The sequence below is a fragment of the Mustela lutreola genome, chromosome 5 (assembly GCF_030435805.1).
Source record: "Mustela lutreola isolate mMusLut2 chromosome 5, mMusLut2.pri, whole genome shotgun sequence".
Taxonomy (NCBI): Eukaryota; Metazoa; Chordata; class Mammalia; order Carnivora; family Mustelidae; genus Mustela; species Mustela lutreola.
The window spans coordinates 936,882-1,076,948 of record NC_081294.1 but is presented as its reverse complement, the minus strand read 5'-3'; the positions used below and the strand labels follow the sequence as shown (position 1 = coordinate 1,076,948).

The window sequence follows — 140,067 nt, the reverse complement described above, 5'->3', positions numbered from 1 at the left end:
GCTCCCCTCGCCCTAGCTTTCTGGGCCCCCTCTTGCTGATGCAGCCAGGGACTGGCACCTCCGGCCCTCCCTGAGGGGCTCTGGGCGGCAGGGCTGGGCTGAAGGGGGGCAGGAGGAGGCCAGGAGCACAACTCGGGCTGCCGCGAGAGAAGCCCAGGGGCCTGGAGAGGAGGGAGCCAGGCGGACACCGAGGCGCCCCAAGCCCACAGTGGGGAGGAAGCGACACGGGAAAGCAGCTTGGAGAGAGGGGCTGGGCTGCAGGCCTCACCGCACCCCCGCCCGCGCCCCTCCTCCTCCACGGGACCTGCCGGCCAAGGCGAGCCCGCGGGGTTCCGTCTCAGAGAGAAGCAGGTGCAGACCCCGCCCCGGCTGGTCGTGCTCGTGAGGAGCCTGGGGTCTCCAGCGGGTGGAAACAGACCCGCCCGACCCGCGCGCAAGGACCCGCCCCAGCCCGCCCACGCAGGACTGCGGAGGCCCCGCGCAGCCCACGCTCTGAGGCCGCTCTGGGTTCGCTTCCGTCGGGGGCACCTGGGGCTTCCGTGTGGACGCCCGCCGCGTCCGCGGGCAGCGGGAGCCCGTGCGCCCGCCCGTGACCATGGGACGCGCCTGCCCCGAACCCACGCGGCCGCGTCTGCAGCTCCTGCGGGAACCGAGAATCAGGCGGGAGACACGATGGTAATTCCCTTCGCGCACCTGCTGGGCGGCCTGCGGCGCCTGGAAGCGGGAGATCCCACGTAACCGCGGTAGATCCCAATAACCGCGGTAGATCCCACTAACCGCGGTACATCCCACTAACCGCGTAGATCCCACTAACCGCGTAGATCCCAATAACCGCGGTAGATCCCACTAACCGCGTAGATCCCACTAACCGCGTAGATCCCAATAACCGCGGTAGATCCCACTAACCGCGTAGATCCCACTAACCGCGTAGATCCCACTAACCGCGGTAGATCCCACTAACCGCGTAGATCCCACTAACCGCGTAGATCCCAATAACCGCGGTAGATCCCACTAACCGCGTAGATCCCAATAACCGCGTAGATCCCAATAACCGCGGTAGATCCCACTAACCGCGTAGATCCCACTAACCGCGGTAGATCCCACTAACCGCGGTAGATCCCACGTGACTACGGTAGATCCCACTAACCGCGGTAGATCCCACTAACCGCGTAGATCCCACAAACCGCGGCAGATCCCACGTAACCGCGGTAGATCCCACTAACCGCGGTAGATCCCACGTGACTGGTGCTCCTGGTTTCTGCTCAAAGCGCCCTTGGGCTCACCCCATGTTTCCCTGGACCGCGGAGGCCCACACAGCCTGGGACGTGGGGTGCCTTCCGCTCAGTGAGGAGCCCCGGGCCCAGTCGCGGGGGGAACCTACCGGCGAACCCAGCCAGGACTCGGCGGCAACCCCAGCAGGCTGCGTATTTTCCAGGACGGCGTCCAAAACGAGGGGCAGGGAAGGAGGACCAGAGAAGCAGAGCAGACCGAGACAGAGAGGCGAGAGGCGGAACAGAGGTCTGTGGGTCTTCACCAAGGCTGACTTCTCAGGGTCCTTATTTCCTTCCCCGTAGTCTGTGCCCCTGGAAGAGGCTGCCAGTGGGGCAGGGAGCTCAGGTTTATGCAACTGCCTCTTAGCACAATTCTCTAAGAGGCCTGGGGGCAGCTGGAGAGCACAGGTGATCTCCCGTCACTATACCCAGGGCAGGGGCTGGGGGAGGGCACAGGTGGTGTCGGTGGCTGTACTCAGGTCTGGGACGTGATGCCTCCCAGAAGCGCATGCAAGGCCACACACAGAATGTGTGAGCTCTCTCCGCATCTACAGACGGAAAAAACCTTCTTACTTGTCCTTCGGATACAGCTCTGTTTGCTTAGAGGCCACTTCTGCTAGAATTCCATCTTCCTAATAACACTTCCTTTTTAATCAATTTGACGAAATTACAGCAGCTTGTGAATTTGGAGAGTACATATTTCTGCTCCGGGCTTTACCTGCTCTATCCTGGCATTTACATGTTTACATTTAAAGTCTTGGCTATGTTCTCAGGCCAATCATTTTGTATTTTGCAATTATGTCCGCTCTGCTCACTGCACGCTGTCTTGGGTGGTTATATAATTAAAGAGCAAGAGATGTTTTTCCCTTGGCTGCACAAGGTGAAAAATGTTAGCTATTTCCACACTTCAGAGAGCCAGCTGCTACAAGCATTAAAAATTACTTAAAACATAAAATTTATGGCATTGTGATCACAATGGATTGTGTTGTTGTAAATGAATTTCACTGTAAATTGCCATTTTAAATTAAAATATAGCTTATTAGGAATGGCAGGAGAATAATACAGAAGGAAGTAAGGTTTTATGTAATTGTCCCCAAAAGCCTGTCCCTCCAAGAAGTGATGGCAAAGAGGGTGCCGGGGAAGCTACTGCCTCCTAGCCACATCAGGGTTTGCTGTCGGACCCTGGGACAGCATATTTCTTTCCCCTCCCCTAGCTCCGCTCGCCGCCCAGCCCGGGGTTTATTGAGGCTCTGTGCTGTGCATCACTCAGAGGAAGGCGGTGGACCTACAGAGATGAGTGAGACACTGCTGTTCCCTGAGACAACTCGAGATCTAATGAAGGACCAGCACCAGGTGCATAGGCGGGGGGGTGGGCAGTGACAAAGATGCAATGGCACATTCTTTGAGCAGCAGAGGAGGAGCAAGCATACTCCAGGATACACGCAGGAGATGGCAATCAGACCGATCAACTATACCAGCAGATGTTGAACCCAGCTGGAATTCAGAATCTTGGCCTCAGGAGGGATTTCCATCAAGTACAATACACCCTTTTCCAGCACTTATGGAAGATGATTGCCGGTTCTCTGCTTGGACGCCCCTAAATGTGGGGAATTTGCCACTTAGTAAAACATCTCCTTTCATGTGGGGACAGGTTCAAGTCTCCTGCCAGCAAAACAGCCTGAAAATCATGTCTCCAATTTGTATGCTTCCCCCGGAACTCTCTGGATGACTTCTAAGAGAAGCTTCTTAAGACCCGAGGCAAGGCTGGGGGCACCTCCGGGCAGAGTCTGAGCAGCCAGGACCTGTGAGCACAAGGAAGGAGGAGCCCAGGCAGGACCTGCTTATGCATGGGTGATGGGAGGAAGGGCAGCCCGGTGGGGGGCATATGTAAAAGGAGGCTGGCTGAGGAAGGCACCACAGCCTTTCTGGATGTTTGTCAGCAGTGGCGGGAGAGGGCACTGGAAGCATTTTAGTAACATTCATTCACTCTTGTGTTGGATGGAGACCTCAGAAACCATCTAACCCACTGTCACTGGCTAACAGCTCTGGGTAAAACTCCTGCCGTGAGACCATGTGAGTGCTCAGACCCACAGTGACGTCATTCCAGAATGTGAGCTCACCTACACGGCCCCAGCATCAGATCCTGCCTTGACGGAGTCCCCTGGTCCTTCCGTGTTCTGCCACCGCCTGATCCAGCTGTCTCATCATAAAGCAGTCCATAAATTCAGATTGAATCAAAGGGGAAGTGCACATTAATTTATCGCCACATTCCCCAGACATCTATTTAGTAACCGATCAGGGGCAGGTGTGTGAAGCTTAGAGGGTGCAGAGGAGAACCCCTGGTCCTTGCCCAAAGGAAGCCCCGGTTGGATGAATGGAGACAGACAAGTGAGGATATGCATGCAAAAAGAAGCATACAAGCCGTGACCCAGGTCTGCATAGGGCAGTGGGCCCACAGTGTAGACACCATTCCAGCATAAGGGAAGATGCTCCAAAAGCCATGCTAGGGAAATAGACCCGGAGATGTAGTCCTGATGTATAAGGCTCGACAGAGAAGACAGGAGCAGGAACGTCTTTATCAGGAGAGGGAGAGGTGGGACTTCTGTCCTAAAAAAGAGGTTAGAAGTACAGGAGATAAGGAGTAGCAAGTGCTGTGGAAAGGAGCCACCAGCCTTAAATCCGTGTTGCCATTCTTTCTCTGAACCCAGAAGAAAGGATGGAGAGGAAGCAGATGGCAACCAATGTAGGTATATCTAGCACATCGGGCGGATTAGGGAGTCCCATTTCTATACCCTTACCTTTCTCTGGAAAAGAAATGTGTCCCTAAGACATAGAAGTACTGAGGTAGAGAGGGCCCAGGAGGAACATTCAAAATACACTGGCACATTCTTGAATCAAAGATCTCTTTCTTATTCTTTACCCACAAATGATGCAAGTGAGATACATCAATGAGTTAAAATGATAAGTTCTCTGGGATTCACTGTATTAAGAAGAAAAAAGATATCCCAAACAACACTGGTAGATTGAAGGACAGTACAGCCCTGGTGAATGTTGAGAAACTGAGGAAATCACTCTAAAGAAGAAAACGTTGGCTTTTATCTCTTTATTTACATTTGTCTGAAATTTTTTTTTACCCTTAAGGTGGAAACATCTCAAGAGACCATTTTTCTGGGTCTGCAAGAAAGGCTGACAAGTCTTCAGTTTCACCACTTTGTAGATGTGGTTCCATTGTCTCCTGGCTTCCATAGTCACCATGGAGAAGTCAGGCGACACGGCGCTCTTCAGATACAGTTCACTAGACTGCATTTAGGTACTGGTTTCTTTTTATATGTGTTGCTTTAAATTTGTGCTTCCAGTTCTAACTATTCATCTTTTCAGCAATTTTAGACAATTCTCAGCTATTAACTCTGCATACTGAGTCTCCCTTATCTTCTCAAGTTTCCCTTTGTGAGGTCCAACTAGGTAACATATTAGGCCCTCGTACTCCAGCTTCAACATCAATAAATCTTAATTCATTCGACTTGGCTGCATTCTAGGTAATTTTTTCAGACCTATCTTCCCCTCTACTATTCTTGTTTTTTTCGAGTCTTCTCTGCTACTTAGCTCATCTATTGAGGTTTTATTTCTACTGTTACATAAATCCATCTATAGAAGTATATATGACTGTTTTGTTTCCAGTATATATGGTTGCTTCCGGGTTTTTTAAAGATTTTATTTAATTATTTGAGAGACCGAGAGAGCATGCATGAGCAGGGAGGGGGAGGGACAGTGGGAGGGAGGGAAGCAGGCTGCCTACTGAGAAGAGAGCTGGATGCTGGGCTCCATTCTAGGACCCTGGGATCATGACCTGAGCTGAAGGCACACGCTTAACTGACTGAGCCACCCAGGTGTCCACAGGGGCTTTTTTATCCATAAAAATAAGCTTCATATTATGATTTATCTTCTAACAGCTTTATTGAAATAATTGACCTATGATAAACTACATATTTAAGTGTATGATTTGCACTGTTTGACAGATGAGTGCAGTCATGAACCCATTATTGCAATCAAGATAATGAACATATCCTCAGTGTGTCTGTGCCTTCACTTATTGATGGACATTTGCTTTGTTTCCAATCTGGGCTATACAAATAAAGTTGCTCAGAATATTTACATGCAAATGAACAAATGGATAAGGAAGATGTGGTCCATATACACTATGGAGTATGATGCCTCCATCAGAAAGGATGAATCCCCAACTTTTGTAGCAACATGGACGGGACTGGAAGAGATTCTGCTGAGTGAAATAAGTCAAGCAGAGAGGGTCAATTTTCATGAAACTTCACTTACTTGTGGAGCATAAGGAATAACATGGAGGACATAGGGAGATGGAGAGGAGAAGGATATTGAGGGAAATTGGAAGGGGAGACAACCCATGAGAGACTGTGGACTCTGGGAAACAAACTGAGGGTTTTGGAGGGGAGGGGGGTGGGGATTGGGTGAGCCTGGTGGTGGGTACTAAGGAGCGCACGGATTGCATGGAGCACTGGGTGTGATGCATAAACTATGAATTCTGGAACACTGAAAAGAAATTAAAAAAATAAATAAATATTTTTTTAAAAAAAGAATATTTGCATGGAAGTGTTTTATGGACCTGTGCTCTCATTTCTCTTGGATAAACACCTAGAATTAAATGACTGGGTCAGTTGGTAGGTGTATGTTTAAAGTTTTAATAAACTCTACACTGTCTTCCAGACTGCCTTCATCAGAGAATTCTACCAAATCTTTTTTTCCTTCCAAATATTTATTTATTTAAAAGATTGTATTTATTTATTTGACAGAAACAGACAGTGAGTGCAGAAGTACAAGCAAGGGGAGAGGGAGAATCCAACTCTCCGTCCAGCAGGGAGCCTGGCGGGGGGCTCTATCCCAGGACCCCAGGATCATGACCTGAGCCGAAGGCAGATGCTTAACCGACTGAGCCCCCCAGGTGCTCAAAATTTTTACTTAAATTCTAATTCATTAACAATAGTACAATATTGGTTTCAGGAGTAGAATTAGTGACTCATCACTTCCATACCACATCCAGTGCTCTCCACCAGATCTTCGAGGAAGATTCTGTCACAAGTTCTTTCAGAAAATTGAAGAGGAGAGACCATTTCCCTAGCTCATTTCGTAGGCTCAAGATGACCCGGATTCCAAAACCATACAAGGTCTTACAAGAAAACTACAGAAAAAAAAATCTCTCATTAACATGGATGTAAAGACTCTAAACACAATTTTAGCAATCATGCGTAAAAGAGATAAATTATCACGACGAAGCTCATGTCAGTATTGCAAGTTTGGTTTCACATCAGAGATGCAGCAAAGTCACCAGAGTAACAAAGAAACCTTGGGACTTCAACATCGCAGTTTTCAGGGACATGATTCAATACATAATCGGATCCAATACATAATCGGATCAAGTAATTAAGAAGTTTACTTTCTTGGATGCCAGGTATTTTTGTATTTCTGTAAATATTCTTTAGCTTTGTTCAAGGAAAAATCAAGTTTCTTGGAAACAGACTGATCCCTTTGGGTCTTGCTTTTAGAACAAGTGAGAGAGGCCCCGTGCCATGCTCTGACCACCAAGTATTCCCGCTTCTGAGGGAACACCCTTCCATGAGTTTTGCTCCATGTCCCCAAAATCAGGATTTCCTACTTTGCCTGGTGGGAACAGGAAGTCTCCCTGGCCCTGCAGCCCATCCGACATTTTCCCTCTGATGCTCTCAGAGGTTCTTCTCGGGCCTCACGGGGTTTCCTCATGTCACGTCCACGAGCTCATCCACACTCCGCTGGTACCACTGCAGACTGGAGACCTCAGGAGTTCTCTGTCCCCAACGCCCTTCCCTCCAGACTCTCTCATGCATATTCAGGACTTCACCTGCACCGATGTTCTGCTCTGTCCCTCCCGCTGACTAGGCGTGGGCTCCCCCCTCCCCACACCACAGCATGGAAGCAGTCGCAGGGGGTTAGCTGGGGCATTTTAGCTCCCCTGACCTGCTCCTTGTCTCCCAGGCATCACTGACCTTCGCGGTCCCGTGTCTAGTGTCTTGCAAACCACCGCACCCAGGCTGCTGTCAGGTTTTGTGGTTTCCACTTAACCTCGTTCTCATTACTCAGAATTCATAGTCTCTATTTGGTTATTTTAAAAATCATTTTTGTAGTCACTTGTTGTTTTTCATATCTGTGAATCATCTTTTACTTAGTTAAACACATCAAACTTTTGTATTTTGTCAAAAATCCCCAAATCTGCACTATCTCCTTCTCCGGTTCTGCTGCCCCTCACCAACAGTGCCTCATTTTATGTCGTGCTTTTGTTTTGCCATGAGCCCACGATGAACAGAACTTTCCTGTCGAAATCCTCTGAGACATGAGCTGGAGGTGCCTTCCTTGAGGGAACTTCCTTTGTTTCTGGGACTCCTGAGGGTGCTAACAGCCCACGACCACTCTAAGTTTCAAGCTTGCAGTTCTTAGAACACACACACACACATAAGAATTCAAGTCACAAACTCACTGGAGAATTCGCCCCTGGTTTAAAATTCCAGGGATGTCTTGCTTTCCCAACATCAAGGTCAAGTCTGGCAAACTGCCTTGTGGGACAACTTTTTCATCTGTTCCTCCTTCTCACTGGGATGTCACCCTTCCTGGTCCTAACTCCTGACCCTCACTTCACGTGATTATCAAAATGGAAGTTCAAGACCATCCGAGACACACAGATGCCTCGGGACAGGGGCTATATCAGACCAGCTTACCTCTCGGAGGACTGATTCATCCCACATTTGGCTTTTGAGGATTGTCCTTATTTTCTTGTCAGTCTAGTTGGTCGGCTGTTCGTGGATTAGCTGGTGGAGAGTAAGAGAGTACATAAATTTGTCACTTTCAAACTGCTCCAAGGAGAATCCCTACTAGTTCCCTTCACGGGCGGCCAAGACAGCCTTGGAAATCCTGGGCCTGTCCTTCTCTTGCTCCTTCTTCAGGAGAAACACGCAAGCATAAATGCATTTCAATCTCTGGCTTTTATCAGAAAATTAACTGCTGTGGTCACTCAGCCATCGGAGGTCACGTTCACAGCAGTGGCTACAGCTCCGTATCACCCTGTAAACCTCAATTTTTGCAGCTTTCTCAGAATCATTTCAAAATCTATTTGTTCAGCAGGGCGGTACCTATTACCAAAAAAGGGCATGGTCTACAAGTACCCAGTCAAAGGAAGAGAGAAGTGAGTTTTTAGCTGTATGGGGTATGCATTGATGCAAAACCATTCATTTTTCAGGTTTTTTGTAACTAAGTTATTACTGTGTTTATTCTACTGTTAACCTTCTTTTTGAAATTCTGTCCGGTATGTCTGGAAGTAGATCAAGAAGTAGATGAAAGTACCTAGAGGCAGGCAAAGACAAGATACACCTTCCCGTGAGACCCGTTGTCCATTTGGACTCTGGTGTGAGATGCGGTGCAAGGTTCCATGGTTATCTCTGGAATTCCTTTGTCTTACCTGGAGACCGATGACAACGAATTCTGTTCCCAGTTAATCCTGCAACAACAGAGACATGGCAAGCGCTGCCCTCCCGCATCTGAGCAGGGGAACCAGGACGGCCAGATGAAGACAGGACAGACCACCTTCCAGTAGATGAGCTGCTCCATGAAGGCTCTGGAGGAACAGGTTCGCCTCCCCAAGACAGGTGACTTCCATGCCCCTGAACACACCTGGGTTCTCACTGGTTCCCTAGGACACTGGAAGGTCTTCCAGCTGGGCCCCAAGTATGACTCTCGGGGCACATCAGTGCTGTTCCCACAGCACAGTCCAAGGAGAGCCCACTGGGGCACATCAGCACCAAACATGTTCCCCTGTTACTCATTCGATGTTCCAGGGGGCATTTTCTGTAGGTGGGCGTGCCCGATCTGTGCTGCCTCTGAGTGTGCAGAGTGGTGGGGGAGAGGCCCTTCCCTCCCCGCGTCTGTGGGTCCTACCACACTCACTGCAGAGGACAAAGGGCTGTGACTGGTGAGTCCCCGCCTGGCTTTCGGCAGAAGCAGCTCTGAGCCAGGTGCGTGGTCAGCCAGGGGCCCCGCTGTCCTCTGGCCATCCTCAAGCATGCTGGTCCCCAGCCGGCCTGGCATGCAGCCCCCGGGGAGGGGTGTGGTTCGGCGACAGCAGGGCTGGGTCTGACGAGCTCGGATGGATGACAGCAGCCCCACCGGACTCAGCCTTTGGCGTCTTCTGATGGGAATCAGCCCGTTCCGATAACCTACTCGAGCGCGGGCTCCAGTCTTCTGAGAACCAGGGACAGGGATTATGTCCGAACAACAGAAGAGGAGCTTGCAAAAGGGTATGAGTCTTTTGCCGAGTGTGGATTTCATGCCTGAAGGACTCGGCATAAACCACCCGTGCCGCGTCCATCCGTCATGCGCTGGGCTTCGGCTGGCCCGCGGGGCAAGACCTGGGCAAAACACAGCCAGGCGCGAACAGCTCGTCTTCTCCAAGTGGCGGAATGTCCTTTGTCGTTCCACGAACGCAGTAATGAGAGCAGCTCAGCCTGGCCCTCCTGTCCCCACCCAGCTCCACACAGGTGCATACGGACACACAACACACGCATGACACATGCAGACATTCCGCACACGCAGGGCACACATACATGTACACATACCATGTAGCGTGGGTACAAATCACATGGAACCCATGTGGGACACCCGTACACACTATGCATGCAGAGACATAGGGAAACACACCCAATCCACACACACACACAGACACGGAGAGAGAGAGAAAGAGAAGGAAGTCTGTGTGAAAATGGAGCAGGGAGATGCGCCCGTGTGCCAGGGAGCACCAGGGAGCACCAGGGAATGCCACGGGACAACAGAAGCTGGAAGAAGCCAAGAACGGATTCTCAGAGGGAGCACAGCCTTGCCACACAGTGAATGTGGACTTCTGGCCCCAGAAGAAGGAGAGGATCCATTTCTGCCCTTTAAAACACCCACTTTATGGAGATTTGTTACAGCCGCCTCAGGACCCGGACCCAGACCCTCGCTGTACCGTGCAGTCTGGGGGAGCCCTCCGAGAGCTGCTGGGGGCGGCTGGGGGTGGCCTGCTCCTGGGGCTGGGCTCCCCCTGCGGAGCAGAGCCCCGGCCACACACGCACCACACAGAGGGAACTACATCTCTCAGGCGGGGGGGAGGCGTCCCCAGGGGAGCAGACGGGTGTGCCTGTGCTCAAGACGGCCCCCACCCTCAGTCCTGGCTCCTACTGCCTGTGCGTACGAGGACCCCACCCCCTGTAGCTGGGTGGCCGGTCGCCCAGCCCCAGATGGATTCTGGGGCAAAACCTGGCTGGTTCTCCACTTTCCCACCCCCACCCACGGATTCCAGCACCTTGATTGTAAGCGAGGAAACCCTGCGTGTTCTTTCCTCAACAGCTTCTCGGTTGCGCTGGTGTCTGCTCTCCTGTTCTCTCTGCCGAAACAGGTTTCGGTCTTTTCATAAAAACTAACTTTACTGCAGTTTTTCGTGGTGCCTCCGATGGGCTGAGGTTCGACACACCTGTTCAACCTGCTCCTGAAACCCGAAAGCCACCGTCACTTTTCCAAAGGTGACGTCAGGGATCCTGGAGCCTGGGTTTGGAGAGGCCAGAGGCTGGCTTTCTGGAAGACCAGCTGTGAGAACGTAGAGACAACTCCGGTCTCTTGGGCAGGTGACCAAAACCATCGCTGTGATGTTGAAGTTCATGTCTCTGGCTACTAGACCGCACCGGAGATCCGGAATCCGTGTGCTGCTCTGGTGGCTGATTTGGACCCAAAAGGCTGCTCTTCCTAGTTCAGTGGCAGCCAACACTCCTTTGCGACCACGTGTAGGCCCCCGTGACAACCAGAAGCCACCACCGCCCACGGCCCCAGCGAGCCCGAGGCCCCAGCTCCCTGGGTGTGCGGGTGTGCACGCTGGCGCCCTCCACGGGCCCTTTAGCAAGAGGCCTCCTGGCCGGTGGGGTGGCGGCGGAGGCGTCTCCACGGGCCCCCAGAGAGCAGCTGACCCCCGCGTGCTGGGGAAGGAGGCGCTGTCCTCAGGGGAGGTGCCGGCCAGCAGTGGGCCAGCCAGGGCGGGGACCTGCAGCCAAGGGGACTCCAAGAAGCCCGCAGCACTTCAGAGCACCTCGGGGCAGGGGACCCACGGGCACAGGGCGGGCAGGGAGTCTCCCAGCGCCTGGTTTGTTTTTGCTGCCCCGAGCCCTCGTGGTGCTCAGAGCAAACGTGGGGGCGACTCTCCCTTCCCGTCCCAATCCACCACGGAGGCCCTCGCAGAACTCGGGGCAGAGACACTGCGCCTGGGGCGGGGGGCCACCCACACCTCAGGGGCCTCTCCCTCTGCGGAGGGCCAGGAGATGCCGGGGGCCTGGCGGGTCTGCCCAGCATCCCTGGCCCCAGATGCAGGGGCGGCGCTGGGGAGGGGCATCTGGAAGGTCGGCAGGGCCCCCCTCCCACACGCCGCGCCCCGTACACCTGCTCTGCCCTCCGCACCTGTGCAGCGTCCCAGAGGCCCTCTCCGCCCACCCCCTGCACTAGGGGTGAGGGGCATTGCAATGTTTCCTCTGAGCGGGTGACGCTGAAAGCACTTCCTTGCTAGCTTCTGCCCAAGCACAGCCGGCCCGGGGGAGAGCCGTGAGCAGGCGCCTGGCCTCCAGGGCCTCCCTCAGCCTCACTCCCCAGCAGCGCCCTCCAGTAAACACAGCCCCAGGCTCGGCGGTCCTTCCTCTGCGTGTCCACCTTGGGCCCCTGGTCAGCAGACCAGTGAGCTCATGCTCGGCAAGGCCGGCACTCCAGAGGTCTGGCTCAGCCCAACCGAAGGGACTCTGGAAGTGGGGTGTCCTCGCCGGAGTCCTGGGGCTGTGTCAGGTGCCACGACACACTATCCCCTGCTGTCACAGGGGCAGCCCACACACGCCCCGTGCCGGGCACCGGGCACTTCCCCGAGGTCAGGGTTTGCTGTCAATGTTATCGCCTCCGAGCACACACTCTGAGCCTCCTGGACGGACCTCAGCCTGGCCTGAGCCGGCAGCTGGGATGGAGAGACCCCCTTGCCGCCTGCACTGCCCGCTGCCCGTCCCTATGTCCAGGCCACACCCTCGAGCCAGGATGCGCCCATCTCATCAGACGTGGACTCCAGCCACACTCGGCAGCACCTTGTCCCTCAAGTTGTGCGGAGCCCGTGTCTGCCAGGCTGGACACCCGGGGAGCGTGCTCCTGCGGGCTCTCAGAGTTTGGGGGCCCATCCTGGGTCTGGGGGTGGCCGCAGACCCCCGATGAGAGGGAAGCCATACACGTTGCCCCTGGGGGCTGCGGCACCTGCAGGGCACAGTGTCGGGGGGAGTACAGAGAGCTTGCACAGGGGGTGACAACACGGAGCAGAACAGACCCCGCGGCCAGTCACGATGTGGCCTCCAACGAGAGGCAGCCTCCGCCGGTGCCCGTGGAGAACGAGACTTTCTGATTGAAATGGTAGCAACCACGAAGGTCCTTTAGCAGTAATTAGGAACTTGGACACTTTTATGGCTCTTTCTACACCCAATATGTAGCCTACAGATGTCATTAGAATACATGTCCCTGGGTCCTGAGGTCACCAGCGCCCCAAAATTCTCCTTCCGTGACTTAGACTGGGTCTCCTGTAACGACTGGGTCTCCCTTTGCCCTCGACCCCCTTCCAGGAAGGTCCTCCCCCCCACACTTGGACCGAGAGAGGACATCACACGTCCAATTTGGTGTTGACACTAGTCCATTGACTGAAGATGGCTGTCAGATACAGCGTGCGGGTCGTTTGTGATGGGCACAGAGGATTTTTGCACCAAGTGATGGGACCTCATTGTGTATGAGCTTGTACCTCTGGGGAGACACGGGTTTCTTCAGATCCGTGCAGTAGTGGCTTCTAGAAGCCCTGGGTTCATGCGCACTCTGTTCACCTCTGCGAGTTCAGGACCCAGTCCGTGCGGAGCCGCAGTCCTTACAAGATGCTCACAAAGGCCCCCGGAGATGGTGAGGCCTCTGTGGCAAACCCACACACTGCTGGGGACAGCCAGCACTGGGCTCTTCCAGAATGTGCCATGAGATGGAATGAGGTCCACAGGGAGAATTACCCAGGTCAGAAACACTTGCCAGTTTCCAGGGAACAAGGCTGCCACTCTTTGGTCCACGAACTCACAGCAAGAGGGCGGGAGGCATTCAAGGGGTCCAGCGTGCGGGACGGAAACAGCCCCTGACAGGGGAGCGGGCTGCCCCTGCCGAGGTGGAGTCGGGGAGTTGCACTGAAACGACGCCACAGGGCTTCCCAGATGGGGATTGCCTTGTAACCACGCTGGGGAAGGACGGAGCCAGGTCCTGCACCACGGTGGGTCCCAGGCTGCGGGCCCAGCCCCACCTCCCTGCCTCCGAGCACAGCTGGGGCTCTCTGCCTCTCCCGCTGCCCTGGGGACTGGAGAGGGCCTTTGATTCCCCCCAGTCTTGTCCTGGGTTTCACTCTCCAAAAGCCTCCTTCACACCTATGGGGTCAAAGAAGCCTGGCGTCAGTTAGCCCTGCCACTGAGTCCTGAGCACTGGATGGGATGGTGGATGTGGCAACGGCCTCTGGGCCAGGGCCTCTCGTCTGGCTCCACACCGCAGGGCTCGGAGCCACGATGCCAGCCTGTGTCACCTGGGAACGCCCGGAGCACGGCTTGTGGCGTAACTGCTGTCCCCCTGCCGAGGGCCGTGAGCTTGCTCCGCTGCCTGGAAATCTCTCGCTGGCCGTGGACGGGCTGTGGCAGCTGCAGAGGCAGACCACCCACCGGACGGCCCGTCGCAGGACCGGGTGGCAGGTACTAATAACAGCAGAGGGCTCCCATCCCTCAAGCCCATGGCAAATTATTAATGTCCCTCTTCTGTTTTTCATCCACAAAGAGACTCCCTTTGCATATTCATTTGATGTTAAATTGATTAAATTATACCAAGCTCAAAATCCATCCCGCACGTATCCATTAGAATGGATTGAATCCCCCAGCGGGGACAGAGCACAGAAAACGCATTCAGAGACACTGATAAGTCCAGGCCCATTATATGTCATTTTAAACAAAAAGCAAAAAAAGCCCTTTGGAGACACTCTATCAGCTTTTAAACAGAGACACTGCGTGCACAGGGAGATTGATGGTTAGCATTTCCAGCCTGGGCTGATGACTACAGGGAAATGCTTCTCCGTGTCTCCGTCACAGTCCACAGGCAGACAGACTCCTCAGCGCGGAGCTTCCCTTTGTCTTCCCAAGACACAGTCAGTTAACAAGTGCCAGGCAGGGACCTCCCACTCCATGCCAGATTAGCAAGGAGACAAACACGGTGTTCCTGAGAATCCTGCCTTTCCATCTCCGGTGGCACCCTGCCAGAATGTGCAGATCAGCGGCTGCCTCCCCTTTCCAGACAGGCACCAACAGCATGGGAGGGGCCCCCATGGCCCCTGTTACAGTGGGGTGGCTCTCAGGACCTCAGACAGAGGACCCAGAGGGACTTTCTGGGTTCTCTCCAGAAACATTAATTCTGAGCTTGGTTCTGGTGGTGGGACTAGTCCGGAACAGCCGTCCACCACCCTTCCTTCTTTCTCCCCATCAGTGCATTTTCCTCTTTCCCTGTTTGCATCTCCCACCACTATCTTCCCAGATTTTCTCCCCACCCACAGCTGCACACTGTGCAAGAGAGCCAGTCAGGGCTGGCATGGGGCAAAGGGGAGCCCCACCAGAACGTTTTTCTGCCTCCCTGTGCCTTTCCCATGAAGCCCCCATCAAATTCCAGTGCCTCTCCATGAGCGCAGGGTTTCGTCAAATAACTGGCTTCAGTTAACTTTCTTCATCAGTGGAAGTTAATATATATAATAAAGTACATTTGAGGGGCACCCGGGTGGCTCAGTGGGTTAAGTCTCTGCCTTTGGCTCAGGTCATGATCTCAGGGTCCTGGGATCGAGCCCCGCGTCGGGCTCTCTGCTCAGCGGGGAACCTACTTACCCCTCTCTCTCTGCCTGCCTCTCTGCCTACTTGTGATCTATCTGTCAAATGAATACATAAATAAAATATTTTTTTAAGTATATTTTAAGAAATCACTGAAAGCTTTACTCCCAAGTAAGACGTAGTAAATATCAACAGGGCACATATCACTGTAAATATAGCGAGAAAATCTGGACTACATGACAAAAATCATACTTTTAAGGACTTTGGAGAGCAACAGAAGCACTAAGAACCGGACAAAATTCAGTGCTGGCCTAGAAGGACAAAGTGAAATTCCCAGTATTTGCACAGTACTTACGAGTAAAGTCCCACCAGAGTGACCGGACCGCAGCTAACATGGTGGTTCGCCAAATGCCGGATTTTGAGATCCAAGGAATAAGCATGACTCAAGGTGCATTGAGGTCTAGCTGAGATGACAACCCAAGTGCAATCCCAGTTAATTCCCAGTTAGGTTGATACAATTAGCCTTTACTCTATTTACCCGATAGAAGAGTGGGCTAGCCACCTCCAGGGGAAATTACATCAAGTTTAAGCTTGGGAGTTCTTTTCATCATAGGGTCCCACACACAATCCAATTCTGTGAGAAACATAAAGAGGCAGGAAACAATGGGTAAGTAGTTAATAGGAAAACAACATAAAATAGAAATATTTACAGATGATTCAGATTTTGAAATTATTGAACAAAAACTTTAAAGTAACTCTAATAAAGAAATTAACCAGAAAGGTAATATGAATTAAATACAGGAAATTTCAAAAGACAATAGGAATCCATAAAAAAGGATCTAGTTGGCATTCTACAAATGAAAACCTCAATATTTGAATTTAAGAATTAATTAGGAATGTTTGATAATAGACTAAATATAGTTTAAAAATGATTAATTAATTGAAAGGTCAATAAAAATACCCCATCTCAAACTCAAAGACAAGGAAGAATAAAAAAGAACAGAGCAGAGTATGTTACACTATAGAGAATAAAGGATAATGAAGTGTGTTCAAAAAGGCTAATTGTCAAGTCATCCCATTTAACACAGAGAAAGGGACAGAAAAAAATTATATTTAAAGGTATGTGACTGATATTTTCTCAAAATGAATGATATCAACATGCAGAGACAAGAAATTCCATGAACATAAGTAAAAAGAAAAGTAGGGCACCTGGCGAATTCAGTTGGTGAAGCATGTGTCTTGATCCTGGGGTTTAAGTTTGAGCCCCCTGATGGGTGTAAAGATTACTTTAAAAAAAAAAAAAAACCTTTAAAAAAATTAAAAGGAACCAAGTCTGGACACATTACAGTCAAACTTGAAAACCAAATACAAAGAAAAATCTAAAAATCAAAAAGGAAAACTTAAATGGTACTTTCAAATAAGAATAAGACAAATGAGTGACTTTTCACCAGAAACTATGGAATTCATGAAACAATGGAATGCTATCTTTAAGGGCTGAAAGGAAGTAGGAAAACCTACTAATCTAGGATTTCATACCTAACAAAATATTCCTTAAGTCATGGAGGCAAAATAAATATGTCTTCATACAAAAAAATTGAGAAAAATCAGCTCTGATAACTTGCATTACAAGGCAAAATAAAGCAATACTGAGGACCAAAGGAAAGGAAAAGTATTATAAAAATATACGAAGCAAGGAAGAGCACCAAAAAGGATGAATTTCAGGGAAGATATTAATCTTTTAAAGCAACCTCAGGAAAGACATCTTGCAATGTTTCTGACAAAGGAGGAAGTAAAATCTAACAAAAATGGCACAAAAAGCAAGAGTGGAAACATGATAAAAATCTTTTGTAAGATTCATCCATTGCCCAGGAAGTGGCAAAAGTATTAACATAAACCTTTATAAATCAAGTATACATATTTTAAACTAGAAGGAAATGAAAAAATATATAACTATAATATCAGTAGACATTATATAACTATAAAAATATAGTTGAATAACTATAAAATATATGTAACTATAATGTCAGTAGACATTATATAAGTATAAAAATACTTCCTTAAGTCCAAAGAAGGAAAGGAGAAATAAGAGAATAACAGCTAGATAGCATGAACAGAAAGCAGATCACAAAGTCTGAGACTGGCCACCTGACCATGAATGCAGCTAAATTAAATGTTAATGCACTAATCATTCCAATTATGACAAAGCTTGTCAGACTGGTTTTTTAAAAAAAGGAAAAAAAAATCCCAACTGTGCTGCTTATAAGGGACATATTGCAAGCACAATAACATAGATGGGTTGAAGAACAACTTTTGGGAATAAGAAACACTAAAAGTAATAAAGGCATGGAGGCTATATTCATACAGGACAAAATATAATCTGAAATAAAAGTTACTATAGAAGTAAAGGGAGAGATTTCATAATAATAAATGAAGATATAAAATGAAGATATAAAAAAACTTTGTATGCTAGCTTGAAAATATAAAAAGAAAGGGTATAGATAAAGAAATGGGCCAATCTACAACCATAGGTAGAGGTTCCAAAGCATATTTTCAATAACTGATTGGAAAAGAAATCAGTAAAACAAATACAGATTATAAGCACACAGCAGCCAAGAACAGAGTAGATATCTATCCAACACTTCATTCAATGATGACGCACACACGTTTTCTTTAAGATGTGCAAGTTGGACAGTTGCCCAAACTGACCACACTGTGACCATTACGTCTCAAGCTATATTTAAAAATTGAATTCATACACAGTATGTTCTCTGCTTGGTATAAGTAAACCAGGAATCAAAAGAGAAACATGAGAAATCACAATGAAAATTAGAATATATTTTCAATTAAAAGATAATTTAAATAAGATAACTTGGCATTTGTGAAATGCATTGAAAGTACTACATAGAGGCAGAGTTAAGTGGTACAGGGGTACCTGGTGGCTCAGTGGGTGAAGCCTCTGCCTTCAGCTCAGGTCATGATCTTAGGGTCCTGGGATCGAGCCTCACATCGGGCTCTCTGCTCGGCGGGGAGCCTGCTTTCCCCCGCTCTCTCTGCCTGACTCTCTGCCTACTTGTGATCTCTCTTTCTGTGTAAAATAAATAAATAAAATCTTAAAAAAAAAAAAGATATTAAGTGGTATAAATGCATGTATTAAAAAATAAGAAAGAATAAGAGTCAATTATCTAAGATTTCCCTAATAAAAATAGGAAAAAATCCTGCAAATTAACAGTAAGAAAATAATAGAAGAAAGCAAATAATAAAATTAGTAATATAAATCAATAATACAGAAAACAAATATGTAGCAGGAAAAAATAAAAGGTCAAAAGTTGATCCTATAAAAAGATTTATAAAAATAATAAAACACATTTAGAATGGACCCCCCCAAAAAGAAATCACAAATTAGAAAACTTGAAAAGGAAAAAGGTGTATCACTCTAGACCCTACAGACTTTAAGAAGTTAGTAAAAAGATACAATGAACAAGTTTATACCACTAGTTTTGCAGCTTAAAAGTAGAGAGATGGCTTAAAAACACTTGCCAAAAGAGATACACAAAACAGAGAATCCCAAAGACTTGTATCTGTTAAAGGTACTAAGCATTTAATTATTTTTTTTAACAAAATTCCCCCAGACCCAGATAACCTCACTGGAAAATTCTTCCAATAATCAAGACAGAAATAATAACCATAATATACAAATTCCCTCAGAAGATGTAGAAAGGAAAAACACTCCCAGCTAATCTTATGAAGCCGTAAAAACCCAAATACCGTAACCTGACAAAGAATATTACCAGGAAGGAAAACTATAGACCAGTATCTCTCATGAACGAGTTATTAGCAAACCAAATTCAGCAAAGTATAAAGGATATACCAAGTAGGGTTAGTTCAACAGCAACACTCAATGTTAACACATCATGCTCAAGAGGTTTTATTCTAGAAATGCAAGACATTCAACATTAAAGATTCAACTAACTTGGTTCACCATCTTAGCACACTAGAGAAGAAAAGAAGTTATCATTTTGGTAGTAAAATAAAAAGCATTTAACGAATCGTCCCAACAAGTTCAGAAACAAGGCAACGGTGTTCAAGCTCACCACTTCTAGTCAACATTGTTCAAACGACCATTAGAAACTATAGGTGAATTTAGGATATAAGGTCAAAATTCAGAATCAAGTGTGTTTTTATATGCTGGCAGCAAACAATTAGAAAATAGGATTTTAAAGTTTCCATTTACAATAGCATCAAAAAAAAAAAAAAAAACACCCAAAACATAAACAATGTGTTTTTTTAACATGTAGAACTTCCACGCTGTATAGTGTTAACAATTCTGAGACAAAGTCAAGAAGACTCAAGTAAAGGGAGAGATGTAGAATGTTCTAGATTAGAAAATGCAACATAAATAAGATATCTATTCTCCCCAAATATATCTATATTCTACGTAACACTTTCAAACTTCCAGCAGTCTTCACTGTAGGAATTGATTGGCTAATTAGAAAATTTTTATTTAAAAAGGCAGAGGACCTAGCATAGCCAGGGTACTGGGAAGGAACAACGTTGAAGAGCGGCTCTGTCTGATGTCAAGACTCAGGAAGGCCTTCGGGAACCACAGAGCATGGTGCCAGACACACTAACAAGTACTTCAACAGACCCACACACCCTGGCATGGCTGGGTTTTGACAGAGGACTCACACAGTCTCATGCAGGGATTCGAGTCTTTTCAATACAGGGCTCCAGAATAAAGGGGTAGCCCTAACAAACAAAAGGAACCTGAGCCTGACCGCACAGCACACATGAAAATTAACTCAAGATGGATCACAGACCTAAATGCAACCATGAAAGCCATGAAGCTTCTAGAAGTCAGTACAGCAGAGTACCTTCACATCCTCCTGGTAGGCCACATACAAGAAGAAATAACCATTAAAAACTGATAGAAATCCTCAAAACTTAAACTTTCAGTTGAATAGTCAAACCATGTTTTGGGAGAAAACACCCTCTCTATGTATGTGGCAATGAGTTGGTACTCAGAGTATTTGAAGAACAAACAACTTCTGCAATTTCGTAGAAACAAAGACCACAGTAAACACGGGCATTCGGTTGAACATCTACTTCAGTAAAGAGTACATGAATGGGTACCAAGCACGCCCGAATCTTGGTCTTGCTACTCGTTAAGGATGTGCGAATTCAAACCGCAACCAGTCACCCCTCACGATGGCTAAAGTGAAAACGACTGACAGCACCAAACATTCGGAGGATGAGGAGCCAAGGGAATTGGCAGGAATGTGAACTGATACAACCATTTGGGGAATGTCAGAACACAACTTATAAAAATAAATGGACAACTACCCTATGACCCAGGAGCCCACTCTGATGACCCAGGAGCCCACTCGGGTTATGCACCAGAGAACGACAACAGTGTGTACCCACCCAGGGACGCGTCCACGAATGTTCATGGTGGCTTCACTCGTGACAACAAACAGTTAGAGGGAGCCTTGGCGTCCACCAACAGGAGAATGGATGGACAAAGAAATATGTCAGGGCCAGAAAGACTGCTGGGCAACAGGAGGACTGAATCACGAACACACACAACCACCCAGACAGATCTCAAAGACTTGATCTCAAATGAGAGCAGCCAAACATAAAAAGGACAGGCTATTTGACACTATTTAAGTAAAACCATAGAACAAATTAAACCATCCTATATAGAGGGAGAAAATCCAAACATGGTATGGGGGAGCAGTGTGAGGTGGCATTGACTGGAAGGGGCAGGAAAGAGTTCTCTGAGGCGGTGAGAGAATCCTGTCTCTCGATCCAGGTTCACATTTCACACGTGCATTGTCAGAAATAACTAGATGGTGCACTCAAAAGCTGTGCATTTAGTTCAAAACAAAAGGAGACGTAAGTATTCAACTCTACCTAGTAACGTAGACACTGAGATATTTAAGAATCCAGTGTACTGCTGTCAACTTCCTTTGGAATACGTCAAAATTTGTAATAAACTGATAGACGAGATAGAGAGGTGATACACCAAATACAGAAAACTAAGCAGGCAGTGAGTGTTCATTGTACAATTCTTTCCATTTTTTTATGTTTGAAAATATTTGCGATAAAATGTTAGGAATATAAACAAAAATCGCTCACATTAATAAAATAAAGAAAACTGTGTAATCCTGCCAATAGATGCAGAAAGATAAAACTCAATACTAGTTCCTATTTCAAACCCATAGCAAACTAGAACTAGAAAGCACGTCATTAATTAAAGAGCACCTTACGCACATGCACACATGCATGCGTACACCCCACAGCTGCTACATCAACCTTAATGGTGAAATATTGAACAGTTTCCCCCTGAGGTCAGGAACAGACAAGAATGTGCTCTCACCACTTCCATTAAACAATTGCTCTATGGGTCCTACCCAGAACAATAAGAGAAAGCACAGATCTAAATAAAGAAATGCATGCATAAATGTAAAGTTGGAAAGTAGCAAAATTGACATTGTTCACAAATGTTTATATACATCAAAATTTACAAGTAGTCTACAAAATATTAGAATTAAATTTGCAAGGCCACGGATACAAGACCAATATACAAAATTCCATTAACAGTATTCCTGTGTGCTACCAACAAAGTCACTGGAAGATGAAATTAAAACAATACCAATAGCATCAAAATACATGCCATAGGTGCAAAACCTAGTCTTTAAAAGAAGACGCTGCTGAGGGGCATTAAAGGTGACCTAAATACAGGGAATAGTGTAACACAGTTATGGATTGGAAAATGAAAAGAAAAGAGATGTCCACTTCTCTCTATATTTCTCTATGGATTGAAAGGGATTTCCGTCAAAGTCCAAAGAATTCTCTTGTAGAAACTGACAAACCGATTCTATAATTTATGTGGAAATGCAAAGGACCTGGAAAACCATGTCCATCTTAAAGAAAATGCACAAAGCTGGAGGTCTTAAGCTGTTTGATTTGGAAACTTACTACAAAGCTACCATAGTTAGCTGACTGTGGCACTGGCAGGAAGAGGGGTAAACAGTCCGGTGGAAGCCCAGAGAGAATGCGGGCATGAGAGCTGTTCATAATAGTCCCTGATTCTTCCATTAGTGTCTGTAGGCTCTGTAGTGATGCCACCTGTCTCTTTCCTGATGTTGGTCGTCCATGTCTTCACCCTGTTCCTTCTAGTCAGTCCTGGTCCTTGCTCTTTTCATGGATCATCTCAGGGGGCTGACAGTCTGTTGACCTATAAAGTGACTAATAAATTGATAAAAATGAACAATCTCTTTTCTGGGCACCTGAAGATTCCAAGAGAAAACCCAGGGTCTTGAGTGGTGGGCACTCTTCTCAGTGGGCTCAGGATATGCTGTGTTCAGGTGTCCCGCAGGGGTCAAATAGGCAGTTAGATACGTGTCCAAGGACTCATTATCAAGATATGAGCCTGAGGGGGACTGTGGAGGACAGGGAGAGAAGCTGGGACCATGACGAGCTGGCTCCACCTGGTGACGGAGTAGAGGTGTCAGCCTCCCAGCAGGCTGAGAGCTGTAGCCGTGAGGGCAGCGTGAGGACCCGGCTCTCGTGTCGCTTGTGAAGCACGGGCTCTAGAGCTGGGACAGCACAGCTCCCAGGGGCGTGGAGCCGCCATCTCAGCTTACATCTCTTGACTTGGAGCTAGGGAGGGCTCAAGTTTCTCAGGGCCTGAAACATATATTTTGGGGCCCTCTTTAAGATGAAGCATTGAAAATTATGAATGGAACATTAGGGATGGCCTTAGAACGGGCCCTGCAAGTGGGGAGTCCTGAAGCTTGAACGGGACCTGCTGCCCAGTAGCTCCATCCACAGGGAGAGCCAGGCGGCCCCCTCCCTCATCGCCACAGCGCACGTAAGCACTCACAGACATTTGGGGAGGGGGCCATACCTGGCCTCACCATGTTAGAGTGTGAGAAAGCTGGCCTCCCCGCCTCCACATTCATGGTAGAGCAATAGTCCTACGCCAGCGTCTGGGGGCAGCGGCCACTTCACGCAACCCCGAGAAGAACACAGATGCAAGGCTCCAACCTCTCCCGGGACATGCGACCCATCAGACCGACACTTCACTCACCCACCCTTCCCGTCCCGGGGTCCTCGGCCAGGTGCCGGAGGGCTTCTCTACGGCTGGGTAGAAAGTGGTCAGAAGAAGGACACGTGGAAGGAAGCTCGCCCCCGGGAGCCATAGGAGGGGCTGACTGGTCTTCCACAAGTCCTTCAATGCTTCACCCTGGAAGAGAGAGAGAGGGAAAGGAGGCTTCGTCCCGACGAGAGTTTCCTCCGTGTGAGACAGAAGGACACAGAACTCACAGAGGAAGAGCGCAGGGTCGGGGGAGCTGGCGCGCGTCCTTCACTGAGCCCGCGGGTCCCTGAGCTTCACTAGTCCGCCCCAAATGCAAAGACGCCACATGTGGCGTGGGGACGTGGGGTCTGCTCCCAGGCTTTCACGTCATCAGAATCAGCGGGTGGCCAGCGGTCCCCAGCAACCCCCAAGGTGAAGGCCCCGAGCCCTTGCAGAGCCGTGCTCTGCTGTCTGGGCGACACATCTACACGTGGCCTTGGACGTGCTCCCTCGGGGCAGGTCCGAGTGGCCGGCCCCACACTGTGAGCTGTGGGCATGTGGCAACAGATAGCAAGGGGCATTGGGGGACTTCCAGCATTTTCCAGGGCTGCCCTGGTCCCCCACTGAGTGGCTAACTGAAGAGACGCTTCCACGTATGTGTGCCGGGCAAAATCACTGCCCCCAACAAAGTGTTGTGACTTAGGGGCTGCAAATGGGGCCCCGGCTGTCATCTGGAGAACCCGCAGGGACACAGGCCCCAGCCCCCGGCCCAGCTCTCGGGGTGACCCTGGGAAGCGGGACCACTAAAAGCTTCCTGCGCGGTGCCCAGCGGGTCGTCTGCGTCGGATCCGACTGCTCTCCTCCGAGGAACGTCCCCCCTCGGCCTGTGGCCGGGGTGATGAAGCAGAAGAGACGGGCGGTGGATTATTTATAAGACGCCAGCTTCACCTCAAGGCTAAGAGAATGCCATCGCACGAGGCGGGCTCCCCGGAGAGCAGGCCGGGTCTGGAAATGGCACACTGTTCCCGCGGCCCCCGCGGCACTCCGCGCCCCTCCAGCCCCCAGCCACGTGTATTCACCCGACCCGGTGCTTCAGGCCCGGGGCGGTGGGGGGGGGAAGAGAAGCCAGCAGGGCCATGGTTTCCACCCAGAGCTTAGAGTCTGGGGTCTGGCAGCTTACCCGTCCACTGAGGGTTGTTGTGCTGCCCCCCCCCCCCCCCCGCCCTAGCCCTGCCGCTCCCCTGCCCTGTCCTGGCAGCTGCCGGCCCTGCGTTCCGGCTGGGACGCTCAGAGCAGACGCGGGCCGTGACGGGCTGTAGACACTCTCTTCCCACTGCGGGCTCACGGCCAGGGCAGCCCCGCCCCACCAGCCGGAGTGCCGTGACAACGGCCTCTCGCACCCTTGGTGACCACGTCCCCAATAGCCCCCTGCACCGCCCTGCCACCAGGCTGAGGACGCCCACAGAGCTCTCTCCCTGCAGACCCTGCTTCCTTAGGGAGGCTGCGCCCCTGGCCTCTTCCCGCTCACCTCGCCAGTCCCTGGAGACCACGAGAGCTGCCGCCCAAGGTCGTCCCAGCGCGGCGGGCAGTCCCGGGACCTCACTGCTCACCACCTGCTGCCCCGGTGAGCTTTCCTGACCAGGGACTCTGCTGTCCCCCGTTTCCCTGCTGTACCATCGCCTGCTCCCACCTGAGCGAGGGCTGAGCGTGCAGGCCGTCCGCAAACATGGGCTGTGCACAGCAACACCCCCAGAATCGCACTGTGGAGGCTAAGCACGCCTCCCCACAAACAGCCCGTGGCCACGGAGACGTGGAGAGACACTGTGTGACAGTCGTGGCATCCAAGGTGGCGTGTGGGTCTCAACCCCTAACTTTCCTGGTTGGGAAAATAATTCACTTAATTGAATCGCTTATTTCTAGTTTTTCATGGAGGTTTGCGTGGACCCCACACCACACACCCGTGCCTGTGCACACGCACACGCACGCACACGCACACGCAAGGACGCAGAGGCTAACAGGTCCGCACGTTTGCTACGGTGTTCTGCTTCCTGAAGCCCACGTTCCTTCCTCCTAATCTCAGTCACTTGCACGCCGCACGTACGGAACACAGAATGTTTTAGGGCATGAAGGGTCCCGGCAAAGAGCTTGCTTCAGCAAAGCTTGTCGGCGCGGCCCTGGAAGCGTTCAGAATTCAGACGAGGCGTCCTAATTAAGTTGGACAGTTTCCCCTTCCCGTGGAATGCCCAGGGGTCCCCCTAAGGAAAGCCATGGCCCGGCCACCGTCCGCAAGCGAGCCGCCGTCACTGCTCTGCCCCTGCTCTACAGAGACTCGCAAAATCAACCAAAAACACCTTTGCACATGGTCCAAAAAAAGAGCAAAGAGTGAAGTAAAATATCAGGGCCGAGCGGGTCCGTCACTTTGCTGTAAATGTGAAGCCGTGTGAAAGCGGCCGGTGGCACCGGGCCCGTCGGCCGCCTGTGCACCTGGGCGCCACGGGCTGCACTAATCGCCCGCGGACGGAGCCTGCCCCTCCGGAGCCCCAGCTCTGCCCCTCGGTCCTCGTCAGGCTTGAAGAGAAGATGCTAAATGGGCGAACGCCGGTCGGGCGCTGCTGGGGTCCCCTGCCACCGGCAGCCCCGAGCCGGCAGCCCAGATGCCGCGTCGGCTCTTTTCCTGGAGGTCACCCTGGAAGTTCATTCTCAGGCTCTCTGACCACTGGTGCCCGGAGGAGGACAAAGTCTCTGTGTGCTGTGACGCTCTGTGAGAGCGTCCGTCTTCACCAAGTGCACGACCCCCTCTGACAAACTTGGCTTCGATGTGAGTCAGGATCTAGACAACTGGGAAAATCTGAAACAAGGCAGGTCGTCTGTGATCCTGAGTGATTACAGAAGGCTCCGTGGTCAGGCCTGTGGTTCCTGCTGTCAGAGACAGGGGCCACGGGGCGCACGGAGGACGCTGAGAGATGCTCACGAGCTCTTCTCCTTCACTAGTGTTGCAGCGACCCTCTGTGTCGGCTCTGGGGTTCCTGCCTTGCTGTGCACTTGTCACCTCCCCAAGCGGCTTAATTTACTGCAATTTCCCCCAACATGTCCTTTGTGTCGACTGAGTTTATGAGAGACCCGTGGTGGCCCCTCGTCTGTTCCTGAGACTGACAGCTCGTCCCCCGCCGTCTCCACCGCTTGTCCAGGACCTCCGTCGCCTCGGTTCACCTTGAACAACCTGCCCGCACTGCCGTGGGCTTTCCCCAGGCTCTGCGTTCTCGACGTCTCCCAGTGCCGGACGATTCCCTCCGCCCACTGCCTCCGATTCCATTTTACTTTCCTTCCTAGCGGATTCCTTGGGCAGGAGCTTTACCTGACTTCACCCCTTCTTTTCCCTAATACGGGGATCGAAGGCTCCAAATTTCCATCTAAGCAGCGCTTTGTTGCAAACCATGAATGTCTCCTGATCGCGCTCACGAAATATTTTTAATTCCTCTTGTGGTCTCTTCATTGAGATAATGGTGACTTCGAAACACGTCACTTGACTTTCAGATCTTTGAAGATTTTCCGGCGCCTCCTTGCTGGAGTCGAACTCCCTTCGCTCGGGATCAGAGGACACGCACGGCGCCAGGCGATGCGTTCCGGCGCGTGGGCACCTGTTGCCAGGCGTCCGCCTACCCTACCCGGCACGCCGGGGTCCGCTGGGGGGGAGCGGGGCGCCCGGTGAGCGGCAGGTGGATCGCGCACCTCCGACCGCACCTGCGGCGGGCAGGTAAGACTGCGGTGACCGTGGGACGGAGGAACGGCTTCGTCCCTGGCGCACTCGGAAGAACGTCATCAAAGGAAGGGAGCATCCTGGCTCTGTTTGTGCGGTCTCGAGTGCAGCAGTCATTAGCACGTTTTCGTTTCTTTTCTTGGTTTCGGAGGCAGAGGTCAGGGTTTCATCCGTGGCGTGGAGCACCCGGAGCGTGGAGCACCCGGGGCTCGTCCCTCCCTGCCCTCCCCCGCCCCCCCTCCCCCGCCCCCCTCCCCCGCCCCCCAGCAACCTTTGTCGGTTTCCCACGATGGAGAGTGGCTCGTGGTTCGTCCCCTGTCTGGTTCCGTCTTGTTCTTACTTTTCCTCCTTCCACATTGTACTTGAAATGTTTTACAATTTCCACAAAATCTCCCCATCGGTTCGATTCTACTGTCGCTCTCTCTCGGACGAGGAAACCGAGATTCGGGTGCGATGCTGACTTCCTCTGGGGCCGGGGCGGAGCAGGACTCTCAGCTGTTCCGAGGGTCCCCATGCTGTCCAGGGAGGGGCCGAAGACGGGACAGAGGCGCGGCCCGGCCGTCCCAGCACTGCCGAGGCCACGGGCCAGCCTGCCCGTCTGCCCGTCCCGATGTGCTTCTGTACCCAGAGGGAGGCAGCACGACAAGCCGAGCGTCCGCCGCGGGCAGAGAGACGGTGTCCCTGGGCCCAGGGGCGGCGAGCCGGGGCACACTGAGCTCCGCTCTCCCTCGCAGCTCCCCGCGCTCGGGCTGGGCTGCATCTACCGTAGACCTCAAATTCTCTCACTGAAGCGACCAAAAAATACATCTGAGAAAACTGAAATACTCTTTCTTATCCCATTGTCACAAGGGAAACAGTAAAACGTTTAGAATTCGAGGAATTCATACTAAACTTCTTTTTATGGCCCACTCGAATGTGAAATAAATGGAAATAGATTCACGAGATGCACCCGAACCTCAAACATTTCTCTGGAAAATAAAGCTCGAGATGTTGATCATGGCCGAGACCCACCCCCCCAGCGTGTGGGAGCGTCACCCCCTCTTCGTGACAGGTTGCACACGCCGCATCCTCCGCAGCTCTGACCCCAACCGCCCTCCACGGGGACCCTGTCGCTGCACACAGCCACGAGCTCGGTGACTGCTTGATGGAGCCACTCAGCCGGTCCCACGGCGGCGCTCGCCCGGACACCCCAGTGACCACCGCTGTCCTGCGGGGCCGTCAGCACCTGGAGGGTGAGTTCCCTTCGCTTTGGAGGCGTTCTGAAGGGTTTCTCCAGTTACCCGCGTCCCTTGTGAAGAAAGCAAGTTAGAGACACAACGTAGCTGCTCCTGGGTGTGGAGTGTGGGACAGGCCCAGGCTAGGAGCTCTGCCCGTGTCACCTTATGAAGTCCCCAAGCACCAAAAGAAGGAGGCGCGTTCAGGCTCAGAACTCCCTCCGTGTGATGCCATCCAGGTCAAAAGCGGCGAGGATTTTAACCCTGGTGAGCACGGCTCCTCGAGGACCCACTGCGTCCCAGCCTGTGGTCCTAGAAAGCATGATTGATGAAGGGGGTGAACTCGGGAAGACTGTGGTCTCTTGCCACTCAGTGGTCAGGATTCGCCACCGGGAGCAGCCCTCCAGCCCTGGGATGACTCTCACCCGCCCGTGCAGCCACACTTCCCAGGGTCAGCGCTCACGCGGAAGACGAAGCCTGAAACATCACCGCAAAACCGGCGGGTCGTCTGTCCCTCGGGTGAGCGGGCAGCGAAGCAGCAGCTGGTCTGCGAGAGGCGCCCAGCCCGTCCCTTGTCAGCGGCTCACGCAGGGAGCTCGAAGTCCGCGTTTGCACCACGGCCATCAACAAAAACCTCCAACCAAGGCTCCTTTCTCAACCATTGCTGAACGGTCACAGACATGGCACTGAGGAGACCAAGAAAACAGGCCTCCATGCTCCTCGCAGCCTGGAAAACAGACAAACAAGCAGAGGGCGCGCATCTGAGAAAAGCTGATGAACGGAAGCATGAGAAGGGTAAGGCGCGGCCGCGTGGCGCGGGGACTCCCCGAGCGGCAGCACTGTGCCCTCCCCAGCAGGACACTCTCCGTGCCTCAGTGTTGGGACCGAAGCTTCTGCAACCGGGTCGCCCACACCGCTGACCAGAGGCATGCGGCGCTGGACCCTTGGCATAAGGCAGGCGGGTGTCGGGCACGGGCAGGAGCCGCCAGCCTCCCGCGCGGCGGCTCTGGGAGAAGCTCCGCCGAGCGTCCGCCCCGCTTGCCCTTGGCTCCCGGAAGCAGCCGCTCCTTCCAGTCCGACCTGGGAAGCCCTGGAGCCTGTCTGGGTGGGAGCTCGTGCTTTTGGTGCCCGTGCCAAAGGCTGTGCCTGGTACTTCCAGCATGAAATCCAGAAAATCGTTCAGCTCTGGTCCGTGGCACGGCTGCGGGCGGCCGGCCGAGAAGAACCCAGAGCTTCCCGATCTTCTCACCGCGGCCACTGGGCGATTCACTGACTGACACGGCGACGGGACGCCTCGGTCTCTCCGCACCAAACACAGGCTCTCTCTTGGCCCCAGTACAAGGCTGCTGTGGAGCCAAATCCTGCCAAGGGGGCCCCAGAGTGACACAGGAGACCCCGCGACCTGCCCCACGCGTGTCCGCACGCTGGCCCCCCATTCCCGTCGGCTCCCCACCTCTCGGGGCCAGGGAGGCCCCCCCCACCCCAGAAAACCTCCCTGTGACCGCCGGGGTCATTCCCCTGGTCCCGTTCTGTAGGCTTGAGTCCGAGTCTGTTTCCACTTGGAAGAGAATGTGCTTTGTTCTCCAACATTTGGGGCGGAGAGGTGTTGCGTCGGAGACACCCTCGGGCACACGAGGGCTCCCCCAGAGGACGTCTCTTCCTCACACACAAATCACGGAAACCCCACCGCCCCCCGGCACTTGCTGGGTCTCAGGTAATTGTGCGACCGACGACACTGGGTTCGAAAGTAGGGAAAAGTGTGTCGTGGACAATTCAGCCACCGCCTCGTCCAGACACCATCATTTCTAAGCCGATGGTCACCATGTCCGGGACCCATCCCATCACAGACGAGGCGCCCGACGTCAGGCGGGCCAGGGCGGGGGCAGCACCTGCGTGGGAGCCGCTCGCTTCTGGGAGAACAGGCGTGCCCGCATCTCTTTTCTTTCAGTAAAAGCATTAAAAATGGACCACGGTGGCCCTCATTCCCATCGCCTGCTCCCCGTGACGTGCTCTGAGCCTGCGGCGGGTGCTCCTTCCTGTCGCCGCCACCGGAGATCAGATGGAGTCACGGAAGCGCCTGCCTTCTGGCCTGGTGGAGTGGCACGGGACTGTGCCCTGACTCAAAGCCGTCTTTGTTTTGAGACCAACAGGAACAGAAGGAAGGTTTCCTGCGTTGTCCCCCGCCCAGGCCCCCAGGCTCTCAGCCCCCCCAAGCTCCCTCGGGGTGAAGGCAGACACCTGGAAAGCGGGGGGGGGGGGGGGGGGGGGGGTAGGGTGAGCCCCGTCTCCTCACCTCCCCGGGCTGAGGGGCTGCAGGCCAAAGCCTCCACAGGAGTCAGACCTTCAACTCAACCCTGAAGGCAGAGGCACAGAGCCGCATCCTACATGGACGGGAGGGGCACACAGAGGCCACCGCAAAGACAGCTCTGCGAGGTGGTGACTCATTTGTCTCAGGGCAAACCCGAAAGAAGAGAAGCACCCCCCGGCACCTCTGCCTCCCGATCACCGCTGCCCCGCGCGTATCTGCTCTTCTCCTGAGAAGGAAAGTCACCGCGACATTCCAGGAGCGCCGGGACTCACAAGGGGACCAGCAGAGCGACATCACGGGTGTGTGGCCGCACCCAGGCAGCCTTTTCCTCTTCCACAAACTCTTCCCCAAGTGCCCACGCATGTTTCACAGAATGCTATGTCAGAAATGATTAGCATTTTAACGAGCTGTATTCCAGGTTGGATCGTGCAGCCCAAAAAGGGAAAACAAAACAAACATTATGGGAAAACCGGCCAAGTCAGAACACGCAGGAGTTCGGGGAGCAGCCGCGCGGCAAGGCGGGCTCCTTCCTTGTGACAAAGGGACCAGGGTGTGTGACAAGGGGCCGACAGAGGGGTGCGTGGGACCTCTCTGCAGGTACTTTCCGAAGCTTTCCCGTACATCTAAAAGTATTCCAAAATAAAAATTTACTTTTTAAAAAAGTCAACCCACAAGTAAATGGAATTACTTTATTATTTCAGAAAATGATCTCAGTGTCAACACGGGACTTTCCCTCAGGACACGGATGTAGGAAGTCTACTGGCTTCTCTCAGCTTTGTGTGAATTCCCTTAAATTTCACACAATTAATTACAATATAGAACATCTTTTAAATAAAGGAATACAAACCCACTTGTCAGCTAAGTGCCTACTTGAATATAGGAACCTAATCACCACCGCTTACGAACTGAAAATAAAATCATAAACGCACACACGGAAAAATCCAACGAGGAAAACTAGGAGATGGTACCCAGGAATTTGGTGTGTAAGTTGACCAGAGTCGAGGAAATGTTAGCACTTTCCAGAATCTTGCTGCCGTGAGAACGGGGGCAGGACCGGAGGACAGGGCGGGGCCGTCGGGCACAGGTGAGCAGCCTGGAAACAGCCGAGCACAGAGCTGGGGACGGCGCAGGGGGCTCCGGCGCCGAGCGAGAGGACAGCTCCAACGGGTGCACTGCTCCCGTGGCTGGCCAGCAGCGCCGGTCCGCGCACAGCAGAGCAGGCCTGGGGCCTCTGCTCCCGCCGCTGGCTGACGGTGCACGGTTCTCCTCCAGCCCGAAACCAGACAGGAAAGGGGAGCTCACAGCCTCCTCCAGAGGGAAAGAAACACCTCCCTTTCCTGTCTCCCAAAGGCAGAGATGAAGAAATTAGTGTGCGCTGGGGTGAGCGGCTCTTCTAGTAACACCCGGGGGCTCAGGATTCTGCAACGCGGCAAGCGGAATGTGGTACTCACGATGCAGAATCAGAACCGACTTGGGGAAGAGAATGCTCTGAGAATCGAGGCCGGTTTTGACAGCATGGGCCCTTTACACGTTTTAAGGAAGCAAACTAGGAGACACGCCCCGAGCGGTCTCGCAGGGCAATGCCCCGTGCGGGGGCAGCAGAGGCCGCGGGAGGTGAGGTCCGGATGAAAGGTGGGGGGAGCAGAACCGCCCGGAGGTCTCGGGCCCCCGCAGCATCGGGAGCTGCCGCGAAACAAGAGGCTCTGAGAACTCCGCGGTGCTGAGCGAGCCTCCTTCTAAAGGTGTAGAAAAATTAGCTTCACACGAAACACAAGGATGAAGGCGGAATGTCACGCGAGTCATTACACGAAAGAGAAGAGCCGGGAAGAAGCCGCTCCCCGCAGACCCCGAAGCCGCGCAGGGAGACGGGCTCACGGGAACACGCACGACCCGCGGCTGCACAGCACAGCGTGAGGACAAGGTCGCTCAGAGTTAGGAGACTCAGACACGCCCTTCTCGCCTAACACGCAGCGAGAAAGAAGAGGAAAACCTTCTTCCACCGAAGAATGGACTGAAACGCCGGGGGACACGGACACACGAGGGAGAGCGCGATACTAAAACACTCCAAGAAAGACGTCGGGAGGCGTAGGACGAAATAGAAAAGACGGAGAAGCACGGAAGCGGGCGACGATCCCCCGCGTGGAGACGGCGGTGCAGAAACCACGGGAGGGCAGGTCAGAGGATGGGGTGCAGGGCGGACGCTCCGGGGGTCCGGGGACCAGAGCCCCGGCGACCGTTAGCGTACAGCCTTGTGCATTTGAACGTTGTCCAGAGAGTGGGTTTTGAAGTCCTCGCCACGCACGGAGCAGGAGCTACGGGGCAGGGGGGGGGACTCCCGTCCCCTTGTCACCGATCTGCAATACAAACCTCTACTCGACCATCACTGAGCACCTTGAGCTCGCACTGGCTTCACGTCGCGTGTCACGGACAGCTCCGTCAACGCGGGCGGAGGAGGAGTCGCAGATGGAAAGAGCAGAGTAAGTACTGAAAGCCGTCATCCAAGGAAGATTTCCTCAAATACTCTTTTGAAGACTGGAGACTCGGTTTGAAGGAGGCTCCTCAGCCACTGGCTTCTGCAGGCCCGTCCTGGAGCCTGGACCCGGCTGGGTCTCCTGCTCTCGGTTTTAGCTGGAGTGAGGCTGTCGCCCCAGCGCCTCTGGGTAGGTCACCTCTCCTCCGCAGCGGCTGTCGCTCCTGTCTTGGGAAGCCAGTCAGTCCTATCACCCGGCACACGGTGCAAAGGACAATCCGCAGGACGCGGGGGCCGCTTTCGGACACAGGGTCCCCAGGGTCGGAGTGCCCAGAGCGCTGACAGACACCGGCCCAGGACTGTGAGGCTCACTGGGACCCGCACTCCCCTTTGGAGACCAGGAAGACAAGCCATGTGCCCTGATCCAGCCCAGGGTGCCCAACACTGACCCCAACCCCAGACCCCGGGGGCCCCGCGCCCCATGCCTCTGGGATTGGCCCCCCACCCCTGAGCTCCTGGGGACCCCGGACCCACAGCCCCAAGCCACTCTCCCCTCCACCCGCCCAAGGATGATCAGGGGCGGTGGGGCGGGTCTGCAGGCTCCCTGAAAGCATTCTCTGTTCTGTGTCTCCCACCCTGAGGTCCTGTCTCAGCTGGAAACAACACCCCGACGGTTCCAAGGGCAAGGGCGCCCCCGCTGGGCTGACACGAGGAGCACGTGGGGGGGAGCACGGGGAGGGGGAGCACGGGGAGGGGGAGCACGGGGAGGGGCGCGCTGAGAGCAGGAGCCCACGGAGGCTCAGGGTGAGGGGGCGCAGGTGCCATGGGGGGGTGGGGTCTCCTAGTGTCTTCCCGAAGGTGAGCTGCCCAGGGACGTGTCCCCCTCACGTGGCCCCTCCCCGGGTCTGGCAGGTGCTCGGAGGAGCAGTGGTCACCACCTGCGCAGGGCGGGGGGTGGGGGGAGCTGGCTGGGCAAGGCGGGTCAGCGTCAGAGCCTGCTCGGACCGAAGCCCCTTGGGAAGGACCCCCAGCCCTGGGTCCCCGGGGCAGCCCCTGGCTGGATGCTGGCTCCTTCCCTCCCCTGACAGCTCTCCTCTTGGCCAAGACCCTGCGCCCTCCCCCAAGTGTCGGTCCTGGGGTCCTCCGTCCGCTCCACGTGTAAGGCCGGTTCTGGAGAGCCCCCTGCCCGGGCCTCCGTGCTCACCAGCGCTCGGTCAGTAACCACAGGAGGGGGGCTTGGGGGGACCACGGCCTGGGGTCCGGGAATCCCGCAGACTGGCCACCCAGGGGGTGGAGGAGGAGGAAGAACCCTCCCTGCCCGGGGTGGGGGGTGCTGTCCCTGAGTGTCCCCAAGAAACACGGCAACGGGGGCTTCCGAAGGCGGGAGGGTGGGGGTGTGTGGGACAGACAGTGGCGCTCTGGTCAAACCACCCCCACCCCCCAGCCCTGCAGAACTCCAGGGCAGAAAAGTGCATTTTTAGCCCAGAGGTCAAATGAGGCATCAGGGGCGGCGGCAGCCCAGAACCTGGCGGCCACAGCCCTCAGCACAGCAGGCGGGTCAGGCCCTGGAGCAAGCGGAGGCCGCACAGAGGGAGGCAAGCGGACCGCGACAGGCGGTCGTCCCGGAAGCAGCCAGGGGGGTCCCTCAGTAAGAGCCTCAGGTGTCGGAGCAGAAGGGGGCCTCGGAGAAGCCAGACCGGAGGAAGCGTGGTTTGGAGCACGGGCCCTGGCCGTGGACCCCACGGGCCCCACCCTGGTCACGTCGGGGCTGCGTGCCGTCCGCACAAAGTTGGCTTTCGTCGTCCCCGTGGAGCTCACCAGCCGCCCTCACCGCTCCTGGACATCTTCCTTCCCACGGGACTCCGGGGACATTCCTCCTCTTTCCGTGCAGAGAGCACACAAGTCAGCACAGAGCTGGGGCGGGGGGCGACCCGTTTCCAGCCCCCGTGAACTCAAGCTGGTGCTGGGGTGACTGGGGCTGGCCACTCCCAGGCCTCGCCAGGGCAGAAGCATCTCGGGGCCGTGTCCAGGCCGGATGGTCTGCAGGACCTCACCTTGGGACCCCACGCTCCCTGCCCCTTCCCACCGACGCCTCCCCAGTCTGTCTGCCTGTCTCCAAGCTCTGTGACGGGAAGCAACCTCTGCCCTCCCCCCACGTGGGGGGGAGCACGGGGAGGGGGAGCACGGGGAGGGGCCCGTGGTCCTACTCCCTGGTTAGGAGTGAGACATTGTGCTTGAACCCGGCTGCTCATTGAGCACACGTTTCCGGAGTTCCCGGCACCCAGACCCATGGTAGAGGGTGCGTGCGACGGACGCGCGTAGGAGCCCTGCTTGGAAACAGTATTTGTTTCATTTCATTTCTGACTTTTGTTTACTTTTCCCTAACTAAATTTGACTTCGTATGTCGACGTAGGCCATGAACTCGTCCGGCTGACTCTTTTTGTAGAGCTGTTGGAGTTTTCTTTTTTAAGGGTTTATTTGTATATTTGAGAGAGAGCGCGTGAGCATGAGCGGGGGTGTGGGGGGGACGAGACTCTCCAGCGGACCCAGACGGAGTGCGGAGCCGGACACGGGGTCGGACCTCACGACCCCGAGGTCGCAGCTGAGCAGAAGCCAGGAGCTGGGGCAGGACTGCGCCTGCACGTGTCCAGCCCGTTTGGGGTTTTTCTGTGGGGTCGGTCGGTCGCGTCGCCCGAGAGGAGAGGCAGCTCTGCGTCTTGCTTTCTCGTGTGTCTCTTGTCGTGCCCCGTTTGACCCGCCAGCGCCTCCGCTGACCGCCTTCCTGCTGATCCTTAGGAAGAAGCGACGTCCCGGTGTTTCACTAAGCGCCGCGTGACTTGCTGGCTTCTCGCAGACGCGCCGTACGAGGTTGGAAACCTCCTCCTCTGGTCCCGGGTTCCCCAGAGTTCTCTCTAGGACCACGTATTGGGTTTTTTGTGCGTATCATGGGGCTCTTTTAAAATATGGTTGGCCTCGACTTTCTCAAATTAGTTAACGATTTTCTCACCTGTCTCTGGGAGGAATAAATAAATACTGGTTTTTTCAGCGGGCCGCTCGCCCAACACGGGGCTTGAACACGTGACCCTGCAATTAAGAACCACGCTTTCCCGCCGGAGCCAGCCGGGCGCCCCTGGTTCTTTTTAACCTCAAGTGCCTCTTTCTGGTTCGGGCATCCAGGTGGTCCCGGCTCTGCAGACAGGTGGGAAGCGTTGTCTCTTGTTTGGTTTCTGCAGAAGCTCATGCGGGTGTGGGGCTGCCATTCCTTCTTCCCCAAACATGTGGTTGAATTCGCCAGTGAAGCCTTCAGGGCCTAGAGTGTCCCTAATGGGAACATTTTTAACCACAAATTCAGTTTCCCTTCCATAGGTAGAACTACCGACTTTTCTCTGCGTGAGCTTCAAGTGTGTGTCTTTCAAGGAACGTGTTTCGAGGAGCCCGTGAAGTCATCGTCACAAAGGCGTCCAAAAACCCACGCATGAGTGCGTTTCCCGGGTCTGCCGCCCCTCCCCCCGCAGAGCTCCAGCGTCTGGAATGAGCTCGGAGTCCAACAGGAAGGAGACAGAGCAGCGAGGTTTCCAGAGCCCACCCCAGCGGCTCTGAGGACAGAGGAGGGCTCCCCCCTTGGTCAGAGCCTCAGGCCCCCCAGGAGCCATGCCACAGGCGTCTGGTCACTCAGGCCCCTCCTGGGACTCCCGCGGGCAGCCAGCTACCCGTCCCCCTCGGTCTTCAGATGGCAGTGCGGCCCCCGGTGCCCTTGCCATGTGGGGCAGCCCCCTGCAGGCCTGGAGCAGCCTCAGCAGAGCAGGAAAGAGGGCGCGAGCCCCTCCGACAAGGGGAAGGTGCCCACCGCCGAGGTCTCCCTATCCCTCAGCCCCTGCACCTGCTCCGTCCCCCCGCCGCGTTCCTTCCCCGGGCCACCCTCTTGGAGACCCCACCCCTGTCTGCAAGCCTCCCCCCGCTGTGGGGTTGCAGGGGAGCGCTTGGTTTCCCGCGTAACTCGTGTTGTGAGACTTCAAGCTCCTGGGCGTTCACAACCACATCTCGAAAACTTTTAGGTCTGTACGCGCTACCGATAACTATGGCTACTGTTCCTTCGGACGCCGCTGTGCGCAACTAGCTCATGTAGTGGCTCCTGGCGCTCGCAGCCGTCCTGAGAAAGACTCTTCTCCCAATGCAAGTGCGGAAGCAGGAGCCCGTGGAAACCGTCTTTTCGAATCACGCGACCGCGCAGTTGCATGCGGACGATGGGAACCCAGGCCTGTTGTGTTTAGAAGTTTGCCTGCGATACCCTACAGCCATCTGCCTGTCCCCATACGTGCTGGAGAGTCGCAGCCGCTCGTGAGCCAGACGTAGCTCCGGGCACACAGCGGCTGGAACCCTGGCACCCTTTCTTACCGCGCCGCTGTGGGAGCTGTGGGATGCGGGGCCGGAGTCTGTTTCCCACCAGCACCGCAGGTTCAGACTCCTAGGAAGGAAGCCGAAGGGCCCAGCGCACCCTTTGGCTGAGACACCCCATTCTGGGCACGCCACACGGGGCCACCGACGCCACAGAAATTCAGATGTGTTTCCGCTGTGTGAGGCGGTAATACATCGCTGTGACGCCTCGGAAACACGCCGCCGGCATTTTCACAGAGATCCCTAAGAGCCTTGTGACGGGGGATGTCATCTCCTCAACTCGGATTTTTCTTTTTTACAAATAAATAAACAAAATTGCACCTCATAATGAAAAGAAAATAGCCAACAGAGAGCGGAATCGAATGATCTATCAATTAGACTGTGATCTATACCTCCCTGACGCGAACTATCAATCAGCCCAGTGACTTCTAAATCAACACCATAACACGCGAAATGGCTGCGGTATCTGTCTCCAGCCACATCCATCAGGGGGCAAGACGGGAGCCGATGCTGACCACCCTTGTCAAGCATTCACACCATAAATCACCTTGTCAGACAGCTCCTGCGGTGGCCGGACGTGGCATGTTCCAGCACGGGAAGCCATGCAGGCAGGCGAGCCGTCCTCGTCACCGCGGCCACCGCGCTTGCTCTCCGGGCAAGCCCCCAGCCCTGACGCGCCGGCCGCCTGGCCCAGACCTCAACGGAACACCGTGGCAGGCCACGGACCCCAGGCGCTGTGTTCAGAACGGTTAGGGCAAGTTGGTTTCCCACCCACCAAGGGGATGTTGGCCGGAAGCTCTTGTCCAGCTCTCCACTGTGGTCCATGGAGTCTCGGCCTCGGTCCATGGCTCAGCACCATTGGCCAAGTTGTCCAACTCATAATTCCTCATCAGGAAGGAGGGCTGGTGACTTGTGTCTTATAACAGTGTGTGACACTAAAACAGTGAAAGGAGACGGGTGCTTGGAATGGAGCTTCTGCTGTCCCCTCATTTCAGCAGGGACGCACACTGTACCCATGGGGGAGGGGCAGACTCCCGGGACTCCCTCACAGAGCCCCTCGCCTCAGCGTGGACAAAAATTGAATTTTTATAAGTGATTTTGTTTAAAAACTTTCTGTATCTATTACAACGATCTCTTCCTGTGGCCCAGCTGGTAGGTCCTGGTGACCCGCTCCCCGGAGTGTGCCCGACTTTGGTGACAACATGTTTCCATATGTGGCGGCACCGGATTTGCCGCGACCGCTCAGATCTCGGAGCCTGGGTCCGTACGGGGGCTGGTGTCTAATCCTCACTTCTGACGGTGCCCTTAGTAAGCTGGGCATCGGGACGTCTTCGTAAGACGGCGGCACAAGTGTCCCTCATCCTCAGCCCGGTCAAGGCTTTCTTTACGTGTCCGAAGAAACCGCTGGAGTCATCTCTTGTGTTTTATCTTATTGTAGTGACAGAGAGCGACGGTCCAGACCCCCACGTGTCCTCGCGCACACTCGCCTCCGTCGTGCTTTTCAGGAAACTTGTCCGCGTCCCCTCCGCTCTATCAAATGCACCGACATGAAATTGTGGGTAATACCATCTTTTTCACAACTAAGACTCTGTCCCCTTTTCGTTGTTGTGCTTAAGGACTTGTTGGTGTTATTGCTTTTGTGAATACGCGTGAAGGGGTGATTTTCAGATGTTATGTGTTCCTGCTGTGTCCGTATTTTAGATTTCCGTCGGTTTCCTCTGGTCTTTGCTGTGACCTTCCTTCCGTTCTCCGTGGATTTACGGCCTCGCTCCTCCTCTAGGTTCCTGAGATGAAGCTTGCTCCGGTCGGTACCTTCTTTTCTTTCTTTCTAACATTTGCGCTTTGAGCTAACACCTTCTTGGGTTGTCCTCTGCAGGTTTTGTAGCCCTCCTTGTTAGCAGGAGGGCTTCCGCCCCGTCCACGGCTGCCCGCAGAGGTTCAAGCCTGACTTTCTCCATCATCCCAGTGGGATGGAGGCGGGGACGAGAGGCTGCGATTCTGTCAGGGCCCCTGAAGTCACCGCACGGTCTCCGCCCTGAGTCTTTGGGGAAACTTGAAGGTAAAGACTCCCCGTGCTGGGTCTGGCCCGTTCGTTGCCCAAGGCCCGGACTCTGGGCTGGTCCCTGGAGGTCACAGAGCTGCCCACGGAGCCGCCTGGGCCGAGTGGGGGCAGATGGTGGTCGTCCCCCAGGATGACACGAGGCAGAGGGCGGGGGCTGCGGGTCTCGAGACCACGTGTGAGCATGAAGGGGGAGCCACGCTTCCACCAGCCGGGCGTGAGGCCCCGCCGTGGCTCGGGTCCATGTGCGCAGGGACTCCGTGGGCCTGCGTGGCTGTGAGGAAGCGGACCCCAGGGAAATGGGCTCTCGGGGTGGGCTCCTTGGCCGTCTCTCCTCTGTGAGGGCTGGAGGCCCTTGAAAGTAGGGGCACGAGCACAGGGAGAGCTCCTGGGAGTCGGGGCGATGACAGCGGACCGCAGCCTCCCCGCTCATCCCTGCTGGACCGGCCGCAGAGGCAGTGCTGCCCTCACGTGTGGGCTCCTTTACTGACCGACTGTTGTCCCAGCGCGTGCATCACGTCTGCGGTTTGGAAAGGACGTTTGCAGGTTAGCGGGAAAGCATCGCTGTGCTGTGCTCGCAGCCCTGGGGTGCGGGTGGGCGCGGTGCTGACAGGCTCCTGCTGGCCTCGGGGTCTGAAGTCGCTGCGACTGCCCGGCCGGGGGCTTGCCGGCCGCACGGGAAAACCATGGGACCGAGGGGACGAGCCCCCAGCGTGGGATGGCCTGGCTGAGGGCCATCGATGTGACCTGAGGGGCATTCGGTGCCTCTCCTGACCCAGAGTGTGCCCTAGGCGTTGAGCCGACGGCCTCGTGGTGATGGGAACCCACAGCACAGGAACATGGGGTCAGCATGCTGCCCTGGTGCGGAGCAGGGCTGCACCCACGGAGCCCGACCAGCAGGCAGCGAGGACCAGAATTAGACAGGAGAAGGCAGACCAGCGGTGCTGGGCAGGAGGGGCACAGGGACAGCCAGTGCAGAGCGACACAATATGGGGGACCCCAGAAGGCTGTGTCTGCCCCACCTGCTCTGCAGGACCGCCCACCAAAACTAAAGAAGCGACAGGAGGTCAAACTCACCCTGCCTCTGGGACCCTCCCTGCCGCTGAGGGCAGGGCCGGGACTCCCCACCTGCAGGCCGCAGCTGGGCTCCCAGACGCCGCCCCTCCCTCCACAGCTGCCCAGTGACCATCCCCCACGCCCCGTCCTTCCCCTCCCTGTCTGCCCCTTGTGCTGCCCACCTGATGCCCTAGAGAGCCCACGTGAGGCAGGTGCCTTGCCGTGGGGGGCAGTGTTTCTGAGCTGGACCCATGGAGCGGGCACCGATGGGTTCACTGAGAGATGACAGGACTCAGGAAGACACCGTCGGCTCTCCTGTGTCTCCTCCAAGTTCATACACTAACTCTCACCCCCGGCACCTCAGAATGGGCCCCCTTGGGGAGATTGTCTTTAAAGAGGTGATTAAGGAAAAATGAGGTCGCTAGGGAGGCCCCGATCCCACAGGACGATGTCGTATGAGAAGAGCAGCTCAGGACGCAGAGGGACGCCTGAGTGGGGACACGGGGGGAGCCGGTGTCGGCCGGGGTCATCCCTTACCGACGCCCTCCCGCACTGCTACTGCCCCAAATCGCCATCTGCGAGCACCCGGGAAGCCCCTCCCGGGAGATGAGCAGACGCATCGCTGTTGGTCCCCACAGGGCGGACGCACTAGAAGGAAGGCCTCCCAGCCCGCGGCGGGCTCCGGTCACCCAGCGCATGGGCTGAGTGCTGGGTCTGTGCCCGGCCGCAAGGCCACGTGGCCCTGGGCACGGAGATCCGCCGCCCTCGTCCACTGCGGCTCTCTCCCGGCGACGCGGACCCGTGTCCTCACCGCCCCCCATCTCAGCACGGACGGCAGAACCAGCCTCCACCCATGCGGCCCCGGCTGGGCCAGGAGCTTCGCCAGGGAGCGGGCAGGACCTGGGTGGCGACATCCTCCGTGCCGCCCCGGCCCAGGCGGCAACAAGCGAGCTTGTTACTGAGAATCCAGGCCACAGATACGCCTCCGGGGTTCCCATAACCGCCCTAAGTCGCCACCGTGCACTGACCCGGGCACCTCCAGAACTCGTGCTGCAGACCCGATGCCCAGTGTGACTGTTTGGAGACGGGGGTCCTTGGGGTCCAGTGAGGCCCTGGGGTGGGAGCCCGACGTGAGGGGATCGCTGCCCTCGCGAGGATGGTGTCAGGACGCTCTCTCCCTCCCTGTCTCGGTCTCTCCATCTCTCCCTGCCTCTCCCTCTGTCTCTCTCTCTGTCTCTCCCTTCCTCTCTGCCTGTCTCTCCCCTCCGTCTGTCTGTCTGTCTGTCTCCAGCAAGCTGGTGTCATCCATGACCAGAAGAGCACCCCCCCCACTGCCGAGCCCGGCCCTGCGCACCCCGGGATCCTGGACGTCCGGCTTCCAGGGCCTTGAGGCATAGCACGGTCTCCCTGCTCCGTGGGCTCTGCTCTGGCGACCCAGGCAGATGGAGGTGGAGGTCACGCGTAAAACCCACCACCTCCGACCACCATGGTCATCGCGGCCAACTAGACCAGAGGGTTGCTAAACCCCGGCCTCTGACGGGGCTAGAGGGGAGGCAGCAGGACCGCAGACCTGGAGGGCCGCCGGGTGGCGGGGTCACTGGGCCCGCATAAGGCCGTGAAGCAGCAGAGCCCCCGGGCTCTAGGGGCAGATGCGGGAGCCACTGGGTCCCCGAGGGTCATCCCCAGGGTCCTCCCTGAGGGTTTGGGCACGCCTGCACTCCCCGGCTGGCTTCGCCACAAATCCCACCCCCAGAGAGAGAAGCCCTCTTGGCCTTTCCCTCTGATGACTGAAGGGACGTCCCCTGCTCAGGAGCCATCAGACGTGTCCTTCAGGAAGACGCCTCAAAGACACAGATGGCCGCGTGCTGGGAGCCGGCAGCAAGCTGGCATTCCGGAGGGAATGGAGCGGGGGAGACACGCCCAGTCCCCGGCCTTGGGGAGCATTTTAAGAAGTTAAAAACAGAATTTTGTTTTGTTTCTCAGATTCACATGTGTTGAAAGATCTCAGTTAAGCGCGTCACCGTTTTGATGGTCAACGCCGTATCGTTGTAGGAATTCATCGCCGCGAGCTGCGAACAAAACTCGGTGTCTGTCCCGTGCGGAACAGGGGAGAGCAGGTGGCTGGCTTTGTGCTGCAAAATTGCATTTCTCTCCTTTAGAAATTCCTCTGTTGTGCTGCGGCCTGATGAGCCCCAGCGCACCATTAACCCTCCGCCCCGCGGCCTCTGCCCCCGGCGCCTGCTGGCCTCCCCTCACCGCCCCGCCAGGACCCGCGCACCGTTATCTCCCTCTAAATTAAAATTGTAGCCGCTCAGTCCCATTTACACAAAGCCTCTGCTTTGACACATGCAATTACGGTGAACACAGGAGCAACATGATTGCTGAGGCTCCAGAAAGAGAGTTTAATCAGAAAACATGGAGTTGTTCCGGCCGATTTATAATTTCACTGCTCGCTATGCCTTTATGTTCTTATGTGTTCAGATAATTACGTACACTAGTTCTTGCTTCCCGAGAGGCCAGAAAGGGCAAAATTCCTATTCTTTTTACATTAAAAAGATTAAATTATAATATAGAAAATCTGTAACTTTGGGTAGAAATGACAAACTCACACTCCATTAATTTCAGTGGTTACAAAATGTTACAATAATTTGCGCGTTCGTTCTTCTCTCGTAGGTGCACGTGAATTAATTACCTCCCCTGCCCAGTCCCTTCAATGTCTCGTCACAGACAGCTCTGAAACTAAAGGAAAACAGGGTTTGATCTCCATTCGGGGACATTCGCTTCGGCTGTGTGGCCGCTCAGGCCTCTGTTCATGAACACGGGAGCACAAGTGGTAACAGACCCACTCACCAGGGGAGGCCCGCGGGAGCAGCACGGCCGCGGGAGCAGCACGGCCCGCAGGAGCAGCATATCCTGGGAACTGTGCAGTCCGTAGGAAGAGCACATCCCAGGACTCCCCAGGGTGAACGAAGGGGATGAGCTTCCGTCCAATACTTCGCAGACATGAGCAGAGTCGTTGCAGCCCACAAGGAGGGAGGCAGGTACCCCAAGTCAGCAGGTTCCACAGGGAGGCGTCCTCCTAGGGACTCTGGTACCTGGGTTGCCCATGGGGAGGGGTTTGGTCCAGGGGTGGGAGGCCCCCAGCCCAGCTTACTTGCGCAAGCAGCACCTGACTGAGGGCCCAACGTGTGCCAACTCCGGGGTAAGGACTGGCGCCGCTCTCTTAGCAAACAGATGTGGGGGACACCCAGCTCCCCATGGACTCTGGGGGTGGGAGTGGCTCTCACGCACAGGGACCCCCACACAAGCTGGAGCTCCTGGCCATGGCAGGCGCTGCCCAGGGAACAGCATACCAGGGAGACCCCACTGGGCTGGACAGTGTCCCAAGGGCCAGTCCACCCAGATCCTGCAGACGTGGTCTCATCTGAAAATAGGGTCCTTTCCGGTGTAACTGATCCAGGCTGGGTCCTCCCAGAGCAGGAGGAACCCTAACCCAATAGGACTCAGATGTCCATCTGAGGCCACATGGAGACAGGACAGGGGACTAGCCCGTGGTGACAGAGGACAGGGTGGGCAGAGCACCTACAGACCCGGGGATGCCAGGGATTGCTGGAGACACGGGGAGTGGGGAGACGCAGGAAGGAGCCTTGGGAGGGAGCTCAGCCTGGACACATCCTGGTCCCGGACTTGGGCTGCCGGAGCTCTCCAAGGGCAAATTCCAGCTGCTCTGAGCCCACAGGCTGTGCTGTCCCAGGAAAACACACTTAATTTAATCGAGAGACCTAAGCTAGGGCAGCGAGCAAGAGAGCCTCTGCCAGAGCTTGGCGTGGGAGCAGAGACGTGAGGACGGCTGGGGACCCCAGGTGAAGGGCCGGGCCCCCGGGCTCCCTTCCCACAAACCCACGTTTCACACCAAACTTTAGTAGCAAGACAGATGCGTCGGGATTACGTATTATAGCATTGTGTTGACCCAATAGCTCTTATTTTTTTCCTACTCTAAAAGAAATTGAAACGTTTTAGAGGAACCCCAGAGGTATCGTGGGGCCCAGCCCTGCGTCCACGACATCTAGCAGATGAGCCGGTCCAGCCACCACCGGCTGACACACAGCAGGGGCCAGTGTGTTTGGAGAGAGGACAAGCCCACAGAGGGGCCCAGAGTGGGGACAAGCCAGGGCTTGAGAGGGGAGCGAATGCCTGAGCGCCCCCGACCTGCAGGCCAGGCCGGAGATGAGAGTCGGGTCCACAGTGGCCGGCCGGAGATGACAGTGGGGTCCACAGTGGCCGCCGGCACAGACCCTGGACCTGTGACGGCGTTTGCTTCCTGTTCGGAGTCACATTACCCGTCGCACAAAAGTCAGCTTACGTGATGGTCCCTAAAAACCTGGCGGTTCCAAATGCCAAATTCTAAAACACTTTCACAGAAGTCACCGAAGTAGATGTTCCGGGGGGTTAGAACGTCGCAAAAATGAGCAAGAACTTGAACAGATCCTGGAAAGAGCTAGCTGACGGCCGACAACCGCTCACCCTCAGAGCCTTCGGGGAGCGCGGGAGCACGCAATGTCCCCCTCAGGGCTGGTGGCCGACACCCCCATCAGTGACGGTCCCAGTGCTGGGGACAGCCTGTTGCTCCCTGGCATTGTGCTAATGAGGCCGCCACGCCGGGAAGCCCCAATAACACAAGCTCTGAGGCCAGCGTGGGAAGTCTGGGGGTGTCAGAGTCTCGGTCCTCCTGAGCTCCGAGCAGGCACCTGCTCCGGGCACCTCCCCGGCTCCGAAGGCTGCTGGCTGTCCTTGGCACCGCTTGGCTTAGAGATGAAAATCCCCGTGTCTGCCTCTGGTTCTGTGGATGTGTCTTCATGCAGCCCCTTCTTGTAAGAGCACCAGTCCTGTGGAGGAGGGCTCCCTCACTGCCCGATGACCGTGTCCTCAAGACTGACATCTGTGAGGGTTTACTTATTTCCAAATAAGGTCACATTCTAAGGTTCGGGAAAGGATGCGCATTTGGGGGGACAGTTAATGATCAGGGGCAACCAGCCTACCGCAAGAGCCTCAACGAAACCCCAGCGGCAAAGCCCTCACCATGTGAGGGGACACGCAGTCTTCCGGCTTTAGGACACGGACATCTTTGGGGCGGGATTCAGACGTCCGGGTCATACACGCCCAGGAGCAGACATGCTGGAAACTGTTCTTCAGCCCAGAGCAGAACCTCTCAGGCGTTCACCCCCAGCACTGGGGGGGGGGGGGGGGGGGGGCTGTGGTTCGCTCAGATGGTGTGGACCACCTAGGGCCATGCGGCTAGAAGGATGAACCTCGGGGACAGAAAGTGACATGCAAACCGGTGCAAAGAAGCAGGCACGTGTGCCATCTGACTCCGTGTGTGTAACACTCAGCGAAGGGGGAGCTTGCCCTGGATGACAGACCTCAGGACGAGAGCTGTCCCCCGCCAGCCTGGGAGGCAGCAGCTGATTCCCGGGTTGCAACATCCTGTGTCCTCCCCCGGCTACCAGCTTCCTGAGTGCACAAATATGAGTGTTTATTTATAAAGTAAACCCAAAAAGTCGTCAGCCACGTCCTTCCGTCACGAGGATGGCCCTGGCCTTCCTCCGCGGGTACCGGGTGCCGCCCTCGCTGGGCCCTGCCGGATCTCAGTCTGCCACTGAACCCCACTGCCCCGTGCATTTTCCTGAAGCAGGTCTGATGGCTCCTGGGGGCCGGATGGCCGGGCCCCCACCTTGGCTCCCGTGGGACTCGCTGGTCTGGGGCAGAGCTGGCCGGTCCCCGCAGGTGAGCGCTGGGCTGACCGGCAGCCCTGAGGCTGGAAAGTCTTTCAGGACATAAAGGAACATTTTACGAAAACTTCCAGCCCCGGCCTGCCTATGACCGTATCGGTGGGTCTGTTTGTCCCTCTGTCCTTCTGCAGACCTGTCTGGGCCCCCGCACTGGTCAAGGGGCACCTGCCCTGCTCCTCCAGCTCCCGCCGCGGGTGGGGCTCGTGCACGGACACGAGGTGGCACCAGGGGGCGCTGCCAGCCTGCCGGCTGCTGGGTCTTGGCCAGAGGCTGCAGAGCCCTGCAGAGGGACCCCAGAATGCCAGAAACCACGCTGGCCCCAGCCTTGCCAGGCAGCATCTGGCCTGCTCGGGGACTGCCCACTGCCAGCCCTGTGCACCCCAGGGCTCCATCCGGGAGGACCCCCGCCACCAGGGTTCAGCAACAGCCTCCCTAGAGCACGGAGCCGGCTTTGGTCGCCCGGCCCCACCCCAGAAGCTGGCCTTCCAGAGCCCTGCCCCCCCCCATGGAATGTGAGTGGGGGGCCCCTGCACACCCACTCGCGTGTGCTCCTCCCCCTGACACGCACACACAGATGCACACACCTGTGCACACGCTCCTGCACACAGGGGCACGCATGGGCACACACGGGCACACGGTTGCACATGTGCACACACAACCTCGACACACACGCCTGCGTGCACACGTGCACACTCAGGCTTGTGGGCACTTGCTCACACACAGGCTCCAGGCACAGATACCCCACGCCGGCAGCTGAGACTCTGGTGGGGAGGGGGCAGCCCGCACCCGTGCTCTGTCCCTGGTCCCCTTGGCACTGGCGCTGTCTGCAGGCAGGCTTTTCCTGAAGTCAAGGGAGGACGAGGGGGCCAGGTGCCCCTCCTGAGCCACCTAACCCCATGCAGCACGGCCGCTGTCCACTAGAGGGGAGTGTCGGCCACGGCACGGGGCCTGCACCGGCCTCAGTGCGGAAACAGGACCTGCCTTTCCCTCCTGGAAAGGTGAAGAGCCCCCCACCGCATGTCACTGTTACCCAGAGCGGAGTCCTGCCCCCTGTGGCCTTCTAGTGCACTCTGCGCATCGCAGCGGGACACAGCTGACCGACTTGTGACTGTGGGGCCGGCTTAGGGATGCACCTGTGAAGCCACCGTGACCGCAGGGGGGGGTGTCGGGAGGCGTCGGGTGTCGGAGAGGGTCCCTTCCCTTCCCAGACCCAGTCCCAGGCACATCTCACCTGCAGGGCCTCTGCTCCGGGACAGGCGATCCGACCGGCCGCACAGACCACACACCTTCACACTCAGCACTGAGCGCGGGGCTCACCCGAGTGACTGCAATGTCCTCACCAGCCCCGTTTGTAAAGCTCGTCGGGCGTGACAGCATTTGGACTCGCCGGAAGGTGTGGAGCTCCTCACACCGCGTCTGGGACGAGAGCGCCCTGGGTGGTGTCGCGGCCGGGTCTGGGGGGTGTTCGCAGGGGCCCCGACCTCGCAGCACGTGCACCCGTGAGTGCCAGAGAACGGGCTCTTGTCTCCGACACCTGTGCCTTTTGCAAACCTCTGAAGCCACACAGCGTCCTTAGGTGCCACGCCCTCCTGCCCCGCTGGTCCCCACCCCAAGGACAGGAGGACCCGCCAGGACAAAGGAGGCACTCTCGAGGTTCCCGGTCCTTCTGCAGAGTTCCTCCTGGAGAAAACACAGCTGCATGGACGCGGCCCCATGGCCGCGGGAGGGGTCTGCTCTGCTGCCCGTTACTCATTCCCAATGTGGAAGCCGGGCCCCATCCTGTGTGTCCCTGGGTGGCCACGACTCCACGGGCAGGTCAGACCTAAAGGGTCAGGTGCGTGGGCCTCAGCTTACGGTCCCGCGTCCGCATGTTCCGGCTGCCGGCCCCTCGGCTGGGGTCCTCCCAGCGCCACCAGCGGCTGTCGGCTGGCCTCCGTTCAGCTCCAGTGTTTCTGGAATAGTCTAGGTTTTAGGGTCCGTCGTTAAACCTAAGCATTTTCATCTTCATATTTCTGTTCAACTTCAGGCCTCAGGCCAAGGCGTTAGAAGCACAGAAGCTCCGGCCCAAGCCCCCAAAGCTCCGACAGAACCAAAGTCCCAGATGCCGGCCGAGCACGGGCCCATGGTGAGAACCAAACCACAGCAGAAGCCTCCAGATCTGAAGCACATTAAGCACGTGTGCATTCGCTGTGCTGCACTTTGTGCCGTGACCGGCCCCCACCGTGTGTACACGTACGTGTGCGCTCACACGCGCCCTGGGCTCCGCGCGGGCAGCCTGGGACGGCAGAGTGCGCAGGCCCGGCACGCCCTCCCACGCCAATTCCGGGCCCCGGCAGGAGGAGAGACACGCAGAGCTGGACGTGGTGCCGGCAGGGGAGGCTTTGCCGGGACCGAGCCCAGCAGCCGTGAGCCCACCGGTGAACGTGCCGGGTCCTTCTGGCCGTGGGCAGGCGAGCAGCAGCCTGGTAAAGGTCTCACACGGCCGTCTGCAGCAGCCCCGTTCCGTGGATCTGATGGCGTCTCATAAAGTCCACGTTCGGCCAAACAAAGACGGCAAATTAAATAAAGCGAGATGGGCGGGGAGGGTCCTGATGTGCGCGAACCCCTCCCCTGGGCTTCATTCTAGAGCTGAACATAGCCCGCCTCCCAGGGAGAAACGCGACCACAGCCCCTGCACCTCTGTGTCGCCGACCCCGCAGACGGAGGAGTTTTATCTAGGGATGGCAGGTCCCCCTCCGCTGCTGCCCCTCGCTCCCAACCCCCCAACCATTCCTGAAGAAGCCCTACTCACCACTCTCCAATCCAAGTCCCGGCCAGCCTGGGGTCCTGTCCCTGGGGACAGCCCACACACCCTGGTCACCCTGCGGCCCTCTGGAGGGTGTGGCAGCACTCAGGGAGAGGCCCGCCCGGAGGGACATCTGTGGGCAGCCGGGATCCTGAGCACCAGCCCCTGCGCCGTAGCCCAGGCTCCTGGGACCCCTGACAGATGGTGGCTGCCCTGGGAGGGACTGTGGGCGCTTCCCGGAGCGGAGCGGAGGAGGCCGCGTTCCATCCCGACGCCGCTGGCCGCACGGTGGCGCTCCAGCCAAGTTTCCCCAAATCTTCAGGAAGGTGAGTTCCTGGGGCAGCGTTTCCTTTTTTATACTTGATTTCAAGTTGAAATCAATTAGGACCCAGGAAGCCCCACAACGGAGGGAAAGCTCAGCGTTGCGGAGTGAGAGCCAGGAGTGACTGTTTCAACTCTGGGTCAACCTGGGATGTCCTTTCCGGCCCCAAGGTCGGGACGTCCACGTGAAACGACAGAGCGTACAGACGCTTCTGGAGAGAAAACCACAAGTGACTCAGCAGGACGAACAGAGATCCCGTTGGCAGATTTTATTTAAAACCGTTTTTTAACCAGTACACCCGGTACCCGCCGGGCTCTCTGGCCGGGGGAGTCGGATTAGGCTGTTCGTGTGCACGTGCCCGTGCTTCCCCAGCGGCTGCGGGCAGGGGCTCGTTTCTCCAGATCACGGCTCGTGCCCCACAGCACCGCGGGCCGGGAGGGTCTTCTTGGAGAAGCCGTCCCTGCCAGGGCCAAGTGTCCCAAAGCGGCCCAGTTGGGGAGGCCCTGGGCACCCCCGGGGTCCCCGCCGCAGGGACCTCACTGGAGGTCGCCTCCCCAGCCTGGGATGACTTTCCTGGGCTGCTCCACACCCCTAAGACCCCAGACCCCCAAGGAGCAGCGCGACGTTGATGGGCCCGTTTGTGACTATGGACGAGTCAGCTTTGCCCCCAGCAGCCTGGACAAGTGCCACGTCCGTCAGCCGCTGAGTCAGAGCCGGAATCCGTGTGACCCGCGCTGACTCAGGTCCGCATGGACGCCGGGAGGGGCCCCGGGCCAGTGCGAACACGAGGGGAGCGCTGAGTGGGGAAGGTGGCGCCACGGTGACCGGCGGCCTGTGGGTGGACCCGGACTTGCCCGCAGCCCTTTCAGCCGAGGGGCCGACAGCGGCGGGAGACTTGGGGTCCCCTTGGCTCACCTTCCTCCCTCCCGCCGGCCTTCCCGCGCTCCGGACGAGTCAGGCTCCTGGTGCCAAAGGCTCCGGGGGCACGCGGAGGGGCGTGGAGAACCCACCCTCCCAGGGACCCGGGATACTTACCCGTGAGGATACTGGGGTCAGGGAGGGGCGCGTCCGGCGAGGGGGGCGGTCCTCAGCCACCAGGGCCAGGGGCCTCGGGGCCGGACGCCGTCTCAGCCTCAGCACCTCCTCGAAGGGGCACGCGGGCCTCCCGCAGGCCAGATTCCCCAGGGCCTGCCCGCGGCTGACCCTGCAGAACGCTCCGGGACTCCCCTGAAAGCCTCCTGCTGAGTTTCTCACGACCCTGTTACGGGTTAGACTGCGTCCCCCGGAACGCAGAAGTCCGATCTCCCAGTGCGCAGGAAGGGAGCTTTCTGTGGAGACAGGACGCGGCGCAGGTGTGGGAGGGAGGGAGGGTCCCGGCGGAACGAACGTGCGGCGCGACGAGAGACGCGGGGCGGAGCCGGCAGCAGCACGCGGACCAGGGGGGCCCGGGGCCGGCCTCCCTACACCCAGACCTCGGACCTCCCGCCTCCAGGACGATGTCTGGGCGCTGCGGGCACGCGGTCCCAGTTGCTGCTTCGGCCGCGGGGGCACACGAAGGATGACCCCGGTGTCCACTCGCCTGCTGCCCGGCCGGAGCCGCCCTCCCTGTCGGCGACGGGGCCGTGCCCGCCCAGGCCCCCCCCCACGCGTCCCGAGCGCCGACCCGGGCGTGGAGAGACTCCAACAGCTCCCTTCCCGCCTCGCTCTGGCGCCGCTCAGCGCCCTCACGGGCCCACCTGCCGCCTGCCCACCTGGGACGGCCCACCTGGCGCCAGGCACAGGGGTCGGGGGTGCGGGGCGCTCTCCCCGCGCGGGGCAGGTCCACCTGCCTCCTGTCTCCCTCGGCTCGTTTCACTCGGCCAAGCCTGTGCCGCAGGCAGCAGGCAGGCCGCACCCTCTCCTGCGGCTGCACCGAGGCGCCCGACGGGTCACTGGGGTGACGCCTACTCGCTCACACATACAGTCTCCTCAGCCTTGCTGGGGACCGGCCGGCCATGGGGACCCAGTGGGGGGCCAAGTCCGCTGAGGAGGACCAGCACCAAGGGCCTGGGACGTGGCCCGAGGGAAACAGAGAGGGCGTCCTGCTCCCAGCGGATGCCAAGGGACGCCTGGGCCCCGCCCCTCGTGCCTGGAGCGGCCGTGGCTCAAAGGGCCATCAGGGAGCCGGGGACAGTTTCAGAGCAAGGAACCGAGGCTCACCAGTGGCCACACCAACCGACAAGGCCTGCATCAGGCCTGAGGCCTGTGTCCCTCCGCCCACACGGGCCCCTCCCGGCTCTGCCACCAGAGGACAGAGTCGGGAGCCAAGCCGTCCCGAGAGTGGGCACGTGGAGCCTGGGGTGCGCTGGGCCTTCCCGTCACCCCACCAGCTTCGACACGCTCCCACTGCCCGCTGAGCCGCTGCAGGCGCCGGAGGCCGCTGGGGAGCGGGACGACATCTTTCCCTCCATCAGGACATCGCTGTGGTGGGCTGAGCCCCCATTCACAGATGGGGCCCGGGACACAGGGGGCAGCGGCAGGGCCCCAGCCTGGCCTACGGCCAAGCCGACCTCTTGAGGCCTATGGGACGGTGTCCCCCCGCCCCTCTGATTCATGTAAAGGCTACTCAGAAGCAACCTCTGACCTCAGACGCACCAGGCCCCAAACATCCAGAACAGCTCTGGTGGGGCCCCTCGAGGGTCACTGAACGGCCCATCCAGGCAGCCAGAGGCAGGGGGGCCCCCGGATCACCTCATTGACCCAAGGTGGGAGCAGGGTGAGGGGAGTCGTCAGTGAGTCCCGGGAGCCCCGCCAAGCCAGGAGGCAGGAAGCCACGGCCTCCTGCCCAGAAGCTCCAAGAGAGAGGAAGAACCCGGACAAAACAGCTGGAAGTTCCAGAAACGGCAGTCGGGCTGGGGGGTGCTCGCATCAAGAGGGCTTCCGAGACCTGGCCGGGCAGGGTCCGGGGGGGCAGGAGCTGCCACAGGGCTGTGGGCCACAGCACGGACAGCAGACCCGGCCCACAGGAGCTCTCCCCCGTGCCCTCCCCTACCTGCTCCTGGTACCGGCCCCAGCCACCACTCAACGGGACCCTGGGCTTCGGAGGGTCTCATGGACTTTGAGACAACGACCGGCAGCTCTGGGTCTTACGCTCAGGAGACCATCAGCTGGGGCCAGTCCCCATGCAGTGGCCCCATGTCTTAGGTCCACTGCCCCCAGAAGCTGCCTCACAAAGAATGTGCAGAGCACACCTGCCAGGGCTCAGGTCCACCCAGGGGCTCACAGGGGAGACACCTCCCAGGGAGCCCAGGGTCCAGGTAGGACCAAGTCCCCAGGGCACAGCGTCCCATCACCTCCCTGTGGAGCTGACAAATTCACTCAGTGTGTCAGGGCTCCATTCCCGGAGCTGGCCAGGCCTCCAGTGCTGGGGGCCACGGGGCTGCCTCGGGCCCCCCACCCTTTCCCCTCCCCCTCTGGCCATCAGGGGAGCCGGGGAAAGCTGTAGGCAGGGGTGGGCCGTTGCTGGGCACCCAGGATCCAGGTGGGCAGGCTCAGAGGTCTAGGGGCCCAGGGTCTGGGAAGCAGAGCAGGCCGCAGTCATGCAGGGTTCCTGAGGCCGGCAGCTCCTCCCTCACACTCCGGCCGCCATTGCTAAGAGCCTCCAATCAGGACAAGCACGCACCCCTCCCACAGACACCGAGGGTCCCCGGAGCCAGCCCCGAGTCCCTGCTGGCCTGAGGGGGTCGCAGCAGAGTGAGGGCCACCCTGGGGACGGGTGCTCCCCCCCGCCCACCGGCAGGCTTGCGATGGAAGGAGCCAGGCAGGAGTCGGCTCAGACGCAGCAGGGGCGATCGCCCACAGGCCCGGGCCGACTCAGAGGACCAGGCCAGTCCTTGCTCCTTATCGCCCGGGGCCCGGATCTGGCCTTGAGGTGACCTTCCCGGCCGCTGCTCCCCCTCCTCTCTGGCTTCCCCATGTGGTTTCCTTAAGTCCGGAATCTCCCCGAGCAAAAGCAGAACTGTTCGCTAACAGATTGAGGAACCATGAGAAGAACGAGAAATTCCGTGGAAGTCGACCAGATTTAACGACATCTGAGTAACGCGCACAGTTCGGCAGAAATCAGAACAATGCACAAGCCCAAGGCTAGGAAATGATCATTAGAGAATTTCAGTGATATCCAGTCCTTCAAACTTCCACGGATCAGTCAGACACAGACAACAACTCAGCAGAAGGCGTGAATCGGCAGCTCAGGGAGGGAAGGCTGACAAGCCTGCGGAAACCTGCTCGAGGGCACGAGCCACTGGGAAATGCACACGAGAGACCGAGGCGCCATGGCCGGCAGAGCACACACTGCCGCAGGTGGTCTCAGGACCCAGGGAACGCCGCCGTCCTGGACGTCAGTGTCGACCACTTCCTGGAAGCAAGGTGAGCCGCCGGCAGAGCGCGCTGGGTCGGGTCAGGGCCAGAGCGCGCTGGGTCGGGTCTGCAGCTCCACACGAAACTCCCGTCTGGGCACCAAAGCCCCTGCACGACCCCACCAGGTCCCCAGGACTGGGCAAGACAAGTGCCCACCCCCAGAGCCAACCTGACGGGGGAAAGACCAGGAACTTTATTCTGGAAAGAGAGCTGAGGAGTACCCCACGCGCCAGGCAGGGGCTGCATGCAAGCATCTTGGGAGCGTAGAGGCTTCTTGGAGATAGCCCTTCGTCTCATCATGCAGCGGTCCCAACATCAGAGAAAGTGATGATTTTTTCCCCTGAGACCAGAGCTGGCTCCAGGCTAGCGGGACCCACCATCCCACGGCACCCGACGGACGGGACACGGGACTTCCGAGCGAGAACCAAGACAGCCCCAGGCAGAAGGGACAGCCTGTCTCTCAGAGGGACATTTGGGGCCTGTGGGGTCATCACCAGGGCCCCGGCTCAGGCCTTGACCTCCAGGAATGGTGGGGGGCTATGGCCCCCACATCCTGTCCAGGCTGCTTTCTGTCACCCGCCGCCTGCCTGGTGACTTTCTCTCCCTAAAAACTAGCCCGTTCTACAGGGAAGTATCATATCACCGTCGATTAGGTCTGCTGACGAGAGCCTCCAAAAGCCACTGTTTGGCTCTAAATTACTGTGAATACTTGTTTCTTAGACAAATCAGATATTTGTGAATCACAAGCAAGAGGCGGGGACCAGAGGCATAGGGTCAGAGGGTCAGGGGACAGCGGTCATCGCTTGTCTAGCAGAGAGAACGCTGGCAGCTTCTGAACACACGTTAAAACGCCTGATAATTTTCCGATGCCCTGAGTAGTTCCAGCCAAAACGCAGCCGACCCTTCCTCGGCGCTGAGGGCAAGCCAACGGGAGGGAAGGTGAAGACCGCCGGCGCAGCCCCGACGCCTCCGGCCGCGGACGCGACAGTTCTCCGCCCCGAACGCGGGTCCCCTGAACAACCACACAGCGTCCTCCGCAAATGAGGCTTCGGAAGTTCCCGGCCTCGTTGTGGTCCATTCGCTCCATTAAAGACCAGTCCCCAGATCGGGACGTCCGCGGCCCCGCACACACTGGCCTCAGCTCATGGTGATGGGAATTCTGTCGTGAAGAACCTTCCAGGTCCAACGGTCTCTGTTTGTTTAAAATACACTGTAGTTTGTAAAACTCAGCTTGGTTTCAGAAGCCCGGACTGTTTGTGGACTCGGACTCATTATTGCTTCTTCCGCTCCGTTTCAGAAATGATCGCAAACGCCCGCTGGGTTTGTAGAGGAGGCTGTCCACCGCCAGACCCGTTCTGACCGGGAACCTCAGGGACGCGCCGCGGAGCCCCACGGTGACAGGACAGCAAAATGCTCGCGATGAAATGTCACTGAGCTGCACGCGGCCTCGGGAGACGCCACGGGCATCCGCGATGCTCCGGGGACACCTGGTCGGAGGCTTCCTCTGGTTTTGTGTTTGCGATGATCCCAGTAATCAGGGAAACGGCCCGATGACTTAGAACATGACTCTGTTCCTAGTATAGTCTCACCCAAATGCGATGTTTTGTTCCCTTCCTCGGAGACAGCTCCGTCCTCCACGGCCTGTCCACGTGGATTATCCTGCCGCACAGCGTCGCCGGGGCCGCTGGGAATTAACGACGCCCCAGGCCCCGGGCTGGGCTCTCCGTGCGGCCCCGCCCCTGCCTCGCAGAGGACCTGCCGTGACCGTGGCACTGAGTTCTCGCTGTGCCCTCGGGGACTCTCAGGACCCGTCCCCACCCCAATCAGCCCGTGGCGAGATCCAATGTCACACCTTGCCTGCCCCACAGGCACCCCCGAGCCGCCGTCACAGGCCTTGCACCGTTTTGCTGTACCGAACCCCCCAAGGCACCGACCTGGCAGAAATTAGGGCCATCCCCCAAATGAGGGTCCAGTGGGGAATGTCAGGGTCACACGAAGCAGGAGCCAATGGGGGCACTGGAGGGGCATCGCGGGCCCTGGAGGGCGGCTCCTGCAGGCTCTAGAACCTGCCTCCCTCGGCCTCCTCCACACACGGTCTTGCCACACACACCCCACAACTCAAGCCCGACAACACCACGTGTGGATGAGCCCCACCGGCCAGAACGCTCGCCAGTGGCGGGGGCGTCACGTGGTGCGTCCACTTGGGGATGTGATCTGGTTGTTTCTTATAAAACCAAGGGTGCCCCTACCGGGAGCCCATCAAGCCCACTCCTGGGTACTCACCCAACCAGAAGGAAGGCTTCAGCAGAACGTTCATAGCAGCTTTCCCTGTGGCAGCCCAACACCGACGCAAGCCAGGAGGTCCGAGGAACACAGCACAACGGGTTCGCACCATGGAGGGTGCGCAGACGGAGAGGCAGGCGCCCGTGTCGCCCAACAGCCCGTTGACACCGTGCTCCTGACTGTGAGGGAACTGCCCCCAAAGTGCCTCAAAACAGCAGTGAACATGAACCACATGGTTTCTGTGGGTCAGGAATTGGGAGGGCACGCCTTGTGGGTTCTGGCCGGGTGTCCTTCGCAAGGCTGCAGGGCCGTGCTGATCAGGGCTGTGGTCACAGCCCACGTCCTGATGGGGCCGGCGGACCTGCTACCGGACGGTGCACCTGCAGGCTCCACGGCTTTAGTTCCCTGCTGCGGGGTCCCACCCCCCGGGGGCTGCCACGCCATTCCCACAGTGGCCGCCAAGATGCACCTTGCTCCGTGTGGGAGGGAGCTGCAGAGTACAAACAGAGGAGGCAGGGACCTGGGACCCCAGGGTCCGCCCGCGGGAGTCTGCCAGCAGGCACGCTGATCCAGTGTGAACCCGTGTGCGAGAACGACTGCTCGGGGGCGTGTTTACCTGGGGCGACCTGGGGGGCAGAACCCCATGCTCACGGGAAATGAGCCAAACGCTGAGGATCTGTGCCCTTGATCGGGACGCATTTCGGTGTAAGCTAAACATGGAAGCACAGAGTGGGGCAGACCCTGAGACCGGGGCACCGAAACAGCCAGCCCCGCCAGGAGGAGCGAAGCCTACAGGGCATTTGGGGAGCCCTTGGCTCTCCCACCCGCACCCCCTCCTCTAGCCCAGCTGACACCGGCCTCTACCACAGACACCCTGCGCCACAGGGAGTCGCCTGCTCCCAGCCTGGAGGCCGGAGTCCTGACACGGAGACCCTGCTCCCCCTGGAGGCTCTGGGGGGTGGGGGCCTTCCTGCCTCTTCCAGCTCCTGGTGCTCCAGGCGTCCCTGCGCTGTGGCTGGGCCCCTCCAGCCCCTGCCTCCATCGTCACGTGGCCTCACCGTGGACGCACCTGACCTCCTCTGCCTCCCTCACGAGGACACCGGGGACCGACGCAGTAATCCAGGATAATCCCCTCTCTCAAGATCCCTAACTTAATCACATCTGCTGAACCACATTGCTCCTATTTAAAGAAAGGTCACCTTCACAGCTTCTGGGGATCAGGACGTGGACGTGGCCGCCATTGACAGCCCGCCCCAGCGAGGGTGTGTCAGAGGCTGTGCCTGTCCGCTGCCCGCTGTGAGCCGCAGAAAGCCACCTCTGCCCAGATCAGAAGCACTGGGACCACTGGAAGGACATCAGGAAGTCACCAGCTTTCGGGAAGGCTGGAAAGTGAGGTTTAGATGCACACAAGGATGCTGGAGGCAGGGGCCAGCCGAGGACTGGGTCCAGAAGCAGGTCCTGCCTCAGCCACTGGACCCTGAGGGCCCCCGGGGACCTGGTCACCCTCCCTGAAATGGATTCTGCCCTGAATCCAGATCTTGGAGAGCCAGGGTCCACGTCTGAAACCTGGGAAGCCCTGGCCCACGCAGGACCCTTCGTGGCCTGGGTGGGAGCTTTCTGGACCAGAGGCACGTGGAGCCCGAACGCCAGGTGATTTGGCAGGGCCCAGGTAGGGGTACGTCATGAATGGAAGAAATAAAATCCACAAAAATATGAAGACTCCAGGACCCCTAACCTGTGGGACCCCAGCCATGCGGCAGGGAGGAAGCCAGCAAGGGACGTGTCTCCAGGGAGCTGACACGTTACCCACTGGCCAGGGTCCTTTATCCCACTGGCCAGGTGTCACCTTTACTGGAGCTCATGTCTGCATGTCTCACGTCCACTGACCACTGACCCACAGGAACCTGAGTGGTGGGTCCAGGAACACCCAGGCCACCAGGATATGGGAAGAAAACCTCTGCTGTCCTGGTTTCCACTTGGGGATGCCTGTGCCATGGGCCCTCAGGGCTGAGCTATGCAAAAGCAGAAAGGGGATTGGATGCAAGAAAGACAAAATGACAAAGGACTGCTACAAATGTCGAGGTCGCACCAGCAGGCTCCCCGCAGAGGTGGGAAGTAATCCACAGATGGCAAGAGCTGATCTTCGAATGATGTGCTCTCATCTGTGGTTCCTGCATCACATGTTTCTAGTGTTGGCTTTTCTTTTACTATGAAATTCATAAAGCTCATGTCCCTACTGAGGCATGTCTCTGGGCATTTCCAGAATGTCCACCTCGAGGCCTTGGAAGTAGAAACACACCGTGTGTGACAAGTGTGAGCCAGGAAGACAAGACCCTGGACAGCTCCAAGGCACCGAGGACAGGTGACAATCAGCAGCATGGGTAGTGTGGATGACTATCGTCTCAGAAGGAAGCAGCCACCTCCTCCCTCATCTGTAGAACAGGGGGAGCCTTTGGTCCCTTTGGTTTCAATTCACACACTTTTTTCTGTGTATTAGTGAAACATGACAGAAAAACTAAGTTCCAAGACATGAGCCCTTAAATAACTGGACAGGTATACAATGTTCATGAATGGAAAGGCTCGCGTGTGTGAAGTGTCAATTCTATAATTTCAATGTTATCCTCATCAAAACCTCAACAGAATCAGATCTCCAAAATTCACATGGAAGAATAAACTACAAAGTAACCAAGAAATACTTGGCAAGAGCAAATAGGAAGTGATGAGGGGTACTCCACCTCGAACTCAGAAGTTTGTAAAATGTTAGAGGAAGCACGGTCAAGCAAATCAGTGAGGCAGGTCTATGTACGTGTATGAATGTATTTCTTGATTTTCATGACATCCAAAGACATGGTGGAAAGATAAATTGATTAATAAATTATATTTGACAAATTACTATAGATTTAGGAGGAGAAAAGTACATCCCAAAGATAAACTTTAAGGCCTAAACACTGAGACAACTACAGATGTATTAGGAGCAAGTAGAAGACAGTTGGCTTATGATCTTTGGGAATTAGGTCCTTCTTAAATGGGATACCAGAGAAAAGGCTTAACAAATAAAACAACAGGTCAAGTTGACCACCCAGAAATCAGAAACTGCTAAAAGACAGTAAGTAAACAGACTAGGAAATTTGCAACATACATGGCCGTCAGAACGGTTACCCAGCATATATAAAGAACTCTGAAAACCCGACAAGCAGAGCAGACATGCAATAGGAAAACAAGTCACAAGCGAGCAGTTCCCAGAGGAGGGCCTTCTGACGGCCGATGGCAGGTGAGGAAGTACTCAAGCGCTCTAGGAAGCAACAAAATTAAAGTTAAAATCACAACTTTTCATAGCTGAGATTGCAATCATTGGGTCTTTTCTCAGAGGCAGGGGAGAACGGGCCCGTGGCAAACCCCCAGCTGAGCAGCAAATGCGTCCCTCCTTGTTCCGTACAAGAGAGTCCCCAGAGTTTAGCCGGACTAGTTCGCGTCCTGGCCGCCCTGCATCTGCTTGACCCCAGGGCAGGGTCCCGGGCAGAGGCTCAAGATGAGAAGGAAGGATGTGTGTCTCCAGGCAAGTGTCCTTAGGGAAGAGAGATGCACATTCTTTCCTTTAGGGGCTTGTTTCTGGAAGGACATGGGGGCTGCATCTTGAACTTAGAGCCAACCCTCCAGCTGTAGGAGACAGAGGCACAAATGGAGGGGCAGGTCCCCGCCCGACCGCGCGCCGCCCCAGCAGCCAGGGCAGGACCATCCACCAGATCCTGGTTCTGTAAGTTCTTGTTCTTTCTGGCTTTGTCCACTGCAGCTGAGGCCAGTCCTCACAGCCACGGCTACAGGCTCTGCTCTCAACGTTGCCGGGAATGAACATTTGGGGGGCACTTGGAATTTAATTTAAAATGGAGATAGCAGCCTCCTGGTCTTCAGCATCCCCACTTTCCTGCCCTTTGTCATGCTAGAAATGTCCTTGCGGAACCGTCAGTGCAAACGGCAGACGTGGCCATGTGTGGCGTGGCCGACTTGTGAACTCACGCTGTCCGTGGATGAGAGGTGTCCGAGTTCAGATCTAGGTTTGGCCACGGGTGGGGCAGCAGGGGGCGTCAGGATGGCTTTCACAGTAAGTGGTCACGGGGGCATGCGATGGTGCCTCCAAAGCAGCGCCCACACGTGGCCCATGGACGGGCTGATAGCGGCAAGTGGACGGCGAGAGACAGCAAGGAGGTCTGCCCCCATCAGTGGGCCAGTGGGTCCCCTCGGGACCGCATGGAGGAGCCACGCCGGTGGGGCCCCTCCCCTGCTCAGGCACATACGCCTCTGGGCACCTCCTGGCGTCCCCGAAGCCTCCTTCCATGAGGAACCAGGCAGACACACGGGTCTCAGCACGCACTCTCGCGCAGACGCCGGATGCAGGTGCCCAGCCATCTTCTTAGAGCTGCGGGAGGCTGGCCCCGTTCCGGCCTGCCGTGTGCTCTTCACGCAGGACAGCTTGATAATCTCCCCCTAAACTGACACTTGAAAGGGTCCATGAAGTCAAATGATCTCTTCTCCTAAACAGAGCAAATCACGTACAGAAACAGAACCCAGGGGCCCGGGGCGGACCTAACCGTGGGACCCAGGCCAGCGCTGGGCCTGCTCCCAACACCATGGCCTATGGCGCCCACGCCCTCGGGATTTTGGCAGGAGCAGGCCAGACCCAGTGGCCCAAGCCTGGACCTGGGACCACGTCCAATCGGAGAACAGAGCCGGCGCTGAGGCTTGGCCGGGACTATGGTCCTGGCTGGTGAAGGCAGCTGGAGGTGCCCACAGGTGGCAGAACACCCTCGCTGGGCAGCCGCAGCACGTGCTCGCGGTGCTGACCCATGTTCTGGCCCCTTTTGAGCAAAGATCAGCCAGATCTAAATGAAACATGCAGTGCGACCAGAAACTCCCGCAGGACCCTCCTGGGACAGAGTCTCCCTTTGAACCCTTCCTCCACATCTTCCACCTGTCGCCTCCTGGGCCCCCACCCTGGCCAGAGCTCTGTCTTCATGGAGCTCATGGCCCGTGGCCAAGGATGACTTGTCCACGAATGAGGGGACATGAGCGACGAAGGCCAGAGGAGCGAGAGTGCAGACAGTGCCTGGTGCCCCAGGGAGCTGGGGCGGGGAAGGTCTGCCTGCACGGGACACCGGGGGACTCTGAGGGACCGGCTTTCAATAGGTTTGGCTCTACCAGCTCCCTCAGGGACAAGGGAGGTGTGTGTGGTGAGGTTGGGGACACAGGGATGGGACCGGTCTTGGGAACCACACAGGCCTAATGATGCGAGTCCCGGAGTGTTGTCAGCAGAAGCCACAGGCGGCAGGGGCAGCGCTCCAGGTGGGAGCCGGCGGTGGTGACACTCAGGTGGGGGTCAGACGGCCCCTGGGGCCTGCACCGGTGCCGGTTGAGGCTGTCCACGCTGACCCACTACAGGACAACCTTCGGAGGGTTTCCGGAAACATGTTTCCTTTCTGGAGTAACCGCAGAAAGCGGACTCCCGGTTTCACTCTGAAGCAGCAATCCCACACCTGCACACACTGAAAGCGAGGCCCATCCTTTCTCCCTGGCCGGGTTATCAAAGGGTTAATATCCTGCGCCCTCCTGCCTGTCCCAGGATGAGCGGCTAGTGCGGGCTCTGCCCCGTCATCGGGACAGGACCCACGTGCACACAGTTTTGTCCTGTGCTCTCCAATGTGCATGTCTTATCACAACTGAAAAACTAAAAACTGGGGGAAAATACAACTTGCGTATTTTACCCACCCATCCTGTGGTTGTGCCGTGGGACCCCAGCGACCCGGGGACACTCCTCAACGCTTGTCTGGCGTGGTTGCCGACCCACCTCGCAGCTGAGCCCGTGCGACAGCACTCGGCCGGGCGGTTAGGGAATAAAGCAACTTGGCCACATTTTCAGAAAGTCTGGGTTGTGTCCTCTAGAAAATGAAGGCAAAGTGGCCAAAAATTCACAAAGTTTGGTACAGGTCAGGTGCCATGGACGGGTCTCCCCCTCATGCCCATCCCCAGCTCCCCGTGGGTCCCATGAGGGGCTGCTGTCCGGGCACAGTGGTCCTGTGTGTCCCTTGGGAGCAGGTGTTGGCCACGTGCAACGTCACCAACCCATCGGCCCCGGCACGCGGGCGCTGGTCCAGGCACAGGGACAATATTGACTCAGAGCTGAGCAAACACCGCCGACAGAAACAGGTTTGCTTTCACCCAGAGTGGTTTGAACCCGCAGTGATTTTAAACTAATGATGGTTTTGAAATGATTATTTAGGTGGTATGAGAGCAGGAAGTGCAAATATTCTTAAAATGCTGTATTTTTAAGAGATCTTTAAGATGACATGTGACACGCAGTGGCCTTTGTGTCTTTACCAACATAAGCAGGACTGAGGTCAAAACCAGGACCCCTGCGGGGGCCCCGTCGCCACCCGGACGCCACCACTGAGCTCGGCCAAGCCCCCACGGAGTCCGGACGCACCCTCGCTGCTCCGGATGCCGCCCCGGCCGTGGGGACTCGTGCCTGGTGCCCGGTGCGCTTGCGCGTCGCTTATCCTGCACGTTTATCAGATTGTGCTGTGCAGGCGCCGCGGCCTTCGCTTGCTCAGCCACTTGTTAACGGCACTGGGGGGCCTCCAGGTGGAGGCTGTGAACGTTCCAACCCGTGCATTTTGGTGAGCACACGTACACGCTCGTGCTCAGTGCACACCTAGGAGCTGAGCGCCGTGTGGGTGTAAGTCAAGTATCTCCATGTGCAAATGTGTTTCTAGAGCCCTTGCTTCTTCCTGTCACCGGTCCTTGCTGCAACTTTAAAATGAGTCCCACGGGGTAGCAGAGTTGCGCAGCAGAAGCGTGCTGGGCCCATAAAATGAGTCCCACGTCCCGCATGAGTATGTTCCAACTCTGTCCTTCCTCAAGGCTGTACTGTCTATCACGGACTCTGCATATTTCCACACATTCTAGAACTGGTTTCCCAACGTGCACACGCACGCGCCACCTGCCGAGCCTCTCATCTGGGTCACACCTCGGAGAGAACGCGCGTCCTCACACACGAGCCGTCGCGTCCAGGACCATGGTATGTCTCACCTTCCGGACTTCTCAATTTTCCCTGAATAATTTGTGTACGTTTTTGTAAAACACTTCATACATCTTTGGTTTGATTATGTTCTTAGTTATTTTATTATTTTTTTGGTGCAGGTGTAAGTATTCAAAACTGGTTTTCTGATTGTTGCTAATACATAAAAATACAACAGATTTTAAAATAATTTATAGATTTTATTTTTCAAAACATGCTTAGGTCGACAGAGAAATTGAGCAGAAAGTGCACAGAGTTCCGGAATGCACCCTGGTCTCGCCACCTCGGCCAGCCCATTTCCCTTGTGGCCGGCATCTTGCATTAGCGCGATACATTGTTGCAATCCATGAGCCGGGGTTGCACGTGGGGTTTGGACAACCCTGGGACGACAGGTCTCCCCACCCCTGGGCTACCACAGAGAGTGTTTTCACCGTCCTAAAAATCCTACGTTTTCTGCCCTTTCATGCCTGCACCCCCGACCCCGGCCTCCGCTGATCTTTGTGCTGTGTCCCTAGTTTTGCTTTTCCAGAATGTCCCAGAGCTGGGACCCCCAGTGCGCAGCCTCTCGGGTCCTCTCACTCAGTAACAGCATTTACAGCTCTCCCACGGTTCCTGAGTTCTCTTTGCATCTTCGTTCACGAGAAAAATTGGTGATTCTCCTCTTACATTTTCATGAGGTTTTGTTAGCAAGGCCCTGTGAGCGGCGAAAAAAATCTGGGAAGATTTTCTCTGAGAGAGTTTGTCTAATATTTGCGCGTTCTCCTGCGTTGGGTGGGGTACACCAGGGAATGCACGGGGTGTGCCGTCTGCCTTCCAAATACAGACCCGGCTTCGTTCACAGACGCAGCTCACGCCCGTTTTCGTTTTCTTCTTACGTCGGTTTGGTGAATCGGTTTCTCACAGTTGGACGCGGCCTGGGCTTTTACTTCATTGATTTCTGTCTCATTTTATTGTTTACTTTGTCCTGCTTACTTTGAATTTATTTTCAGTTTTCTAACTTTCCCAAGAAGACACTCAGATTACTGATTTCCAAACACTCTTGTTTTCTATGCATTTACGGCTGTAAATTCTCCTGTAAGTGCGGCCTTAGGTGAATCCCGCCATTCTGTTATGTTCTGTAGCATTCCATTCCAAATAGTTTTAAATTTCAATCATTTTAAACTTCGATTTCTTCTCTGACATATACGTTATTTAGAACAGTATAGGTTGATTTTCAAATATCTGGAATATTATAATATATTATAAAAAATATTTTAACTCACATATAATGTATTATTAGCCCCAGGGGTTCAGGTCTGTGAATCGCCAGGTTTACACACTTCACAGCACTCGCCGTAGCACATACCCTCCCCAGTGTCCATAACCCCACCCCCCTCTCCCAACCCCCTCCCCCCAGCAACCTCAGTTTGTTTTGTGAGATTAAGAGTCACTTATGCTTTGTCTCCCTCCCGATCCCATCTTGTTTCGTTTTTTCCTTCCCTACCCCCCAGATCCCCACGTTGCGTCTCCACCTCCTCACATCAGAGAGATCATAGGATAGTTGTCTTCCTCTGACTTACTCCACTCGGCATAATACCGGAGGGCTGCTTTCTGAGGTGAGTTTTTGCTATTGATTTTTAGCTTTACTCTCTTGTAGTCAGAAAATGTTTTATTATTTTAATTTCTTTAGATATACTGAAGCTCGTTTTTTGGGCCAGCGTATGACCCATGTGAGCAAATGTACTTAGCGAGAGCACGTGTCCCACGGGCTGGCCGGCGATGCCCCACCGGGGTCAACTACACGTGTTTGGGTAACTGACTTGTTCTGATTGTGCGGTTACGGGGAAAGCCATCTTCAAACAGCCTACTATGACTGTGGGTTCGACTATTTAGTTTCATTTTGTTGATTTTTGCTATACATATCTTTGAGATTCCGTTATCAGATGCATCCAATTTACAACTGTCAGGTCGTCCCTGGATGGAGTGTCCGTCTTCGCGAGTCGTCCCTCTGTCCCTAGCACTCGTCCTCACAGCAACGCCTACCGAACCGGGTCCTATCTCCGCTAACCCGCTTTCTGTGGTTAAAGTCTGCGGGGCGCCACTTACTTCTATTCTCTTACAACCTTTTCAAGCCTGGTGCTCCTGGCACTAATTCAGTCTGCATCAACGCGAGCTAGGACTTCCGGTAACACCAGTCTCCGTGCGCTCTCCTGCCTCATCTCGGTCCCTGCGCCACCGCCTCTTTGCTGCTGTTTTCTCTCTTCTTCCCTTGCGCTCGGTTAAGCAAACACCTCCGTCGTCCCGTGTCACTTCCGTTGGCCTGTGGTTGTGTGAACTGCCCCGCACGAGGCAGCTCGGTGCCAAGCGGCCCGGAAGGGCTCTTGAAAAGTCAGGTCGGTTTCACAGCTCGTGGTGCCTTTCCATGGGTCCGGCCCATCGCTATCACGGGAGCCCCTCATTATCTCGGTGTTGTTGGGTAACAGCGTCTTCACCCTAAAGTGCTCCTAAATGAACGTGAACAAGAGAGAGGAAAGCTTCCCCCACCGAGGGGCGGTGGGACACGCGGGGCCGGGGCCGGCGCTGGCCAGCCCAGCCAGGCTCTCCAGGGCCCAGCAGAGGTCTGTAACCTGGGAGAAGACGGGGGCGAGCCCTAGGCGGCCGCAGGATCTGGGAAGTGCTGCTCCAGAAGGTCGGCGGCCATGGGAGCTTGTGGGCGTCCTGCCGTGTCTAGCGCGCAGCGGGTCGGATCCGGCAGCGGGGACCCCAGCAGCGCCACACGGCCTGGAGGGACCGAGCAAGGAGGACGTGGTACGTTCCCCTTCACAGCCCGTCGCCGAGGAGGGGGCGGTCCTGCACGTGTCCGCGCTCCCGCCGCGGAGTTGGGGACACGCAGCCTCTGCTGCGGCCAGAGACGAAGTCGTGGAGTCTGTTGGTTCTGAGGGCTGATGCGTCCCTCAAGCGGGTCACCCAGACCCCTGGGTGTGCTCAGCCATGCTCCCCGCCGGGCAGCCCCTCCCAGGGTGGTCGCTGTCACCCGCCGAGCGGCTTCAGCCAAGCCTGACGCTCCAGCGCACACCGCGGCACCAGCAGGCGGGCCCACGCGGTGGCTCCCGGGCGTCGGGGCCGTAAGAACGGCTGGGGGTGATTGTCTAAGAGGCAGAGCCCCGACACCACCAGCCACAGAGCACAGTCAGGGCACCCGGGACTCTCCATTTCTCAAACACTGGGGCTCCCAGCCTGCCCGTGAGGCCGACAGACTGAAAACGCCCCGTTAAGTAAGTGTCAGAATCAATGCGGAGAGAGCAAACTGTTCGGATTTTTAAAGCTTCTGTTTGTGAGTGAGTAATTTTTACGGTAAAATAAATGACCATACATTCATTCGATAGAAGCGACCTGGCAGGAATTCTTCTTGGAAGAATTTTAGTTACCAATTTTATTGTTGCCCAACAACGTGATGAAACCAGCCAGTGTCTTTCTCAACAGAATCTGTAACTCACACTCCTCATGAACTAAAACCAGGTCCCCAGGAATCCCCCAACAGCAGAGTTTCCGTGTGACTCACAGCCATCGTCAACCGTACGTGGAGCAAGTCTGAACGGTCCCCTCTCTCCAGTAAAACTCATTCAGCAGCTTCGCTTCGCTTACTGCAGGCCGGGCTGTGCCAGCCACGGAACCAGAGCTGTGCCATCCAAGGGCCCACGCAGCGAGCAAGGGAGCACGGGCCCTGCACCGACTGGTCGCTGCGGTCCTGATCGGGAGGACCCCATCTCCAGCCGCCCCATGATCCAGTCAAGCTGACCCTTAAATTAACCACCACGCTAGCATGTGTTTTCACAGTTGTAGGAGCCGGCCGTGAATGCCCAGGGAGCAGAGGTAGGAGCCAGCCATGAACCAGGCAGGAGCAAATCTGCTCCTACGTCTGAGTCTTCAGACGGTCTTGTGGGCAGTGGGCTCCCCGGCTCAGTGCCTCCCATCATGGTCCTGATTCTGGAATCTGAAGCAGAGCTTTCTGAGCAGGGTGGCCTGGGCACTCCCCGTCTGCCCAGAGGAACTAGCTTTCTCCTGGGGGGTGCTCCCCGGTTGTCTGGGCCCTGCTGCCCCACATCCGCTCCTCAGGGCTCTCAGGATAAAGGAGCGGCCACAAATGTGTCCTGTGTCACTGAAGAAGTGTCTAAAGCGCAGGTCCCTGTCGTGGGGGGCTGGGGAGGTCTGCTTGTAGATGAGGAGAGGGTGCCGGATACCTCCGGGTGAAGGTCGGACCCAGGAGTAGCCAGCTAACACGGTGTTTTGTCTTCTTTGGAAACTGGGGCTCAACTTAATATTTGAGCGGTTTTGTAGTCGAAGGAAACACTGATCTGTTTAAATCCCTGCGGCTTGACTCTAGTGAGAGCAAGGCAGCCCGTTCTCGTGAACCGCAGCACGCAGCCCCCCGACGCCCCCCCAAACACTGCATTAAAGCAATTTAAACAGCGGAGTGACCATCCAAAAACACAAAAATGCAGAAACCAAGGCTGTCGGTTGGCTGAAATGGCCTCATGTCTATAGAAGGGGCTAAGACAGGAAGGCCAAACCCCAATTTCCATCGCTCTAGCCACCCGGAAATGTCCATGAAAGTGCCACAAAGTGTTGGTTTGCAGGTCACGAGGTTTTGGCAAGTGGAGGGTTTGCAAGCAGGACAGGGTGCAGAGGGGTGCCGACTCTAACTGCCCCCGTTCCTCCCCACCCGGGACCTAACCTGACCTGGCAGGCTCCCCCTGTGACAGGACGGCTTCTGCTGGGAAATGCGTTCAGCTGGGGTGGACACGTCATCTAGCACAAAGTACAAGCAGGGCCAGGGCTCAGCGGGGCCCACAGGCGGGATGGAGCAGACCCCCCTCTCCGGGCTGCCCCGAGACAGCCAGGAGCTTGTCCCTCCAGAGCCAGCAAACAAGATGGCAGCAGACCGCAGTCCAGCGCCGGGGGCCTGGGGGGCACTAGCCACTCGCTGACCCTCACTCCAGCCTCCGTGGCACTGCAAGTGACAGACCACAGACGTGGAGCCAGGTGGGGCCCATCCTTTTCCCGGCAGGATTCTGCAGGCCTGTGTCTGGCCTGTGTCCTAGCGGTGGGCTCCTGGTTCCCCAAAGACATGGCTGTGGTCAGCTCACAGTGCGGGAGGGCAGGCGGGGCGGGGGCAGGAGGCCTGCTCCTGCAGAGAACGTGTGCACTGTGGAGAGGGACTCATACAACACGAGATAACCCAGATCAGAAGAGAGAGAAGACAGAGATGCTGCAGACCAAGGACAGACCAAGACAGAGCCAGATCCGGCCACAACACGCAGGGGCCAAGCGTCTCTGCGGCAGCCCAGCAGCGACACCTCCGTGCACCATGCCTGCCTCGGGAACGGCGTGGGCAGCGATGCCCACGGGGCCCCAGGTCCTAACCCAAAACCCACAGGAGCCCTCCTCGTGTCCACACAGATGTCAGCAGTCGGGTCGATCAACACCCAGGAGGCGAAAGCTGCTTCCAGGACAGAGGACTCCCGGTGAGCGGAGAGACCGCTCCATGCTCAGGGCCACGCAGTTCCCTCGCCCACGTGTGGGCTGTGCACAGGGACCGAGAACGGAGAAGCCCCGAACACCCCTCAGCCAGAGGTCAAGCTCGACATCCATGACGGCTTGTTCTCCAGTTTTCCTCCCAAACCCGCAGCCCACCAGGCTCGTCCCAGCTGCGGGACATTCTCCGAAACACCTGCCCAGTCCTCTTTAAAAGGGTCCAGGTCGCCAAGGACAAGGCACGTCTGAGAAACCGCCATAGCCCGGGGGAGGCTGAATGTCACGTGGGAGCCGGGGCAGGCTGCTGGGGCGCAGGGCAGACCCTGGGTAAAAACTGAGGAAATCGGAATAAATAAGCGATGGGGCTCTTCTTGGCTCACAGGTTGCGACCAACATCCCACAGCAACGCAGGTATGGCCCCGGCTGCCTCGCAGGTGCTGGGGAATGCCGGGCCCACCGCCCGCGTTCGGAGCCAGGCCCACCGCCCGCGTTCAGAGCCGGGCCCTCGCCTCCAAAGAACCAGAAGGGAAAACGCAGAGGACCTAACAGGGCTCCTGCGGGAGGGTCCCCGTGGGGACCTGCCGTGTCTCCTGGAGGACGGCAGCCAGCAGGCCTGCCGAGGGGCGCCCCAGGCAGGGCTGTTTGCTTCAGAATCTCTGTCTTCCTTCGCCCCCTCGCCCGGAAGTTGCAGGATAACCCCTCCCCTGCACTGTCGGGGTCCCCACAAGGTAATTCTGTAAAACGCTTTGCAAACTCCAACCCTGCTCTGGTCATGAGAACCACGCGATGATAAAGTTCCTAGTTGAAAACAAAACAAAGTGCAGAGCCCATGGGCGTCTTACGTGCGGAAGCAACATGCCGAGCTCTCATTCGGGTCGCCTAACAGATGGACCAGAGTTTCCCAAATTACAATCCTTCAAAATGAGCTTTGTCTCAGAAATCACTTCACTGTATTTCACGTTCAGGCTCAGCTGGGAGTAAGCTGTCACTGCACCCAGCTGTGGGCGTGGGTTTCGGGGACTGCCCGAGGACGGGGCTGCGGGGGGCAGGAGGATCACCCCGCCTGCTTGGCCGGCGGCACCCAGGTGAGGCGGCTGGGCAGACGCGTGGGGTGGAGGGATTGGGTCTGTTCGGGGCTGGCCCCCATCCTTCCCGTTCAGTTGAGTAGAAGTGGCCAGAGGGAAGTCCCAACCCCAGACATCTGGTGGGCAGTGAGTCACCCCCCAGGCAGGCCGGGCTGCACCATGACACAGCGTGTGACTGAGGCGGCCCTGGAGAAGGAATGGAACGCTGGCACTCGCTCCCGGTCGTCTTCGTGCACAAGAAGGGAGGGGCTGGCGGCTCCAGGTCCGGCATGAACTCGGTCTCTGAGCTCCCCTTGCCCCAGAGGCTCCACGGGATGGGAGAAGTCAGAGGGTGGTGGTCTCCACGGGAGGTGACCCCCCGACGCGCTGGCGGGGAGCCATTCGCCCCGGGCCCATGGCGGACAGACGGCAAGCAGTAGGCCCTGCAGCGCGGGGCCCCGTGTGTCCTCAAGGGCCCTGAGACCTGACCTTCCCACCAAGCCTGGCGCCTGAAGAGGAGGGAAAGACCTTAGACAAGGAAGGCGGCTGGCCAAGTGCCAGGGCTGCAGTAATCTCCGTCGAAGGAAGAAACTGGCTTTTCATCATGACTGACGGCCAGTACCCGCGCCGGTGGCCATGCTGGAGATCTAGAAGCCCCTGGACCCAACACACAGAAAGATCCACATTCCAGACTTTTCACTAAGGCTCACTTCCGCAGCAAGATACTATTGCTACTGGGTCAGGAGTGGAAATTTCGGGCAAATCTCTGTGCACCTCCTCCACACACCTCTTCAGCCCCCCAGCAGGACCCCCAGACTCAGCCCCACACTTTTCTCTGCTCAGGGGTCCTCCAGTTCCTCCAAACACCCCCGAAGTGAAGCCTCATCGGGAAGCCCAGAGTCTTGGCTACAAGGGACAGCTGTGCGCGCTCGGGTGCCCTCGCAGACCCCTCGGGGCCAGGAATCCTGGAGCCTGTGCTCCAAGCGGAACAAAGGGGTGATGTCCCCACCCCGCAGGCAGGACAGGAGAGCCCAGGGAGGGGCGCAGCCATGAGACAGCCTCCTGCCCCAGCACGTCCTGTGTGGATGCACCCACGTCCTGGTTCTGGGAGCCAAAGCCGCCAGGCCTGGGCTCTAGTACCTGGCACCATGCCCCTGACCTGCTGATTCTGAAGTGTCAGCCAGAGAGAAGCTCCTGTTTGCAGCAGCCACCAGCGCTCGCTGCCCGCAGACGCTCGCGGGCCTGTGTGGCACCCGACCTCCCTCGGCCCATGGCTGGCTGGGGTCCCCCTAAGTGGATGCAGCGCTTACGATGAGCCCCCCAGGAAAGGAGCTGTCTTTGAAAGCACTGACGCCTGGGGCTTTGTCCAGAAAGAGCCCGTCCCCTCAAGCGGCCCCTCCCCCACAGAGCGCGACACCCGCCCCAGCTCTGAGAGGCACAGGCCCCCCGGGGGGGCCCACGAAGAGGAGGACGTTTCGTTCTCCCGAGTGTGTGGCGGCACGTGCGCTCACGCGGGCTTGGACAGCAGGTGGGGCTCAGTGGGGGCCTGACGTTCTGAGGCGCCCGAGCTAAGGCCCGTGAGCGGCTCCCCCGAGCTGCGGCAGAGGGAGAAGCGCGGGAAGTGAGTCTCTCTGCCTGCCGTGAACTGACCAGGGGTCGCCCATGCCAGACCCTCCTGCTCGTGCTTCCGGACGCTCCCGCCTGAGGCGGAGGGACGGGCCACAGCCCAGGCCCCTCAGCCACGGAGGGAAACGGGCAGACTTGAACCCAGACCTCGCCCACTCAGGTGCGGCACGGACGAGAGCGCCCGCGTGTCTCCGCCCCAGCCCACAGGACCCTGTCATGCTGGAGGGGATGCAGCACGCGCCCAGAGAGCATCAGGGACACGAGCACCCGTGCCTGCAGCTGAAGCTTGTCCCACAGCCTGGCCTTGGGGGGCAGGGAGCGGGGGGCGGGGAGCCAGCTGCACCTCCCTCCAGAGACCCTGCCCTGGGAGGGGCCGTTCACCCACGCAGCTGGCTGAGGGGAGCCTCTCTGGTGCTGCGGTGCTGCCAGCTGCCCCCACTGGCCTGCTCAGGATGCCAGAAAGAGCCCTCCCAGCCTGGACCTGCTCTCCCTTGCAGGCGGACCCCATTTCAAGGGCCGTCGTGCCCTCGCTCCTGGGGTTTCTGCTGGGGTCAGCCAACAGTTGCCAGCCGGGCCCCCTGTCGGGGACCTGCACAGCCCTACCAGTGTCCCGCCAGGTATGAAAGCTGGCCGGCAGGCTCAGGTTGGTGCCGATCACAAGGGCCGAGCCAAGACTCCGAGTGCCTCCTGCTTTGGGCTCATGGGAGTGGCCTTGAGCGTGTGCGAGCTTTAGGTCAGACACTCCCTAAGCAAACGGGCCCCAGCGGCTGGGAAGCAATGGCGCAGGAGCCCACACGGTGCCCTGGCGCTGTGTCCAACCGAAGAGTGGGGGTTGGGAGGGCTGGGGGCATCCCCTCCTGGGTGTTAGCAGCTGAGCTGCATCCCCCTAAAAGATGTGTTAGAGTCGAGCCCCAGTGCCAGAGCGTGGCTTTAACGGAGACGGGTCTCTACGGAGCCGACCGGTTACAGTGGTCACTAGGGCGGGGCCTGACCCACCAGAACCCGTGTGCCCCCGACACAGACACATGGAGGTGGCAGTGGCCGGAGGCACCCACAAGCCATGCACACAGAGGACACCAGCAGCCCCAGCAGCTGGAGACAGTCCTGGACCACATCCCTTCTCAGAGAATTCAGAAGGAGCCGACAAGCCGGCACTCTGACCTTTGATTTCCTGCCTTCTGACCTCTGACCTCTGACAGAACAAATGTCTGTAGCTCTGAGCTGTCCCATCGCGGGTCACCTCCGACCTGGGGCCGGTGCCTGGGGCCAAGGTCAGGGCCCCCACAGGACGTGCCCCCCACGCAGCATGAGTCCCCAGCCTCGGACACTGGCTGCCCGCGCGCGCTGACAGCCACCTGAGGCTCAGGCAGTCATGACCCCATAAAGCTCCGCTGTCTCCCCTGCGCGGTGGCCACGCGCGCATCCGAAGACTCTCGTGTCGCCGTGAGCTGAGCACGGAGTTCCGCACCGCACGGCTCGTGTGCGTGAATCCCGAGTGACCTGGCCTCATCTCCTCAGTGGGTTCATGAAGAAGCCTTAGGAAAACAGCTTCCAAAAGAAGTTCACCGTCCAGCAAATACCCAAAAGGAAAAGTTCTAACGCTCTGAGCTGTGTCCCACCACACGGACTTGTCCCGATGTGTGAGAGCCTCATATCCCGGCAGAGGCAGAGGGGGAGGCAGTTGGAGCCACGGCTGCCACCTTCCCCGTGGCTTTCTCTCCGCAAAGACCCAATACTCAGGCTTGAAGCCATGCCTGCTGTGTCTTGTCATTTCCATAGAACATTTTCTCCCATCCAAGTACTAACCAGGCCCGACCCTGCTTAGCTTCCGAGATCAGACGAGATCGGGCGCGTTCAGGATGGTATGGCCGTAGACACCATAGAACATTTTCTTAAGAATTGTCTGCATCGGGGCGCCTGGGGGCTCCGTCTGGGAGGCGTCTGCCTGTGGTTCAGATCATGATTCCGGGTCCTGGGATCGAGCCCCGCATCAGGTTCCCTGCTCGAAGGAGAGGCTGCTCCCTCTGCCTCTGCCTCTGCCACTGCCCTGCTTGCGCGCGCTCTTTCAAATAAATAAATAAAATCTTAAAAAGAAAGAATTGTCTGTCATAGACGTTCCACAGAAGCTTCGTTTTGAAGGGCTCCACAGGATTTCATGATTCCGTTTTCTGTTCCCTTCCTCGATCCTCCGTCCACCGGCTGCTTCCCCGTGCAGGGCCTTTGCACAGGCTCTTCCCTCGGCGTCCATCCCTGAGTCATGTGAACTCCTGCTCGTTGTCCTGGCCTCACAGCAGTGACCTCCCCCTCAGGGAAGCCTACCCTGACCAGTCACACCTGTATCAGACCCTCCCTTCTGAGCGGGAGATTCTTACGGTTACTGAGGGAGAGAAGTCCGGAACAGCCTGAGGGCAGTGGGGGGAGGGGGAGGGCAGGGACGGGGCTCGGAGAAGGCCAGTGTCCCCTAATCCCACGGGAGCTCTGCGTGAGAGCGGTACCCCAGAGGTGGCCCTGGCTGAGGCCCGGTGGCCAGGCCTTTGTATCCCAACACACTCAATCCTGGGCATCGCCAGAGATACGTGGTCTGCTCCGTGTGGCAGGGCACGTGGGCCGGACACGGGGGATCAGATGGACATAGCGCCACCTTTCACGAGCCCCGTGGACACCGAGGGACCCACGTCGGGCGTGGGCTCAGCTCTCCATGCACGTGAGGAGGATGTTCCCAGCCGCTCGCGGAGAGCAGGGTCAGAGTAGCGCAGACCCGGAGGCAGGATGAGGCCCCATGTACTGAGAGCCGGGCGGTCACACCTCCGTCCCCCATCGGGCAGTGCTCGGAAACACACCCCCCCTGCCGTCACATTTTGGTCGTGAGCTTATCGCCACTTTCTCGGTCCGCGCCGTCCTTGGTCTGGGACAGGGGGTCCCGGGAGTGAGGCAGGACTGGACGTGAGGCTGTAGTCTGTGAGGTGACCCCTCGGAGCCTAGGACCCCCACCGTTCTGAGCCTCCAGCTTCTCTGGAACATGTGCCTCTGCACCCCGAGGGTGGTTCTGTCAACGAGAAGCATATCGGGTCACGGACGGCAAGCTCGTGCCCTCCCCAGATCAGTGTCGAGGCTGTGCTGGGGTCCCCAGGGGGCGGGACAGAATCCTAGTCTGCTCCGCCTCTGGCAGTCATCCGGCCCCCACGACCAGCCTGAAGCCACCCCCCCACCGTCACCATCGGCGAGTAAAATGACCCTGTCCCACCAGCTCGGTGCCCAGCTGGTCCGGCCACAACCCTGACTCTCCCCCATGTGTGAATCCCTCCGGTCCTAAATCGCCCAGACCCTGACCGTGTCCTTGGAGTGACCTGACCCTCATGAGACTTACTTCACTCGCTCACAGGAAGTCCGGGCAAGGGCGGGCGCGGACGTGCGTAGCTCGTGGAAGCCATGGGTTGGCTCACTGACGCTTCTCTTTTCCGCATGTGACGTGTCACGTAGACCAGCCCCTTAGGCCGCGCCCGGTGGGCCCCACGGAGCGAAGAGTGACAAGAGGGCGGGCGAGTTCTACTGAGGCAGGTGGAGTGTGTAGAAAACCACAGGCGAGCCGGGCATCCGGGGAAACCTGACGCGCTGCGTGCAGGGGAACACTCGAGAGACGTTTTCAGGAAGGATCTAAGTAAGAATCGACAGCCCGGTAAATATTAGCACAGTGTGTCACACCCCAAGCAGCCGGCTGCGGGCGGACTGGGTCCTGGCTCGGGCGGGGCAGCTGCCCAGTGGGGCCCCCACAGCACCTCACAGCCTCTTGGCCTCACAGGTCGGGAAGCCCCTGGACACAGGTCCACACAGGCATGGGGGACAGGGTGGTGCTGGGTGAGCTCCGGGTCTCGCCCCTGCCCATGGTCCGAGAGCCTGCGCCACCCACCCTGCCTCCTCGAGTGCCATGCGAGCGTCCTGGAGAGACGCGCCGAGGGCAGAGGCACCTGGGGCAGGGCCTCGCTCTCCACACACGGTTGTGGGGGAGCACGCGGCCTGGAACGTGAAACTAAAATGAATCACTGCGAGCTCAAATAACACTAGTTTGAACAGAAGAGTCATTTCCCACCAATCTATACTATGGTCAGAATCCGCGTATGCCGAGACAGCAGGACCCAAGCGCCTCCAGGACAGGGCAAGAAAGGTGGGGACAGGCGCTAGCACCGGCCCTGGCCTCTGGGCTGGGCCGTCAACAAGCAGGTTAAAACCGCACGCGCGTCGGGGCCGCGGAGCCAAACTCGTCACCCCACAGACAGGGAAGCTGACCAGCCACGGCCCGCGCCTCCGTCAAGGACACAAAGTGACGCCCTGTGTCTGCACCTGGGTCTGCACCCGGATCCTGCTCGTCACCCGCTTCCGAACTGTGCCGCCCCTTCCCTACCCTATGCTGCGGAGCTCAGCCCGCTACAGCCCTGCTTACAGACATGCCCGGCAGAACCAGGCCGCGCAGCACTCGGCTGCCCTGGAGAGCTTCGGTGCCGAGTGGCCCTCGCCCACGGGAGAGCCCCTGTCCTCACGGAAGCCCAGGCCGGCCACCCTCTGGACGGGACCCCTGTTCCCCGCCACACAGCCACCGGCCAGACCTGCCCACACTGCGTCCCACTTAACACAGCGGTGGGAGGGGCTCGTCAGGACACAGATGTGGGAGTGGGGACCCACGCATAGAAGGGAGGGGTTTCATTGCACGAGCCTCCGGACGCCCACATGTCCCAGGCCAGACGCATGGAACTCTGAAGACAGGCCCAGAGACACTGGCTGGAGGGAGGAAGCGGGGCCGGCTGGGGTGGGAGACCACGGGGGCAGCGGCTGGAGAGAGGGGGCCCGGACGGGGAGAGCCCTGGGACCCCCAGCGGCGCGATCCCAGCCCTGCTTCTGCCGCCGGGGTCTGGGCCAAGCGCTACTTTGCGGAATGTGCCTGAGGAGGAGGAGGAAGGGGTCCCTCTCGGCTTCTGCTCTGCTGACGCTCTGAGACAGAGACTTCAGTGCACTGACGTGAACAACAGGCCACCTTCAGAAGATCTCACCATGGCCGGCAAAACAGACGTCTAAAGGCGCACCGAAACGCCGTCCCCGGGGCCTGACTGCGAGTCCCCTGCCCTCGGCGGGAAAGGCTGCTCAGGGCTGGCTCCCTGAGGTGGAGGCTCATGGCTTCTGGGTTGCTCCCGGGACCTAGAATGTTCAAACTAGCCCCCTAGCTGCGCCCCCTCCCCGATCTGCCAGGGCGACCTATGACCCTGTCACTACCAAGACTTGTCCCGTGGCCCCAGCCATGTCATGTGGGTCCCGGGACAGCCTGTGTGCCCCTGCGAGGCAGGCAGGGCCCTCCTCCCCAGGCCGTACCTGTGACTTGGTACCTGCTGCCCATCTTGCCTGTCCTGGGTTGGGGGCTGGGGTCAGAGGTCACACTACTTAGGGGGGACCCCCACCCTCCCCACTGGGGGTGATCAGAGCAGCTCCAGGGCCCCGGCCTCGCAGAGGCTGTCCCTGGACACACTTTCCCTGGGGTGCTGGACATCAGGGATCCTTCCCCTTCCTTCTGGGGAGCCATCCAAGCAGCGCGGAGTTCAAAGCCAAAAAAAGCCAGGACTGAGGACGAAACCGAGTGCCACAGGCGGCCTCGGAGTATGTCTCCTTGCTGGAACCACGCTCTCGGTTCCGAGTGTGTAGAGGAGGGGGCGTCCTCCAAGAGTGGAAGAGTGCCGACCGGCCCCTTACTCAAAGCCAGGTGCCGGGGTCCTGGAAGCCGGGAAGAGGTGGCTGTGAGGACGGCTGGGCTCCGGGTGCCAGAGGCGGTCGTGGGACGGGGTTCCCTCCAAGTTCACCCACTGAAGCAGAACCGGCCCTGGGCTCCGCCCCACCCACCGGGATGGCCTTATTAAAGACCCTTCTCTGTCCGGGCGCCGGCCTGTGATTCATCACCCAGCCCGCGCGCAGGGACCCTTTCTGCTCAGAGCCCGTCGTCGCCGGAACAGAGGCTTCTTGTTGCCCTGAGCTCTCCGGCGCTGAGTGATCTCGATCCACAGACCGAAGACGCCGGGCCACCGTCCAGCAGGGGACAGAGGGAGCTGTGTGTCGTGTTGGGTCAACATCACAGCACAGCCACGGCGGGAAAGGGGGCAGCCGCTCATAAAACTCTGACTCGTGTGAATGGGGTTTCTTTTCCCAAAGTCGCCGAAACGCCGCTCCGTGCCGGAAGCCCGCGACCTGCCAGGGTCACGGCATTTAGATTGAAACTGAAATGATCACAGAATCAGAAGCGAGATAAACTGTTGTCTCTTTCCCTCCGCTAACGGAGCCAAGTGCAATGACAGATCAAATCCTTTCAAAACCGCATTTGGCTGAGGACGGCCTTTGCCAAGTGTCGGCCCGGAACGATCCCCCTGCTGACACCGTCAGCCCGTGGCAGAGCGTCTCCCACAGAGACCCGACGCTGCCAGAGCACGGGGGGCGGGCGCGGCGCCCGTTCTCTTCGGCTCTGCCCCGAACCCGGGGGCTCGCCCACAGAGCTGCGTCTGGGGCCAGATCCGTGGCAATCCCGTGAGCAGTAAAACAACTTCCATTTAGAGTAACACTTCCAACCGCAAAAGTAAAATAAAACTGGAAAGCTGAAATTAAATGTGTAAAAACCAGTTTCCTTATCAAACAAAATAAAACTAAACTTACAGTTCGTGAGCAAGGCCTCGTGAACGTTCTCCTCACCACCAGCTCCTCACACCGGCGCCCCCAGCTCGCTTTCCCAAGCAGACCCTGCTCGGCCCCTCGGCCCGCACCCGGCCACGGGGCCTTGTCCGCCAGCCCCGCCGAAACTTTCCGCTGAGCCACAGTCTCTGCCCAGCAAAGCCGGTCCACCCCGCCGCCCCAGGTCTCCCGTTGGAGCATCTCGTGCTTCTAAAGCAAACCCGCATTCAACGGGGCTCTGGGGCTGTGTCTTGGCGCCACCGGCCGTGGGGCCTTTCACTCCTGGTTATGAGTGTGACAACATTGGGAAGGCCACAGGTGACTGCGCAAACAGGCTATGCCTTCCCCCTTGATGGGCAGCTTCCGATGTTCTCAATTCCAAAATGAAATTACCCCCCGGGGGTCGCCTCTGCGTTTCCGGAGCTGCAGCCACACGAGCATCTTCTCTCCGCGTGTTCGCCATGCGGGGTGCGTCCTCTGGCCACGGCCTGTCCCGTCCTCTGCCCGTCATTTTGTTGTGCGCTTTCCACAGGCTCTGCGAACCTCTTCACATCGTACACGTCGTGACGTTCTTTGTAACTATCCTGTGCCCACTAGTAGCTTGTACTCCCCGTGGTCTACGTAAGATGTCTACAGCGTGGTCTTGCTGACGCGCATCAGTATTTTTCTGTACAGCCTGTCTTTAGTGGGCTTCGTAGGAAATCTTTCTCTATCCCAAAGTCATTACGATAAACCCTATTTTTTTAGCTTGAAGATGACACTTTCTAGATTTAACCCCTCCTTCATTCGTGGGGTAAAATATTCGTAAGACGGTGCGACCAGCACCAAAGCTCTGTCCTCTCCCTAGACCGAGTCATTCATTTTTTAATTCTCTTACTCCCCAAATGCTGACTGAGCATCTCCGAGAGCTGCTGTGCGGTGCAGGAGTGCGGGCAAACGGGATAGATGAAGCCTGTCCCGGGGGCTGACCCCGCAGAGGAGGCTGGCAGCCGCACGGCATCACACGGCAGGGAGCCTATCTGGAAACCGGAGCCAGGAGCTGTCCCCACCCAGCCACAGCCCACCAGCAGCCTGCGGTGCGGCAGCGCGAGGTCTCCACACCAGCCACACTCAGCCCCGATTCGGAGTGGACATTGCTGTGACTCAAAGCCATTTTCTCAAGGAAAAGCAGATTCCCGGCTTGTAGATGGGGCGTCTGTGCACGCGGAAGGGAGACAGGTCAGCAGGGACCTGTTTCTGGAGGTGTGATGGGGACGGGCAGCAGGACGGTGGCTTTGAGGACCCCCAAGGGGCAGGTTTCCTGGCAGACTCTGCCCAGGCGTGGCCAGGTACAGGCGGACGCCCCCACGGTTTGCAGGGGGAGGGCCCGGTTCAGATCACACACTGAGGGACAAGTGGGACGGGCCAGGGCCGGGGCCGCAAGTTACAGCCCCCAGTGCAAGGTCTCAGGCTAACTCGTGGAACCAGAGAAAAGGCCACTGGCAGGGCCAGCCCTGGTCCGGCCCCGGCTGAGCCAAGACAGAACGGGGCCCCCCGTCTGCCCGTGTGCTCCTCGCAGGCTGGCCCTCAACCCTGCCCAGAGTGTCCTGACCCGGGTTCCCAAGGTGCCATCGTCATCACCCCCACTACGCCCTCTCCCAGCGGCAAGCCGCCTCAGACCTTGGTGGAAAAGCCATCAGGGCAATTCCCCCCAGCCTGTGGTGGAGGCAGGCTGGCCCCCCGGGGCGCCTTGTGCAGCCGTCAGGTTGGGAGAAACCGTGGGGGGACAATCAGGTAAGAACTTGCGACGTCGATCAAGCGATAATGTCTCCTCCTCCCAGAAACCGTCTTCACTGCTGAGCTGCAGTAGCAGTAGACACAAGGGTTCGGGGAATCGGGTCTCATAAGGAAGCCGCTGCACGTGGCTCGGGGCTGGCGAGGGGGCGCAGCTGCGAAATGCGGCAGACAGACAGAGCTGGGCCAGCCTGCTTGTCCGCAGGCTTCAGCGAGAGCTTCTCATCCTAAGGTGGAAGATGATTCTAAGAGGAGAGACTCCTGGACACACCTTTCGGGTAAGGCTGCCCGCTGAGGTCTGGCTGCATCCTTGCCTCTGACTGTGGACGGAGCGGATGATAGTCGGGTCAGCACACATGCTCCTCGGGGTCCCCGGCTGGCCGGAGAAAGCCCTCCCGACCCCCAGGCAGCTGGCCCCTGAGGCCTGTCCCTGAAAACGGGGCCCACGACAAGCACACACCTGCCCCCCGTCCGTGACATCGGAATCTACTCCACATCCTCGTCCTGGTTTCCCAGCAAGGGTCTCTACCCGGGAAGCCGCTTCCACACTTCACGCCAGTCAAGCACAGAGTGTCTGCAGAAGTCACAGGGCCACCAGGTGTTCTCCTGTGCCTGTGCGGGGCCGCGGACCCCTCGTCATCGCCACCTCTAGGCAACCGAGCGTGACTCTTCACGAGCACTGCTTAAAGCCGGAGGCGCGTCTGCCAAGGGTCGCCGGGGCCCCTGCGGTCCGCACCAGCGCCTCACGCCCTGCCCAGGCCGGGGGTGCAGCCCAGCAACACTCACGTGGTCACTTTCTTCACGAGTCTCTCCTGGTGACAGAGGAAGGAGACGGAGCCGCTCCCACAGACGCCGGCCAGAGGGCAGAGCTGGAGCCCAGGCTGAGCTGCCGCCCATGTCTGCTCCGCGAAGCCTCCCACGGCTGAGGGACGCAGGAGTTCGCGCTTCCTGACGAAACGAAGTCTCACTCTGGGCACGTGAGACCGGCCGTGAAGACATTCTCTGCATCAGAGCGACAGCGGAATGAAGGGGCCAGGCCGGTCCGAGTGGGGCGGGCGAGCACCCACGGAAGCCTCGGCCACGGACCCGGAGAGTCTCCAGACCAAACAGAGGCCGCGGGACCCACCAAAGGGAAGGAGGCCGCTCCGTCGCCACAGAGCACGAGAAACACCAGAGGCCTGTGCTCTGCGGAGGGGAAGGGGCCCCGGCCTCCCGTGCGCTCCCCGACAGCTGTGCCCCGACAGCCTCCGGCAGCCCGGCTCAGCGAGGACCCGACAGCGGGGTGCCGTTCCCGGGGACCCTCGAGAGGGCTTGTCTCATTAACCCCGTTCTATAGACGACAAAGCCCCGGCTGAGAAGGGGAAAGAACTTGTCCCGAGTTCTTGTCAGTGAATGAGGGCGACTGACCCCGCCAACACACGGGCAGGCCTCGCCCGCACTGTCGGCGCACCTACACGGCTAAGTCGCACACGGCGCACGCATGCCAGCCGTGTGCCCGGAGAGACGCGAGTGTGTGTTGCGCAGCACCACACTCCCGAGTCTCGGGGAGCACGGAGGACCCGCTGTCCCACGACCTGTGCGCACTCAGACGGGGGTGAGCTGCCCAGCACAGGGTTCTCGTGCTCTTCCTCAGGGGTCAGACGTGTCCACACCTGGACTTGTGGAGCTGTGGTCTTGTAGTGGGACACACAGGTCGGCAGTGCCCTTCCCCCCACAACCGAGTTGGCCTCTGGACCCACCGCCAGCTTTCCACAAAACCCCATCTGCAATCCAGGATCTGGTTCTCAGAGCAGCAAGACGGATTCCCTAACCTTCCTAAAAGAATCCACACTCTATGTTTACCCAGTGTTGTCAGATGTTGAGGGACTGGGGCTGGGGAAGGCGCACCTGCCCACCACCATGCCCCCTGCGGCGGGAAGGCTGCAGGTTCCAGAGCAGAACGCCCCGTGCCCTTGCGAACACAGCCGGCGCTCAGTGGCCTCACCCGGTGCCAGACCCGCGCTGGGCACTCCACCTGTGTTCACTCTCCCAACCCTAAGGAAAACCTCCCAGAAGGGTCAAGCTTTGCCCCACAGGCTATGTCCCTATAAACAGCCAAGGGGGGAAACGGGAGGCTGAGGGCAGCGGAGCCCCTCCCAGGGTCACGGCAGAACCCACGCCCATGGCTCTGGTCCACTGCCTTCTCATGTCATGGGATGTAACCTATGTGCTGGGGAAACCGTGACCTGCGTCAGCCCATCCCAGACCCCAGCCGCAAGGACAGTGCGGGCTACAAGTGGCTGAAGTGGGACACGGTTGCCAGGTCAGAGGGGACTGGCCCAGCGGAGCAGCACGTCAGCAAGACCTTGATTCCTGGCTCGAAGGATGCCCCTGTACAAGGAATTGGGCTCGTTCTGGGTGATCGGTGGGGAGCACCCTAAAAAGACACAGTGAGCGAAATACACACCGTTTCAGTTGTAACTACACAAACACGCCCAGGGTCGAGGACCGCACACCCCGTACGACCTTCCGGACACAAATCCCAGCCCCCACCCCGTGCTCTATGGGACACGCCCTCGCCACGGAGGCTTCAAAGTCAAGTAGCTCATAAAAGGCCCCGGATCCAGTATGCGTTCCTGGCCTCATCAACTCAAGGTTGAAAATACGTACAAGGGTCCTCTTACGACCGCTGCCCTGAAGTGAGGAAGCCAGATAAGGGATCTCCAGCGTCTGTTATGAGAGGCCAAGAGCCCTCGCCCCAAACAGCTTCCCTGTTTGCTAAAGCGAGAACGTCGGGTGCACAGCAGAGCGGCCCCGGGTCCCGGCCCCGCAGCTGGCGTCTGTGCACGCGGGCGTGGTGGGAAGAGGGACGGATGCACCTGCAGCCACAGGTCCACGTGCGTGGGTCCAGGTGCAATGCTGGGGACGGGTCCACGGGCAGGCGCAGGTCTGCCCACGCCATCCACGCCTGCTGCGCCACTCACCTCGGAGGCCGAATGAGACATGGGAACCCACCCGGCCGTGTGAGAGGCTCTGCCCAGGAGCCTGCGGCCAGCAGGACAGGGAGGGGCCGGGGAGGGGAGAGGGAGGGAAGGGGCGGCGAGCATCCTGGTCCGACCGGCCCGTCTCCACGCGAGGCACCACGTCCTGCTAACCCACTGGCTGCGGCTCTGGGTTCGGGGGACACGCCCCCGCTGCAGGGGGACGTTGTCATCTCTAGGGAATCAATTTCCTCCCAGGCCTCTTCTCAGACCTCCCGCCCTCCTGCCCCGGGACCCTCCGGGTCCTCCCACAGGACCTGTTTGGCTCTGCCTGCAGCTCTCCGGACCGACGCGGCCCCATGGCTGTCGCCAGCTGCCAGGCCGGCCGGGGAAGGCTGTCTTCACCCCACAGGGTCACATGCTTCTCCACCGACGAGGACGTGACAGTGCAGGCTCACAGGCCCGGCCGGGGTGCCCTCCTCAGGGTGACTCTCCCCTTTGGGGACTTGGCCTCCACCTCGCTAACCAAGATCTCTGTCTTCGCACGCAGCGGATGGAATGTGGCACAGCACTTCGCAAAGCCAGAGTCACGGTGAGCAACTGTCCTTCGTCAAAGACCCCTTCTTTGAGAATAACTGTTTTCATACTTGTGGGATTTTTGACATTTCAGGAAGCACAAGCACACGGAAACATTTGTTCTGCAAACCGAAGCTATGAAGAAAGACGTGTTCAAGCGCGAAAAACTGCTCCTATGCCTCTGAACTGCCAAACTCGCTGAGATGTTGACGAAGGCCACAGACAGGTCGTCATTCCGGATCACGGTTTATACCGAGGACCCCGTCTTCCACGGCAAGGGAAGCGGAGCAGAGAACACAGCTACGGGCGGCGCCTGAGACCCGAGGCGCTGGGCGGACGGGCTTTCCCACATGCAGACCCCGAGGCCGGACTCCCTGATAGTTGCAATCTACACACGGGGTACAACATGCCGCCCAGTATTTCGAGCCTTATCTGACGTCAAGCGTCCGCACATGGGAAGTGGTTTTACTGGAGCCCGGAGCAGCACAAACACGACCTCTCTGGGGACGGCAGCCTGCAGAAAGGCAGAGCCCGAGGCAGCGTCCACCCGCAGTCCGGACCGGAGAGCAGAAGGAAAGGCCCCAGGACATGAGGCTGTCAGTGGCCTGGTGATGAGCTGAGTGGGTCGGTGGGTTTCTTGTGCCTCAATTTCCCAATCTGTAAAATGGCCCCAATTCTCTCACAGAAGGTGTCTTGGAAACGGTTCTGTTCCAAACAGGTTAAACGTCAAGTCAAATGCACATGGAATGCACTGGCGCCCTGAGAGCCATACACACCCCAGGGGAGAGGGTAACAGGACCCCTGGGTCTTACCAGCCTGACTTTCGGCTCATACGTAAAGACAGTGAGGAGGCAGGAATGCAAGTGTCCAGGCAGAAGGAACAGCAGGTGGTAGAGACCGGAGGCCCCTGCCCACGGGGTTGGGACGCCACCGGCGATGAGGCAAGCTAAAGGAGTGAGGATGGAGGCCTCCAGCGTTCTCCCCAACGGGGGCGTGCTGCCGGCAAGCCAGGAGTCTGCCGGCCTGCGGGAGGGTCTGGGCTTTGACTCCTGGGACCTGCTGACCCTGGAGGCATGGCCGTTCCCAGAGCCGGCTGACTCACCTCCCCCGCTCCGCACAGACCAGCCCAGCCAGAGACCACTCCCGCCCCTCCCCTCCGTGGCCACCCCATGGCAGGTGCCAGACAACTGGGTACAGCCCCACAGCCCGTCAGCCACTAAAGTACTCACACTAGCCATCTCTAAGCTTGGTTCCCCCGCTTCCGCAGCCCCCCCTGTGGAAACCACAGTAAAGGGTCTTGCCACATTTTCTACCCGCTCCTGTGACTTCCTGACAGACCTGGTGCTTCCCAACCCCCGTGGCACATATGCTCCCTGGTCCCAGGAAACTGTGAGCAAAATTTCATCCTTTGTGCCTTGTGCACATCTGTGTGTCTCAGCACCGCGCGCTAAAACAAATCCCAGGTGCCTTCCGACGCATTCCTGTGAATGTACACTCGCGTGCTCCAGGACAAAACCCCCCGGGGTTTTTTGCAGTTAGACCAGTGTGAGGCCGGGGGGACCAGCAGACCAGTGGAAGGAAACAGAGCGTCCAGAAAAGCTTCATCAATCCTTGTGCTTGTGCCTGAGGGAGCCACCGTGGGGAGGCAAGCTGCTGGGTGGCATCGAGAACACGGGGTCCCAGTGCAGAGGAGAAAAATGCATCAATGGATTAAAAACACCACGAAAGGCAGAATGAAAAGTATCAGAAGAAAACGGAGAACTCTTCTTCTCCGAGAATCTGTACAGAACTCTAAAACTCAACAAACAGACCAAAACACACAGCCCCACACCAGCAAGCAGCACCCCTCCTGTGTTGTCAGTCCCCCTGGAGAACGGGATGCTCCATCTTCCTAAGACAGAGGCAAAGCAAGAAGAAGGAGCCACAGGGACAGCCCGGCCACCTGCTCCGTGCGCCAGGGTCTGTATTCCAGAAGATTCCCAGAGAACCTCCGGGGATTTGCCTTAGACGTTCAAGGTCCCCACTGGTAGTTTCTTCAAAACAAGAAAGACAATTTCTCACAACCCCTTGCCCAATACCAACTTCTCCTAGTCAAGTTTCCAGAGCACTCTTATGACTTCTAGAAAATTCCATCACAGGACTGAAATTGAAGAAAAGAAAGTATAAAGCAGTGCAAGCCAGCCAGCTTTCCTGGATTCACCCTTCTGGGCCCTGCACTCCTCACGCCGGCCTCCTGGCTGCTTTCTGCCTTTGTCAACCTTTCAGCCTTCTCCAGGGCTCTGCTTGTTGAGAAGGATTTGAGAACCCGGTCCTTGCTGGCCATCCTTCTCGGCTCTCACTCGGAGTATCTCTTTATCCTGTCCTAGCAGCTCCCAGCTACGTTCTCGTGCCTGTGATCAGAGCAATTGTCAGCTGAATGCTCAGAAATCCACCGTGTGTTGATGGCCACTGGGCGATGGAGACAGTCCCCGCCACAGTCCACCGGCAAGTAAGACCCACTGCAGTCCCAAGGGCCATCTTGTCATCACACAGCAGAGAAGGTAAGAAGTACTGTGTTAGTTGCCTTTTACAGATTTGACAACTGAGCCTCAGAGGAGAGGAGACCTGCCCTGGTCCGGCGTGAGGCTTAGAAAGGGCGCTGGAATGTAACCTTGCTCTTTCCCTGTCTGTATGGACAAGGCTGTGTCAGAGGACCTGGACCACTGTGAACCCACGGGACTCTCTTCTGGTTCCCCAGTTTTTCTCTGTCCATCAAAATGCAGAAGGGCCCTCAGCAAGGTGACACTTCACCATATCAGCGGGCAAGGGGATCAGCCAGGTTATCAGAGGCTCAGGCAGGGACACGGCTGGGGACCCTCATAAGGCACGGAGGTCCTAAGACCCCAGGCAGTCCCGCAGCAGGGGCCCCAGAGCAATGCAAGAAGTGTTCCGACTACTTCCTCATGATTTCAGCTGTTGGGTTGTGTCCAAGTTGTTCTTCCTCACCCATGCCCCCCCATGCCCACAGCCTGTCTGGGGCTCCACCCCCTTCCGGCCAGGGACTCAGGGAGAGGCAGGCACAGAAATTTAGCGGCTCTCACTACACTGCAGTTTGTGGTAAATGTTTGAAATTGATTTAAAAATTTTTTTTAATATTTTATGTATTTATTTGACAGACAGAGATCACAAGGAGGCAGAGAGGCAGGCAGAGAGAGGAGGAAGCAGGCTCCCCGCTGAGCAGAGAGCCCGATGCGGGGCTCGATCCCAGGACCCTGAGATCATGACCTGAGCGGAAAGCAGAGGTTTTAACCCACTGAGCCACCCAGGAGCCCCTGAAATGGATAAATTTTGATGAACTATTTCACTTTTGCCCTAGTTAGTAATACTGTGCCACAAATTAGAGACCCCCACGTGTCTCCCTTCCTGCAAGGGAGTGGTTCCGTGAACTAGAGTAATGAGGCCACGAGAAAGAATCATTTGATTCACACCCACTGACAACCCTGGGTCCCAGTCAGCAAACGCGTCTGTGCACCCCCCTTCCGCGTGGACCGGAGACGGGCGGTCGCTGCGTGGGGAAGAGGCTGCGCTCAGGGCCTCCTGGGACGGCCCGCAGCCAGCGCTGGCCCAGACTGGCCCCGGGAGGCGCACCGGGAGAGCCTGCTTCCCCTAAGGCGGACTTCGAGGACGGCCGAGGAGGAAAGGCAGCCCGAGGCGGGACTGGGTCCGTCCCTAGCGGAGCCTCGACGGGGTGCGCGCTGGCCTCGCGCAGGTGCAGCCTGGCTCGCCGCGGCGCCCGCGCTCGGGCAGGGGGGCGCCTGGTGCGGAGCTGCCCTGCGCCGCTGGAGAGAGCGACTGGCCGGGCCACTCCGCGCGGGGGACAGGCCCGGACCGAGGGTCCCCGCGGTCCGGCCGCTACGCGAGGCGCCGCCACGGGCCCAGGCGCCGCTCGGGACCCCGGATCCCGGGAGCCCACTCCCCCCCCCCCGCCTCCCCTGCGCGCCCCCAAGCCGCTGAGGGCTGGCGCCGGGCGGGGCGGGGCGGGGCGGCCTCGCGGGCCCGGGGGCGGGGCTCTCGGGACGCACCGCCCCCGCCCGCCCAGGCCTCGCCCCGCCGGCGCCCCCCGCCCCTCGCGTCACGCCGCCCGACCGCCTGCGCCTGCGCGCCCGCCCCGGCCGCCGCGCATCCTCGGCCCGCGCCCCGCGCCCGCTCCGCTGCGGCTCCGCACCGGCTCCGCGCCCCGCGCCCGGCTCCCTGCGGCGGCCGGCGGCCATGAGGCTGCGGGCGCGCGGTCCCCGGGCCGCCCCCGGCTCCAGCACCGCCTCCAGCGTGGGGGCCGGCGACGTGCGGCGGCTGGCGCCCCCGGGGCGGAACCCCTTCGTGCACGAGCTGCGCCTCAGCGCCCTGCGGAAGGCCCAGGTGGGTGCGCGCCCCGGGCCGGGCCCGGCCCCGCCGCCCCCCGCGACCTGCGACCCCCCCACAGCCCCGCGGCGGGCGGCCTCACCCCCATCCGCGGCCCGCGCCCTGGCGCCCGGCCCCACACCCCCTTTCCCGGATCCCCGGGTCGCCGCACCCGCGGTCCCCGGGCCCCGCGTCCGGTCCGGCCGCGCGCAGGCCCCTGGAGGGAACCGCGCGGCTGTCCTGGATGTGACTTGGTCACTTGATGAGCCTCGTGTGGGGACCTCGTCGGTCCTTTGAGTGCGGGCCGGAGCCCGCGGTGCGAGCCGGCCGGCGGGAGCGACAGGATTTCCGCCTCGGCGCCTGCGAGTGGTGCGAGTGCCGGGGGCGCTGCGCTGGGGGCTCGGCCGTGACGGTTTTGTGCGTCCCGGGTTCCCGCGAGCGAGCAGCGGGGTCCGCTTTCAGCGCTTGCGAAGCGCGGAGCCCTCTGGTCCCGCTGAGAGGTGGATGCCTGCTGCAAGCGGCGGCGCCCGCACGTCCCTGTCGTCGCCGGCTTCTATGGGGGACCCGTTCCGCGACTCGGTGGGGTCATACCCGGACCTGGTGGGAAGCAATCCCAGACCTGGTGAGGTCATTCCTGACCTGGTGAGGTCATTCCCTGACCCGGTGGGGTCATTCCCTGACCCGGTGGGGTCATTCCCTGACCTGGTGCGGTCATTCCCCCGCAGGGCTGGGCTTCCCTGGGTACATTCCTGCTCTCTGGTTGTGCAGTTGATTTCTGTAGGATTGGGCATGACAGGGCATTTCTTTTAACTCCAAAACCGTAATGGAACCAGGCACAAGTGTAGGATTTTAACAGTTGTGCAGTTGGTGGAGAGTGTATTTCCAGCTGAGACCGAACATTTTGGGGTGACATTGAGATTCTTCTTTAATGCATGAAGTTAGTCTTTGGAAATAATATTGAAGTGGAAAGTTCTTGCAGTTTGATGTCGTCCTGGGTCGCTCTTCTTGAAGCCTCCTCTAGGTGGGCTTGATTATCATCGTGGGAGAGGAAAGGGTAGGCACTAGACTGAGGACAGGGGAGAGGGGGAGGTGACATGAAGTAAGGTTGTACCAGTCAGCTCCTGGGCCTTGTCCCCTGTGTCTGTGTGTCTGGAGACAGACACCATCATCTGCCTGCCCCTGGGGTCTGCCGGCAACCCGCCTTCTGTGTCCTTTTGCTTACAGACTTGAACTCATCACCTTCCAGCTGCTGTACCCAGCTGTGAGGGGGTTGGAGCACAGCCACTTCCTCAGGGCTCCTGAATGGTGCCCCCACCAGACCCTACCCCATCACTCCTATGGTCCACAGGCCTTCTTCCACCCACTGTTCTGAACCTTCGGAGGGTGATCCTGGGAATGAGCCCTGACTCAGGTGGCTTCCAAGGTCCCGCTGTGTCTTCCTGACTTTGCCTGCTCTCTCCTGGCCATTCTGCCCGGGCCGGCCGAGTGATGGCCTCTCTGCTTGGGTGATGGCACCTGCAGGAGGAAGCCCCCTCCTCCCTGGAGGTCCCTGGAGGGCCGCCTCTGTGTCCCTGTCACACTTGCAGCCCCCTTCCTCAGTAGTGTGGAGGGACAGGGGCCGGACAGTGTCCTGCCACAACCTGGTGCTTTTTGTCCGAGTGGGGTGTGCTCTAGAGGCTCTCTAGTCAATGAGTAAACGCGCAGAAAGGACGGACGGACGTGCCAGCAGAGCTTGAACTCCCCGGTACCCCTCGGGCGGGGGACACAGGGCTGTAAACTGGGGGCTGTAAACGGGGGAGTGTGGTTTTAGATGTTGGCGGGCAGCTTCTGGAAGATGTTCAGAAAGGAACAGGTGGGTGGACGCCCTAGCCCCCCAGGAAGGGGAGGATACTTTGCACACACCTTGTTGCCATGTTGCAGAGGCGGCGTCCCTGCTCTTCAGGATAACTGGTGTTTCCTGTGTGTGTCACGGAGCTGCGGTTACTGCTCCGGTCAGCGGCCCGTGGTCCGGGGCACAGAGTCTGTGACTCCTAAGCTCCAGGTTCCGTCCTACAGAGACGATTTGGTTTTTGCAAGCAGAGCTCTGCGAGCTTTTCTCCTTTAAGTAATACAGTGGGCCGAGGTTTCCACGTGGGGGGATCTGGCCTGTCCAAGCAAAGAAAGTCGGACTCCCTAAATCAGTCAGTAAACGAGCCCAGCCATGGCAGACACCCAAGGGCGCTCGGGAACCCACTGGCATTCCGAGTCAGGATAAGCCTGGGAGGAAGCCTGTGTGCACCTGTTAGGCTTGCTGCTGGGGATGGGCCGCCACTGTCTGCGGATCAACGGGCAGTCCGCCTGTCATTTAACTGCCGATTTAGTGAGGAGCTTAACCACCTCTTCGGACAGGAAATAACTTGTCAAGATAGAAAAGCTAAACCACGTCATATGGAGTCAGCTGGCGATTTGCGGTGGGGGGGTCATACAGGGGTTTCTATTGCCAGGGCTCGGGGGGGGGCACCTCTGTTGGAGCCCTCGGGCGTGAGTGCATCCCGCCTCCAGCCCCGATGCTTCCCCATCTCTGAACTCCCACAGACGACTCACTTCCCGGAAGGCAGTCTGGCTTCCTGTTCACCCTGGAAATGAGTCTGTGGGGGGGCGCTGCCGCGTGCTCCCCTTTCCACATTAAACCCACAGAGAGGGTTACCGTGAAGGTCGGATGCAGGGATGGACTCCAGCCGAGCAGCCGTGTGGGGTGGCCTGTCGCAGTGTAAGTCCCCAGAACCAGATGATCGTTTTCTCTGAGCTCCTGGCCAGATGTCTGAGTTGTGGTTCAAGGGAAGAAAGCAACAGCAGATGCCCTTGGTCTCACCCTAGAGCCTGAGTCAGGCGTGGCCCTTCTGGGTCAGGGAGTCTTGGGCACCCAGCCCAGCCCTCCTGCTGCCCCTCGTGTCCGTGCGTGGTGACGGCTCTTCATCCACCCCAGCGGTCTGCCGAAGGGCGTGGAGGGAGGGGCGCGTGGGGACTTGATGTGACTCGGAGCCGGTGCTCTGAAGGGGCTGGTGGTCACAGAAACCAGGGCGGCGGGGCACAGGGACGGAGGGCTTCCAGGAGTACGTGTGTCCCAGGGGAAGACAGGGAGGGCTGCCTGCAGCAGGGCCGATGCCAGGCCTCTGGCCCCATCACCTTTGACAACCTGGAGGCCTGACAGTATCCCTCTGTTGTGTGTCTGTAGCCCACTGGCACGTCGGGGCATTTCTCCCATGTCCTTGCCTCTGGTCACTCAGTGCAGCCCTGGAGACAGGCGGGTGCGGGGTTGTGTGTCACATCCCTGAGTCCCAGGTAAGGAGACTTAGACCCAGGGACTCTGCGGGCTTCGACCCCAGGCAGGTTCAGGGCAGGAGCCTCCTGTCGTCCAGGTCTGCTGTTCTCGAAGGGTCACACGTGAGCGCTAACCGTGGCCAAGTTGGCGGATGGGGTGGGGGTTGAGGAGACTTGACTTTTCAGGATCTTCTCTTTGGTCCTGGAATACCGGTGCTTGACACGTGTGTCTCTGGACAGGTCTTGTGTACATGTACGCACATGCAACTGTAGACACACACTCATCTTTAACATTTTAAAAATTTATTAGTACTGAGTAAAGCACGGTCAGTCTTATCTCTCATTTTAGAAAATCAGGATTTTGCCCCTGAAAGTGGCCGTTGAGGCATCCTGGTGCGGGAGGAGGGCGCTTGCCCTGCTCTTGTCCCCACGGGCATCTGAGCACCAGAGGGCACGCCAGATGCTGGAGAAGGTCGAGGAGGGGCTCCGGGCTCCTCTGCTCCTGGGAGTCTGAGCGCAACTCCCACGAATCGTGTTTCGCTAAGCCTCCCCCCGTGCCAGAGACTGTGCCTTGCCAACCACTTTGCCCCCGGGGCCTTCACCCAGCACAGCCAGGACATGATGCCATGGTCCCCAGAGCTCACCCCTCGCCCGGCCCTCCTGCGTTTGCCGTGATGTGTCCGGGTGACCTTAACCTCTTCTGAGCTTGCGCTTCTCCCGTTTCTAGTGTTCCTTAAACCCGGAGTGAGGTTATGAGTTATTGTGAAAATGCGCCCAGAGGAAAGCGTGTGTCTAGATGGGGTCGCCGTGCTGACCTCAAGCCCGGCTGCCAAGCAGCCCTTCGAGCCACACTTTGCGGTATCATGACTAATTGGCATGTTCCAGCCTCACGAGCGGAGGTGTCTCCAAGCTTGTTCAACGCTGTCCCTAAGCACGCACATGCCCGCGGCTCCCAACATCTCAGGCACGATGCCTACTCCGTTCTCATGCATTCGCAGGGGCCCAGAGGCTCCGCAGATGGCCCTGCCCGAGCCCTTGACATGCTCCCAGCCCGTGAGCGGGACCTGCCACAGGAGCCCAGGGCCTCTTTACTCCCATAAGTCATGTGTCCATCTGAGAGCCAGAGGACTGACTTATTTTCTCTAAAAAGCTACTTGCTGGCTGAATTTTTTTTTTTAAAAAAACATCTTTCACAATTTTGATATTCCAAACCCCTAGGCTGGGGTGCAGAGCTGGCTCTCACAGGGTCACTGAGGTCTGGAAGGTGGGGACCGGTGTGGGCACCCAGTGGGGCCCTCTGCTCCATGCACAGCATCCCCAGCAGTGAGCCTGAGGCCCCAGACAGCCAGGAATCCCAGGCCAAGGGGCTGGTTTGGACCAGGCCCAACAGCCGAGGAGAACCCCCTCTCTGTAGCAGTAGGTCTTTTCACTGGTAGGAAAGAGTCATCAGTCACTTCTGTCCGGTGGGACTCATTAGCTCCGTATCCTCGTGGGGGCCCCCGGGCTGCTGGAGCTCCGCACGCCCCAAGCCAGAGCCCAACTTACCCTCGAGCGCTCGGGGCCATTCGGGCCCTCTCCCCTAACCAGGTGCACTGGCCGGCAGCCGCCGCCCGCACGCTCCCCTCCACCGAGTGCTCCTGTCGCACTGAGGAGCACTCGGACCAGTCTGCTCCCACGTTCGCCCGTGTCTTCGGAAGAGTGACCACCCTGGTGGGGACTGATGACCCAGGTTCCTCCCACAGGCTGGCTGTCAGGCCCATTCTCCCCTACAAATGTTACTGATGGGCCAGGAGTTCCCTGCCGCCGGCAGGATAGCCAGGACACTCCAGGGAGCTCCCAGCAGCCGGGGAAGTACAGAATGTGCCCTTGGGTCTCCTTACAGCTGGGAGCTAGGGGCTCTCTACAGTTGGGGGGCAGGCCTGGATGTTCCCTAGGAGCGTCCCACAGAGAGGGCCCAGAGCCAGCATTCAGGTAGCGCCTGCGGTTGGGAGTGAGGCTGAGCCGGGATGTCCTGGGCGTGCTTTGTCGGAGAGCTGAGCGGGCAGGAGGTGCCCAGCCGGGAGCGTTGGCAGCCCATCAGGACAGCCCCGGACTGCGGCTGGAGGGGCCCCCTTGGCAAGGGCCTCAAGGTGTGCTGTGTCCTGGGCCTGCAGGTGCTCTGCCAGGACCTGCCGAGCGAAGGTGAGCAGCCGCAGACGCCACGGCCTGGGATTCCAAGATGCTTTTCAGGCCGTGCCAAAGGCGCTGGAGATAAGGGATTTCCTCAGGCCGCACAGCCTGGCCCCGTGTCTGCCAGCCCGAGGCGGAGGGGACGGAGTCCTTGGTGGGGTCCCTCGTCTCCTCCATCCTGGCCCCAGCCCACCAGGCATCCCCCTTCCCTGCCCCTGCTGACTGTCCTCGTGGACTGCGTGTGAGGCCAGCGCAGGTGGACCGCTGCCCGCTCCCCTGCAGCCCGCTCCAGGCAGGGAACTCCCCGAGCTGGGGAGGGGGGTGGTGCTTGCTTTCTCGGGACTGTGAGCCCACAGCCCTGGGCAGGGACTGCTCTCTCCTGGACCACAGCCAGGGGCTCCTAGCAGCAGGTGAGACGCACAGACTGTTAGTAAACAGATGAGCTCACGGCCCCCTGGAGCTCTCCTGGGCACAGGAATTGGGGGGGGGGGGGGTCCCTCCAGGCGCCAGGTACCACCTGCCTGTTCTAACCCTGTATGTGGCTTCTGGGCGTCATCTGCTCGGGGACCAGCACAGGTGCTGCTCTGCGCTTGGTCTGTGCGCCTGTCCCTCACGGCTCCCCCTTCCTCGTTTCTCGTTCCCTCGTTCTTGAGAAAAAAGCCAGTGCCCCTGGGCTGGCCCCCCTGCCCCTGCCGTCCACCAGCTGGCACCCACCGCCCCAGAGTGCCCCTCCAGTGTGCTCAGAGCCCGAGCTCAGCCCGTCTGTGGGACTCCACGGCGGGGGCCGGGGGGGGGGCTGTGCCTGGAAAGCCCCCAAGCAGCTGTTCTTGCCGGGTGTCCTGGCCCCCCAGGTGAGAGGCCTGTAGGAGCGCGTCAGGGGCCGCCGCGCCCCTGCGGTCCCCAGGTGGGGATTTGGAGCCCGCTCCTGGGCTGGACCCGAGCCTCACCTCTGGAGTGGAGCAGTCGGCCCCAGACTTGGGCTCTTGGCGCGTCTCTGCTTCTGTCCTGTCCGCTCTTCTCGGCGACTGCCCAGAGAGGCGGGTCCACCATGTGCTGAGCTCTCGGGTGAGGCCGGTGACGGAGGGGCCTCATGCCTGCACTTGGGTTTCCTGTGGGATTTCACATCCGGGCGGCAGCTTAGAATGGCAGAGACCACAGGGTCTCCGCTGAAGGGTCCTGAGAACCCTGAGGAGACGCGATTCTGTAGGAAACGAGTGGGGAGGAGGGCCGAGGGGAGCCCAGAGGCTGGCGGCGGGGGAGGGCGCGTGCTCCGGGGGCCCTGCTTCTGCTCAGTGCTTGCAGGGTCAGGATCTTTCTCAGCTCCCTGCAGGAGAGGAGCTGGCCCCCAGCTCTGCCCCCAGCCAGCTGGCTGCTGGGCCCGCTGTCCCGCCCATGGGGCTCCAGGCCAGGCAGCGCTGCAGGCCTCCGCGGGTCCCTGGGAGCAGCGCTGGCTGGTGACCCGCACTCGGCACGTGTTCACTGACCCAGTGAACTTGTCTCCTCTCCTACGCGTTTCCTCCCGCGGCTGACAGCCCTGCGTGCGCGCCCCGGGCCATCCGCCATCCAGCACCGGGCAGAGAGCCCGAAAGCCTCCTGCGGCGAGGGCAGGGTGTCGTGTCCAGAGCGCAAGGGCTCTCCGTGCTCTGAGGGAGCAGGGTCCTTGGCGGAGCGCGTGTCATGCCCCACCCCTCCCCCGCGCCAGCCGTGGGCTCCAAGGGCTGAGCTCCTGCAGGGGAGGCCCCGGCGGCTGCGGTGGTAGCCGTGGTGACCGTGAGGAGGGCAGCAGGCACCGGGAGTCCTCCCCTCGGCCCCCAAGCCGGTCCGCTCCAGTGCTCCCTTGTCCGCCCAGCAGTGACGCGGCGCCGGCAGGGCACCCACTTCCCTGGGCCTTCTGAGCACCTTCCCGCCGCCTCCCACCCTGTGCCTTCCTGCCTTGGGGCCCAGCCTCAGCTGGCCAGCCCCTCCGGTGCTTCTTCCTGGAGACCCTGAGGCTGACTACGTGGCAGGTGTCTCCCGATGTCCCCAAGGCCGCACCGCCGTGGCCCGCATGCCACGGCTCCTTAGCTTGTATGCTGACGCCCTTCTGCATGGACCGAGCGCCCTGTGCAGCCCGCTCAGCTCCCGAGCCCGGAGATCTCGGCTGCGTTCGCCTGGGGGCCGTGAGCTGCCCTCCGTGCTGACCGCTGACTGTGTGGCTTTAACCCTGTGGCTGTGGGTCCCGCTGCTCCTGTGCCAGGGTCTGTGAGACCCTCGGTGCTGGGGGACAGAGCTGGCCTTGGGCCCGAGACTACAGAAGGCTCTGACCTCCACCGCGCTGGGCCCTCGGACGCTGGCGCGGAGGCAGGAGTGGAAGGACTGTGCGGTGTCCGGCGGGCTCCTAGGGCGGCGCCCTTGGTTGTAGGGGGTGTGTGGAGGGTCGCCCCGGAGCAGGGTGGTTCCACTCCGGTGCGGAGCTGCAGGGGCTCCTGTGGCTTCACGTCGGCCTCGCCGTCAGCCCTGACAGGGACAGGAGACACCCCTGTCCTGGGGCGTGGCCGTGCTAGGGCCGGCCATAGGTTCGCACGTGAGTTCCCGGGAGGCCCTCTCCTGCGCGAAGCTCCAGGCTGGCCGTGTGCGCCCGGACGGGGTCCTAAGGCTCTGATGTGGAGAAGCCTGCGTGCTGTGGACGGAGGCGCTGCTTCGAGATTGGAGGAGAAAAGAGCTGTTCTAGCAACACTCTGGGGACTTCTGGATCTCAGTGGGAGAGCTGGGAAGAGCTCGTACGCAGCTGTGAGTGTGGTCCTGGCAGGAGATGGTCTTCAGCCACGCAGGTGGACTCACAGCGTCCAGGACCAGGGGCAGGAAGACCAACATTCACATGTCCGCGAGAGGAAGGCCAGGGAGTCCGGACTTGAGCCGGACACAGGATTAAAGAGTGACGGGTCACACCGCCGAAGGCCGGCTGCTCCAGAAACAAGAGGCCCCGCAGACGGGCCGGCTCCTGGCAGCTGTCCCCACCTCCCCACGCCACCCACACCGCGGGGCTCGGCCTCGCCCTGCGCGCCGTCTCTCCGTAGAAAGGAGGCTTTTCAGCCAGCAGCCGCGTGTGACAAGAGGGTGACGCTCGCGGCCGCCATTGGGAACGCCTCTCTCTGTCTTTCCTTTCCAACTCGGAGACGGTTTGCGTCCCAACATGTTCAGAAAAGGTGTTTTGCTGCTGGAGGGGAGCCGTGGGGGTCCCAGCAAACCAGCCGGGCTTGCGCCTGCGAAGTGCTAATGCTCTTGGACGCCCCAGGCTGTGGGGACGGGAGTGTGTGCCGGGACGTCCCAGCCGCGGCACTCGGGGGCAGCTGCTGTTCTTGAGAAAGAAGACGCGTCGAGGTGTCTGTCTGGTCGCCGCGTCGGGAGGGAGGGGCCCAGTAGGCAGGAACCAGGGCCACGTCTACAGAGCTGCTCTGCACCCATGCTGGGCTGAGGGCCTTCAGGCCATGGCTGCCCGGTTTCAGAAGGTTCTCTGTTCTAAGTCTGGATTTTTAAAACAACTTGCTTTAAATTTTTAAAATATGTAACAGCCAGAGAGAAAGACGGATTCCGCAGGTACGGTGTCCTTCTGTTTCTCTCCTGCGGGAGTCTTTGCAGAATCCATGAGGCTTATCTGTCGTCTCGTGGGCAGAGCCGGGGGGGACCAGCCCAGCCTCCCAGGGAGCCGTTTGAGGCCGTCCCAAGACCCAGCCCCAGAGAGCAGGGTGCCCCTCCAACCCCGGAGGCCCAGCACGGGCTTGTTCCTGCCCCCCAGACCCAGACCCCAGCTGGCCTGTGCGCCACCCGTCTGCACCTCGCTCTGCCTCGGGGCACACACGGGACGGGGCTGACTGATTGGGGCTAGTGGATTCTCTCTGTCGTATTGGCCCCAGAGCCACAGCCCTGCAGGGATGTCCCTCCGGCTGCAGGGCCATGGGTCCACTCCATCGTGCTGTGGGCATCTGGGCCGGGAACACCACCGAGTGCCCAGAAGGCTGGCACTTCCCCTCCTCGGCCTCAGGAGCCCATCCTCGTGGGTGCGGGTGGACCCGTGGTCAGAACACCATGGGTCCTGTCCACTTTGGATCTGAGCACCCTCCGTGCTGGTCCCTCCGGGGCCCCGTGCTCACTTCGTGGGTAGCACCCCCACTGGTCAGGCCCCAGGCACCCCCACACCTGTTAGCGACTGTCCACCTTCCACACGCTCACGCAGTGCATGGCCCGTGGCCGTCCTGGAAACTCGTGCCTTTCAGATGCTGTCATCCAGCTGGTGGGAAGGTAGGAGTCCTGGTCTGTCCTTCTGTCTCTGAGTCACCTCGGGACCTGCCCTGGTACGCCGAGGAGCGGGAAGCCCTTCCCTCTGGTGCGGCTGGCACCTGTCCCACAGGCGACCTTTGGCTCACTGTCCCCTGCTGGTGTCCCAGGTGACGTCCTGCTCTGCTGCTACCAGCAACGCCCACGCAAGCCGCTCCGCGGGGAGCTGGACTGGGGCTGCCAGCCAGCCAGGTGCGCCCACGTGGGCCGGTCCCCAGCCGTCCCCCGCGGGGCAGAGGGCCCAGCACACGGCACGCGGCTTCTTGGGACTGGACTGGCCAGAGCTGTCGTTGTTCCTGACCTCTGCCAGAGCCGGGGGGCCCAGGGCTTGGCATCAGCCTCCTCGTGGCGACGCCGCTGAGCTCCGGCTGTGAAACACGTGGGGCTGGTGCCCGTGCCGTCGCTGGGGGAGGGAACACGGGTTCTTCGTCACCCGCGCCCCAGCGGGGTCTGCGGTGACAGGGTGGTCGGAGCGCTGCCGCGCGAGCAGTTTTCAGCCGCTGCCTGGGCTCCAACAGCCCGGCTCCGTCCCCCGCGGCCCGCGGGCGCTCCCGTTGTCTCTGACCCCACGGAATGCGGTTCTCCGTGACGAACTCGTCTGTGTCTCCGCAGCCTTTGGAACGGCGATAATTATTCTCATCCACGGGAAAGCACTCCGGCCCCAGAACACCCCCTCCCCATGGCCTGCCCACCGCCGTGCCGAGTGCCGCGAGGGCAGCCGTGCCACAGGGCCCGGTGCTCGCCGTGTGTTCTGACTCGGTCCCCCGGGCCTTCAGGCTGCTGACCGCGTTCCTGGCAGGGCCGTCACCGTGACAACCCCCTTCGCCGCACTCCCACAAGTACCTCCTACCAGCAGGTGCTGAGTCGGCATCTTGCACAGCTTGGGGGGCCCTTGATGGCACCAGGCCCGTGTATGCTCTGGGGGTGCACAGCATCTGGGGTCGTGGCTGGTTCATCCACTCCCGGCAAGGACCCGTGTTGCCGCAGTGACCCAGTGACCGTTGATGGCGTGGGTGAGACGCTGGGGACCCGAGTGCACTCCAGCGTCCTCTGTCTCCTACATAGTGCGTCAGCAGCTGCGTGTTGTGAAACCCAAGACACTGGGACAGCTGGCACAAAGACGAGGTGAGTGGGCAGAGAGGAGGGCGTGACCACCAGGTGCGTCTGAGCTGGGCTCTGTGACCAGAGGGGCCTTCGGTAGAGAGTTCCAGAAGACGGCCCGCTGGTGAACTCACTGCACTCAGTGAATGTGTGACATCAGATCTGGAAGATCGGAGACACGCGGGCTTCAGCAACAGACGCTTCTGTCCCCCGGTCCTAGAGACTGGACCCCCGTCTCCAGCCTCCTCCCGAGGCCTCGCTCCTGGGCGTATAGACGCCGTCTCTTCTAGGAGCCGTCTGCGTGTGTCTGTGACCTGATGTCTTCTCGGAAGGACACTTGCCGTGTGGAATCAGGGCCGCTCTAGTGACTTCACTTTACCTGAATCCCCTCTGAAAGGCCCTGTCTTTCAGATGCACCCGTTTCTGTTGGCGTGTGCTGTGTCTCCTCCACGTGGGGTGGGGGGGTGTGCGGGACACTCCTGGGTCCCCCCTCGGCTGCCCTGTGGGGTGGTCTCATGACCACATGGGCCGGCGTCACACTCAGGAGCCCACGTCCCTCCAGAAGTGACCAGTGAGGCGGGGTGTGTGCAGACGTGCGCGTGCGCCCGGGGCGTTGGACGCAAGGTGTGAGCACCCGTGAGCTTCCCATCAGTGTGACGATCTTACCGGTGCTCAGACTGTTGTCTGCCGGGGGGGCTCCAGGGGGGCTCCTGAGTCTGGGGACCTTTGTCCCCTTCCTGCTGTCCCCGGTCACCCTCCACGTTTTCTGCCCCAGCCCGGAACAGCTTCTCCCAGGAGTCCTGGCTCCTTTGGGCAGGAAATGGTGTTGAGAGCCCACAGGCTGCTGTGACAGGCCCCCCTGCAGCGGGGCCCCCACCAGGGCCTCCTGGCGGAGCGTGCCACAGGAGATGCTGCTCCGGGACACAGGAATCGTCAGCTTGCGTGTCCGTGTCTGGGTAAACCCCTCCTGACGGACCACGTGTCGCAGCCAGCTTCCACGGAGCGTGACCTCACTCAGCCGGGGAGCCTGCATGCAGGGCCTCCTAGAAGGGGCTTGTAAACCCTCGGCTCACAGGAGGGGCGACCCCGGGTTTATGTGACCTGGTGCCCTTGAGGGTGGCCGGGCTGCTGAGGGGCAGTGAGGCCACAGCCTTCAGAGCTCTGTGGAGGGCGCGGGCCCCACGCCCCCAGCCTCTCCTGCTTGGTCTGCAGCGAGCACCCCTCCCGCATGCATGCCTGCTCTGCCCCGGCCCCGCCCAGGGCCATCACCGGGAGCGCGGCCCACATTCCCCCTCCCCGAGGCCCCTGCCCCCCGCCCCTGCCTGCGTCTCCAGAGACTGCCGGCCACCCGTCCCTGCCAGTACGGATCACCTGCGGCTGCTGACCACCTCGCGGCTCCACAAGGGGCTTCTGTGGGAGTGGATGTTGGGGGCTGTCCCTGCCCCCCCCAAGCCGGGGGGTTGTCCGAGTCAACCCCCAGACCCAAAAGAGCTGGGTCTTTGGGTTGTGGGAAATGGATCCCTGCCCTCTCCCAAGGGGACCCCCTGCCTCCCTACAGGTTCCCTCCCGGGGACCATGATACTGGGGCTCTGTGATTCCGCGGGCTTGCCCTCCAGGCTGGCCGAGGAGCAGAGTTGCCCGCGGCTGCCTTCAGGGACGGCGGCACCGTGTCCACCGGGCTGTAATCATGGTGCCCGTGAGCTCTCAGCAGGACTGCCTACAGGCAGCCGGGCCGCTCCCCGTGCTCTGCTCCGTGCCCTGTTTTCCAGCCCAACAGGACTTTCTCCCAACGTCTTTGCGGTGACTGTGGTCTTTCTGCAGCCCCAGCACACTTGAGAATGTCCACGTGGCTGACACAGCATCCCTGGCTGTTGTCCCGAGGCTGGAAACGCTGAGTCGGCTCAGACAGGCTGAGGGGCAGGGCCGGTGTAGGCAGGGTGTGCTGGACGGTGAGAGTGCCAGGAGGCCAGCGGCCAGGCCACAGAGCCCATGAAGACAAGTGGACCAGGAGGTGTAAGCAGGAGAACAGGAAGGTCCACCCCAGGGGCAGCTTAGAGCTCAGAACAAGTGGTCAGAGCCCACAGAAGATTCTAGAAGGGGCTGCATGAAGCCTTCCGTGTCCTGCCTCTCCTGCAGACAGTTTCCCCTCCTCCAGGGCCAGGCTGAGCCCAGCGTAAACGCATAGGCCCTCTCTTTGCCCAGAGGTGAAGGCAGAGCCCTGGGGTCCTGGGGAGCAGCCCAGGCAGGTCCCCCGCACCCCGTGTGCTCCCGAGGGCATTCACCTCCTCCAGGCAGTTCACCTGGCAATCGGCGAGTGTATGTCTGTAGAGCCGCTTCCTGCCCCAACCCGCAGGCCAAGCCACAGCAGTTCACTGGAGGTCTGTGACTCTCAGACCACGTTGCGTGTCCAACTGCCCTCATGGGGGGCGTGTCTGCAGAGGGTTGTGGCCTGCGATGGTCGCTCACGTGTCCTTTCCCTGCTGGCTGTGAAGCTTGGAAACCCGACTGTTCTCCTGGGTGCACGTAAGAGCAGGCACGTGAGTGTTTCATCGAGGGCTGAATTGAAGGTGGCCATGTTCTGTGTCCCATGGGGGATGGCCAAGTGAGCCCTGTGGCTGCCGGCCTGCCTACGGGGACGTATGTAGTTAACTAAGCCACGTGAAGAGCACTGGGCAGGTCCAGGTCGCGCTTCCCTGGCACTGCCTTCCTGGGAGCCCTGAGCTCCCCTCGGAGCCCTGACCCGGTCCGTGGTTCAGAGATGCACGGGGTAGGACGGCCGTCGCGAGCTCTCCTGGCGCCCGATGCGGTGCCGTTCTGTGGCACACACCGTCCGGGAAAGGGAGTGGCTGGTGTGTGGTTGGTGGAAGAGCGCGCTGGCGAGCCGGGCTTCCTGCTGCACCTGCCGCGTGGGACCGACCTTCTGAGACCTTCCGTCCGCGTGCTTGCTCCGCCGGCACACGAACCCAGCCGGCAGCGGCCACCAGTCGTCTAGCTGGTGACGTGACCATGCGGCTGGAGTGCTGCTCCGAGAAGGTCTGTGTTCTCTGCGCGCCTGTGCAGAGAAGCACATCAGAGGATAACACGAGGGCCTTTACCTCAAGAAGTTAAAAGGGACGTTAGAGTCGGCTCGTGGAGAGAGACGTCTCACAGTAGAGACACAAGTACGTGCCCCAGCGGCTCTGTAAGCGGATTAACATTCTGGAGAGTCGCCGAGACACGGGTGACAGCAAGTACGCGGCGTGGCAGGGCCGGGAGGAGGCAACAGGCGGCTTCGCTCCATTACCTTGAAAACGCAGCGGGGAAGTAATGGGCAGAAAAAGATTTGGGACTTTTACGGAGGATTTTCTCTGACAAAACCCCTGAAATGAATTCAGGCAGAAATAGAAAATCTAGATAAATAGTTAAAAAAAAAAAGAAAAGAAAAAACCAGCCCTGGGATAGTGTATCTTGGGAGAAATTGCCTGGAGAAGCTGGCTCCCCGGTGCACGGATGTCCCGGCTGGGTCTGCCCAGAGGGAAGCCGAGGCCAGGCCTGCCCCAGACGTGCCCCCGGACATGCGCTCGCAGGCGAGCTCCACAACTCCGGAGAGAAAAGACTCCCCAGTGGGTGGCCTGCCGGCCCGTCACCGAGGCCTCACGGAGGAGCCCTGTGGGTGTGGCGTGTCGCGCGCGTGTGCTGAGTGAGTGGGAGCAGTGTCGTCCCCCGCTCGACGCAGGAGGGACAGTGGCTGAAGCTCAGCTCGCTCACGGCTACAGCAAACGCCACTCCCGAAGCCGGGGGGTGGGTAGATGTTCTCGTCCGCCAAGACGTGTGCTACAGCCCAGAGGAAGCGCTCAGTTGACAGGAAACGTCCCCAACGTCCCCCCGCAAGACAGATCTGCTGTCGCTGCTGCTGCCCGGCCCGGAGGCTGTGGCCCCGGGTGGTGACCAGGACTGGACGGGGAGGGGTGGGGGTGGCCACCCAGCTTGCTGTCCCCTGCCGGTCACGGGGAGGTGCCATGTGCGGCGGCCCAGACCCCACATGACCCAGAGTGTCAGATGAACGCTGGGCTTTCAAGATGGTGTGAAAAAGTGTGAAATACCTCATTTGTAATTCTTGTGCTGAGTCTGTGCCGAGACAAGGGTACTTCCAGTACGTCGGTGCCACATTAACTCCTTCTTTCCACACGCGGCACTAGACCGTCTCAACTTCACACCTGCTTGCGCCGTGTGCCGGTCTCCACAAAGGACCCAGCAGAGTCCGCGGAGGGTCCGTGGGGCCCGTCGGCGACGCAGGAGCGGGTGACAGGCGCGCGGCCGTGGGGCCCCTGGGCCTGGGCCAGCCGGGCAGCCGGGAGGCGTCACCGCGCACCTTCTCTTGGCCTTTGCTGTACTCCCTGCCGCAAAACCCACATGTCTGAAGTGTGTGTTTTCGCAAATATATAAATTGTGTCTGTTGATCGTAAATCCCTTCCAAGTTTTAAGTCCTGTGCCCTGCCCCAGCCCTGTTTTCTGACCGACTGCCTGAGACTCATTCATCCCAGAAAGCAGCGTTCCCGAGCACGTGGCCCCTGGTGAGAACCAGACCGTGGCCCTGTGCGTGGGAGTGTCCCTCCACCGTGACGGTCCCTGACGAGGCCCCTCTGGTGAGCCCCGAGTCCATCCTCACCACCGCGTGGTGGCAGCTGTCCCTGTCACGGTGGGGCCTGCCCGGGCCCAAGGAGCCCCCCCCCACAGCATCTCCCCAGGCAGACCGAGGGGATGCGGTGCCGCCCGGGGCTGCTTGTTTGAGACGAGCGGCTGCGTCCTGTGCTCTGTCGGGAGTCTGCCCGCAACATCCTGGGGCTGGAGAGTCACGCGGGGCCCCTGGTCTTCCTTGTGGTCCACAGTCCTGAGCGGCTCTGCACCTGCTGCCCTCCGCGTGGCAGCCCCACGCTGGGAGGGACTCGGGAAGGCTCAGCAGAGCAGGGTGCGTGTGCTGGGCTGGGCCAGAGAGGGGCTCAGACCGGGGTCGGGGAGCCCCACTATCCACCTGCTGCTCCCAGCCTAGGGCCTTGAGGCTGAAGGGGGAAGGGGCGCGGCACCACGGTCGGAGACCCTCGCGGGATACCCCTGCCCACGCACCCCCCTGTTGAGCAAGGGCCGCGCCCTGGGCTGGGGCAGGCGCGGCGTTCCGCGTGGGCCTGGGCCGGCTTCCCACGCGGGGCGCGGAGGTCGGGTTCCGTGCTGACCTGGGCCGGCTTCCCACGCGGGGCGCGGAGGTCGGGCTCCATGGTGACCTGGGCCGGCTTCCCACGCGGGGCGCGGAGGTCGGGCTCCGTGGTGGCGGACTCGGCAGTGACCTCAGCTCTGTTGTTGCAGGTGGTGCTCATGTCGCTGACGCTCTTCCCGCTGCGGCTGCTGCTCGTCGTGGCCACGATGCTGCTGGCCTGGCCCTTCACGTTCTTGGCGTCGCTGCGCTGCGTGGACGGGGACCCCGAGCAGCCCCCGGCCGCCTGGCGCAAGTGAGTCCCTCGTGGGCAGCCTCTTGGACGTGGCCCTCCGTCCTCCCACAACGTCTCCCGTCCGGGAGGCCGTGGCGGGTCGGGGTGGCCGGTCCCGTTCGCTAGCACCCGCTGCCCCCATCCCGCTCTGAGGGGTCCTCCAGGGTCCCGCAGGCGACGTGGCCGCTGCCGCCGCGCCCTCGGCACCGAAGCTCCCCACGTGTTCCCACGCCCCCAGCCCCCGAAGGCTGCATGTCAGCCAACATGTGTCCCGTGTGCCGGTCTGGTCTCTATGGGCTCAGGTGTCCCCTTGTCCCCCCGTGGACCCAGAAGTTTCCTTGTGGCTACGTGTTGAGTAGCTGGAAGGCCACATTCTGAATGCATCTTTTCTTACGGCTCATTTGAGAGCGTGCGTGTGCACGTACGTGTGCGCACAAACAAGGAGGGGCAGAGGAGGAGAAAGAACCCCAAGCAGGCTCCCTGCTGAGCCCAGAGCTGGGTGCGGGGCTCCGTCCCAGGACCCTGAGACCATGACCTGAAGCAGAGCCCTGCGTCCAACGCTCAGCAGACCAGGTCACTGGGCACCCACGTTCTGAGCACACCATAGCTGGAGACACAGCGTGGGCCTCAGAAGCTTCTCTCAGAGTGTCCCCTCGCTCCTCCGTGAAGCTGCTCGTGAACCAGAGCATCCGCCGTCGCTGAAGAAAGCGCCAGGAGGCAAGGACCCTGATAAGTATCTCTGGCGTCTCAGAAGTTGTCGTTCTGTTGAAAGCTGCCCGCTGTCCGCACCTCTCGTCACCCTCTTGGGGTCCTGGAACAGTTGACGCAGGAGCAGAAACGGCAGCCTTGCGCAGGGCTCCCTCTCCCCAGGCCACCCCCGGCCGCTGCCCGGTTTACACACAGTTTCACTGGCGCTGAGCCCCTCGGACACAGACGCTGTGTGGCCCACAGAACCCAAAACATTTGCTCCCGGCCCTTCATGGGCTTAGCAGATGGGCTCAGACCTCCTGGGCCTAGGAAGCGTCTGGCCGGCAGGAACACGGTGCCCCGCAGAGGCAGGTGGGACCTGGCACTGGCCCTTGAGGCTGGTTCTGTGGACGTGCACCTGCCCTGGGCACACGTGACCGTCACACGTGCAGCAGAGATGGAATTTCGAGTCATGGGTTTGCCCGTGAGCTCGAGCCCGCGAGGAGTGTGCATGGCCCTGACCGGGAGCCCGCACGGTGGGTCCTGGTGTGCACCCCTCCCTGTGTTCACGTGCTTAGACCACGTCAGAGTCCAGTGTACCACGGTCTTCCTCCCTGGGAGACCCGAAGGCAGGCCGTGATCCGTTCCCATGCCAGCTCCAGGGTGGCACCTGGCCTAGGGGTGCTAGCACGTGGGTCGGGAGTGAGGGAGTGAGTGTAGGGGTGAGGGGGAGAGGGACTGAGTATTGGGAGAGAGAGTGGGCGTGGGTCAAGGGAGGAGAGAGTGAGTTGGGGGGCCGGAGAGGGGGAGGGGCGGGTCCTGTCGGCGGTGGCCCCCCCGGGCGCTGGGGACATCACCGGCTTCCAGTGCTCCTTCTGGCTTGTTCAGATTCCTTAATTCTCTGTGACGGACATGCTTTACCTTGAGGATTTTCTTAAATGTTTTAATCCTAAAATATGAGTTTAGTGTCAAATATATAATCCAGCAAAATAAACCTGGACCAGACAGGAATCAGAATTTCGGTCTTGCTAGGTTGCGGATCTGTAGCTGGAGAATTTTTGACTGATGACAGATCTAAGAGTTCGGGGTCTGGTGATAGGGCGGCCGTCCCTCCGGCACTGGTCTGCTCCCCTCCTCTGCTCCCCCCGGGCTGGGCTCCCTCCTGCCTGTTCACGCACCCCCTGCGGATTCTCTTTGCCAAGTGCGGACTCCGGGCTGGACTCCGTTGCCCCCGGGCCGGCTCCGTGCAGCTCTGCTGGGCTCGGTGGATGATACGGGGGCCGCCAACTGGCGCCCACGGCCCGGCTCCCCAGGTGCCGCGTGTGCCTATAGTGTGCGCCCGAGCGGCAGACTTCAGGGCAAGATATGGACGCGTCTCAGGGTTCGTGAGAGCTCTGGGTGTCTGCATGTGAGGGGACTGCACAGTGCTGTGTTCACGTGTTTAGGTTGTGCAAGCCTGTGTACATGCCTGTGCGGGTGTGCGGGCCTGTGTGCAGTGCCTTCCGTGAACACGTGTGTCTGTGTGTGGGGGCGAGTGTGGGCGTGTGCATACATGCACGTGTGTGAGTGTTGTGTGCATGCAAAAGTGCATCATGTGTGCAACCATGTATGTGCACATCTGTGTCCACGAGGGACACGTGTGTGTGCGCACACGGATAGACAGGCTGCTGGTGGGGCGCGAGCCATACGCCCTCGAGGTCTCCGTGCAGCAGTATTTTTCAGGAACTCCATGCGCTGCCCTGCCCTGGGTCAACACAGAGTGCCTTCAAGGAGAGCAGGGTGACATGTGCCTGACGCGGGGACCGGCGAGGCGGGTGGAAGAGGGCTTCGGAACAACAGGTTTCGGCGTCCGCAGGCTGGGACGGAAGAGCCCTCGTGGGGTCCGGTGGGAGGCGCGGGGCTGCGCTGGGCAGGGCCGGGCGGACTGGAGTCGGTGATGTCCCGGCCGGGAGGATTTGTGCTGGAGGCGTTCGTGTCACTCAGACGTCTTAAGATAAAAGCCTCCGGTTCTCGATGAAAGGAAGAATGAGACAATCCCACAAAGACATATACTCGGAGTTCCTTCCAAACGACAAATGACTGTACACCCCAGAGCGTCTTGCAAACCTGACCAGCGGCCGGCAGTGTCCTCTGGCGGCTGCCCCTCGGCTCACGTGCTTAGAGGGTGTTGCAGCTCCGGCCACTGGAACCACGTGCCACAGGCTGGGGGCCTAAACGACAGAAGGTTCCGGAGGCTGGCAGTCGGGAATGCGCGTGCCAGCAGACGGTGCCCCCTCGCTGGGCTCCCCTGGCCCCCAAGGAGAGCTCTGGGCTCCCTCCTGCCAGGAAACCAGTTCCCTCGCGCCGTGACCTCATTTAACCTTCTTTCCAGCTACAGTCAGACTCTTGCTTTGCCTGTATTAGTACAGAATGGTGAGCCCTGAGCCTCCCAGCTCTGACCCCCTCGTGGTCTCGCCAGCTTGCTGGGGTCACGCTGTCCCCCCAGAGGGTCCCGGAGCCCCCGGCTCCTCACGTGTCCCTTTTCTGCCAGGTGCAGTGCTTTCCTGCACGCTTTTTGGGCATGATCTATCTCCGGGGCCTGGTTTGGGGGTTTTCTTTCTTTTTTTCTCGTTTTTCCCTCCCAAGATTTCCTGGAGTGTAGGTTTTGTCTCAGAAAGAGGACAAGCAGGAGAAACTCAGGTGCATTTCTGAATGTGTCTTCATGTGTCTTCGCTCTCCCCTCAATGCTGATGGGGAGCTGGTCTGGGCAGAGAACCACGGATTCCAGATCTTACGGCCCCAGAGTCACAAAGCTGCCGGCAGCTTCGGCGGTGCTGCTCAGGGAGTCTGCTTGGTACTCGCTGCGAGTTGGGGACCCTTCTCTCTTCCCCCCGGAATCGGATCAGTTTTCCAAGGAAATCGTAGGAGTCTGTCGTCTTGTCTGGAGTTCGTTCTGCTCCCTGCAGAGGTGCTGAAGGTCTGTCTGTCTTCAACTGTAAGAAACTGTTCTCTTCCTGTCTGCACTGCTGACCTTTTTCTCCGGCACATTCCGGAGACCTCCAGCCTCCCCGGGAACAGGCTCCTGGGGGCCTGGATACTGGATCGCTCAGAGTGTGTTCTTATTCTCGGCCGCTCTTCACGGCGCCCCGGCCCGGGTTCCGGAACAGCCTGAGGAGAGCGTGGACGCCCAGCCTCCCTTCTGGTACTTGCCACTTCATGTCCTCACGCCAGAGTCTCTTCTCTGCCGCTTGGCTGGTCATGCTGGCGTCTCGGGTTCCAGGGTGCCCCCCGGGTGACGAGCAGGGGAGGCAGGAAGGGCCGGCAGTCCCTGCTGGTGCGTGTGGATTGTCTCCCGCGTCACCGCTCCTGGGAATCACTCCGTGAGCCCCTCGGGCTTGTCACTGGCCACCTCGGCCGCGGATGGGCTGACGGAGGCGGAGGTGTCAGGCGGGCTACGGTCCACGCAGGCATGGTTCTGAGGCCTGTGTCCACGTCTGCAGGCTGCAGGGCCTCACCGGGACTGGGACTCCTCCGAGCCCCCCGAGAGTGTCCTTGGGCGTCCTGTGCCCCCGAGAGTGTCCTTGGGCGTCCGAGCCCCCGAGAGTGTCCTTGGGGGTCCTGCGTCCACTCTCTGCTCCCGTTTCTGTTTCATGCGGTTTGGCCTTTGACCTGGGGTGGGGGTGCCTCTCACGGGCACACCGGGATTTGGTCCACACTTACGAGTGGCTCCCTCTGTGTGCCCCTGACTCTGACTCCCCCGGGCGGCTCTCGGTCCCACGGCAGCCTCCCCCAGGCCTCATTTCTCCTTGCATACCGGTGGCTGTCTCGTGACTTTTGTAGGAACGTGTTCTTATGCAAGGTAGCGTGTGTGCCGAGGAGTGTATTTAAGCATACGCGGCTGGACAGATGAGTGCGCAGCTGTGGTCACGCCCGGTTCCGGAGACGGCGTCGGAGCCCGGCCCAGCATCTCGGCATGCGCCACACAGCGACTGGTCGCCGTGCACATGGGGGCCTCCTGCAGGAGCTCCACGAGGGGCACAGGGCTCCTCTGGGCTCGGTCCCCATTCAGCGCCGTTGGGCCTCCTCTTCTGGAATTCTCTTGAGACAGTTTTGAGCCCCATAGGGGTCAATCCAGTGAGGTTTCGGGCTCGTGCTTGTCAGGCAGTCTAGTTGTCTGCGTGACATGCGGCCACCCTTCTCCCTGGGCTGCGGAGCTGGCGGCCCGGGGCCGCTCGTGGGCGCCTCTGTGCGCTGTCAGGGATGTGGGTCCTCGCCCCTCTGCAGCCAGTGCAGGTGGTGGGAGGGTTTAAGGGTCTGCTCGCTCGCACGTGTGAAAACAAGTAGGAAGCTGTTCGGTTAAGCTGGACTGGCGGCTATTTAATTTCCCACATTTATCATCCATCGAGTTTCGTCCAGAAGAGGGTTGCTTTAGCAATGGGGCATCGGGTCACCGATTCCCAGACCTCAGGACCCTCCAGGGCAGGGACAGGAGTGGCTCAGTCTCAGCCCCAGCGTCGCCCCCTATTTTAATTACGTTCTAGATAGTTTAATGGGTTTGTTTCATGATGAATCACCGTCCGGCGCTGGCAGCCCCAGTGGCTCCCACGTGCTGTGTCCTTGCTCTGCTGCACAGCTCCGGACTCCGCGTCGTCCTCGTGCTGCTGTATCGTGCCGCGGTCAGCACTTCTGTTTTCTTGGACAAATTGATAAAAAGGCATCCCACGGCCCGTCTAGTAGAGGGGAGGGGAAGCTCAGCATCTCTTGTTTTCTCTCCTCCGGACACCCCAGTAGCCGCTGTTGGGGGTCTGGAGGGGCCTGGAGTGCCCTGGCTGACCGCCGGAGGTTGGCACTGAGCTCCCAGCGTCCCTGTCCCCACGGTCGGCCTTGCGCTGGCAAGCTGAGCGCGGTGCCCTAGACCCCCAGCTCCGGCCTGGCGTGACCGCAGCACTGTCTCTTGCAGGGTAATGGATTTCCTGCTCAAGGCCATCATGCGCACCATGTGGTTTTCCGGAGGCTTCCACTGGGTGGTCATGAAGGGTCAGCAGGCCTCTCCGTCAGAAGCCGCCATCCTCACGCTGGCTCCACACTCCTCCTACTTCGATGCCATCGCTGTCACCCTGACGATGTCGTCCATCGTGATGAAGGCGGAGAGCAGAGACATCCCGATATGGGGAAGTGAGTGAGCCCCCCCGGGAGTGGGTGAGACCCCCCCCATCCTGCTGGGGGTGAGTGAGACCCCCCATCCTGCTGGGAGTGAGTGAGACCCCCCCATCCTGCTGGGAGTGAGTGAGACCCCCCCCATCCTGCTGGGAGTGAGTGAGACCCCCCATCCTGCTGGGGGTGAGTAAGACCCCCATACTGCTGGGAGTGAGTGAGACCCCCAACCCGCTGGGAGTGAGTGAGACCCCCCAACCCACTGGGAGTGAGTGAGACCCCCCCATCCTGCTGGGAGTGAGTGAGACACCCCCCATCCTGCTGGGAGTGAGTGAGATGCCCCCCATCCTGCTGGGAGTGAGTGAGACCCCCCCCATCCTGCTGGGGGTGAGTAAGACCCCCCAACCTGCTGGGGGTGAGTGAGACGCCCCCCATCCTGCTGGGAGTGAGTGAGACCCCCCATCCTGCTGGGGGTGAGTAAGACCCCCATCCTGCTGGGAGTGAGTAAGACCCCCCATCCTGCTGGGAGTGAGTGAGACCCCCCAACCCGCTGGGAGTGAGTGAGACCCCCCATCCTGCTGGAAGTGAGTGAGACCCCCCAACCCGCTGGGAGTGAGTGAGACCCCCCCATCCTGCTGGGAGTGAGTGAGACCCCCCAACCTGCTGGGAGTGAGTGCCGTGTTCCCCCATTCCCCCCCCACCCCGGCAGTGGGCGAGCCCCCACCCTGCCGGTCAGTGCAGGTCGCACCCACATGAAATAGGCAGTTGCCCTTGAGTCTCGTCTCGTCCCTCTACTGCGGCTTCTCTGTAACGTTAGTTCTCGTGGGTTTCAGTGGGTTCACACGCACACGCGCGCACACACACACGCACACACACACGTCCTCAAGCGTCATGTGTCCAAGTGGCTGCTCAGGTTTGGTCCGTGGCAAGTGCAGGCCCTGTACCCCATGGCCATAGAAGTGTCTGTCCCCGGGCACTGGTTACAGGGACCGAAAGCCCAGGTGTGCAGGTGTCCCTCGGCCACGTGAGAGATCCCCCGGCTCCTGGCATGAGAGGAGAAACTTACACTTGCAGTCCTGGAGCCAGAAGTCAAGGTCAAAGTGTCCAAAGCCTCGCTCCTCCCGAGGTTTTCAGGGACAGTCCTTCCTGCCTCTTCCGGCCCCTGGCCCCCAGGTAGCCCCAGGGCTGTGGCGGAGTCCCCCTGCCCCGCCCCCTCCCCCCAGGCCTCCCCTGCGTATGTCCCTGTGCGTCTCGCACAAGGACACTTGTCTTTGGTAACCTAGGGTACTCTCATCTCCAGGTACGTAACTGATTACATCTGCAAAGACTGCTTTCCTGAACAAGGTTTCACGCACGGGTCCTAGGGCTTAGAATGTGGGCACATCATTTTGGGGTGCACTGCACCATCACTAGGAACTCTAGGGAATGCGCGGAGTCACTTTACAGATGAGAGCACCTGCGCCCTCCCAGCCAGGCCCACGCGCCGGAGCTGTCCAGGTGCCCTGCAGGGCAGCCCACCCACTCTTGATTCCTGTCCCCCTGCCTTCTGTTCCTGGGCTTGCCACCCAGCCCTGCTTCCTCTAGGCTGCTCCTGGGGGAGGGGAGGCCACACCGCCGTCCGTCTCCTCTGCCTGCCTCACCGTTCAGACCACGAGTGCATCCACCGAGGATTCTGGTCCGGCGGGAGGCACGTGCTGCTGGTGCCGCAGCGCCTGGGGCATAGGGTCCACACCCTGACCGCCTCCTTGGATCTCTCCTGAGTTCCCTGCTTGTGATGGTGTTCGGGGGCTGGTTGCGAGGGAACATGGTATACGTTTTAGGTTCTTTCTAGGAAGCGCTGAGAGGGTGTTGTAGGCTCCCGAGTGTGAGGCAGCGTGGGCCCCGACCGAGGGTGCGGGAAGCCACTTCCGTTCTGTCATTTCATTGCGATTCCCCCTTTTCGGTTTTAAGCTTCAGGCTGTGGAATGTCAGCATTCTGGGGGAAGTTCTGGGATTTGGGGGCCACCTCCCCCTCCTTCATGTACACATCACACAAACCCTTCTCGAAGCCTTGCCTTCGGTGACGGCTCAAGTCCCAAGTTAGCGTCATGGGGACTCACGGCGGCACTTTGTCCTCCACATCCCAAGGTCAGGGTTCGAAAGCCAACTCCACTGGCTGCATGTCCTGGGGGCTGCGAGGTCAGAGCAGAGCTCCGCGCCCCCCACCATGGACCGAACCTCGGGAGGGCCACCAGCCTGTCGTCCGTGTGCGGGGCCCCTCACCGTGCGTCCCAGTCACGTCAGGGATGACATAGAAAGAAGAGTGTGGGAGAGCCGGGCCGTTGGTTAGAGGTTTCCGGGTCTTGAAGGTAAATACACCGGGCCCCCAGGAATGCGGCTGAGGCTCCTCCCACCGTGGGGGCTGGAACAAGCCCCTGCCCCACCCCCCCAGCTTCCCAGCCCCATGCAGCACACGGCCCGGGGCGTTCCCAGTGGCCCGTCCTCCTGGTTCTTCTCATCCTTGTTGTTTAACTCGGTGCTCCTGGATCCTTCGACAGCCCACAGCTTTGGTGGAGGGATGAATGTTAAAAATATTCAAAATATTGTCCCCTTCAGATTTGTGACCACCAGTTAGAGTGATCAGCCCAAGGATTTTTTTTTTAAAGATTTTATTTATTTTATTTGACAGAGATCACAAGTAGGCAGAGGCAGGCAGAGAGAGAGGAGGAAGCAGGCTCCCCGCTGAGCAGAGAGCCCGATGCGGGGCTCGATCCCAGGACCCTGGGATCATGACCTGAGCCGAAGGCAGCGGCTTAACCCACTAAGCCACCCAGGCGCCCCAGCCCAAGGATTATTCTCATTTTTACGTCGTTGGTTTACTTCCAGTGTCCTTTCTGTGGGCCCTTGGGCGTTCACAGATGCGGGCAGTGTCAGAGGTGACCGCGTCTCATGGTCTTCGGGCAGGACAGCGCCCCAGGCCCTTGTTCCCAACAGTGCGTGGGGCTCACCGGACGTGCGGCCATATTTCCCGTCTGTCTTCAGAAGCAAGCTGTTCAGTTACGAGGTCTCCAGTGGGATTCACCTGGGGGTCCCCAAAAAGAAGGGGAGTCTGAGATACCAGTCAGAGGATGAAACCCCGTCATCCTCGGAGCCCAGAGAGCTTCTCCCCACCTCTGCCTGGAGCTTCCGGCGTATCCACGCATCGTGAAGAGGCAGCCTCTTCATGTCACCAGAAAGGGGCACTCGTGACGCCCGACCCTCTTCAGTGAGACCGGCCAGCCTGCCCCCCTCCTCCCCCTCCCTGGAAGACAGCGCAGAGCTGGCGCGGACAGGAGGAAGCTGGGCCGCTTCCCCATTGTCCTGTCCTGGGGGTCCCCTCGGCCCTTTCCCCACGTGCTGCTCCCAGCGCCGTCCGCAGGAATCTGCGAGAACGAACAGGAAAGAAGATTCCAGGTGCCAGAAAAAACATCACTGAGCCCCATGTGCAGCCTAGACTGTGGGTCCTGAGGGCATGACCATGTAGAGTCTTTTTTTTTTTTTAATGAATTTTAAAAGGTCTTTGCCTTTTGGAAGACCTCCCAGGAAGAAGAGTCACGACACACGATTCCTCGTGAGTAGTTAGAACGCTCAGAAGTCCGAAGCTGATGTTGGGCCCAGCGGGGATGTGTCTCACTGCCATGGGGGTGCCTGGCCACTGCGGCCGCCCACTTGTCCTTCCCAGGAGAGGACGCCTCGCTAAGGACAGCTGTCATGTCAGCTTGGGGGTTTCTCTTCTAAGAAGTGTGTCCCCGCCTTCAGAACCTCGGGCACAAGAGCCGTGGGGTGGGCGCTGCCCTCAGGTCTGGTCACAGGAGCAGCGACCTGCCGCACCAGCAGTGCCAAGGTGGTCAGGACCACCGCCATGTGAGTGCCCTGGGGCACCCGGAGACAGCAGGTGCTGATTCTCTTGCTGTCCTGGGGGCCGGCAGTCCCGAGCCAGGATGTGAGCAGGGCAGCTTCTGGGGGGAGGTCTTGTCCGGCCTTCGTCACCGTTGGCGGCTCCCCATCGTCCTCGGCCTCCCGTGGCTGTGGTCACGTCCCTCCGGTCCTGGGCTCTGCCGCCCCATGGCCTTCTGCGTCCACGTCCTCCTCCGTGCAAGGACACCGGGCGTGGGTCCGGCTCACCCTGCTCTGCTACCACGTCATCTTAACGTGACTCCCATCTGCAGACGCCCGATTTCCAAAGAAAGTCACAGTCCTCAGTGCCCGGGGTCAGCGCATTAGCCCGTGTCTTTGAGGGAGACGGCTCTGCCCGTGACGGGCTGGTGGGGTTTAAGCCATGCGCCTTGGGTCCTTCCGACTCTGGAGCTGTTGACCTGCCCCCAGCTCCATCTTCCGCGCACAGCGGGGTCAGCCTTACTGCCCTTGCTCTCTCCCTTTCCAGGCTGCAGACACCAGTGGTGCTACTTTCGACCTTGCGGGTTGTGGGCAGCATGCCATGGTGTGAGGGAGCCGCGGTGATTTCCCTGATCCCCCATGATTGGGCATTGACCTGCCGCCCACCCTCAGGGACACTGCTGCCCTTGGGGTGTCCCGGGGGGCTCGCCTCTGCCCTGTGCCTTGGGCAGCCCCCTGTATCTCTCTGAACGCGGCAGAAGCCGTGCGTTCCCACACCAGTGCCTCTCCTCCCCGGGCAGCTCTGATAAAGTACATCCGGCCGGTGTTCGTGTCTCGGTCCGACCAGGACTCCCGCAGGAAGACCGTGGAGGAGATCAGGAGGCGCGCACAGTCCAATGGAAAGTGGCCACAGGTAATGCAGTGAGCCTCGAGCTGGGGGCCGGATTCATTTCATTTCATTTGTGTTTGACGAGGGCATGAGTTCAGGATCGTGCTGAGTGTCAGATACTATTGGTCCTGAAACTGTAAAATTGGGGCAAACGAGGCAGGTACGTGTGTCTGATGTGCCCGAAGCGTCTTTCCTAAAATGACTGCTTGGCGATCCCCGGACCCGCGGCAGACACGGCCTCTGGTGCGCACCAGTCCATAAGGCGTGGCTGTTTGGCCCTAAGAACCCCGGGCCGAGCTTGTCCGTGTGAGCCCGGCTCCCTCGGGAGCATCAGGATGGACTTCAGCGGGCGGCCGGGCTGCGGCCTCGGCCAATGTCGGCTGTATTTCTTCCAGCCGAGCCTCGGAAGCTGGAGTGCCCTGGGGCTGTCTGGGTCCTGGGTGCTTGGAGAATGGAAGGCCCGGCTGCCAGGCACCCTCACCCGCGGGCAGCCCCCAGGGGTCGTGACGTCCGGGCTGCTCGGCTGCTGCCCCACGTCCAAAGCAGCCACCTGGGCTGTAGTCCCTGTGCTGAGGGGAGGGTTGAGTTTCTGTCATGTGGCTGGAGGTCAGCAGGAGCCAGAGGAATTCAGGAGTCCCAGCGGGGATGTGTTTAACCACTGGTTCTGTGGTTTCTGGTTGCTGGCCCAGCTGTGCCTCGGCGCTGGCCCTGGCCCCGACACCTTCAGCCCAGGGCCGTCTGCTGTGTGTCTTTGTCGCGCTTTGCCCCTGGGGGGACCATGCTGCGTGCTGGTGGTACATCCAGGTGGTGGCAGCTGGGCTCACGGCGGCTGCGATCAGCCCCGCGCACACGCTTGGAAGGCGGGTGCCGGCCCCCAGATTTGTTGTAGCGAACTCCTGCCCAGGGAGCGCGGCCGGGCGTGCTTCCGCTGTGTGCCTAAACCGCGCTGAGAATGACGAAAATATCTCAACGTGTATGGAGTGCAGAAAGCAGACTATTTCTGGATTACGTTCCTTTAAAGCTGACCTTTTCTCTTCTCATTCCAAGATAATGATTTTTCCAGAAGGAACGTGTACCAACAGGACCTGCCTCATTACCTTCAAGCCCGGTATGTAATTTTCTTAAATTCTCTGTTTTTCCTCCTTGAGCAAGTCAGGGAGACACTCTTGGGTCCCTGCGAGCCTGTGGTTTTCCCTGATGTGACTCAGCCCACACCCCCATTGAGGAAACCTTCCGGGCACCCAATGACCATCCACCAAGAAGGGGTAGCAGAAAACCTCGTTTCTCCGGGCCCGGCATGAGACGTGCAGGGAGAGGAACCCAGCCGTCGAAGTAAGATGACGCCCCTTTTTCCTGCAGGCGCCTTCATCCCGGGGGTCCCCGTGCAGCCCGTGGTTCTGCGGTACCCAAACGAACTGGTGAGTGTGTTTTCCTGGGACTGTGGTGAGTTGCCTGTTGTCACGGGTCACCAAGCGGTGGCCCGTCCTCCCTGCCAGTGGGTCCTGCTGAGTTGACGTGAGCCGTTCCCCCACGTCCTCGGCAGCCTTTGCTCCCGGGTCACCTGGGAAACTGACATTGAGAGAGTCGACACCCCAAAAGGCTGCAGACGGCGGGAGGGAAGGGAAGTGAGCGAGTCTGAACCGAGCCGGCCTCTGCCGCTGCGTCTGAGTCCGTCGGAGGGTGTCCCCTGTTCTGTCTGAGCAAAGCGCAGGAGGGGGCGTCTGGGCCCCAAGCGCCTGGTGATCTCGACGGGGCCTCGGCTCGGGGGAGGCAGGAAGGCCATGGGTTGTGGCCAGAGCCTCGCATGGCATCCGCTTCCACATCTGTCAAAGCAGCTGCAGCTGTCCCCTCCCCCGGGGGCCCTGTGGCCATGCCACATGTGTCCAGCTCAGTTGGCCGCACTCCCGGCGCGGGCCCCGAGCCCCTGCAGGTGCCGCTCGGCACCCGTTGCGTCCTGCTCGGCCACGGCCCCTCCAGGTGTGTGTTTTGCACCCGCACGGGCATCAGGCTCTCCCGGCCAAGGCTCGTGTCCCTGGGCCCTGCCTGGGTTTCGGCTGCCCTGGATTGTCGATGGAGGACACCGAGGTGGGTTTGCTCGGTACACCGAGCTTTCTACCAGTCACCGTGTGTCTTTATGACGACAAAAAGGAAACTCAGCAGCCCCAGAACCGTGGGGCCCGGAGCTGCTCGTCTAGACGGCAGCATGCTTCCGTGTGACACCAGTGGGCACGAGGGGCTGGCCGCCTGCTTCTGGCCCAGACCCGGAGGCTCCCAGATTTGCACAGCAGACCCTATGCCTCCAGGTGCTGACGGCACAAGAGGTTCTCCAAGGGGAAAGCGGTTGGTCAGTCCGTGTCGGTCAGAACCCGCCGCCGCACGAACTGACGGATACGGGGCTTCTGACAGTGCGTCCCTGAAACAGAAGAGCCGCACTATTTCATAGGCTTATTTTCAGCAAATTGCCTTTACTGGGTTATTCCAGAAGCGTTCAGCTTAGTTGTCAGAGAAGCAGCATGGCCACTGTGTGCCCTCAGCCCGTCGGTCTGTCACGGACCTCAGCTGCCCAGTTTCAGGAAGGGCCTCCGCTCCCAGCTGGGCGCACGGACCCATGCGGAGGAGCCGCGGCCACGGGCAGGGAGGGGGCCGGGGTATCCCCGGCGGCGGGCAGCTTTTCCTGAGCCCATGGGAAGCCAGCAGGGGGTGTCAGGACTTTAGAAGAAAGAAGCTCACGTGGGACCAGAGTCAGGGCAGAAGCAGGGTCTGTGTCCCCTAGCGTCCCCAGCTGAGTGTCTAATGTGGCTGAGACTGGGTGGGGGGGCGCTTTGGGCGTACTTAGTGCCTCGCAGTGGTTTCTTCTGCTCCCCTGCAGGCCTGGGCTCATCTCTGGCCCCCAGTGGAGGCCAGGGCCTTGGGGGTCGGCGGTCGTGTGGGTTGGAGTGAGCCTCACGTGGTGGGCGATGGTGATGGGGGACAGCAGTCACTGGGACGGCTCGTCCAAAGCGGGTCCTGGGCTGTGAGCGGATGTTGGCAGGGACGCCTTGAGCACAGGGGAGGCGGGAGAGCGCAGCTGGGGCGCCAGCTAAGGCCGACGTCAGAGCTGCCGACCTTGGAGCCGTGGGGGGAGAGGAGTGTATCTGCGTGGCACCCGCCTGCTCCCCGGTTCCATAGTGGACTTGGGAAGAAGAGGGTACCGGCGTTCTCTGGGGTCAGAGGTGGGCCAGGTCGAGGGCCAGGACAGACGGCAGGCACGGCACAGAAGGAAGGGCTCGCGTCGGGACCCCCGGTCCCTGGCAGCAGGCTGACGTGTTTTGCTCCTTTCTTGCCCCAGGACACCATCACGTGGACATGGCAAGGACCCGGCGCGTAAGTCAGACCCTGTGCCGTCACATTGTGTGTCCTGTTCTGCGGGAAAGCACAGGGGCCACTCAAGTCGCTGCCCTGCATTCCGGTTACTTTTGCAAATGTGGAAGCTCTGAACACAGGCGCTTGACGGCAGCAGTTAGATTCTGCTGCTGTGAAAACTAGGTGTGCAAACCGGGCCTGTTCGCGCTCCCGGGTTCCAGGGCCTACGTTAACGGTCTCCCACTGCAGGGGAAGGTGCCTGTGCGCCTTCTTTCCTTCCCACGTGTGCCTGTTGGCTCGGTGGCCACCGTCCCAGCCGCGGGCCGCAGCTCTAGAAAAAACAAAAGAGCTGCAGGGACAGCCCTTCTCTTGAACGGCTGCGCAGGGGAGGCGCGGGGTCCTAGGGCAGCAGGCCTCCGTGGTTCCAGTGTTTGACCTGGCACAGCAGAAGGGTGAGTGGTGGGGCCAGGCAGAGCCCTCCCAGGGCCCCCGGGTGAGGCGTCTGGAACGGATGCTGGGGGTGGGGGCGAGGGGTGCCCTGAGAGGCCGCATTTGTGGCCCGTAGCGTTAGCATTGCTGGATGGTGAGAAGCAAGGGGCCATCAGGGAGAAACGTGTGAAGAGGCTCCTTCGGGCCCTGGTGGTCAGGCTTGGGGCTGGTGATGATGGTCAGAGGTCGGGTGTATAGAGAGAGAGTTTGGATCACAGTTGCCCGCTGTGGAGAGGAGTCTCGTGCAAGGACAAGAGGCTCCAGGTGGCTCCCCATCTCTAACTTCTATAGAGAAAAGGTTGGTGATACTTGTTCTGAGGTCCGGAGCTCAGGGGCTGACCTTGCAGATGGCACGACTTAGGACCTGTTGAGTCTGCATGGCCTAGGGACAGCCAGGTCTGGGACAGCGTCACATAGACGAGGTTTCCTGAGCCGGAGGACACACGTGGGGAAGGGGCACCTGTACAGCAAAGGACAGCCGCAGGAGGGGGTGCATCTGGCGGGGCCAGTGAGGAACCCCGTTTGAGAAGGGTAGCCCCGTTCTCATCACAGTGTTGAGGCTTGGCCTTGGCCTGAGGGGGCATGGTGTGCCCTGAACAAGGCAGCTGCCCTGCAGGGGCTGGACATGGGCATTGGGAGAGTTCACCCCAGAATTGAAGTCATTATTTTTTTTTTAATTTTTTTTTTTTTTTTTGACAGAGATCACAAGTAGGCAGAGAGGCAGGCTCCCCGATGAGCAGAGAGCCCAATGTGGGGCTCGATCCCAGGACCCTGAGATCATGACCTGAACCAAAGGCAGAGGCTTTAACCCACTGAGCCACCCAGGCAACCCCAGAATTGAAGTCATTTAATTAAAAGACATTGAGAATCTTTTAACCAAAGCTGTAAATCTGTTTGTTCATTTTTAAGGTTGGAGACCCTGTGGCTCACACTGTGTCAGTTCCACAATCGCGTGGAAATCGAGGTTTGTACAGACGCGCATTCAACAGCCTAACGCTCGGGCTCGTGAAGGTTCAGCATCAGAGTCCAGATGCGGCGTGATGCAGTGTTGCATCGAGGTGTCTGTAACTGGAGTGTCACGTAGTGTGAGGTCACAGTCTGCGCACAGCCAGCACGAGGTGGCCTCTGGTGTGGTCTGTGCAGAGCAGGTCGGAGACCGAGCCAGGTGATACACTGGTCTACCGGCCGGCTCTGGTGGATGCGCGGTTAGCTGGTGTCTGCGGGGTTAGCTGGTGTCTGCAGGGAACATGGCATGTGGTCAGAACAGATACAGTGTTACTCAGCCCTTCCTCCTTGGATACTATGGCCTTGTCCCTGCGGATACAGTGTTGCGTTGTCCCTGCGGATACAGTGTTGCATTGGACAAAGACAACTGTGACCTTTGTTTCCTGTGAGGTTTGACCAGCGTCTGCAGATTCAGCGTCATGTTGGCATCTCTAGAGATAAGGGCGTCGGTGTCCGCACAGACACGGCTTTGGCAGTGTCACGTTGCGGTCTGCACCGGTCCGGTACTGTACGTCATCTGGCCTGCTCCGAGGTCTTCCCACTTCTCTTTGCTCCTCAGACGCACTTCCCTGGCCTTTTCACCAGTCACATCGTGTCTCCTGCAGGATTTTGCACGAATCAGATAGGTTCTTAAACATCGACAAGGAAGTTAGACCCTTTTATCATGGTTAACGGAGCTTAACGGTGTTTAACATTGGCACACGTGCAGTGGGTTATGTTTGTGGCATTTTTACTTGCTACTCTTACTGCTGGATCACAGAGATCACACAGATGTGTCATCCTGTCGTCCTGTGTGATCCGTGGTCAGATCCCGCAGCCTGCCTGCAGCTTTCAGCCCAGGAGGGCCCAAGGTCACGACACCCCTTCTCTCCGCTCCGGTCAGTAGCCACCTTCGTGCGGCCTGTACGTTTGATCCAAGTGGGTGAGGAGTAGAGTTTCTTTCCTTAAAAGGGGAATCAGTGGCTACCCTGCCCCCGACAGGGGAGTCCAAATGCAACAGGAAGGGTTTGATGAGGCAATCTGCTACCTTCTGATGAAAGTTGCAGAATTGCACTGAATTTACAAGTGAGCCTGGATTTCAGCCAGCTTCCAGGTGTTTTCAGTATAGCAGAAGCTACTTAATTACAACGCACTGAGCAGAAAGGTCCCTGGCCCGAGTCCAAGGGGGGCTGGCCATCTGCCAGGACATGACGTGGGCTGCGTCCTGGCCTCCGCGTGTGCTTCTCTGTGTCAGGCCCCGTTCCAGTTCTCAGAGCTCTTTATCTTTCCTAAAGAATTTCTGTACTTACTTGTGAGAGAGGGGACACAAGCAGGGTGAGCCGCAGAGGGAGAAGCAGGCTCCATGCTGAGCAGGGAGCCCGATGCGGGGCTCGATCCCGGGATCCTGGGACTATGACCTGAGCCGAAGGCGGACGCTTAACGACTGAGCCGCCCAGGTGTCTTCACAGTTTTCAGAGTTTAAAGGCAGCTCTGAGTTTTTGAACTTGCGCTAAGTGTCTCCCCTCGTGCTGTGCTCACAGGGGCCTGTGAGCGGGTGAATGGGGTGAACGCTGAAACCACGTGGCGGGAGCCGACGAGGCTTCCGGACGCCCCCGCGGGGTCAGACGTCTGGAGAGCGTGTGCGGGGGGATGGGCTGAGTGTCTGCAGGAGGGACGCAGCGCTCGGGGATGTCTCCTCCCTGCCCAGCAGAGTCCGCACGGAGCGGGGGACGTACTGACGGGGCAGGGTCACTCGTGCAAGATGCACGTTCCCCGGGCAGTTTGTGATCCTCTCAAGAGGCAGGGGACACCGGATCCCATCGCCTCTTCCACGTGGACGCAGTGTGTTGTGTTATCCCCCAGCACAAGCAGAGACTTCTGGAAAGGGGAGCATACACATAGTTCTTTAGCGTCCGAAGGAAGCTTACCCACACCGGGATGTGATGTTAGAACCGAGTGCGCACACGAGCTTCTGTCCCCGGGGGCCAGGCGCCCCCGCGGCATCGTGGTCATGTTTGCATGCGTGGACGCGTGCGCCTGGGTGCGTTCACCCGTGCGCCGTGGCCGTTTTGAGGGCGGTTCTCGCGGAAGCTGCTTTGACACACCTTCTTTGCGTCCGACCCGTGAGCGCGCCGTGGCGGGCCTGGGACACGCACTGGAGTAACGCAGCCTTCTCTGTGCTCAGTTCCTGCCTGTGTACAGCCCATCGGAGGAGGAGAAGAAGGACCCCGCGCTGTACGCCAGCAACGTGCGGCGCGTCATGGCCGAGTGAGTGTGCCCCTTCCCGCCGGGTCAGAGCTCGAGTCCACGGCGTCCCCGGGAACCCTCGGAGTGTCAGGGAGCCGTTCACCGGCCCGTTCCTCCTTAGCCTGGCCCAGACGCGCTCAGTAGCCCTCCGAGAGCGGGTCTCAGTGGAAGCGAGTAGGGGCCTACCGCACACGGGCCGGAGGCTGTGTCGGCTACCAGGTTCCCGGGTCCCTGCTGTGTCGCACACGGGGTCTGCGTCTTCGTGGCTAAACTCGCTCAGTTTCACCTGCATGGGTCGGAACCAGCCGCCCCGGCGCCGGGTGTGTGCGCCCCGGGGAGGCAGGCAGCCACAGCGGGCGGCCCGCGGGCTCTCCTTCCCAGCTTCGAGTGCCCGGGGGGCGCCTGCGGGGCCTGCAGGACCTCCGTCAGGCTTGCCACGTGCGGCGCAGGAACTAGACGCCTCATCTCCCCAGTGAGAGGCGCTCGCTCCACAAGTCTCTCGCTTCCCAAGTCTGCACCGTCCCCAGCTGTCTTGGATGAGGGGACGTCAGCCTGCGGCCCGCACAGCCTCGCCCACCGTGTCCCGGCCTCTCTCTCGCCTGCTCCCGGGCAGCAGGGGCCGCCTCTGTGTTGGGCCACCGTGGTTCTGGGAGGGGGTCTCAGCGGCTCCGGGGGCGTCCCCTGTGGCAGGCTGGAGGGGTTTTCCCAGCGCCGTGGCTGAGCAGTTGTGACCGAGGTGGGAGGTAAGCCCCCTGCCCCACTGTGTGCGCATCAGAACCCCCGCGCTCCCGTGTTCTGTGCGGCCGTACCAGACCAAGTCACAGGCTCAGCATGCGGGAGTTAAAGCTCCGCGGGGTAGGCACACACGGTCCACACGCCCCTCAGGAAGGCTGGCGCTGGGGACACAGGCCCGTGGGACACCCCAGCCTCCTCAGGTGCCCACTCGCTGGACTTCACTGCCCACTTGCTCTCAGAACCCCACACTGGGATGCGTGGGGGGCAGTCGGCCATCAGGATGCCCTCAACTCTCAGTTCAGGGGAAGCCAAGGTGTTCAACCCCTCGACAAGGATATCGTCTCCACAGAGTCAAAGGCTTGACAGGTTGGGGGTAAACTTTAGTCCTTCAGATAAACCAGCTAATAACGTTTAACAGTAATTACGTCACAGACGCTCTCCTCGTGGAGGGAAAGCGCCCCACATCGAATGGAAAAGGGCCCATTGGCCACAGGGCAGCCCCCTGCCCCACAGCCACGGGAGAACCCATAAACAGGGAAGTGGGTTGTCACCTTCCTGGCCCTGAGACCACCGAGAACAGCCTGGGACCCGCCGAGCGTCCTCACGGGATGACCCGAGGCACTCCTGGTCATCCTGGCTTCTGTCCCCACACGATGATACCTCAGTTTGCCGAGTGGGACTGGACTAGCCGGAGAAGGACTTCAAAGCCCGTCTGCTAGCCCCAATGGCACGGTGTCGTCGTAGATGGTCATGATTAAAAGCCCATTCAGTTTTGGGGGACGGCGCTTAGTTTTAAATACTTGGCAAATGTTCTACCATTGTGTTTCCTGTAATAGAAGGTCATTTTCCCTGAAATCTGATGCCGTTCTTTAGAAGGGCTGAGCTCTGACTTGGGGACACGTCCAGCCCTTATGAAGGTGACCCCCATCACTTGTAAGACGAGTTGCACTTCCGAATGAGACAGCGGGTGGCGTGGTGCCCTTGAAGGCACCTGCTGCACACTTGCTTCCTAGCAAGGTGGAAACCGCAGTGATGGCTAACCTCTTGGGGCGCCCCAGGCTCTACATAAGTGGACTTTGGGGTCATATTTAGTGCCACATGTGAACTTGAAACGCTGTCTTTCTGTGCACGTCAGCATTCAGGCTACTCACTGCCCAGTGCTCCCGGCACAGGCATCTGTGGGGTGGGGGCTTTTGTGGGCTTGCGCGAGAACTCTGGTCCCACAGGGCTCTGGGGCAAGTGCCTGGGCTGGAGCCCCAGCTTGGGCCCCTGTCCCTCCCCCCACCACCGGCCCCAGGTTCCTTGCCGTCTTTCTGTCCTGCACAGGCCCCGCCCAGATGTGCCCTCCTGGGGAGGGACACGTGGGAGTGGACAGGGGAGATGGCTTTTCCTGTCTGCGGACGGCTTGGGGAGATCAAGGCTGTCCTCCACACGTCCCGACCCAGGGCAAGTTTTCAGGGTGTCCCTCCCACAAGGCCTTCCCAGCTTTATCTTGCAGGACACAGGCCATGGCGAGGGCTCCTGCCATCTCCTGGGGCTTGCTCTGCCGGAGTGGCTGGAGACAGCCTTGCTGTGTCCGCAGGATCCGAAGGGACAGAGCGCTGCTCATGGCTGCATGGCAAGCCCCCAGCCCAGGCTCGAGAACGGGTCACCGGCTCGGCAGACATCTTCACGCTCGTGTGCTTTAGTCCGGTTTTTCAGAGTTGCCAATGTCGGCTTCGTTCTGATGCTGGACAGCTCCGCCCGTTCCCCGGAGCCTTCCGCGCCCTGAGCGCCGCCGACTCACCGGGGCTTTCCGGAGCGGAGCTGATGCGCTCCGACTGCGGCCCCACACAGGCCTCACGCGCTCTTGGGAAGCCTGCTCTTCCCACGGTCTGCACGTCCGCCCTGGGCACCACCTGTGTTCCTAGCAGTTTTTTCTTGTTTAACTAAAACAAGTTTTGCAGAGACACCAAATTAGTGCGCAGATACCTCAGCAAAAGCGTGACTTGCAGACAAGCCTCGCGGGCCCCAGAGGGCGGGGCGGCAGACCCCAGCTGCACGTCCTCACACGGCAGCCACAGTGTGCTCGGGCGCAGGGGTCTCGGTGGGACGTGCGGTGGGCGCCACTGCAGCACGGACCTGGTTGGGAGCCCCGAGGGGCGGGGCCGGGGAAGGGGGGCCCCTGGTCCTTCGATGCACTCGCTGTCCTGTGGTCACCCTGGGCCGCCGTCCTCGCTCTGCTGCCCTGGGGCTGCTTGACCGCGGGGCCCTCCCCTCTTCGCAGGGCCCTGGGCATCTCCGTAACCGACTACACATTTGAGGACTGCCAGCTGGCCCTGGCGGAAGGACAGCTCCGGCTTCCCGCGGACACCTGCCTTCTCGAATTCGCCAGGCTGGTGAGGCGCCTGGGGTGAGTGCGGCGCCTTATCTCCCCTGAGCCCCTCCCTCGCACGCGGTGGCTTCTCTGGCAGCACTAGCGGGGCTCGCTCAGGAACGGGGAGAGTTCTGAGGAGCACTGCTGAGATACTTTTTCTAAGACAGGAGGCTCCCGGAAACTTCTAGCAGGCCCTCCCTCCCCTGCCGTTGTTGGTGACCAAGCTGGAGGTCGCCGAGGGCGCTGAGGGCCTGCTGGGCCTTCAAGCAGATAGAAGTGCCTGTGCTCAGGGTTTGCGGGTGCTTTCCCAGTATCCGCGTCCGTCCACCTCGAGGTGTCTGGAAACCCTCAGGGCTCAGCACGGGGCTCCCCGTGGATGGTTCCACCCACCCTACCCGAGAGGCGTCCGTCCCTCCCGCGGAGACGCTGAGGTGGGATCCGTGCTGTGCCTTCAAACTATTAGAACACCTTCTGCCGAAAATGACCCCACTGCCCGTTGTAGCAGTAATTCTCATGTTTTGTTGAGTCTTATTACAGTAAATGTCCTATTTTGCAGCATTCTGTAATTTTAATGAAAAAACTTTCCTTTTTTTTGTATGTAGGTTAAAGCCAGAAGCGCTTGAAAAAGATCTGGCCAGATATTCTGAAAGCGCCAGGACACACAGGGGAGGACAGATGGGCCTCCCCGAGTTCGCCGAGTACCTGGGCGTCCCGGTCTCGGACACGCTGGAGGACATGTTCTCCCTGTTTGATGAGGTGGGGCCATGGCCCTGGGAGGGGTCTCCTGGCAAAACCTCCAGCTTCCCAACATGTACTGTTTTAGTAGAAGCGTGGCCTGGGGTTTAGAAGTAGAGGGAACGGCTCCCCCTTGCCCTGACCAGCACAGCCTGTCGCTTGGATGTTTTCTCCCGTGGTTCAAAATGCACGTAGAAGTTCGTCACTTAAGTTAACATTTGCTGATAAACCTGTAGTTTGGGGTTTTAAATGGGATCTCTAAAAAGCCTAAAAATATCAAACCATGTTCCCTCCTCCAGAAATCCAGAATTTCTGGATGGGGGGCCTCTCTCCCGACGATCAGCACACAGGGTGACCCTCGGCCTTCCCCACGGTGCATGAGGACTGTCCCCATGCAGCGCTCCATCCAGTCACCCGTCGTGTCTGGACCGGGGGTCCATGTTTGCCAGTACAGCCCTGGACGTGGGTGGCCTTTCAGGCCCTGGGTGGTGGGAGACTGCGCCGGGAGCCTCCCTCTGCCCCAGCGCCGGCCCCTGGCTTGTCCCACTCCCTGCAGCGGCCTGCTTGTTCGAAGCAGCAGCCTGTCCCATGGTGACCCCAGGGTCACTGAGGACCTGCTGCGTGGCACTCAGTGAGCGTCCAGTGGGCCAGGCGCCGGGTGTCCTCACGTCGCAGCTGGGGGCCCGCCGCTCTGCCACAGGCCACCAGGTCCTCAGAACGCGAGTGTGCTGCTTGCTGTGTGCGTGTGTTTTCCTCAAAGGAAAACCTTAGCCAGTGACGGCCATCGTGTGGCGTGAGCTTTTGTAAGCTTCGTGTGTCAGACTCGCGGGCTCTGAAACTTGATCACAGTGGCCTAAAGAAGGTGTGTGGTGTGGCCCCTCGCGAAGCCAGTGGGTTATGAATGTTCTTCCAAAAATACTTGTTCGGTGGAGGCAGATAAGATCCGGCGTCCGTGTTCAAGCCCGGCTCCCTGACCCGTGGGAGGGGCCCAGCTCCCCCCTGAGGGCATGTCTCGTCCCCAGAGTGGAGAAGGCAGGATGGACCCTCGGGAGTACGTGGTCGCTCTGTCTGTCGTCTGCCGGCCGGCCCGGACTCTGGACACCATCCAGCTGGCATTCAAGGTAAGTTTACGGGAGTTCAGCTTGTAGGGACAATGAGACGCAGGTCACATCAGGCCTGTGCTGCATTCTTACGGCCCCGTCCTGCATGGGCGGACTTGCCCGTGCCCGACCACCATTTCCGCGGAAGCTCGTATCTGCTGTCATTTGCACAAATGCCCCCAAACCTCTGCAAAACCAGTTCTGCCTGCAGTCTGTACCCCACGCTGTTAAGAAGGGCACGGGGCCTGGTCCTCGTGAGTTCCAGCAGTCCTGGACAGGGCCGGCGGGTGCCCCACCCCCAGTGCCGTAACGCAGCCATCCTGGGCAGGCCCCCACCTCTCAGGTCCCCCAACATGACCTTTTCATCAGCCCACTGACTTAGGGTGCAAAGGAGCTGCCTTTCTAGAGCCCAGCCATTCATCCCTGCTGCAGGGGGTGTGGGAGTCTCGGAACACTCATATGGGGGTCCCTGCTCACCTACAGATTCTCCTGGTTCACGAGGACAGTGTCAGCTAGGATAGTGCCACGCTGGCTTTACTTACCCGGAACACAGTTCTGTCAGGGTCTCAGAATGGGTAGCTCTTACAGGTGCAACTCCCAGTAGCCAGACTTATGAGAACCTGATGTATAAGCCAGGCAGCTGCTTATCTCTCGCTGCTTAGAGAATCCAAGATCCAGCAGACCCTCCCCAGAGCATTGCTGGGAAACCCCGTTGGTGCACAGTGCCTTCTGTGGATCACATCGTGAGAATTAACTGGGTGACACTGATATTTGGTGGCTCCTGTCTAGAAAGACGTGACCTGCCTCCTCCAGCCCGAGCAGGCTGGCTCTGAGGGCCCTGGGCCTGCGCCTGGCTTATGGCCGCTCTGCGGCTCCTGCCTTCAGCACAGCCCGTTCTGACAGACCCTACCCGGCAGCTTCTCTGCTGTCGGCTTATAGAGTCTGGTCTGGGAACAGTGGCCAGGCTCCCCTCATCTCTCCCAACTCGGAGCAGACCGTTTTCCGGGCAGTGTCCGCCGAAGCTCCCACTGGAGGGGCAGGCGTACTGGGCTGCAGAAGGAGGAGGGGGCCGGGGAGAGGGTGACCCCCCCAGACCCACGTTGCTGGGCCTGCCTGACGGGGCGGATAGCCTCTCCCTGCAGGACCCACACTGAGGCTCACAGCACACACCAACCTTTCAGGGCCTCGTTCTCGGTCACTCTTTGCTGGGTCCATGGGCCAGCCAAGGAAGGTGGTGGCTCGTTCGTGTCATTGAGCAAAAGCCCATGAGTGCCCACATGTGGCAGGGAGCCCAGGGTGCGGGCTCCGTCCCTGACCCCACGAAACACACGCCACTGCCTGGAGTGCCCTCTAGTGGGAGCGTGGGTCGTGTGCTCAGAGCTCGGTGCCCCGTGGGGATCTGGGAGTCAGCGGAGCCCTGGCTCTTCCCAGCCAGCGGGGTCGGGCCTACACGAGTGCTGGGAACCCCGTGAGCAGAAGCAGCGGGATGCCTGCATGGTTGGGGGTTATGGGGTGACGCCAGTCTCTGCCGGCAGATGTACGGGTCACGGGACGGCCACATCGACGAGGCCGCCCTGTCCAGCATCCTCAAGACTGCCCTAGGGGTGGCAGAGCTCAGCGTGACCAACCTCTTCCAGGCCATTGACCAGGAGGGGACGGGGCAGATCACATTTGGTGAGTGGCCCCGGGGCCAGGGGGAGGAGGGACCCGTTGTGCAGGGGTGTGCCTGGGGGTGGGGCACAGGGACACAGTGGGAGCGACGCCCGCGCGTGCTCACCAGGGCCGTGCTCTCCTGTGCAACGGGGAATTCCCAGGAGGAGGGGTCGTCCCCAGGCCTGGCAGGGGCAGGTTAGGGGGTCTGGAGTCTGAGTTGCACAGGGGATGGATAGAGCCAGAGCCAAAGCCCACGCTGGGAGCCCCAGATCCATGCCCTCCCCGGGGGCTGCAGGCGGTGTGGGCTGAGGCCGGGCCGTGACAGCCCACAGGGGTCCGTGGTCTCAGTCCCCCGTGGAAGCAAGAGCCTGTCCCTCAAGGCCACCCACTGCTGGCATGTCCTCGTGGGTTGGGGGGCAGGGGGCTTGTCACTGTTAGCCACGCAAATTGGGACAGCTAACGTCCTCGGGGACTCAGACCTGAAACCCACTTGTAGGCTGAGGGAAAGGGGTCGGGCGGTTGAGTGCACGGAAGGTGGCCCTGCTGAGCGGCCGCCCATGCACATGTTTGGAAACGAATGTATTTTCGCTGAAAAAGAGGAGACATTTGCTCAGGAAAGGTCATGTCCATGTCTTGTTTGGACGTGTCTTTAAAATTGCAACCAAATGTCAGACACGGGTGTGTGTTGATTTAGAGCATGTGTGTGTGTGTGTGTGTGTGTCCACCTGCTCGAGTAGATTGTGCTTCCCAGCGCTCTCCGGTGGTGGGCTGGGGAGGGGCTGTTCACAGTGAGTGCTGACCAGCTCAGACGTGTCCCAGTAAGTCCTTCAGTGTCCCCCAGAGGAGTGCGGGTGGTTTTCCCTGGGTTCCGTAGTCTCCCACACCCAGGCCTGTGAGTGTCCCCGTGCTCTTGGAGGGCACCGTCCACCCCAGGACTGGGTCCCAGGGCTGTTGGGAGAGGCACGGCCTCAGACCTGCTCAGCCCTGTGACCAGCACGGACGGTGGCCCTGTCCCTCCGGGCGCGCGCCTGGTCTCTCCGGAACACGGCCGTGTCCCTCGACAGCGCTTCCCGTGCCGAGATCAGGTCCTCACATGGACGCTCCGTCCTGTCCCCAAACCAGACGCCCTGCTGAGCAGCGTCTTCCTTCCCAGAGCACACTGCAGGGTTCCAAAGCCTGCTTCTGTTGATTTTCCCCCGAACGGGCATAGCCGAGAGCCCTGAGCCACTCGCGCTCTGATGAGCAGCCGAGAAAACGGGAGGACCTCCTGCCCCTCCCTCCTGCCCCTCTCCCCACCCCCCACTTCTCTCCTCGCCCCTCCGCCTCCCCCTCCCCTCGGAGGGCGTGGGTTCCAGCCCGGACAGAAGGGTGTGAGGTGGGGGTGCCTGCAGGCCCAGAGACGGGAGCCCCCGAGTCCAGGTGTTTGCCCCCAGCTCACCCAGTACCTCTTTTTCCAGCGGATTTCTGCAGTTTTGCAGAAATGTTCCCCAACTTCGCAGAGGAGTACCTATACCCCAAGCAGACACACTCAGACGGCAGCGCACAGACACCGCTTGCTCCAACCCCTAATGGCTTCTGCACCGACTTCAGCCCCGAAAACTCGGACTTTGGAAGGAAACCTTTCCGTGAGAAACTGGACTAGGACAGAAGGTTCTGGAGGGATGCGGCTCTGTGCGTGTGCCGGCCTCGGCCCGAGTTCCATGACAGCCGGGGTCGTTCTGACCCTGGTCCTCCGCGGAGAGCTGTGTAGGGACGGGGCTGTGGGCCCCGGGACGCTGTCCCTCCCGTGGCGCCAGCTGTGGCTGAGTCCCCTGCACTGCCCCGGGTCACTTGCCACCGTGGTCTTTCCTCACATCCCTGTCGGAGTCTGTGCCGGGGGCTCGCACAGGTGGACGGGCCTCCACATGCACACGCGACACGCGAGAGACCAAGACGTGTCACGTGCATTTTGATTCCAGCACAAATCCTCTGCCAGCCTCTGTGGGGTCGCAGCGAGACAGGGCCCTGTCTGATTTTTAAACATTTCTATATTTGTGAGAACTCATGAGTATTTTCTAAACTTCATTTAGATACTTCAGGAAGCATTCAGCATTTTTAAAAAAAGAAGAAAAAATTGTTTTCTACTTCATTTTTCCTTTGAGGGCCAGAGGATATTTATTTATGGGCCCTTTTTTGATAGAACCCGAGGCTGTCTGGGGCTTTGACTTAAATCACTCCGTGGCCTCTCTCGACCAGGTACATTCCAGCGTCTGGCTCCGCCGCACGCCCCCGGCCCAGACGCCTTTTCTGCTTCTTTAATCCCGTTCAAACCCCCTCTTTTTTATAGACGTCACCAGCTTGGTGTTTGTTTAACGTCAGGTTGTCCGCGTCCCTGCGGCCCGGCTCTGGCCGAAACATGGGCGGTCGGTGAGGTGGGGGCGTCGCAGGTCGCGGCCCCCGGCCCGGCTGGGGCGACCGGCGGGTGCTGGTGGGAGGCGGGTCCTGGCAGGGGACTCCCCGCAGACACCAGCCCGGCGGCCCATCCGTGCCCCTCCTGCGTCCCAACCGCGGCCCCCACCTGGCGTCCGGGAAGGCGCCAGGACCTGCGCCTGAGTCAGGGCGAGGAGCAGGGCCTCCGCACGCGCGATTGGAGGGCCTTCCCCACCCCGGCCCAGCCCGCCACAGACGCCCCCTCTTCAAGCACACGAGACCACGGCCTCTAGCTGGGTCTGAAGCAAAGCCTCCAGGTTTGCTTGGGGGAAAAAGTCCTTTTGAATTTCTAAACGAATTGGATTTTGTATTTGGGTGTCTCCGTAGAACGTGACCACCAGGGCCACCAGAAAACACGCTCGCGGGCTTCCCCGGGCGCACGTGCGGGCGCACACTCCCCCCCCCGCACACGCGGCCCCCCTGACGCACAGTCGCCAGCTCGTAGCTGCAGGAGGCACAGAAATTCATTCTTAGAAGAGGAACGTCCAAGGGACCATGAAGGAGGCAAACAAACGAAGATACTCCACGGGTGGGGACCCCCACGCGGCCTCCGCACCCCGGGTCTGCACATGAAGGGCTTTTTGAATGAGGCGCCGCCGAGCGTTCAGGAAGAGTCTCTGAGAGCAGATCCAGGATGGACGTTTGTTCCTCCCGATTCCTTCCCCACGGCTGCTGGGCGTCCGCGGCGTCCCGGACCGTGCGTGTGCCTGGCTTGGGAGTCCATGCCTTCGGTGGGAGGTGCGGACGGAAGAGGCCCCAGGAGGACTGGGGTCCTCCGGATTTTCCATGGAATGAATAAAATGCAGTCTCACCCACCTGACGACGTAGTTTGTTTTGTGCGTGGCTTTTAATTCGCGAGACAACAGCAGGGGCGCCTGGGCGGCTCAGTCCAGGAAGCACCACGACTCGACCTCAGCCCGTTTTGACCGCAGGGTCATGAGCTCAGCCCCACGCTGGGCTCCCTACGGAGTGGGCTGCCTACTTAGAAAATCAAAAAGAAAAGAAAGACAACAGCAGACGTGTCTTGGGCTGTGGCAGAAAACCCCAAGGTGGGGTTTCTCGGCAAGTCGCGCAGCGTGTTTGGAAAACACAGGAATTGAGATTCTGTAGGAAAGTCTTCCTTGATCCCAGAGGCAGGCCCGGAGCAGTGCAGCCTCCTCGGGTCGGTGGCCGGCACTGGGAGGCAGCGGCGCGGCGGCCGTCTGCCGCAGCGCTGGGCTGGTCTCCAGAGTCCCTCTAGCGAAAGCCGTAAACGCGCTTTGTGAAGCCAGAACAAGACGGGATCTCCCACTCGGTTCTCTGCTCCAGGCAGTGAAGGGCTTAGAATTAAAGGAAATAGGGCCCAAGCATTACGGCCTCCGAAACTAAAGGAAGGGGGGGTTAGGGCTCCACGGCGACATGCCGGTCCCGCTCAGCCCCACGTGCACCAGGGACCGCACCGTTCTGCCCCGGCGGGTCCGAGGAGGGCGCCCGGGCACGCGTCCCGCTGGGACTCAGCGGGTTGTACTTCTCTTTGCTCGTATTTGCCCTGTTTAATATAAAGGGGCATCGCCCCCACGATGGCAGGGACGTTCTGGGCTGGACCCACTCCCCAGCAGGGGTGGGAGCAACCGCCGCCGGCTCCAGGCACAGCACACCGCGGGTGACGTGGCCCGTGCACGCCCCCAGCGACTTCTGCACACGCTTGGCGTGCCGCACCCCGTGGGAACAGGCTTGAGCAGGATGTGTGCCGCGGGAGGAGGGAGCTCCTGGGGATTCCTTCAGAGACAGGAAGCAGAAGAGGCACCGCTGCCTCCCCACTGCCAGGCCCCAGCCGGGGGGCCCGCCCGACCACGCTGGTCCAGCCTGGGCCCTGGGGGCCACCGGTAGGAGTGCGTCTGACCCCAGGCCTTGGCTCGCGGAGCAGGGCTTTGAATGTGGGGGTGGGCACTGCCCGTCCTCTCCCTGGGCTCCTGCCCTCTGAGGCCGTGTGACTGACGTCCAATGGGTGCTTCTCCTAATGCAAGGGAATGCTTACTACACAAGCGGACACTTTTAGCTTCTCCCCAAAAACGTACCATCTCACAGTCCTCACGGCCGTCCTTGGACAGCGCTCGTGCTGCCGTCACGTAACCCTCCGGAGAGAGTCACAGGTTCACCAGTCAACACTACTAATATTCCTGCACAAAATACGGGGGAGGCCGAGGCGGGGGAAGGTGGGTGAGCGGTCGGCCACCAGTGTGCGCTCTCTCGTGCGCACGCACACGCACGCACACGCACACAGCAGGCCAGGAAGTCGTCCCTGTGCTTGGCACCAGCCTGGCCTTGTACCTGTTTACAGGGTTGGGACCACTGCTTACAATCTCCCTCCCCCGCCCCTCGGCACATGTCCTCAGCGGCACGTGTCCTCGGCGGCCGCCAGTTCCTCAGAAAGTGAAGGTTCTCCACCTGGTGGAGGGTTTTCCCTCCAGAGAATGCGGAGTCTTTATTAGCCACGATCTTAGCGCTGAAAGTGCCCAGAGGACCCTCGGGGCTCCAGAGAGAGAAGAGCAACATGTCCTGCACCTGTCAACTCCCCACGTCCTGGAGGGTCTGCAGCAGGGGCGGCCCCAAACAGCTGTGACCATCTGAGCTTCAGAGCAGGGCGTAGAGCCCAGGGGTCCATCCCTGGGAACCACGATCTTAAAACGAAACAGCCCCAAGTTGCCAAGAATGCGCTTGGTGAGGACGGTGAGCTGCCAGACACAGGGACAGCAGGGACACGCGCTGCTCACCTCTTGGAGGGCGGGCCGCTCGCCGGCCTGAGAGCAGGGCCTCCCCCGGGGACTCCGCCAGGCGGACAGCACAGGGAGGGGGCAGTGACCCCCGTGTGGGGCTACAGCTCCCCAGACACGAAGCACCTCGGCCCTGCTACGGGCTCACCGGCCAGACCCACACGGCAACTGGAGCTCAGTCCCACGGAGGAGGGACTGTCAGGAAGCCGAGGAAGGTCCTCAAGAGAAAGCAGCACACGCCGCCCCCAGTAACTACCAGCTGTCAGATGGGCCGTCCCTGCCCGTGTCACAGGCGTGGGCTGCGCTGTGGACAGCCCCCATGTCGGCCCACGGCCCAGAGCACAGCCCGCCTGTCGTGGGCACCACCGCCTAGGCCACGCTCCACGTTCCAGGTGCTGTCCCAGGTGGCAGCTTCCCGGGTCCTTCCTCCGGCGCGGCCAGCTGCTTGGGGCGGGCGGGGAGCTTGGCCAGAGCAGTGGGTTCACGTGCCGGCGTCCTCCAGCCAAGTGCAGCCCGTGGCTGTGTCACTCCCGATGGGCAGCGGGGAAGAAAGGCCCTCATTAAGTCCGCAGATGGTGCCAGCAGAGCCGCCGGGGGGCAGAGAAGGCAGATCCGTCTCCGGAATAAGCGTATTAAAACGAGGACGCATCCCCCTTCAGTGAGGGAGGCTCCAGCAGCAGCGTCCCCAGGCCCAGGGACAGCACCACGCGGGGGGGCTCCATCCCGGACCTGCCTCTGTCAAGGGGGAAGCCGGTGCAACTGCCTCAGGCTGCCGAGTTCCTGGGTCGTTGACCCGTGCTACAGCCCAGCCCCCTGCCAGCCCCGCTCTGGGCACTGTCCACGCCGCGCTGGCTGGGAGAGCGGGAGGCTGCCCTGGAGCCCTACACCATGCCCTGGACCGGGTCCCAGAGACCAGACACTCGGGGACAGTGCCCCGCGGTGTGTGCGCTCCCGGTGAAGAAGCGGGAGAGCCGACCAAGAGAGACCCTCCGTGTCCTCCCACATGCGACTGAGTCCCAGAAAACCCAAGTCAGGCCAAAAGCAGTGACTTGACAAAATAACGGCCAGAATGTTTCCAAATCTATACTCAGACATCCAAGAAACTCAGTAAGCCACAAGCAAAATAACGGTAAGAAAAATACACCAAGGCGCTTTATTTTAAAAACATAGACTCTGAGAGCCGCTTATAAAGAGCCGCCTTACAAGCAGCCAGAGGAAAAGGGAAGATTATCCCCGAGCAAAGATGAGAATGGTGCGCACGCGGAAACGGGCTGCGCGTGAGGGTCGTGAGGGTGTGAAGACAGACCACAGTACGGGGATATTGTAAGCCCCCCCCCCCAAAAAAAGAAAGACATGCAACTAAGAAGCCAGTGGGAGAAAGGAAACAAGATTTTTTTTTTAAATAATAATTTATCCTGACTAGGCAGGAAACTGAGGAAAAAGAACAAAGGACAGACAACACAGAAAACAAACAGCACGTGGTACGTTTCCGTCCAACCATACTAGTAATTACATCAGATGGAGCCTAAAAACCCCTCAATCAGCTGGCAGTCCAATTCTCTTTAGACAACTACCTCCATGTGATTTAAAGGCACACTGAAAGTGTTTTAAATGGGAGTGATCCAGACCAGGCCGACAGGACCGTAAGGTCAGCAGACTGAGACGGATGTCCGCCAGCCACCCAGTGAACACAGAGACGAGGGGATTCCCCTGCACGACCACCCAGGGCTCCGTTCAGCCAGAAGATACCACAGCCCCAAAGGTACATGCACGCGTACCAATGACACGGCTCCAATAGCTGTAGCCAGCGCAGACAGCATTAAAAGGAGAGATAAACAAATCGGCAAATCCAAGTGGGGATTCTAACACAGCTCTCTCGGTAATCGATAGAAGCAGCAGGGGGAGAAACATAATTACGTAGAAAATTTGAACAACCCCATTTACCAAATTGACTTAATTGCTCTTTCAAGGGCACACAAAGCAGTTGACAAAACAGACTACACCCTCGGCTAGAGAGTACATCTCTGTAAACTTCAAAATATTGAAATCATACTCAGTGCGTGTCCTCATCAAAATGGAGCTGCACAACATGAATTCTGCCCGCGTTGCAGGAGCAGGGCTGAGCGCCCCGGCCCAGCAGACTGCACCAGGGACCAGGTGTCCACCCAGGAGCACAGCCAGAGCTGGTTAGGTTCTGATTAATTCTTTCAAACTTAATGGAAGTTAATGAGTCCACAATTTTGCTTCTAGTCAGGCAGGAGAAACCGAGACTGGGTTGACCCTCCCCCCCAGGACCGGCCATTAGGTGGAAAACTCCAGTGGGATTTGCCTCAGCAATGAGAAATCCTCGCCCTGGCCCAAACACTGCTCTGATCCAACCAAACGAAGCTTAAAAGCAAGACCTGGAAGAATGACCAGATGGTTTACAAGTTACTTACCTGTAGCCCCAAACAAAGTTCCAGAATATTCATTCTCAGGAATGTCACATTATCCAGCACCCCACAGGGCAAAATTCACAATGCCTGGCATCCAACCGGAAATCGCCAGGATGCCAGAAAGCAGAAAGCTGTCTACTCGGCAGAGCCAGCCCCGCCAGGACCGGGGTGAGGCCATCCGCAGGCCAGACGCGGACAACGTAGTCCACAACTCAACTCTCTCACCTGCCAGCGGGGCCAGTGTGCAAGGTGTTCAGTAGAGAAGTGGAAAATATCTTTTAAAAGACACAAGTCTGAATCCTAGAGATGAAAACTATAGTGTTAGAATTACAAATGCACAGGTTGGGTTTAAGGGTGGATTGACATGGCAGAAGACACGGCAAGTGATCTTGAAGATAAAGCCATGCCAACTATTCAAAATGAAATAGAAAAAAAGACAAGATTGAACTTTGCATCAATGAGCAGTGGGACCTCAGCTGCCTGATGGGGTCCCCAAAGGAAAAGGGCAAAGAAAAAATATTCAAAGAAATAACTTCCTAAATTTGATACAAACCATGAACCCACGGATCCAATGTGCTTGATGAGCTCTAAGCACAGGCACCGTGACGGCACGTCTACCGGACACATCATAATCAAACACTAAAGACAAACCCTAAAGAGAAAGTCAGCAGCCCAAAGAGAAGGAGACACATTTCATACAAAGGAGCGGAGACATGCAAAAGAGGAGACACCTCGTTAGAGACAACACACTTTGTTAAGACAGTGGAGCGACACGCTTAAAGTAGGAAAGAAGCAGAAGCCCGCCAGCTCGCAATTCTTTATTCAGCAAAAATATCCCTCGAAACAGAAATAAAGATGTTTTTAGATTTGCAAAAGCTGAAAGAATTCATGACTGGCAGACTCTAAGTTATTAAAATAAATACTCAAAGCAGAAGGAACATGGCACCATCTTGAAACCTGACCTACACAGAGGATGAGGACCAGAAATGGGACTTACGTTCGTTATGTCATTCTTTTAAAAAGATGACTGAGGGCCTAAAGCAAATTCGATTCCATATTCTAGGGTTCACAGCACGCAGAAGCAAGACGTTGACAATAACATCACAACAGGAGGAGGGGTAAACAGAAGACGTCCCAGGATGTGGCCGGTGGCCTCAAGTCACTTGAGAGCAGACTGGGTCCATGGAGGACGCGTGGCACAGCACTGAAGCGAGCACGTCCGCAACACGACAGGGAGATGCAGCGAATGACCCAGCCGAAGAGGGGAAGCTGAACCGTACAACACGACTCCATCCAAACGGTGGCCGGAAAGAGGACATGAGAACAGAGAACACACTGGGAAGACAGGAAGCAAATAGCAGATGGTAGACCTAAACCCAACCATAGCAACGTTCACATTAAATGTAAATGATCTAAACACCCCCTCTACCCCAGCAACAGCAGAAAACCACCAGATCAGGTATAAAAGCGAGACCTAATACAATGCCCACAAGAAACACCCTTGAACTAAGGGGCCACAGGGAAAGGATGAACGCCCACTGGACTTGGAGGAGGAGTGCAGCGGCGGTTCTAACAGCAGCGTCCGTTCCTGAGTAGAGGTTATCAGGGGCCGGTGCCCCAGGAAGACAGTACGGCCCTATGTGTGAGCGCCCCATCACAGAGCTTCACAATCAATGTGGCAGAGACACACGCTGCCACAGGGCACGTGGGCCAGTCCACACAATCACACCTGGAGAGCTCAGCACCTGTCTCCCAACCATAACTGCACACGGTTACACCAAAGGTACGCACCAAAAGTGTGTAAGGGCACAGACAACCTGTAAACAGTACAACTAACTTGACCTGTTTGATGCTGATGTAGCACCCAGTGACAGCAGAATACCCATTCTTTTCAAATGCATGTGAAACACCTACCAAGATCCACCATATTCTGGGATACAAAAGGAGCCACAATAAACAACTTGCCTCCAAGTTCCCATGGGCCACCGAGAGTGTGTTCTCCGATGAAGCGAGCAAGTCAGCGAGGTACCAATACAAGACATATACTCAGAAAAGAGGAAAATATAAAGAAAATCCTCAAATATCTGGAAACTAATTGATATTATACATACATAATAGTTCAAAAAAGAAATCAAAAGGGAAATTAGGAAATATTTTGAACTGACTATAAACAAAAACATACCAAACCTTAGGAAATTGAACTAATGTAGACCTTAGAAGGGAATTTATAGCACTGAATGCCTAAATTTGAAAAGAATAAAGGTCACAAATCAATGACAGCCTCCACCATAGCAGTCCCAACAGGCTTTTTATGGAAATTGGAAAGTTGGTTCTAAAATTCAGATAAACCTAGAATAGTCAAAACAACTTTGAAAAACAACAAAGTTAGGTGACTTGCATTACAAAACCATAGTCATGAAGATAGTGAGTACCAGTTGGCTCAGCTGCCGTGACAAAAACACCATATACTGTGTGGGTCAAAACAAAGCAATTTATTTTCTCATGGCTCTGGAGGCTGGAACATGCAAGGCCAAGGTGCTGAGTGATTCATCCCCCAGAGAGCTTTCTTCCTGGCTTGCAGAGGGTGGCTGTCTGGCTACGTCACCCCAGGGCAGGCAGGGAGAGGGGTCATGCCCTTCCTGTGAGGCCACAGTCCTGCTGGATTAGGGCCCCACTCTGATGAGCTCATTTAGCTTTGCCTCCTAGAGACCCCATCTCCAACAAAGTCACCCTAGGGTTAGGGCATTTTGGGGGGGGGGGGGTACAATTCATCCATAGCAAAAGTGGAACCGACATCAAAACAGAGGAATAGATCAAGGAAACAGCCCAGAAATAAACCCACACATATAGGCCAACTGATTTTTCAACAAAGGTGCAAAAGCAAATTCGTGGAAAAAGTAAGTCTCACAGCTGGATGGCCACCCGTAGAACGATGAACTTTGGTCCATATCTCAGACCATGTTAATTTAAAGTGGGTCAGGTACATAAATGTACAGCCTGAAATTTCAAACATTTTAAAGGAAAACTTGGTAAAAATTGTTGTGATCTTGGGTTAGGTAAAGATTTCTCAAATACAGCACAAAAAGAAAAAAAGAAAATGGTGACTTAGGGTTCATCGAAACTAATGACTGGTTCCTTTGGAAGGCTACGAAGAGAATGAAAACACAATCCAAGATGGGGAAAGTACGTGCAAAGCACCATCTGAACAAGGAACTCACAGCATGCCCAGAACTCTCAGAACTCCGGAATAACATAACAATCCAAAATGCAAAATATCTGAACAGACACGGACAAGAACTTTGGTGGCAGCCACACTCGGGGAGATTGCTGAAACACCACCTTCACGAGAGAAGTGACATGAGACCCTATTACGCAGCTATCAGAATGGCTAAAATCAGAAACACTGACCATCCTAGATGCCGCAAGGATGTGGAGCAACTGAAACTTCCATACACTGTTCACAGAAGCGTAAGATGATATAGGTACTTTGCCAAACAGCCTGGCAGCTTTTTAAAAACAGTTACACAGCATCTACCGGATGGCTCGGCCATCCCACAACTAAGTACTTACCCAAGAGAAATGAAAGCATGTGTCCATACAAAGAGTTGTCCACAAATGTTCATAGTAGTTGCATTTGGAATAGCCAGGTGTCCCTCAACAGGCGAAGGACAGATGGACGGCGTTCTAAGTGTACGGCGCACACCACTCAGCCATCGAAGGAGCGCATGCCTGATTCACACCATGACGCAGTCACCTCAAAGACGCTGAGTGGCAGAGAACAGATACAAAGAAACAGCACCTACTGTATAGTCCCATGTGTGTAAGATTCTAAGAAAAATAGACTCACCTACCGTTAGCACATGGGTGGTTGCCTGGGGATGGGGTGGGGTAAAGACGGGTCGCCAGGGGCAGGGGCGGTTGGAGAAGGACGAATACATTCACCATCCTGCATGTGCTCCTCCTTCCACAGCCACACAAATGACTTACCAAACTGGAACTTGAAATGTATCCGTTGTGTGTAATTTTTAGCTCAACAAAGCTGTTTTTGAAAAGAGG

At 58.7% G+C, this 140,067-nt stretch overlaps 1 protein-coding gene and 1 long non-coding RNA gene across 5 annotated transcripts; one reads left to right on the top strand and one right to left on the bottom strand.

Moving 5' to 3' along the window:
• Positions 1-19,144: 19,144 nt before the first annotated feature.
• LOC131831545 (uncharacterized) lies at positions 19,145-87,206 on the bottom strand. 3 transcript variants are annotated; one of them, XR_009353681.1, is made up of 5 exons: positions 85,627-87,206; positions 74,789-75,075; positions 28,712-29,013; positions 23,328-23,483; positions 19,145-22,924 (listed from the first exon to the last, which is right to left on the bottom strand). It is a non-coding gene; the product is annotated as an uncharacterized LOC131831545 (long non-coding RNA). The 3 variants fall into 3 exon arrangements; XR_009353679.1 differs by lacking the exon at positions 85,627-87,206 and having other exon boundaries at positions 74,789-84,561; XR_009353680.1 differs by lacking the exons at positions 28,712-29,013; positions 85,627-87,206 and having other exon boundaries at positions 74,789-84,561.
• Positions 87,207-87,569: 363 nt separating this feature from the next.
• Positions 87,570-131,643, top strand: LPCAT1 (lysophosphatidylcholine acyltransferase 1). 2 transcript variants are annotated; one of them, XM_059173584.1, is made up of 14 exons: positions 87,570-87,821; positions 104,028-104,170; positions 109,776-109,990; positions 114,625-114,737; positions 115,761-115,821; positions 116,073-116,131; positions 118,042-118,076; positions 119,454-119,508; positions 121,714-121,796; positions 124,777-124,902; positions 125,469-125,622; positions 126,624-126,722; positions 128,237-128,375; positions 129,812-131,643. In XM_059173584.1, the coding sequence occupies exons 1-14, from the start codon at positions 87,675-87,677 to the stop codon at positions 129,994-129,996; spliced, it is 1,614 nt and encodes a 537-aa protein (XP_059029567.1). In that variant the 5' UTR covers positions 87,570-87,674; the 3' UTR covers positions 129,997-131,643. The 2 variants fall into 2 exon arrangements, with proteins under 2 accessions (XP_059029567.1, XP_059029569.1); XM_059173586.1 differs by lacking the exon at positions 87,570-87,821 and adding an exon at positions 90,487-90,552.
• The last annotated feature ends 8,424 nt before the right edge of the window (positions 131,644-140,067 follow it).

Excerpts from the sequence above, each read along its gene's own strand:
- LPCAT1 (XM_059173584.1), top strand. The coding sequence starts at position 87,675 with ATGAGGCTGCGGGCGCGCGGTCCCCGGGCCGCCCCCGGCTCCAGCACC. Across the intron at positions 114,738-115,760 it reads CCAATGGAAAGTGGCCACAG|ATAATGATTTTTCCAGAAGG; the intron begins GTAATGCAGTGA and ends TCTCATTCCAAG. Across the intron at positions 116,132-118,041 it reads TGCGGTACCCAAACGAACTG|GACACCATCACGTGGACATG; the intron begins GTGAGTGTGTTT and ends TTCTTGCCCCAG.